The sequence below is a fragment of the Terrapene carolina genome, unplaced genomic scaffold, assembly GCF_002925995.2.
Source record: "Terrapene carolina triunguis isolate 2854851 unplaced genomic scaffold, T_m_triunguis-2.0 Scaffold68, whole genome shotgun sequence".
Classification (NCBI taxonomy): Eukaryota; Metazoa; Chordata; order Testudines; family Emydidae; genus Terrapene; species Terrapene triunguis.
The window spans coordinates 33270156-33377924 of record NW_020664419.1 but is presented as its reverse complement, the minus strand read 5'-3'; the positions used below and the strand labels follow the sequence as shown (position 1 = coordinate 33377924).

At 42.4% G+C, this 107769-nt stretch overlaps 1 protein-coding gene across 1 annotated transcript; it reads left to right on the top strand.

The window, feature by feature from the left end:
* The first annotated feature begins 18384 nt into the window (after positions 1 to 18384).
* On the top strand, positions 18385 to 90412 carry MAPK12 (mitogen-activated protein kinase 12). The gene is made up of 12 exons (XM_024201341.2): positions 18385 to 18725; positions 20273 to 20402; positions 47114 to 47172; positions 57104 to 57215; positions 65746 to 65775; positions 67658 to 67705; positions 74747 to 74861; positions 77185 to 77256; positions 83830 to 83909; positions 84881 to 84959; positions 85849 to 86022; positions 88531 to 90412. Exons 1-12 carry the CDS (start codon positions 18610 to 18612, stop codon positions 88599 to 88601), a joined length of 1086 nt encoding a protein of 361 aa, XP_024057109.1. The 5' UTR covers positions 18385 to 18609; the 3' UTR covers positions 88602 to 90412.
* The last annotated feature ends 17357 nt before the right edge of the window (positions 90413 to 107769 follow it).

Below are 107769 nucleotides of genomic sequence, written 5' to 3'. Positions count from 1 at the left end.
GTCTTGGCCTTCACAACATCTTCTGGCAAGGAGTTCCAAAGGTTGACTATGCGTTGTGTGAAGAAATACTTTTGTTTATTTTAAACCTGCTGCCTATTAATTTCATTGGGTGACCCCTAGTTCTTGTGTTATGAGAAGGAGTAAATAATACTTCCTTATTCACTTTCTCCACAACAGTTATGATTTTATAGACCTCTATCATAGTAGTAGATCCAGGATAATCTACCCTCAACATAGGTCTCATCCTAATCTCTAATACTTAGAGATTTGCTTAAACCTTGAAGCACAAGGTTTAATATCTCTTTCAAAAATTTTTATTAATTATGAAAACTCTGGATCTTCTTGATATCCATATAACTATCCACTCCAAGAGAGATGGATTGATTAACTCCGTTTTGCACTCAAAAAAGTTGTCAGTCTTCCATAGGATGGGTTTAAAGCTACATTAACACACACACATCACAGAATCATAGAAATGTAAGGTTGGAAAGAACCTTGAGAAGTCATCAAGTCCAGCCCGTCTTATTGAGGCAGGACCAAGTAACTTCCACTAATAGGGATTCCACAACCCCCTTTGAATGCCTATTCTAGAATTTAACTAACCTTGTCATTAGAAAGTTTTCCCTAATATCTAACTTAAATCTCCCTTGCTGCAGATTAAACACGTTACTTCTTGTCCTACCTTCAGTGGATACAGAGAACAATTGATCACATTCTTCTTTGTAACAGCTTTTAATGTATTAGAAGATTATCTGGTCGCCTCTCAGGCTTCTTTTCTCAAGTTCTCAATCCCAGTGTTTTTAATCTTTCCTCATAGGTCAGGTTTTCAAAACCTTTTATCATTTTTGTTGCTTCTCTGAACTTTCTCTAGTTTGTCCACATCTTTCCGAAAGTGTGATGCCCAGAATTGGACACAGTACTCCAGCTGAGGCCTCACCTGTGCTAAGTAAAGCAGGGCAGTTACCTCCTGGATCTGACCTATGACACTCCTGTTTATGTACCCCAGGATGATATTAGCCTTTTTTGCAACTGTGTCACATTGTTCATTCATTCACTTTGTGATCCATTATAACCCCAGATCTTTTTCAGCAGTACTCGGTAAACAGAGCTCACGGTGTGAAGTGGGAGTGCTGAAGGCCCAGAGGTCCAGTCTAAGGAGGCGATGAAGCCACGTGGCTTACCCTGGAGGAAGAGTGAGGCCCCCTAGAGGATCTGGCACACTGAAGGGATTCCTTCTAGAGACTGTTCCAAAGTTGGGGGCATAGCACCAATCCTGTAGATCTGTGACATTAGCATGCTAGCTCAAGCAGAGCTAGCGCATGTCTGTCTAGCCACTCTAGGAATTACGTCTCCAAGCTGTTGTGTATGCATACCCTAAGTATAGGCTAATATGAGCTCAGTTATTTCTACTGACATATAATCACAAGCCATAAAATGTCATTATCTCACCTGAATGCCTAAGGGCCTTTTTTATGGATTCACTTAAATCCCAATAATCAAAATATTTTCCAGTTTTAGGTCAGAGATTCTCCTATGCTATGGTAATGTGATAAGTTTATCAACTTACACTGGCAGGACAGTGTAATTGAAAGGGAGTTACCCCCTTGAACTGAATATGTGGAAAATGTATTGCTAGCAATGCTTATCATTTGAATGCAGGTGAAGAAATCATTTGTCAGCCCTGCCAAAATAGACTGTTTTAATGTAGGTAAGCATTTTAGGAGCAAGTCTCTTCATGCCTAATAGACCTACAAGGCAGATTGTATTTAACAAAAAAAACAAAACACATGTAAACTGGTGAAGATTTTATTTGGTTTGGTTTGGGACTTTCACTTAAAAACTTTATTTTATGAGGAAATTGCTTGATTGGCTCAAGTTACGTTAATAGAATTTGCAGTAGTGGAGTCTGTTAGAGTATGTATGTTCTTTAAGATCCTGACATTTTGCTTAGTCAGGTTATTGCAACCAAATTTTAATATGTTCTTTGTACATAGTGTGTGTATTTTTATAAAGAATTTCATATTCCTAGATTTTAAGGCCAGAAAAAACAATCGTAATAATATAATTTGACCTGCTGTTTAACACAGGCCATAGGACTTCCCTAGGAATTCTTGCTTCAAGTCCAGTATCTCTGGTTGAACTAGAGATTGTTTTTGTTTTTTAGAAAATCATCCAATCTTGATTTTAAAATTTCCAGTGATGGAGAATCCACCACAATCCTTGGTAAATTATTCCAATGGTTAATTACCTTCACTGTTAAAAATTCGCACCCTATTTCCAATATGAATTTGAATATCTTCAATTTTCAGTGAATGGATCTTGCTATACCTATGCCTGCTAGACTGAAGAGCCCTCCATTATCAAATTTCTAACTCTAATCCCTTTTAAATGCAATGCCAATTAATAAAGCTTTTCTTGAAAGTCTTGTACATAGCACTTGACTATTGTGCCATATGCATTAGCAGCCCAGTATACATTTCTTCTAATATTTTGATACTTTGGAGCTATCCACCTGACTGGCCCTAGAAGGACCATAGTAGAGCATAAACCCCCAAGCTCCAAGAGTTGTAAATAAATCTGAAATTCATGTACCATACCCAAAGCAAAAGTACACATTAACTAGAGAAATCGCTAAATTACAGGCATACTAGTAGGAAGTAAAGTTGTGGGGACTGATGAGGAAAAGCATATCATTGTATTGCAGGGATCAGCAACCTTTCAGAAGTGGTGTGCCGAGTCTTCATTTATTCACTCTAATTTAAGGTTTCGCATGCCAGTAATACATTTTAATGTTTTTAGAAGGTCTCTTTCTATAAGTCTATAATATAACTAAACTATTGTTGTATGTGAAGTAAATAAGGTTTTTAAAATGTTTAAGAAGCTTTAAGCTTTAAGAAGCTTCATTTAAAATTAAATTAAAATGCAGAGCTCCCCGGACTGGTGGCCAGGACCCAGGCAGTGTGAGTGCCACTGAAAATCAGCTTGCGTGCCGCCTTTGGCACGCGTGCCATAGGTTGCCTACCCCTGTTGTATTGTATTTTGTACCATAATCCTCAGAGTGCTCTCCTCACAGGAGAATGTAGAAAAAGGTTAAATATCAGAAGAAATGTACTTGGCTGCTGATGCATTTTAGAATTTATAGCAGAACAGAAATCAAAGTGGGGAAACTACATTCCATAAAACTGTAAAATATGAAAAGTGCATTATGTACCTGTGGGTCAGAGGTCCAATTACTTGATAAAATAGTTTTTAAAATCTTCTTATGGATTCATAGATTCCAAGGCCAGAAGGGACCATTGTGACCCTCTTGTCTGATCTCCTGTATAGCACAGGCCATAGAACTTACCCCAAATAATTCCTAAAGCATATCTGTTAGACAAACATCCAATCTTGATTTTAAAATGGTCAGTGATGGAGAATCCAACATGACCTTTGGTAAGTTGTTCCACTGGTTAATGACTCTCGCTGTTAAAAGTTTACGTCTTATTTCCAGTCTGAATTTGTCTAGTTTTAACTGCCAGCCATTGGATGGTGTTATACCATTCTCTGCTAGATTGAAGAGCCCATTATCAAATGTTTTTTCCCTGTGTACATACTTATAGACTGTAATCAAGTCACCTCTTAACCTTCTCTTTGTTAAACTAAATAGATTGAGCTCTTTGACTCTATCACTCTAAGGTATGTTTGCTAATCCTTTAATCATTCTCGTAGCTTTTCTGAGTCCTCTCCAATTTATCAACATCCTTTTTGAATTGTGGGCACCAGAACTGGACAAGATATTCTAGCAGTGGTTGTACCAGTGGTAAAATATGTGGTAAAGTAACCTCTCTACCCCTATTCAAGATTCCTATTTATGCATCCAAGGATCACATTAGCCCTTGTGGCCACAGTGTCGTAATGGCAGCTGATTATCCACCACAACCTCCAAATCTTTTTCAAAGTCAGTGCTTCCCAGTATAGAGTCCCCCATAATGTAAGTGGCCTCTCCATTTTTTTAAAAACTACTCCATGGGATTAAGGAGATGATGTGGGGGCTCAGCACTCTCAGGATCAGGCTTATTCACACTTTTGAAAAAAGTTATCTTCAATTCGTTGAGTTCAGTGATCAGTTTCCACCCTCTCCTTGAAGTTGTTGAAGAGCATTCAGTGTAAAAACCACTTCCTTCCGATATATTTCTAGATCAAAAGAACACACACACTCCTCTAATTCTCAGAAGCTGCCAAAGATGACTATGAAGAAAGTACCTTAACTTGTGGCATGTTTAGTATCAGTCAAAGATTATCTTAATATCTTTTGCAATATTAGTAATCACAGGCTCCACTCATGAATCTCTGAAAAATTTGCTGGTGATACAAATACAGTAGAACCTCAGAGTTATGAACACCACAGTTATGGACTGACCGGTCAACCACACATCTCATTTGGAATAGGAAGTATGCAATCAGGCAACAGAGACAAAAAAAAGAAAATATTGTACAGTACTGTGTTAAACATAAACTACTAAAAAAATGAAGGGAAAGTTTAAAAAAAAACAACCACATTTGACAAGGTAAGGAAACTGTTTCTGTGCTTGTTTCATTTAAATTAAGATGGTTAAAAGCAGTATTTTTCTTCTGCATAGTCAAGTTTCAAAGCTGTATTAAGTCAACGTTCAGTTGTAAATTTTTGAAAGAACAACCCTAAAGCATTGTTCAGAGTTATCAACGTTTCAGAGTTACGAACAACCTCCATTTCCAAGGTGTTCATAACTCTGAGGTTCTACTGTATGCTTGGTTTTTGTTTGTATTTTTTATTTCATTCCATTCTGGAAAAGTTTTTTTATATCTAGGCTTGTAGCGCAAAACCTGATGGCTGTTCCCTGGATAAATTCTATCTTTTTTTTAGTAGCAGCAAATCTTTCAACCTAGCCATCATCACAGTGTCAATCTTATTAGGAATCTAAGTGCTAATTACAGCACCTCTATTTCTTTCAGCAGGGGTAGGAGCAACAGCAGTGTTTGTTGCTGCAAGGTGCTCCTTGTGAACCAAGCAGCTAGCACCATAAGCACATTGCAACTCATTAAACCTGACTCTTTCTCTTGAAAAAGCAGCACTTCCTAACAGAGTGGTCAAACCAGTGTAATTCATTTATGAGGCTGTAATGTTGGTTTTCAACTCAGTGTGCAATGTGCATTACTAAATGGGTTCCGGGTAAGTAGTGAAGATGAAAACGTAAGGATTTTTATGTGACTAGCATCAAGAAGGATGGAGAACTGCAGGAGTGCAGCTGCCAGTGACCTTGTTTTCTCCTGTAATGTAAAATATCCAAGTGACATTCATAAAACTGTTTATACTGTTTCCACTGAAGAGAGTGGATGCACTGGGAGGTGTCTGAATATCTAACCAATCTGTTGTACTGTAAGTCTCTATAACAAGCAAAACTGTTAAATTAGGCCTCAATCCCGCAAACATGCACATGCTTAATTTTACATTCATGTAGACCCACTAGCTTCAATTATTGTCACAATAACTTGTTGGCAGGATTGGGGCTTTAGTCAGTTAGAATTCCTAGCCCTTTTAATTACAGATCTGAACTAAAGCAAAAGTAAAATGAGTGTAGTGGTCTCTACCTAGTCTCTAGAGACTATTTGAAAACTGCCACATAATGTGGTGTATTTGGCAGCCTGTGATCAGCAGTACCTCATTCTTTACCGTGCTTTCTAGTGGCATGCAGTAGATTAGTACTGAGCTAGTATTACCATTTATTTTACAGTAATCCAGTCAGGATTGAGCCGCCATTGTGCTAGGCGCTGTACACAGATAATATGACAGGCTCCTGCCTGGTCCAGCTTCCAGTCTAGTTAAAACAAACATGATAAATGAGTGAAATAATAACATAAGGGTACCAGGGAAGACAGGATGAGTGGCACACTAATAAGCATGGTTGGTTGCTTAAGCCAGTGATGTGCATAACTCCATAATGCCAAATAATTTACGTAAATAACACCTCAGGCTTCTACCCATCCATTTATCAGTTGGCAGTTTCATTTAGGCATTGCTGTGCATGAGGGTCCTAAGGCAGGATTTGAAAGAAGAGAGGATAGTGGATATGTGAGAGAGTTTATAGACAAGTGTGTTTATCAGTCATGACAGTTAACATACCACCCCACCCTACTGGCTTTATTTCCTCTGCTCTTCCCTCCAACAAAACAGTAGATAAACAGCTGTAGGTCAGCCATAAGCTCTCACTGTAACATCCAAACCGATTGATTTGTAAAATGCAAATTCATAAAAAGAATTCAGCTGGCTGGTGTTTATTCCATTTCACTTAGTGTTTAAATTGTTATTTATTTAATGACAAAAACTGTACTCAGCGCTTTACTTAACAAATCTGAATGCAAGGACCTAACCAAGAAGTCACAATAATAGCAAAAACAAAACACTGGGCAGCAGTTCAGGCATGGAAGGGTATGAAGACAACAGTGAAGAGAACAGCATAAAATGGATTTTTCAGCAGAAAAAATGATTTTTGTTTAGTTTTTTAAATAAGGAGAAATAGTGAATGAAATAATTCTATTTCCTTCAGACAAACTAAGGTCTACTGATTAAAAAAAACTATGCCTTTTTTAAAAAAAAATAGACTAGAAGGAGTATTATGAACGTGCCTAATTAAAGGGGGAGAGGAAGCTGTTTTAAGAAACAAATCAATTTACACCTAGGAAATACCCTTTAATGATGCAGCAAGACAGAGCCTTATTTTATATTTATTGAACTGTTTTTATCGCAAAACATAAGAATATGGGCAATAGAACTACAGCCTGCAAAGGCAATGTTAATAAATCTCATTAAAAGCATGTAACTAAGTAGACAAAATCATGTGCACCTTTAATTTGTTCTGACTGGAAATATACATAATCTATCATTTAAGCAGCTGGGCTGGGAGGGGTTTGCTTTTCCTATTGAGTTTGAATCACCTCATTTCCACTGGCAGAACTCATGCTGCCGGTTGCCTCGATTGAGGGTGCAGTACAGTAAAATACCTGCAAACACCCCATATCCTCTCTCTTTCACTCACACACGCTCTCCTCCCCCAGGGTCCAGAGTTGACAGGTTAGCACACAAAGTGGGTAAGGATGTCCCAGGAGTGGGTGTGGCTGGGAAATGTACTGATTCAGCACCTCTCTGAGGCAGCCTGTGCTGGTGGGGCTACTACTGAGTCCTTACCAGAATTTATAGCTATCTTCCCCAGCAGAACCCCACAGGGAGAGCTGAGTTAATCTCCCCGCTGCAATCCTGTAGGGCCAGGGATGAGCCTTCCTCTGGCACAGCTTGTCCCTATGGGTGCAATAGGGTGCAAACCAAATTATCAGCACCTGGGGTAGGGGGTGGCGTATAAGAGCTCCTGTACCTATCCCACGTCCCAATCTTCTCTCGTGCCTCAGCACTGCTGGCAACCTTCCAGCAGGCTGTGGTCTGGCCCTTTTAAAAATAAATACATTTTTTGACAATAACCACTTTGCCACCTATTGCCCATTTGCAAACCTTCCCTTTCTGGAGAAGGGCATTGAGAAGGTGGTGATGTTCACATAGTTAATATATTACTTTTTAGAATTGGAAATGCCCCCATCTTACTATTGACAGCCTTGTTTTTGGACTGTATTTAGAGCCTTTCAAACAGCACGTGTGACTCGTACTTACCATGCAAACCTTATTTCATGGTTACATCCTTCTCTGCCTTCGGCATAGATGTTTGTTTTATCTACTTATTGTGGCTTGTCATTATACAATCACGGGTATGTCTACACTGCAGGCAGTGGTGTGACTGCCTCATGTGTAGACAGAGCCTAGCTAGCGCAACAGCAGCAATGAAACCACAGCAGCATAGGCTTCAGTGCACGCCACCTGCTGAATAAGTACCCAGGGCTCTGGGCAAACTTTTACAATCTGTGCTGACACCCATGTTACCATGGCTTTGCTGCTATGGTTGTCACACTAGCTAAATTAAAGCTAGCTTGGGTATGTCTACACATGCTGCAATCACACCTCCAGTTAGAGCGTAGATATGCCCCAAGATTATAAATTTTAGGAGTAGGGGCTGTTTTTTTGCTTCACGTTAATACAACACGTAGGGTCATGGGGACCTGACAGCTACAACGACTGTAATGCAAATGATTAAATAATGTGCCAATGCCAGCCACAGCTAAGATCACTCTTATTTATTTATTTATTTATTTATTTTTAGCCTCAATCAATCTAGCTTAGGACTGGGCTAGGATATATCAGTAGCAATAGTCTCAGTGATAGATACCCTTTAGCCAGAAGACAATGTCAGACATCCATGTTGATACTATTCGATGTGCCAGCAGCTGCATGCCGTTGATCGCAAGTGCTGAGACTTGACTGTAGGACCTGGCAGAGGTAGACCTAATGTATGTTAGTGTCTCTGCTCATTCCTTTCTCAGATATTACAGCAAATACTCTCCCTCACCAAGTCTCACGGTAGTAATTCCTAGTCCTTTCAGGGAAGGCTATTTGCTCTTGTGATCAGCTTGTTCTGTATGTCCGTGTCCCCCTTCTTATTGGGAAAAGCCTGTTTTGCATTTGATCTGTCCTGTCATTGCACCCAGATGCAACAATATTGGGCATATTATCATTATTTGTAATAGTAACTTAGACAAAAGGGGAAAAGAGCAAGAATTAGCCTTAGGTGTTTGGGAAGGTCTCTACTAGAAAGAGTCAGCCTTTGCTCTATAATCCTCTGAGCTGCTGGCAAGTGAAAGTTTTGTCCTGCTGCTGGTTCAGTTCATCCCACACTGTCAAATCAACCACATCTCTCTCTCCCCTGAATGACCCCCCCCCCAAAAAAAAGTTTCTGATGGCATTATTTTGCTAGAGCCTGGAATGGGAAAAAGGGCAATCAGGGCTGGGATGTATTGTGGAGGGGCTCACGCTCACTATAAAATCAGACACAAGCATATATTTGTTCTAGGTATGCTTGATGTATATAATAGATTGACCGAAAATTGAATAGGAAGCAAACTTACTTCAGCCACCCAATGACAGTCCCAGCCTACCTCTAACCACACCAGGTTTCATTGTAGCCAGCTCATCCCCTAAAAGTTACCATCTTCTGTTAGTATATTAATTTTAGTAAAGCAATCCTACTGGAGTCCTGGCTTTTTAAAAAAAAATTCTATATTGTTAATCTAACACTATACACACACAGATTGTACTACAGTATCTGCCAAACAGGAGTGCAAGTAGGGTGGTACACTCCAGTACACCGTACCAGCAAGAGATTTTTAGTGGGTACGGGGTACCGGAAAGACTTGGGGTGAGGCTACGCTCTGCTCCTTAAAGGAGCAGAATGGGGCTAGGGAGGGCATTCATTCTTTAAATGGTTTTAACAGCACAATACAGATGCTAACAAACTTAAACAAAGCCTTTGTTTAAGTTTGTTAGCATATGTACTGTGCTGTTACCTTGGTCAGGAGTTCTCAAGAGGGGTGGGGTGGGGGGACGACAGAAGGTGATTAAACAGTGTTTTTTATTGTTTCTCCCATTGGCCTGAATTATCCATGACATCCATACTGCATCACATCAAGTCCAAATCATTAGAGAAATACCTCTGCTTGCACTGACCAGAGGATGTTTGTCTTCTGATGTCAGCCCAGTTCTGTAGCCTTACAGGAATCAGGCGTTGTCCCCAGTGTAGACAGAATTCTTCTTTGCAGCCAAACTAGTCTAACATGCATTTTGTTAACTGGAACTGGAGCAGCAAAACAAAGAAAACAAATGCCTCATTTTCCAGCTTTGTGTGTGAGAGAACTATAAGTGAAGATTATGATGCCGGACACTGATGGCTTTAAACCATCTGCCTCAGGAATCTGCCAAGAACTTTGCTGAAAAATATGTTCCTCATCTTAGCAATGGCACTAAGACTTATCACATATCTGCCCACCTTTATTCGAATGAAGCTCCTTCTGATCTGACAGCTCAGGCATTGGCAGTTTCATCCAGAACAATTTACAAAGTTGGAACCTAATCCTGTAAACCCTTAATCATTTGATCAATCCCATTAAAGACAATGGGACTATTTGCATGACTATTCATAGATTCATAGATTCTAGGACTGGAAGGGACCTTGAGAGGTCATCGAGTCCAGTCCCCTGCCCGCATGGCAGGACCAAATACTGTCTAGACCATCCCTGATAGACATTTATCTAACCTACTCTTAAATATCTCCAGAGATGGAGATTCCACAATCTCCCTAGGCAATTTATTCCAGTGTTTAGCCACCCTGACAGTTAGGAACTTTTCCTAATGTCCAACCTAAACCTCCCTTGCTGCAGTTTAAGCTCATTGCTTCTTGTTCTATCCTTAGAGGCTAAGGTGAACAAGTTTTCTCCCTCCTCCTTATGACACCCTTTTAGATACCTGAAAACTGCTATCATGTCCCCTCTCAGTCTTCTCTTTTCCAAACTAAACAAACCCAATTCTTTCAGCCTTCCTTCATAGGTCATTTCTCAAGACCTTTAATCATTCTTGTTGCTCTTCTCTGGACCCTCTCCAATTTCTCCACATCTTTCTTGAAATGCGGTGCCCAGAACTGGACACAATACTCCAGCTGAGGCCTAACCAGAGCAGAGTAGAGCGGAAGAGTGACTTCTCGTGTCTTGCTCACAACACACCTGTTAATACATCCCAGAATCATGTTTGCTTTTTTTGCAACAGCATCACACTGTTGACTCATATTTAGCTTGAGGTCCACTATAACCCCTAGATCCCTTTCTGCCGTACTCCTTCCTAGACAGTCTCTTCCCATTCTGTATGTGTGAAACTGATTTTTTCTTCCTAAGTGGAGCACTTTGCATTTGTCTTTGTTAAACTTCATCCTGTTTAACTCAGACCATTTCTCCAATTTGTCCAGATCATTTTGAATTATGACCCTGTCCTCCAAAGCAGTTGCAATTCCTGCCAGTTTGGTATCATCCGCAAACTTAATAAGCGTACTTTCTATGCCAATATCTAAGTCGTTAATGTAAGATATTGAACAGAGACGGTCCCAAAACAGACCCCTGCGGAACCCCACTTGTTATGCCTTTCCAGCAGGATTGGGAACCATTAATAACAACTCTCTGAGTACGGTTATCCAGCCACTTATGCACCCACCTTATAGTAGCCCCATCTAAATTGTATTTGCCTAGTTTATCGATAAGAATATCATGCGAGACCGTATCAAATGCCTTACTAAAGTCTAGGTATACCACATCCACAGCTTCTCCCTTATCCACAAGACTCGTTATCCTATCAAAGAAAGCTATCAGATTGGTTTGACACGATTTGTTCTTTACAAATCCATGCTGGCTATTCCCTATCACCTTACCACCTTCCAAGTGTTTGCAGATGATTTCCTTAATTACTTGCTCCATTATCTTCCCTGGCACAGAAGTTAAACTAACTGGTCTGTAGTTTCCTGGGTTGTTTTTATTTCCCTTTTTAGAGATGGGCACTATATTTGCCCTTTTCCAGTCTTCTGGAATCTCTCCCGTCTCCCACGATTTTCCAAAGATAATAACTAGAGGCTCAGATACCTCCTCTATTAGCTCCTTGAGTATTCTAGGATGCATATCATCAGGCCCTGGTGACTTGCAGGCATCTAACTTTTCTAAGTGATTTTTAACTTGTTCTTTTTTTATTTTATCTGCTAAACCTACCCCCTTCCCATTAGCATTCACTATGTTAGGCATTCCTTCAGACTTCTCGGTGAAGACCGACACAAAGAAGTCATTAAGCATCTCTGCCATTTCCAAGTTTCCTGTTACTGTTTCTCCCTCTTCACTGAGCAGTGGGCCTACCCTATCTTTGGTCTTCCTCTTGCTTCTAATGTATTGATAAAAAGTCTTCTTGTTTCCCTTTATTCCCGTAGCTAGTTTGAGCTCATTTTGTGCCTTTGCCTTTCTAATCTTGCCCCTGCATTCCTGTGTTGTTTGCCTATATTCATCCTTTGTAATCTGTCTAGTTTCCATTTTTTTATATGACTCCTTTTTATTTTTTAGATCATGCAAGATCTCGTGGTTAAGCCAAGGTGGTCTTTTGCCACATTTTCTATCTTTCCTAACCAGCGGAATAGCTTGCTTTTGGGCCCTTAATAGTGTCCCTTTGAAAAACTGCCAACTCTCCTCAGTTGTTTTTCCCCTCAGTTTTGATTCCCATGGGACCTTACCTATCAGCTCTCTGAGCTTACCAAAATCCGCCTTCCTGAAATCCAGTCTCTATTTTGCTGTTCTCCCTTCTACCCTTCCTTTGAATTGCAAACTCTATGATTTCATGATCACTTTCACCCAAGCTGCCTTCTACTTTCAAATTCTCAACGAGTTCCTCCCTATTTGTTAAAATCAAGTCTAGAACAGCTTCCCCCCTAGTAGCTTTTTCAACCTTCTGAAATAAAAAGTTGTCTGCAATGCAGTCCAAGAACTTGTTGGATAGTCTGTGCCCCGCTGTGTTATTTTCCCAACATATATTTGGATAGTTGAAGTCCCCCATCACCACCAAATCTTGGGCTTTGGATGATTTTGTTAGTTGTTTAAAAAAAGCCTCATCCACCTCTTGCACCTGGTTAGGTGGTCTGTAGTGGACTCCTAGCATGACATCACCCTTGTTTTTTACCCCTTTTAGCCTAACTCAGAGACTCTCAACACTTCCATCTCCTATGTCCATCTCTACCTCAGTCCAAGTGTGTACATTTTTAATACATAAGGCAACACCTCCTCCCTTTTTCCCCTGTCTATCCTTCCTGAGCAAGCTGTACCCATCCACACCAACATTCTAATCATGTGTATTATCCCACATATGTGTATTATCCTATATGACTATGGACCACTTTTGTGAACTGGTAAGAGTTTCATGAGTCTGTTCCTATAAAGGAAGTTGAATCCCCCATTGAAATGCAATGTTTGGGTACAATACCATAAAGCAGTTTAGGATACAGTTCTACTTAAAATTTGTCTTTTAATAAGTCATACATATGCTGAAATGGTCCTCACCCAACTCTCATATTCCATATAAATAGACTACATATTTGTGAGTAGTTAAGCATGTTGATGTTTGTATATACAAACGGGGGTGTCAGAGGAGACGGGGAGAGCATGGGGGCTCTGGGCTAGGGGTGGGGCAGGGAGGAGTCACATGGAGTGTCATATGGGGAGGTCACATGCCCCCCCCCTTGTGTCCCTCCCATGAGTGCAGTACCAGCAAGAAATGATTTCTACTTGCACCACTGCTGCCAAATGTCAGAAAGTCTATAGTTTCCATGTTCATTGAAACAGTGAGTCAAGCAGGTCAGCTATCAGTAGAGAATGGCCATGGAAAAATATCTATGTAGTGAAAGGATGTCAGAGTTGTTCTGGTGTGGCTGCGAATGAATTTACAATGTGTCTCCACAAACAATTTGGAAAGCCTGTTTTTCTCCTGCGTCTGACATCTAAATCATCAGATGAAGAGAGGTGGGGCTGTTTTTCCAAACATGCTATTTACACATGAAGAGGAATGGACCCATGGCAACTACCAAAAAGGCGAACGGAACAATCAACTTGTCCACAGGTGGAGTTTGGAGCCCATTTTGAGCTATGCCACAAATAGAACTCCAGTGACAGCAAGCCTGAATTATCTAACTTCAGCAACATTGCTTTGGGGTGAAGTCAGACAAAACAAAGGGTTTACCAGCTCCCCAAAGGAAAAGAATTTTAATTATATTCACACAGAGAAAAGGTAGAACATTTTTAAAAGTAGGTGTTTGCTCTACGCATACCTTACCGCAGTGGTCCCCAAACTGTGGGGCATGCCCCCCTAGGAGGGGTGAGGAGGAACATTCAGGGGCACATGGCAGGGCTAAGGCCAGCCCCCCTCCGCCCAGCCCAGCTCCAGCCCCAGTCGCAGCTCCATGCCATCCCCAACACACCTCCTTCCCCAGCCGCAGTTTCGCTCCGCCCCAGCCAACCTCCGCCTGCAGCTGCAGCTCCACTCTGCTCCGCCCCCAGCCCAGCTCTGCCTTCAGCTCAAGCTCCTCTGCTGAGCCAACTGTACAATGATGAAGGGGGTGGGGCGCAGACAGATTCCATTACTGGTAAGAGAGGGGTGCGACAAAGTTTCGGCGTCACGGCTGTACTAAAGAAGTACTGTCAAGGGGCTTAAACTTCATATACTTGCACTGAAATTGTTCTAAGCTGATGTAGGCACATTTTCCTGCAAATGTGCACCAGGCTGCTTGCACTGAAAGACTGTATAAGTCAAGTGTAGTTTGGGGCTTTTTTATTATTATTTTAAAATGTTGTAATTTGGAGTGTGCTCCTGGGATAAGGCTGAACAGCAGCGAGCACAATCCAGTGGTGTAGATATGCAAAGGGACTTACAGCTCACTTTTGCACTCACTGCTCTAACTTACACCAGGGGTCAAGGGCAAATAGAAGGCCAAAAAACAACCAAGCACTGACATAGCACAAAAGCAGCTAGTGCAACCCAGCAGCAGGAAGAGGAAGTGGCATAACAACCCCTCCATATGGCACTGAAGAATTATCCTCACACAGCAGTGGTGCCTGCTGCCCCAGGTAAGGCTTCTTATCCGTCCACACAGTCTTGCCACTGCTGGCGCAAGTGCCTTTGCAGTTTCTGCCACCTAATACTGCTATCATGTGGGTCTCTGTTTCATTGACTCCACAGAGACAATTCTCTTTCAATTTACATCCTCTTACTCCAACATAATGCCAATAACTGCAGTGGATTCATGATTTACACTGAGATAACTAGGTGCAGAATTAAGGTTGGTGTCTCATTTTAAACCAAAATTGAAAATAAACCTTTTCTCCCTTGCCTATAACTTTTAATTTCTTCCCTGCTCTATTGCTATTTTTACTTTTTATCCCAAAACACTTCAAAGAGTCAAACCCAGTTACAGGTTAGATAACACATATTATATAAAATAAAGCTGGATCGGAGATGGTGCAGTGTAAGCCCTTTGTGCATACGTTAAAGAAAAGGCTGAGATGTAGACATTCATAGTTAAGGTTCTTCATTTGTCCTTAACTTACACCACTGTGTCAAGGTGTACCGTAGTACAGACCTACCAAGCCTCTCACCTGAAGTGATATTACCCCATATTACAGACCCATTCCCCAATAAGCCTCCAATTTTCTCCAGCCAGTTTTTGCTCACCACTCTCCGGTTCCAGGCTCAGCTGCCACAGCAGAGACCCTATGGTGCTGCAGAAGCATCACAGCAATGGACTTCCTAGTGAAAATGATCAGACTTGGGAATTTTCCCTTAGCTTTGCACTTACAGGGTTTGCGACCCACGCAGGTAAAACCTTATTGCAACAGAAACAATTCAGTCAAACCAAAACTTGAGGACAATGGATTTTGAGCACCATCTGCACTAAGTAGGACAGGTCTCACTGTCAACCAGACAGACCATGTGTGTATATCTAAGAGATGAGCATCTTCTTTGAGGCATGTCAGAGTCAGCAGAAGTCCAGATATTAGCTCAGATTATTAGCTTTTAGTGGCCATGTTACATCTTAAACTCAAAAAGATCATGAAGCTGGTCAAAAGAATGTTATAACAACAGAGAAGTTCAAGGACAAAGAAATGCAGATCAGATTCGATTGCATTTAGCAACCATTCCAATGTTTTAAAGTACCAGGCATTGGTACTGGAACTAGGGGTTCTGGGGGTGCAGTGGTTTCCATCATATACAAAATTTACAGTTTGGTTCAATGGCTCTAAGCTCCCCCACTATACAAATTGTTCCAGCACCCCTGGTACCAGGCTGATGAAAGCCTGGAAGACAGATGGTCAAACTGGGAGAAGATGGTACTTGAGACAGCAGAGGAAGTAGTAGGCCATCAGGGAGGGTCAAAGAACGATGCATGGATTACATCTGGAATATGGTCAGTGACTGATGAGCTGAAAGCTCTGAAGGCAAAAATGGAACAGTGCAAGACACAGGCAGAACTCTTAGAGGAGCTTACGAGATACAGAGAAAAGAACAGAGAAATAAAGAAGAGATGCAGGCAAGATAGAAATGCCTGGGTTCAGGAGAAGGCTGCAGAGGCAGAAGAAACAGCACAGATGGGAGATTTCAAGCAGCTCCATAGAATACCGGAAGACATTTAAGGAAGAACCAGACTGTCACAGGTAGTGCCCAGCGGGGACTCTCATGGACATGTGTTGAAAATGCATGAAGAACAAGCCAGCCAATGGAAAGAACATTTCCATTCTATACTAGACTGTCCAAAGCTGATGATCACACACAGCTTGGAGAGAAATGCCAACGCTAAGTTAGAAATAGAAGAGGGACCAATAACATCCAATTAAATTAATGCAACCATCAAAGGTCTTAAACTGGGGAAAGATCCTGGGGTTGACAGAATTCAAGTAGAGGTAATAAAGGCTGGAGGCAAAATTCTGATTGAGCAGCTAACAAAACTCTAACGAAATATGGGTGAAGTAACAAGTGCCACAAGACTGGAAAGATGGTGCCATCATGGCATTGCCAAAAAAAGACTGATCTTACTCAGTGTGCAAGCTGGAGAGGTATTGTACGGTTATCAATCCAAGGCAAAGAATTGGCTACCTTTATGCTGAATAGAATGAAGGTGGCAGTAGATGAAAGATTACAAGAAAAGTCTGGGTTCCCTCCAGGTAGGTCATGCTGTGAACAGATATTCACTCTTTGACAGATCATCGAAAAAGCTACTGATTGGCAGCAACACCCCCTCTTAATTAATTTTATCTACTTTAAAGAAAGCAGTGTCCACAGAGAGACTCTGTGAAATATTGCTAGAAGTTATGGGATACCAGACAAGCTTATCAACATAATATGATGGAAGGAGATATAAATTAAGATGAGATACAGGCCTAAGTGAGTGGTTCAATATTGTGAGTGGAGTCAGACAAGGGTGCGTGTTATCACCAAACTTTTTTGCATTAGCAATAAACTGGGTGATGAAGTGAGCAACAAAAGGCATCATGGACAGTATAAAATGGGTTAGCAGGGACGAGTTACATGACCTTGACTTTGCCAACAACATTGCTTTACTAAATATGACGTGGAACTGAAGGATTACTCTTGCATCAGAGGTAGAACAAGAAGCAGCAAAAATTGGATTGAAAGTAAATGCATACAAAACCAAGATGATGAAGGTAGGAAACTGTACAACAGATACAAAGATGTACACTGCTGGAAAAGAAGGTGGTTGTGATAAAGATATTCATATGAGATTAGGAAAAGCAAACACCACTTTTGGAAGGATGAACAACATCTGGCCTGACAGATCTCTACACCAAACTAAGGGTCAGATTATACCATACAATTATACTAAGCATGGTACTGTATGGAACAGAGACTTGGCCAATGACAATTGCCTAACAAAGAGACTGGAAGCTGCCCCCCATAGATGGCGAAGGAAGCCACTACACATTTCATGGGAAGACAAAATAACAAACGAGCGAGTAAGGGAGCTGACAGAGCAAGACATGCTAGAAAATATCAGCAAAGAAAGAAGACACTAGTGGTTGAGACATGACACCGTATGGAAGATGGGAGACATGCTAAGAAAGCATTGAATAAATTTGAATTGGTTACCTGCGGGAGGAAAGAGAAAGTGAGAAAAGTCAAGGAAGAACTGGCAGAAGATGGTGGTGGGCAGCTTCCAGTCTCTTTTTGTTAGCAATTGTCATCAGCCAAGTTACGGAAGTTACAAAAGTTATAGAACTAAAATATATACCAAATTTTCTGGAAATCCACCTTGCTTTTGGTTACTCTCTTCTACTTATGTCTGTGCAATGTTTATCTAGGATCAAACTGCTCACTGGGACAAACCCATGGGCTCCATACAGGAAACTAAATGGATTAGCCGGTAGGTCCCAGTTTGCAGCACTGGCTGGTGCCTAAACCCCTCTTGGTAGGGATCTTCTCTGTAATGCAGAGTGCAAACCTTGCCTTCTTCCTTGTCTTGTTGCTTGCATGTCCAAGCACAATCTATTTAAACAAGAGTGTGTGATTCAGATATCCCCTCCCCACACACACACACTTTTTTTTTTATAAGAACTTTTCAGGGAGGGAATCTCACATATCTAGAAGGTTGCCTTCAAATACAGCAGATTTCACAGAAACAGGCTAGAAGTGGCTTTTTGGAAGGGGAGGGGTGTGTGTGTGTGTGTGTAGGGATATCTCACCACGTGATCTCAAACAAAAAGGCCAGTTTCTAGTTGGTTTGAGAAAGCCGAGCAGCTCCTCCCTAGCCCCTGGGCCCAGCCTTGCCACCAGGCAGCAGCCACACACAGGAGAGTTATTTATCTGTCACAAAGCAGGCAGCCCCCAGATGCAGGGGGGGAAGGGAAGGGGGTTCATTCACAGTGGCTCCAGCAGGACCTCCTCTCCTCTGAGAGGGCATGCTGCGGGGGGAGAGAGAAAGCAGGAGCCACATTCAATCTCCGCTAAGAGAGGGACACACACACACACCGGGAGCGCTTCCAAGCCCAGCCCCTCGCAGCAGCCCAGCCGCCGCAGCTCCCCTCTCTCTGCTCCTCAGGGCTCTTTGTTGGAAGGCGCCGACAGGGGGCTGAGTCACCATGTCCTCCGCCAAGAAAGGCTTTTACCGGCAGGAAATCACGAAAACCTTATGGGAGGTGCGGGAGCGCTACCGGGACCTGCAGCCGGTGGGCTCCGGAGCCTACGGCGCTGTCTGGTGAGTGCAGCAGGGGGGAAGGGGGTGGGTGGGTCTCCCCTCCCCAGGACACCCCCTGGCCGGGCGGGGCGCCCAGACTGGACGAGGGCTGCCCACTGCCTGCGCACCCCGGCCGCGGGAGCCGGGCTGGCGGCTCCCTTCACAGCCAGGGACTTTGCTCGCCCTGGCGCTGCAGGCAGGTCCCTGGGGAGGCGGCTCGGCTCCCTGCCTCGCGGGGACACCCGCCGGTTCCGCGGCCACTTTCGCTTTAATTCCTTCCAACTTTTTGTTTTGGCTGCCCCGGCCCGGCCCGCGCTCCCCTCGGTGCCGGTGTAATTGCAGCTAATTCGGACGGGCAGCAGTTTGTGGCATCGCCCCGGCCCGGCCCGGCCCAGCCCGCTCCTGTGTGGGGGGAAGGTGTTGGCTCTTCCCAGCCCAGGTGCGTCCCGCCCCGTTTCCTGCTCTGCCCGGGACTCCACGCCCATTTGCCCAGCTAGCCGGGGGGGCTTGCTGCTACGAAGTTGCAAGAAAAGCCCAGAGCGGACAGTTCTACAATAATCTGCCCCTAGGGGGAATCTCTTCTTCAAGTGCCAGCGAGGGTTTCTGTCCCTTCTGTTTTTCTTCTCCTGTCTAGGTAACTTTGCATGTTCCCATTCATAGAAATGCCCAAGTGCTTTCCCAACCACTCTAAAGTCTTGCCCTCTGTGGTGTCCTGGGGCAGTGAGTTCCACAGTTACAGGGTCCTGTAAAACTGCATTTCCCTATTATCCTTTTGCATTTCTACTTCATAAAAATGTTCCACTGTTTATTACAGTATGAGAGCTGATTGACCTCAGTGCCATCCATTACTTTATAGACCTCTGCTGTGGCTCATCTGACTTGGCTAAGGGAAATGGTCTATTTTTTAGCCAATTTTTAATTTCCCCTCTTTCTACCTTTACCAAAAATCCTTTTTTAGTCCGATAAAATATAGTGGAATTAAGACATCTCTCTTTTTCCTGCCTAAATGTTCCCATTTACAGTTTTCTAATACTAGCTTCTTTTCATCAAAGGGTCTGGGAGCATGCTAGATTCTCAATACCCTGGTGAGGTAGTACTTAGGGAGTTATTATCCCCACTTTACAGTAGGATAAACAAAGGCACAGAAAGGGTACGTCCAAACTACCCGCCGAATCGGCGGGTAGTAATCGATCTATTGGGGATCAATATATCGATCCCCAAACGTGCTCCCATCGACTTGGGAACTCCACCAGGGTGAGCGGCGGTAGCGGAGTCGACGGGGGAGCTGCGTCCGTCGATCCCGCGCCGTGAGGACCTGAGGTAAGTCGAAATAAGATACGTCGACTTCAGCTACGCTATTCCCATAACTGAAGTTGCGTATCTTACATTGGGACACCCCCCCCCCATGTAGACCAGCCCAGAGGTTATGTGACTTTGTCTCTGTCACATGGCAGAGCACAGCCACACACCAGGAGTCCTCTAACCTATTGTTCAGTGCATCTTGGGTGGCAGGACTTGCAGCATCACTCCAATCCTCACTCACAAACTCTATTCTTGTTCTCTTAAAGCTCAGCTATCGATGGAAGAAATGGCACCAAAGTGGCTATCAAGAAACTGTACCGCCCATTTCAGTCCGAACTCTTTGCCAAACGAGCCTACCGGGAACTGCGCCTCCTGAAACACATGAAGCATGAAAATGTGAGTTTAGTCATTAGCATATCCCCTCAAGTCTGCAGCTTGCACAACAAAATGCGTACACGCCACCGTGCACACAGCCTGATCCACTGCCCCCCTGCCTCCACTATGCCCATAATTTGCCAAGGTAGATATACTCTTGCACAATATCATCAGTAATTTAGCTGTAACAGAGATTTTTAGCCATATATTACCAAAAGTTCTGATAAAGAGCAAAGCCATCAGTGGGTCAGCATACAAAATCTGATGATGGGGGTGTGTGTATGTGCCATCAGAGAGGAGCCATCAAAAAGTGACTATAACTTCAACTGTCTGCATGATCATACATTTGTAACACTTGTCTTTCCCTCCTTTGTGGCCACTCCGTTGTTTGTGGCTATCCTGAAGATTGTAAGCTAGGAGGGATAGGATTTTTCTGTGTCTATGCAAAGCCTAGCACATTTGGGGCACTACTGTAATATAAACAAATCAATAAATATACCCATATATACATTGTATCTTATGCTGTGAATATGCCTGTCTCCAGCGATGGAAGGCTTGTTGGAGTGGAGGGATATGTGAGTAGCTTTGAGGATTAACTCGGGGTGATTTGGAAGAGAGTAAAATGGTTTTGTGAGGAGCAGCAGTCAAGGCTGGCATTATTGGTGGACATACGGGATGGGGGAAAGTGATAAGAGTTGAGTAACTAGGGAGAGGTAGAATTGTGAAGAGCCATGAAGATTAAGGTTACGTCTACACTAGAAACTTCAAAGTGCTGCCACGGCAGCGCTTTGAAGCGTGAGTGTAGTCGCGTGTGAGCTCTCCCAGCGCTCATGGTAGTCCACCTCCACGAGGAGAACAGCTCCGAGCGCTGGGAGCACGGTTCCCAGCGCTCGGAGCCTGTCCACACTAGCGCTTTAAAGCGCTCAAACTTGCTGCGCTCAGAGGCGTGATTTTTCACACCCCTGAGCCAGCAAGTTAGAGCGCTATAAAATGTAAGTGTAGACAAGCTTTTAGGGTAACATTTTCAAAAATGCCTAAGAAACTTAAGAGCCTTAGTCCTACTGATTTTCAATGAGATTTAGGCTCCTAAATGCCTGAGGTCAGGTCTACACTCAAAAGTTAATTTGACCTAGCTACGTCGCTCAGGAGTGTGAAAAATCTAACGCCTGAGTGATGTAGTTAAGCTGACTAACCCCCAGTATAGACAGCCATAGGTGACAACTCCGTGGGTGCTCCAGGGCTGGAGCACTCACGAGGAAAAATTGGTGGGTGCTCTGCACCCACCAGCAGCTCCCCGACCTGCCCCCTGGGCCCCAGCTCGCCTCTGCCTCTGCCCCTGAGTGCGCCGCCAAGTCCTGCTTCTCCCCCCTCCCTCCCAGCGCTTGCGCCGCAAAATAACTGTTTCATGCGGCAAGCGCTGGGAGGGAGGGTGGAGGAGGAGGAACATGGCGCGCTTGGGGAAGGAGCAGAGGTGGGGATTTGGGGATGGATCCAATAGGGACAGGGAGGGCACGGAGTCAGGGCGGGGCTGGGGATGCAAGCACCCACCGGCGCCAAGGAAAGTTGGCGCCTGTGTAGACAGCATTACGTCGACCTAGCTACTGCCTCTTGGGGAGGTGGATTATCTGGACTAATGGGAGAACCCTTCCCGTTGCTATAGTGTGTGTCTACACTGAAGTGCTACAGTGGTGCAGCTGCCATGCGCACTGGCACCCCTATAGTGTTTCAAGTGTAAACAAGCCCTAAGTCACTTTTGAAAATTTCATTTAGGTGCTTCTTGAAAATTTTACCTAAAAGGAAAAGCTTGAATTGGATATAGTCAGTGGAAGAGATAAACCAGAGGGTGATTCAAAGAAAATGAGAAGGTAGGAGGTGATACGGTCAGTGTAGTGGAAGAGGAAGGTGATTGTAATAGCTGTGTTTGCTGTGGATTGAGGAAGGTATGTGTCAGGGAAGTGGAAGAGGATGAGGCTGCAGTAATCAAGATGGGAGGTGAGGGAGGAGTCAAAGATGACTCCCAGAGTACATGTCAGATGGACAGGAAGGATAGTAATATTGTCAACAATGGGAGAGAATAGTGAGCAGTGGAAAGGGGTTCAGATGAAATCTCAGATTCAGTTTTAACTATGTTAAATTCAAGTTGATGGCTGGAATACCAGAAAAAGTTCTCACAGAGAGAAAGGCTAAGTTGTAGGATTAGATGTAGGAAGGGAAGACAGGTCAGTAGTGGAGAGGTTCATTTGTGAGTCATTGAGATACAGATGTTAATTGAAGATATCCCCTAAAGAGAGGGTGTATACAGTCAAGGACAGAGCCCTGTGGGGCTCCTGCTGGGAGGGGAGGAACCACAAAAGAGATGTTGAAAGAGTCATTGGAGAAATAATAGGAGAACCAGGAAAGGACAGTGGCAAAGGTTTCAAGGAGAGCATGATCAACAGTACCTAAAGTGGCAGAAAGGTCAAGGAGAACAGGTGGAGGCCAGGGCCTTAAATGTAGCTAGGAAGAAGTTATAGAGACTTGGGTGAGAGAAAGGTTGATAGAGTGAAGGGGTTGAAGCCAGACTGGAAGGGGCCCAAGATGGAGGATCAGCGTAATGGCTACAAATGGCATGTTCCATGGGTTTAGAGGGAAGGAAGGGAGGAGATGGAGACATTAGAAAGAGAGGGAGGGTGGGTCAACTGGCAAAACATTTGAGGATGTGGGAGATCAGACCATGCTTTTAATCTGAGAGGAGCAGGTTGCTTGAAAAGAGCAAGAGCTTGTGCAGGAGGGAGAGTTGGGGGCAAGGGAGGCTAATGGCTTGGAATAGCCAATCCTTGTCATTTAAAATGATGGCATTGACACTTAGAACACAGCACCAACACTGTCTGAGTTCAGTTTTAAAACTAATCTGTGAAACACCTTGGTTCCCTGTCTAGATGAAGCAGACTGTACTTTAGACTTACAAACCCACTAGCGTCTGTCCCTCAGGCATTTTACCCTTAAGCCTCCTTTTATAATTTATGGTCAATTCATTTCACTCACTGCACCCCTAAAGTAATTGTGTTCTGCCATTAGCAGCTAGCATTTTATATGTTCAAAGTGCTGTTCAGTTAATGTTTGTACATCACGTAGGCCTTTTTACTACATTTGGAACATTCACAAAGCACTCTGACTGAACACTTACGAGATGATGGACTCCTGCAGTTACCAAGTGTCCATCAGAGCTGGATGATTTTTCCCCCCAATTTCTCAAAGTAATCTGTCCTTCACTTGGCTAGCGTTTTTCAGCTGCTGTCTTTGTGTTGTATATGCCCTTGGGGATAGTAATCTTGAACTCTTCCATGTGCTTACTTCATAATTAAAGACTCTAGAAGAGAGCAGACTCTGGGGATGTGATCTCAATCCATAAAAGGCTTAAGAATCACCATATATGAAGGAAACAAGTAATTTAAGGTCTCAGAAGGGAAATCAAGGAGCGATGACTTGGAGCTATGGGAGGAAAAGTTTAGGCTAGATATTAAGGAAGAGTTTATCCCAAGCCTCCTAGAACAAAGCCTGAGTAAGTGGTATCTGTGCTGGGAATTAGTGGGGATTGAGGGGGCTAGAAATCAACCACTCTTCCCAGCCAGGGATAGCTGGACCTGCAACACAGTCCCTCTGAGGTTTCCCAGCCACTGAATATAGACATGTATGGATCCAGAGGCCCCCTACTCCAAGCCACCCCAATGGTTCCTCTGCAGAAACATGCACTGGACCCACCGCCATTGTGCCCCAACAATTCCCTCTTCTTTGGACAACCCTGCCACAGAGCTGAAGTGACAATGAGTATTTTGAGAGGCCTTCCTGCATTTGAATGAACTTCTCCTGGTAACAGCAGTTAGTCAGTGGAACAGGCTATAAAGTAAGGGGGCTCAAAGTACCTTAGCTGCAGTTATTTAAGAACAAGTTCCAAAAGACATTAATGGGAAAGATATAGTGGGTAGTCCTTTCCAATTTGTACTATAAATACAATTGTTATAAAACATGAATAGAGTTGCAGTGCTGGTTTCCAAAATAAGATGATGTTGGAACAGGACAGAGGTGAATATTACTAATATTTGTCTTATCTATCTTAGGTTTTAATAGCACCTAGCCAATGACATCTAGAGTAGGCAGTATATAATAGGCAATCTATCAGCACTGCATGCCAATGTTAACAGTGCTGCTGCTGCATTTTATGCTCGGGACACTGCTGCAATATTGGATTAATCTGCTAGTACGCAGTCTTCTTCAATTTGCTTTTTTCACCCTCAAGATGTAAATGATTTATAGATTCTGGAATGCCATCAGAGTTAAAATTATATCCAATTTTCTACTATGTATAATGTTTTTTCTTAGAAAGTGTCTTTTGCAGTAGTTAAGCATTTAATATGGAATTCTTATGAAAAGTATTTGTCTATTATTGACAATATGCTATAGAAGTATTGCAATGATTTTTTTCATTTGTGAAGCCATTGTGATGGAATTTGTCAAGTAGCTAGTAAAATGAAAGATCTTACGTTATGTTGAATATATATGGCTGTATTCAGCTGTAATCATTTCACTTGATGGTATATTCAGAATGATAGAGTATCAGAGGGGTAGCCGTGTTAGTCTGAATCTGTAAAAAGCAACAGAGGGTCCCTGTGGCACCTTTAAGACTAACAGAAGTATTGGGAGCATAAGCTTTCGTGGGTAAGAACCTCACTTCTTCACTTGCATCTGAAGAAGTGAGGTTCTTACCCACGAAAGCTTATGCTCCCAATACTTCTGTTAGTCTTAAAGGTGCCACAGGGACCCTCTGTTGCTTTTTAATGATAGAAGAATATGTCTTAGGGTATGATGTATTATGTCAAAAATCCTTGCAATAATTCTTTGAACTTTCATCGTGGTATGCTTACTCTATCCACTACTATGTCACAACAGTGCATCAGCACATTTGGAAGCAACTACTATCAATATTCTAGAATGCCTTACTCACATGAGTAATCCTTATTGGAGCATTCCTATTGACTTCAGTGGGACTGCTCACATGAGTAAGAGTTGTAGGATCAGTCACCTAGGGAACAATCCTCTAAATATGTGAGTTGTCTTACTGAATTTAACTGGAATGTCATCACAGGTGGAGCTGCTCATATCAGTAGATGTTTAAGCATTTTCAAGACACAGCCCCACATCATAAATCTCTGGATGCCGGGATACCATCTTCTTTTATGTACTCTAGATCTTTGTGCATGTTGGTGGCTTTGAAATAACAGTACACTATTAAATGTACTATAGAACAGAGGTTCTCAAACTGTGGTCTGCGAGCTCCATTCAGGTGGTCCACGGATAGTTCCCTCTAGGGTGCACGCCTGGGCGGCCGCACACAAAAAAATGAAGAGCCACCCTCCTAATTAGTGGAGCCGTGCAGGCATGGCTCCACAAATTAGGTGCCTGGATCCTGGAGAATATGCACATGTAAGGTGAGGGGGGGAAGTGGGGGTTGGTAGGAGGGGGCAGTGGGGTGAGAAGAGTGGGTGGGGAGGAATTTGGGATGTGCAGAGCTGCAGTGGCCACAGAGAGGCGAATTTCCTCAGCTCCAGGGCTGCGGCTGCTGGGGAGACAGCCCTCCTTCCCAGCCCCAGCTTGAGGGCTGCTGCGGCAGGGGAGAGAGGGCACATCCATTGCATTAGAAAGGTAAGACTACTGATATTTAAATATGAGTTATGTGCTTTTATTTGTAGAACAAAAATCGTTATTTATTATTAAGGGTTTTTTTATATAGCACTTTTATCCAAAGCGCTTTACAATAGTTAGCTAACGGTACAAACAACATTTGAAAAGATCATTAAGTGGTCCACCGAGACTCTCAGCAATTTTCAAGTGGTCTGCGGAAAAAAAAGTTTGAGAACCACTGCTATAGAAGATTTTTTGAAGGCAACAAAGTCTTGGTAATGAGAGACTTCACTTCTGCCCTCTGCCGCTGAATTCATGTGGAGAAGTGATGTGAGACCACAGAGGTTTTGTGTGTGAGGGTTGTTGTGTTTGTGGAGCAGAGAAGTGAGAACTTGGGAGATTCTGTTCCATTTGTATCCGAATTACAAAACAAACCACTTAAGCTAGTAGCAGTGGTGTCCATCTTTTTTTAATCTTTCGAGTTTACCTTTAATTTGAAAAGTTCTGGGTATAAGCTGATGGAGGATATTGTGGAGGTCAAGGCATCAGCCCATACAGAAAAACAGGCTGTTTACCAATGGGAGGATTTTTTAGCAGTTTATTTTCTTTTGAACTTGACTTTAAATCTATAATTGTGACCTTTAAAACTCTCTACATTATAGGTTTAAATCTGAACGGAAAAGAAAAAGTTGTTTGTAATACCCAGAAGGATACAAATATTTTAATGTACCAACTTCGGACCTGATCCTGCAAACACATGTGTTTGCTTATGTAACAGGGTGCTGGCTAGGAGATCCAACCCAGGCCCCTGTAAGCCCAGCTCTGCTTAAAAGGGGGATTAGTTAGGACTGGCTGGGGAGGCCATGCCCTAATCACCTGAGGGGATGCACCTGCGGGCTGAGTGGCCAGCCTGCTATATAAAGCTGGCTGGGAGGAAGCAGAGGGGAGGAGACAGGAAAGGGAGGAGCAAGGAGCTCTAGATCCCTGCTGGCAGGAGAAGCTAGCGGTCTCCTAGGGTGTTGGTCTGTAAGATATGTAAATAGAAGGGATGGGGACAGGCACGAACAATAAAAGAGCACTGGTGCATTTACTTTGGAGCAGTCTCTGACTGAGTTTGTGAAGGGGCCGGGAGCAGGCACTGCTACAGCTTACCTCTCCACCCATGAATCATCGCACTGAGATCAATGGAGCATAAAGTTAAATATGTGCAAGTACTTGCAAGATCAGGGCCTTTGTTACTTCCATTTGACAAATGATTTTTGTTTTGCACACTGAATGGAGCTGGCATTAACATGCCTGTTTTCATTTAATAACAATTTGTATAGCGACAAATATTATATCCATCTTGGTGTCCTTCTGGGGATATTTGTTAGTTAATGGCTGTTGCAAAGCCACCAGTGGGAGTACAGAATATTGAGGGGGGATTTTATGATGCTCAAAAACAGTGTCTATTGTCAAAATAATTTATTTTAATTTCTCAGCAATAGAGTGAAATGTTTTTAAAATATCCTATTGATAAAATCTAGAGGACATCCTTGACCCAACCCTTCCAAATATAAATTCAGAACATATTTTTGGTGTGAACCTCTTGATAAGTGACCTATAATATTTAAAAGTTTTGAATTGGTTCATGTGCTACAGATGTTTTCTCTTCCTTGGAACACTGCATTTGGAGATTCAGATTCAATATTTATTTAGAAGAAACGCTATACTGTTCTCCTATTCATTGTTTGATTTACTGATCATTCTCTAGTATATTCCCAGGTCCAAAAAAGCAATGTATGTTTTATAATATAAGAAATATTTTACTTTTTCCTGACTTTTGGAGAGAATTCAGTTGTGTATTAGATACCAAATCAGCTCACAATTGCCATATATTTTTCTGAGAAAGCTACAGCCCTCCAGTTTTTAGATAGATAATATTAAACAAACTGAACTCTGTGTTTTGCAAAATGCTCATGTTGTAGGGCTATTTGTTTAGTCTTATACAGTGCGCCTATCAGCAAACTCTAAATCCATGAACAATTTAAAATGCATTTTACAAAATAATTCATGCTGAGGCAGTGTCAAAGCTAAAATAGCCCCCATCCCACCTAAACTGATGTCCCCCTGTCCACCCATTCATCTACCCGAAATGCCTGAATAATAGATAAGCTTTCCAACATGTCCTGAATGCAAATAATTTCAGGTTATGTCAGATCAAGGGAGGAATTTGTTCCAGAGTGAAGTGCCCTTTGCTGAGAAACTCCCTGTCCCCAGCTGAACAAATCTTGGGACTGTCAGCTCAAACATCTTGGCTGATCTCAACTGCCAGTTAAAACATGGGAAGAGTGGCAGTTTCTAAGATACATAAAACCCAAAGCAGGAAGGAAGTTATAGATCAAAACATGCATCTTGGATTGCAACAGGAAGTGTAATGAAAGTCTGCAGTTTTTGGAGCATAGACCCCCTGCAAGGAATACTGCTATGTAATTGGGCAGCCACTTTTGGCATCAGCTAAAATTTCACCTACATCAGGTGTAGACTCCAGTAGAGTGCAATGCAGTAATGTAGGCTGGAAGTGACAAAGGCATAGGAGTATGAGAGATCACATTCAAAAGACACATTCATAACTTTTTTGCCAAGAACAGATGGAAAAAAGCATTCTTGGCTACCTCTGCTGTCTGTGTATTCAGAATAGCCAAGGATCTAACAGAATCCCCAAGTCATGAACTTCAGTAACAAAAGGCTGGAAAATCTTCAGTGCAGTGACATATCACTTCTGTCACTTCCTTTGTTGGTTTTTGACAACCTACCAATTTTCCTTTCTGGACCAACCTTCAGCTAACTAGCTATCATCCAAACCCCAAGCTTGGCTAGACACTAGGAAAGCAAATCAATTGCACAAACTTGATCCAGTCAAACAGAGATGTAGAGTTGAGGGTCATCAGCATACTGATGTCACTGCAACCCACACCTTCTTTCTATCTGCCCTATTGGCCCTATATACACACTGAACAGGATGAGTGACAGAATAGAACCCTGCAGTACATCACAGAAAAGAGCCCTCAGGGCAGTTGAGAAAGCAAATCTTACTTTGAGACCTCTCAGAGAAAAGAATGGAGCTACTCAAGCCTGACTTGAGAGTCTGTAGGCACGTTGACATCACCTCTTGGTCATGTTGCTGGAGTGTTACTTCCTCACCACACAAGTCAGCATCCAGTAGTCACATGAGTCCTGATGTGCTTTTATTTTACAAAGAGCATCATCTCCTTCAGCTCTCAGGAATCTATGACTGGGTAGGGAAGTTTTCTCCTTATGGTTCTGCTACTTTTTCTTCTTGGTTATTGTGGCAGGGTGCTGTTAGAGAGGCCTTAATCAGCTCCTGCTACTCCAGCTGCAATAAGGGGGATTGGATTGAGGCTGGGTAGAGAGCCTGATGCTTGCCTGGTAACTGACCACACCTGCCAGCCTCGTTCGCAGGAGCTATAAGGCTGTGAGGAAGTGAGAGCAGGAGGCAAAGGTCAGGCTCAGAGAGAGGTGGGAGTCTCCTAGTCTGTTGCTGGCCAGGCCTGTGGTAGGCCAAGCTGTTGTAAAAAGCCTGTATATAGTTGGAAACTGTGGGAGGGAACTTGATCATAAATAAAGAGCACCAGCCTGAAGAAGAGAGGGAGAAAACCTGAACCAGAGGGGCACAGTGTGTGCCCCGTTAGTTATTCATTCTTTTATAAAATGGGGGGATGGAATTATGTGGGGACTCTTAGAAGGGCAGAGTGCTCAGCCTGTCAGGATTATGTGGAGGAGAGAGAAGGGAGTTCTCTATCCATCAGCAGTGATCCTTTTCTTTGGGGGAGTGGAATGGACAGCCACTGAAGAGAGACCCATTCAGGAAGAAAGGTGGCTGCAGGACAGGCCTGGTGGCAAGGTAGTTTAAAGAGGAAAAAGGATGGGGGTGTACTTAGAACACTATATGAATGCAGAGACCCTGTGATGTGAGAGATAAATGATGTGATGTGAGATATAAATATGCACAAAATTAAACTAACCCTGCAAGAAATAAACTGTGTGATCTGCAATTAATGCACACTCCACAGCAGGGATAACTCCTATAGTATAAGAATGTCCTTACATTTGCAGTCTGAGTGCCAAAGTCACTCAGCTTCACTGTTTTGCCCAGGCATAACACCTACACTATGAAGCACTTACAACATGAAATGTGCCCTACATTATGTATTAACGTATGCAAGATCTGAGACTGCAGGTGACACACTGCATCTAACTTCAGAAAACTTTCCTTTATATACACTAGTGGTTCTCAAACTTTTGTACCAGTAACCCCTTTCACATAGCAAGCCTCTGAGTGTGACCCCCCCCCATAAATTAAAAATACTTTTTTATATATTTAACACCATTATAAATGCTGGAGGCAAAGCAGGGTTTGGGGTGGAGGCTGACAGCTCATAACCCCCCATGTAATAACCTTGTGACCCCCTGAGGGGTCCCAACCCCCAGTTTGAGAACCCCTGATATACACCTTGTGGAATCATTCCTCAGATAAGACTGCTTCAGTAAATGAAACCATATTGAAACACAGAATATATATTTGTTCTAAAATACATCAGTATAATTCAAACAGAATCAGTGCTTGTAATAAAGTATTTATTAGTCTAGGGGTATTTCTACACAGCCAACATTAAAGTGCTGCCACTTTAATAAAGAATAAATAGTGGGGAATAAAGAAAAGCGGGGTTGCTCTTACAGTTAAAATCTAGTATACAGAAGACAATCAGCATATTGCAGAAAAGCATAATTTGACATTCAAAAAAGGGATTATATATCTGCTCAAAGAAGCCGCTGAAGTCTTTATCCAGTTATGTTGTTTTATCTATTCAGATACTTTTAAAATTTTAATTTACATCCTTGAGTCCTGCAGTCTGATCTGGGTGGATTCTTGTGTGTGTGGAGTCCTGTTAGAGTCACTGGGGTTCTGCAGGGGTGCAAGGGTTCACCCATGCAGATCATACTGCAACATCGGGCCATACTGATAACATGGTTGGCAAACAATGAAGTTTGATGAACAAATCTGGCTTGAAATTTATCCAGACCATCTTCAAATATATATGTAAAACACAAAGTTCACTAGAAACAGAAGTATGGACAATCTTGGAAATAAAAACTCCCTATCAGACAAAAATAACAGAGGATACAACAAAACCTACATCAGAAATCCTATAGTAATTCTACAGTGCTGAAATGATGGTGGTATAACTTTTTTTCATTTGATTATAATTTTATTAGTTCATATTAAATAAAATATAACAAACAGTGTTCATTGTTCATCAAGCCATAATGCAAGGCAGAGTCAGTATATTAGGGACTCTAGTCACGGTAGGAGAGTGCAAGAAAGGAGGAGGAGGAGAGTTTGGAGAGGCAGCCAAGACAGAGTTGCTCCCCAGCCTGCTTTGTGAAGCCATAGGGCAACAGCACTCCAAGAGAGCTAAGGGTTTGTAGCTCTCAGATTGGTTCTGACACGCCAGTGAAGTCGAACATTGGAACCAAGGTGTCAGTGTTAATAGCTAACGCTTGACATACGATTAGATACTTTTATCCAAAGTAGACTTAGGCCAAGTCTACACTATACATTTACATCAGTATAACTACATCACTCAGGGGTATGAAAAATCTACATCCCTGAGCGATACAGTTATATCGACTAATCCCTGGTGTAGACAGTGTTATGTTGACGAGAGAGCTTCTCCTGTTGACATAGCTACTGCCTCTTGAGGAGGTGGATTAACTAAACCGACTGGAGCAGCTCTCCTGTCAGTGTAGTAGCATCTTCGCTGAAGCACTATAGTGGTGCAGCTGTGCTGCAGCAGCAGCATTTTAAGTGTAGACCTGCCCTTAGGGCTTAATTCACTCTTCTTTGATTAGTAGTAGAAATAAAACTGTTTCAAAACAGGGTTTCATTAAGTACCCAAAGAGGTAGTTAAACTTCATGAACAGCCCTCTTTGTAGATGTAGACTGCAGGGAAAGCAGAATTCAGCTGACAAGTTCCCAATCCCTTCAATCTTGTGCTCAGGGCCGGCATCAGCGCAGCAAGCAGATGCTTGGGGCGGCCAACGGAAAGGGGCGGCATGTCCTGCTCTTCGGTGGCAATTCGGCAGCGGGTCCCTCAGTCCCTCTCAGAGGGAAGGACCTGCCGCCAAATTGCCACTGAAGAATGAAGCGGCGGCGGCTCTGCCGCCAATCGCTGCTTTTTTTTTTTTTTTTCCGCCGCTTGGGGCGGCAAAAACACTGGAGCCGGCCAGCCCTGCTTGTGCTATCCATATTGCCACTTTTGCATGCAAAAAAAAAAAATAAAAATGCATGTAAGTTTTTGTGGTACACTGTATTTCATCAACTGTTTGAAAGTTGTATTTGATCAGAAATATGCGTATATGGCTACAGATATTTTAGAAATGTTCTCAGACAGATAGCCATTTGTGAGAGATGTAATGAAGAATACTGCTAGAAACTGCACAAACTTTTAAAGTTTTCCCTACTGTGTGGTCGTTTTTAGGGATTATAAGGAATTGGGCTCAAAGATGTCTGCACCCTCAGTGAAGTTTGCAAATATTTCTGATAAATGGAATATACACTCATATTGTAATAACATCACAGCCTACCTATGCTCAGAAGGATTTCTACCTATAAAACAAGAGAGGCATGCTGAAGCACAAATCTCTTCAGGAAAAACGAATTTGCAGTTTCAGAGAGCAGTCCTGGTTCCCTCACCCTCCTTCACCACAGGCAGTAATGAATTATGAGAGCATTGAAGAGTTCAACTGATCTGTCCCACAATTGCCATGGAAACATATCTGCAGATTTGAGGCTATTTTTTCATCAGTTGGGCCACATTTAGATGTTAGTCTGTCTTTGGCCACAGGTATCCCTTGCTTCCTTATGTGCCCTGATACAGGTAGGCACTTAAGCATGTTAAAATGGGACCTAAGCACATACTTATAGTTAAACATATGCTAAGTGCTTTCCTCAATTAGGGATGTTTTCCTGAACAGGGACCTCACCAGGTATGTCTACAACAGTATTTTGGAGCAAGCCTCCCAGCCAGGGCTGACAGACTTGGGCAAATGGGGCTCGGTATAGACAACATCTTGAAGTTGTGACTCAGATTCTGAAACCCACCCAACATCCCAACATTTCAACTTTTTACATCCTTTAAATAGGCTGTGATTTTTCTCTCTCGTGTCTTCTAAATGAATACTATAACAATTTTAAAAAGAATTAACAGAATGTGTCTTGTGAAAATAAGTAACCTTTATTCTGCATGTTTCTCCCTCCTCACTCTCCTGGAATCTTCTTGTGTCATATAATGTTTTCTCTAATCTATGATCTGAACTTGAAAGCACTCTCTAGAGCACCCACTGAGACTGTTCATGGTACTATGCTGCTCAGTAGTAAGCATTTGCAGAATCAGCCCCCTAAATTGTAAGCTAGGGCAGGGACCATGGGTGAAAGCCTGGGTTCATTGAAGTCAGTGGGAGTTTTGCCATTGACTTCAGTGGAGCCAGAATTTTACCCCCATATTTTTACTACATAACGCACTATGTACATCTATAATGCTATATACAAATGTTCAGTACATAAATGCTGATGGATACTGATAGATGAACCATAATAATTAAAGGTAGGCTTCAACGTTCTTTGTAACAGTTACTTAAGCTAAGGAACATGTTGAAACTATGTAGCCACAAATGGTAAAATTCAGGAGAGAGAATCTACTCCATTTTTTTAATCTTGATGTAATTTACCTTAATTTTAGCTTTATCTTTAAAAATAATTAAATAAATAATTGCCGGCAGCTTGATGGTACTACATAAAAATAAATACAAAAATGTAAATTAAACTCTCTGTTGGCTCATGCTAATGGAAGTGCTGCCCAATTAGGTCTGTCAAATTGACTCTGATGCCTCTGGATTCCCAAACTAGCAAACATTGTATATTAAAGAGAATGGCTGTGATGGTTCTTGGGGCACCCAAAATTGTGAGTCACCTTGTTATCCCCTGCCTCCAGTGTGAGGGAGACTTGCCTGTGCCTGGTTGGGTGTCAGCTCATCTCATACTACCAGCCTGTCAGCCACTTAGGCACTCACCTCTGGGCTATGCCAGCCCTGTCTTCACCTTACAAGTTAACTACAGATGCACCTGAGTCCCTTTGAATCATTCCCCTCTCTCTCTATATATATATATATATATGTGGTATCCAGCCCTTAAGACTGGCTACTCGAAGAAATCCCAGATCTGCTGCCCCCAAAGGAGCAATGTACCTTAAACCACCGCTCCTGTAAGCCACATAGCACCTGTGAGCACTTACAATAAAACAAAAATAAGTTTATTTAAGAACGGGTAAAGATTTAACTAGAAATGAGAGGTTACAGAGTGGTAGCCATGTTAGTCTGCATCAGCAAAAACAATGAGGAGTCCTTGTGGCACTTTAGAGACTAACAAATTTATTTGGGCATAAATTTGTTAGTCTCTAAGGCGCCACAAGGACTCCTCGTGTTTTTGCTAGAAATGAGAGAAAGTGATGGAAACAAATGGTTTCAATCCAAAATGCAAACCTGGGTCTATTCTTATTAATGGTTACCTTTTCTCTCTAATAAAGTAGGTTCCCCCCCCCCCCCCCCCCAAGTTCAAACTGTTGCAAAGCTGACCAGTTTCCCAAGAACCTGGATCTAAATGTTCATGGAAACACCCACTCTCCATAAAGGGGTTCCCTCAGTGAATGGATCCAAAGTGCTTCTCCCTCCTCTGTGTCACACTGAAAACAACCTTCTACTCACAGACAGGGCGAACCACTGTCTTGTTTGTTTCTTACTTCTAAGTGGTTTTGATTGTTTGCATTTGCCTCTGATGGTTTCCCATTGAAAATCCTAGTATTGCGCACAGCTAAATAATTGAGCTTTGCATTGCATCACCAGCTAAACAGGGTGCGGTGACAACTCCCTCCATCCAAATGGGCCATCACTGAGACACATTATCCCCTAGTGACTAAGGCCATGTCTACGCTGGCAGAGTTCTTTTGCCGCAAGTTTTGTCGACGATCAAAAAGCGCTAACAGAAAATTGTTGTTGCATGTTCACACTGTCTCCCTCGGTCGGCATAGTGCGTCCACACTTGGGGCAATAGCATTGACAGTGAGAGCAATCTACTGTGGGTAGCTATCCCACAGTTCAGCTCTCCACCTGGCGGGAGGTCTTGCGGGAAGGCAGAATGGATCACAGCACATCATAGGTCTGGGCTCAGTGTCCCATGATGCATTGCTTTCCATCCCAGCATTCCATGTGCTTCTGTCTTTGGTTTGTGGAACTTTTCAACATCCCTTTGTAGCGGGGTGGCTACCCCGTTCCTGCCCTGAAGGGCTTAAAGCAGCCCTGGGAGGACTGGCTGGGAGAAAGCAGCTACTAAGCTGATTGGGGAAGCAGCTGCAGCTGGGCCACGCCCCAATCAGGCCACCATTGGCCCTATAAGAGGGCTGGGGCCAGAAGCCAGAGACAGACTCTCTCTAGCTTTGAGAGGGAGGGACCTGGCTGCAGGGAGCTGAGAGAAGGTACCTGGAGTGGAGCAGGGCTGGGGAAAGGCCAAGGGAGCTGGGGAGCTCCGGCCTGGAAACCCCCGAGGCTGCGGCCTAGTAGAAGGCCAATTAGGTACTGAGGTTGCAGGGGGCAGCCCACGGGTAGGCAGAGGCAGCAGGTCCAAACCCCCCTTGCCTATGATGAGTGGCTTTTACACTGCAGTCTGTCCCCGTGAGCGGGGGCTAGATGGTGACTGGCAGTAGCCCATGACTGAGGCAAGGTCGGGATAGAGGGTTGGGGGTTCCCCTGGGTGGGGAGACCCTGAGACTATAGGGGTATTGCCAGGGGGCTGCACCCCAAAGACAAGGGGCACCGGGTCCTGGGAGGGACACGGAGGCCAGCGGCAGCAGAACACCGGCCTGCAGAGGGTGCTCTGGAGGCTGGACGAGCTAATTCCCTGAGAGACCAGCAGGAGGGGCCGCCGCACTGAGTCGTGCACCGCGACACCTTGAAAGAATGGATGCCACACTGCTCTTCGATGCTCTGCTAGCAGGCAGTAGCACATCGTGAATGGCAGTACAGTTAATTGTGAAGTTCTGAACTCAGTGGAATTCATAGTTGCATGAAGGGCTGTCTGACATCGATAGCAGCAACATTCCATTACTTTTGGCATTCACAGAACAGCTGAACATGGTGGAACATCATTTTTGGACTTGGAAAACTAGCACTGAGTGGTAGAATTGCATCATTGTGCAGGTCTGGGATGACGAGCAGTGGCTGCATAACTTTCGGATGAGGAAAGCCACCTTCCTGGAACTGTGTGCTGAGCTCACCCCAGTCCTGCGGTGCAGGGACACTCAAATGAGAGCTGTCCTCTTGGTGGAGAAACACATGGCAATTGCAATGTGGAAGCTGGATAACACCAGACTGCTACCGGTCGGTTGCAAATCAGTTTGGAGTCGGGAAGTTGACTGTTGGGGCTGTGTTAACACAAGTATCAGGGCCATTAATGGCATCCTGTTGTGAAGGACCAAGACTCTTGGCAATGTGCGAGAAATAGTGGATGGCTTTGCAGAAATGGGTTTCCCTAACTGTTGAGGGGCAATAGATGGCACTCATATTCCAATTTTGGCACTGGACCACCTTGCGATGGAGTACATCAATAGGAAGGGGTACTTCTCCATGGTGTTGCAGGTGCTTGTGGATCACTGCAGACATTTTACTGACATTAATGCAGGGTGGTCCAGAAAGGTGCATGACACACGTATCTTCAGGAACACCAGCCTGTACAGAAAGCTGCAAGCGGGGGCTTTCTTTCCAGACCAGAAGATTACAGTAAGGGATGTTGAAATGCCCATAGTGATCCTGGAGATCCAATGTACCCCTTAATGCCTTACACAGGAAACTTAGATAGCAGTAAGGAGCGGTTCAAGAATAGTAAAATACACCTCTAATAACATACCAATTACTTTTTCACTGATCCTTGACAAGCACACATGCATAGTGAGTTTACCCAGGGACGAGGTGCATTTTACATGGGGAGAAAAGCAATATGAAAGGGATGCAGTGCAGTCGACTAGGGACAATATTTAAAATTTTTCCATCCTTTTCGACATGTGCGCGTGGTTGTACCAGATATCTCACTCCTGAGGGTAAGTAGGGAAGCAAGGGTGCATCTACTACATGCCCTGGTCCCTGTGCTGCTCACCTATGTGCTGCTTTGGTCCCTGTGCAAGTAATTGCAGAATGGCTCAGGAAAGGGACAAAGCAGCTCTGCCAAGGAACCTTCAGCAGAGGATTGCCGAGTACCTCCAGGAAAGTTTCCCAGAGATTTTTCAGGAGGATTCCCATGAAATCTCCATGTGCATCAACATCCTCTTTCGCCATACTGCTTAGCTGCATGGGGAAATGTTGAACACATAGTAACACGGCCAGCCTTGTACATTTCTATGCCCTCAATACACCTCCGCACTTCACAAAGCAAAACCACTTACTAGGGGTTTCCTCTCCTGCGTCTTGTTTGCCAGAGTACGACTGCTGAGACTGGCTAGACACCCCTGGAGTAGAGAACAGCTCCTGACTGGACACACCACTGCGTGACCCTGCTGTGGGCTCCACAAAGGGCTGGATTAAAGTTATGAGGGGCCTAAGGCTAATGGGAGGGAAGGGCCTAAGTATGAATTATATATTGCAAAAAATGATGAAGTCATCAAACATTTATCTACATACATATTTACATATTATTTATTTATGTAAAGTTAATACATTTATTCTACTCTCACTACACTCCATTCTTCAAACAAATAATTGTTTTCCCCTAGCTTTAGCTGTGGCAAAGACATGAATGATGTCATCGTCATTCAAAGACCTGACAATTTCATTCTCAGTGCTCAGGAGGGACAAAGCACTGGGATGCTCTTGAGTCATGGTGGAGTGGAGGACATTTTTGATCCTTGTTAGAAGAGAGAAGGAACATTCTCCACTACAGTTAGTGATCATTAGTGACAAATACAGCTGTAATGCAGTTTCAACAATTGGGAAACATTCTGTCACATTGGATTCAGTGATAACTTGCTACATCCAAATAGATTTGCTTTTGTCATCTTTTCTCTCTCTATCTGAGAGTGATGTGAATTCAACAAATTGAAGAAATTCTTTAGTAAAATCTACTGGGAGATAGTCTGGGTACTTCTGACACCTTCACTGACTTCAGAACTTGAAATGTTAGGCAAAAAATTTCTGTACACTAAAGGTTTTGTCAATATTTTTCTAAGCCTCGATCCGATGTTCTAACGAACTCTTCAGTTTGTCAATGATTGTGATGAAGGTATTAACTCTGCAGGCCTCCTTGTCACTGAATGAGTGGGCAGTTGCATCATTGCATGTCTTCTGTCTTTTGCGGCGTTTGGCTGACTTATACTCATGGTTAGCAGTCCTTGCAGTCCCCTGAATTTCATACTCAGCAGAACTATCCTTCATTTGTTGAAGAACAGTTCCAAGACTCCACATTAGGTTTACAGCAGTGGAAAGGTTAATTTCAGCACTTTGCAAGCTTTGACTGCACCTGCTGTATGGCTGAAGTATATCATTCCAGACCGCACACAAAATATCAGTTTCCAAAGTGTGCATTGCATCACTCAGGATCTTCGCATCTTTTCTTGTTGCTGATTTTTGCTCTCTAGCACTTCAAGGATGTTGGGGTATCCCAGAAAAACTGCATTCACAGCTTCAGCGTTGGCACTCCACCACATCCCTGAGAGTGATTTGGGCACTGGGCATCTCTTTGGTAGTGAATCTCTGAGAATCATCCAACGACTGGTTGATGCAGAGAAAAAATTATACAATTCTTGGACAAATCCAAAAAAAGAAACTGCTTCAACACAACAATCCATGGCAGACTGGCCAACAAGGTTGAGTGAGTGTGCAGCACATGGTATGTAATCAACCAAAGCATTGCACTCTTTTATCCTTGCCTGCATCCCTGAATATTTGCCACTCATATTACTTGCATTGTCATCACTTTGGCCAAAACAAAGGCTGATGTCAATCCCATTTGGTGAGGAAATCGAGTAGGTACAGGGCAAGTTTCTCCCCGATGTGGCTAGTGATGTTTATGAAGGTCATGAAACACTCAACTGGTCTACTGGGTAGCACATAACGCAAGATGACAGTCAGCTGATCTACATGTGACACATCCGGTGTTGAGCCGATGGACACTGAAAAATATCCCACATCTTTGATCTCATCTATAATGGCTGATAGCGTCGTCTTTGCCAGTGGTGTAATGAATTCATCACAAATAGTCTTTGATAAATGTATGGCCTTTCCCACGATTTGCGTGTTGATTGATGTGCTGAGCTAAGAAAGGATCAAACTTAGCAATTAGCTCTAGAACGCCAAGGTAATTGCCATTGTGTTTCGATCCAACAGTATCATCTGAGCCACAGAATGGCAGACCACAGTCAGCAAGAAAAACTATGGTTTCAGCTACGCATCTGAGAATGTTCTTCCAATAAGCACGAGCTTCCAAAAACTGGTTTTCCATTTGGGTATCAATTCTGCCACTAACTTACTTTCGGGCGTGGTAGCTGTTAACTGACAATGTATGCTGCTCACTCATTGCATGTTTGGTAATGTATGCAGTATTCTTCCAACCACTGAAGCCTTCACAGACCATTCCCCACTTTTTGGTATCAGGAAACAGGCGGCAATAAAAACAGTACACTTTTTTCTTAGAAGGCGAATAGATGAGCCATTCTCGCTTGCCAATCTGTTTGCTAGGCTTCACATATTCAAACACTGATTTGGTCAGATAACTATTCTGATTGGTGTACTCTCACTTTGTCAATGAAAAGTCAGCATCTAGATTCTGGCATTTCTGTTGGCCCTTCTGAGTCCAGTGTGCAGTGAGATCTTGAGAAGTCATGTCCCACTTGCCTGGATCGTTGGAGAAGAATATTTTTGTATTACTATCACTGGGAAAGTCTTCAGAGGAGTGGGGTGAGACTGCAGCTAGAGAAGTCACAGGAGACTCCTCCTTTTCATGAGGCACAGGTGCAGCAGGTTCACTTGGGCTGGTATTCACCTGGACTTCTTCGCCACCAAACTTAATAGGAGGAAAAATAGTTAGGAGAGAAGGAGTACCTTTCAGCACTACATCTTGTCTTTGCCACCTTTCTTTGTCCTCCTTCAATTTCTACCATCTTCCTTTCTTCGTCATGGTTTCTATTGTCCAGTGTAGGCCTACTGTGTACAAAGTTCAATATTGCTTGGGCCCACAACCACTTCCTTAGCTCATAAAGACAAAATCACAACCACCATAAATTGAATTCACAATCTTGATGGATTAATTTGTACAAAGCAATATCTAATGAGACAAAAAAATTCTGATGGCCCCACTACCATCGCTCAGTTATTACTTCAGTATGGAATGGAGGCCCTACATTAGGGCCTAAAAATAGAAGGGCCTAAGGTTATAGCCTTATTAGCCTACGGGTTAATCCGGCCCTGGCTCCACATTGTTGTCTGCCTCCACCTCTTCGTCAATGACTTCGTCCTCTGGGTTAGGTCCACTTTCTGCCGGTTCCATCCCCGATGAAGGATCCAAAGGGCTCTTGGCAGTGGAGGTGGGGTCGCTGCCGAGGATAGCATCCAACTCCTTGTAAAAATGGCAGGTCTGAGGCTCAGCACCGGAGCAATGGTTTTCCTCCCTTGCCTTCTAGTACGCGTACCTCATGTCCTGATCATAGCCCTTTTCGCACAAGCCTCAAGAAACCTGCCCGTAGGTATAGAAATTCCTACGGCTGGAGTGCAGCTGGGACTGCACACCTTCCTCTCCCCAAATACTGAGCAGATCCAGCCGCTCTGCATTTGTTCAAGCAGGAGAGCATTTGCTGCATGGAGCTACCATGGTCAGCTGGGCAGACTCGATGTGAGCTCTCCATGTCATGCAAACAGGAAGTGGAATTTCAAAAATTCCCAGGGCTTTAAAGGAGGAGGGGCGGGTGGTTGCTTACCTGGCTGCAGGGCAGCAGAGTTGGAACTGCTGACCAGAGCGGTCAGGATGGGCATTGTGGGACACCCTCAATTAAAGCGATACAATCAAGTGCAGTGTCTACACTGGCACTTTGGCAACAAAACTTTTGCATAAAAAGCTCTGACTCATTGAGGTGGTTTTATTTTGTCGCTGAAACTGAGGAGTTTTGTGGCCTAAAGTGGCCTTGCAGTGTGTTCACCTCCACTGTTTTGTTGCCAAAGCTGCAGTGTAAACAAGCCCTAACTTTTACTCCAAGTTCATAGAGCATACTTTCAATATAAATACATTAGTCCTTAAAATATTACCCATACATACAATGATTATGAATCTTGACCAGTTATGAGCTTTCTGTAGATACCTTACGTGTTACTCTTCAAGGATATACATCCTGTATGATGTGTTTGGTGTGGTGAGTTTGTCAGGTCTGGGGTGAGAGTTGTTTGCAAAGAACAGGGAACCCTTTGCCAAGGGGTCTCTGTGTCACAGTAGTATGTAAAGAAATCCATCCTTTTGCTTGCCAGGAATCAATTCTTTTAACAACTTAGTGTTGACTGTCTTGCCTTCTCTATCCCTAGACCTTCTTTCAGAATCTGTTCTTCTGGAAATATTCTTAAACATGGTGTTGCAAGCTGCTACTAACAATTCCTGACAGCAATTGAATTTTATTGCTATTCTCTTTGTTACCTTGCACTCCAGATTTTCAAGATAAGTCATACTACTACTTTATCCTCAAAATAGCTCCTCCTACTCTATCGGAGAAGGAGAAGGGGGTGAGGGGGGGCTACACAAGACGGGGCTAATATTGAACAAGAAAATCTGAGTTTGATTTTTTTTCCCCATACCATTGACTCCACTTTGGATTTGTCTTTAAAGGGATGGTGGAGGGGCTTTCACTGAGTTTACAAGGAACCAACGAACACAGGATAAAATAATCAATCACTCAGGTGACCGTGGGTTGATGGCATACACACCTCATTGTGCTAGTCCATGCCAGAAATCTCATCTTAAAAACTGATTGGTAAAAGTGAGACACTGGAGGAGAGCATCACTGCTAGTGTCTCCCATAGACATAGACCTTTCCCAGTGGTATCTCATAGTAGTATTCCTTGTCCACAGAACTTGCATCTCTAATAATAGCAAGTGCACTGTGTTGTAGGAGCAGCAGTGATCTGTATGCTCTGTATAACCTGTATGTTCAAAAGGTCTGTTACACCCCCCCCCCTTTTGTCTCCTCTCCCTCTTTGAATACCTGTGAAGTGGCTTTCCCCCTCCCCCTCCCTCCTGGAATGCTTGTGGGATGAATGGGCTGCTTGAGCAGCTGGAAGATCAGAAGAGCTCCAAGGTAGACAAGGTGTCTGGGACTCTGATTAGGCAGTGATCACACACCAAATGCATGGATACTGCCCGAGGTGGAGTGTGACCAACCAGATGTGGCCAAGTCATCTCTAGTCGCAGGCCATGAGGAGCAGGTCCATAAAAGGGGAAGGGGCCATGTGCTCAGGAGTGCACTCACAAGATTGTACCTCCCATGAAGGCCCTTCGCCCGGACCACCTGGCCAGTGGTTTGCCGTGTTGCATTTCAACGTGCCTCGGGAAGACTTACCTTCATCGCACCATCCATCGCTGCGCTCTGGGACACTTACCTTGAAGGATCCTGACATCTCCAGTGCTGTGCCTGTCCTGGGAGCGTGAGTATGCGAGTGTGAGTGTAGCCCCATCCGCTTTCTTTTGAGCTTAGCTATTAGTATAATAAACGTGCTGCTTTCTGCCAAACTCTGGTGGGTCATTAGTCCTACCTAAGCTTATAGCTGGCCCAATTTCGGGTAACACACTGGTGAAGACAACGAGGAGTCCTTGTGGCACCTTAGAGACTAACAAATTTACTTGGGCATAAGCTTTCGTGAGATAGAACCCACTTCATTGGAAGCAATCAAAATATAATTGAAGAATGTTTTTTCATTGATTCCAAGGCCAGAAGGGCCCATTGTGATCAAGGCTATAGAACTTCTCAAAATAATTCCTTTTGAACTAGAGCATATATTTAAAAACAATCTCGATTTTAAAAATTGTCAGTGATGGAGACTCCACCATAACCCTTGGTAAATTGTTCCAGTGGTTAATTATCCTCATTGTAAAACATTTACTCCTTATTTCCAGTCTAAATTTGTCTAGCTTCAACTTCCAGCCATTGGATTTTGTTATACCTTGTCTGCTAGATTGAAGTCACCCTTTAACCGTCTCTTTCTTAAGTTAAATAGATTGAGCTCCCTGAGTCTATCGTTATAAGGCACGTGTTCTAATCCTGTAATCATTCTTTTGGCTCTTCTCTGAGCCCTCTCCAATTTATTAACATCCTTCTTGAATTGTGGATACCAGAACTGGACACAGTATTTCAGCAGGGTTGCACCAGTGCCAAAGAAGGAGGTAAAATAACCTCTGTGCTCCTACTTGAGATTCTTCTGTTTATGCATCCAAAGATAGCATTAGCCCTTTTGGCCACAGCTTTGCACTGGGAGCTCATGTTCAGCTGATTATCCACCATGACCCCAAATCTTTTTCAGTCACCACTTCCCAGTAAGGGCACTGGAACCTTTGTAGAAGCGCGGGGCGGGATGCAGGGTCACATGCCCGCAAAGATTTGGTGCTTGGCTTGTACTAAGCAGGCTCAGATGGACTGAGCATGCTCAGTAACATCTGCTGAAGCCACTGCCCTCACTGTGCCCACTATGGGCAGGCATGGATCGCCTCTGGGGGACAAACTCATGGTGGGTTTTTTTGTTTTTGTTTTTTGTTTTTTTGTTAAAAAGTGGGGGGCCTGGCTCTCCCACTTTTAAAAGTGTGTGTGGGGGGGGGCATTGCCCACTGCTCCCTTTCCCAGTTCCAGCGCCATTGCTTCCCAGAATAGAGTCCTCCATCTTCTAAGTGTGACCTACATTCTTTTCTCCTAAATGTATACATTACATGTAGCTGTATTAAAACGCATGTTATTTGCTTGTGCCCGGCTTACTGAGTCTTCCAGATTGCTCTGTATCAGTGACCTGGCCTCTATATCATTGTTGATAACTTCAAGGTATTTTCTATTTTATTTTATACATACCAAGTTATAAAAGAAATAATCCCACGTGTCATTTGTGCTTTACTATCCAAACTGGTCTTTATGTCAGTCATTATGTTTAAGTACCTTATATTTAATAGAGGGATGGCATTCCATGGTAGCAAATGTTTTTGCAGGGTATTATGGAGAAGAATATTTCCAACATACTATCCAGTCATTTTTCTTATATTTGCATTAGTCATTGAAATTACATCTTCCTTAGAGTATTTATTTTATTTTGTATCTGTAGTAAGCTGTGACATAAATGGAAATATTGATAACTATATTCTAGTCTGGGAAAAACTCTGAAACACAGCTATTAAATAAAGGTCACTGATGAGAAGGAAACAGAGTTCTCTCTTTGATATTTATAAATGATTAATTATTCTTAGTCTGACTTATCCATGTCAGTTTCAATGATGTTGCTTTAGAAAATCCATTAGGAAAAAGAAGAAACTAGTTTATCGAATCAAATGGGTATGACTAAGAGGGACTACCATCCATTGTTTGTTTATAAAAATATTCTGTGATCAGTTCCTATTTTGCTCTCTACATTGGTCTTTTGAAATTTCCTTCAAGATGTTTAGAATGGAGTTGCTGCTCTTTCCCTGGTCTTTTCAATTCAGAGGATTTGCAACAACAAAGACAGATGACAAGCTTGTCTCAATTAGTTTGCCAGTTTACCTGAAAAGTATGAGCTCAGTTCTTCGCCTCTCAGGACAAATCCTGCTTTTAACGAACAGGATAGTCCAAGTAACTAATATACTCCCACTAACTTTAATGGGAGATGAAGGGGAATTTTAATGAGCGATTTTTGGCTGGTATTTTCTGTTGAAACACCTTTTCCAGCTTCCCATGTTTCACAACAAGAACAGGAGCATAATACAGGTTCCCATGCTTTGTTTGCCTTAAGGATACTGGTTGCAAATCCATGTGATGCAGCATCCATACATTGCCTCATCTTCTGCGGTATCAATTACTTTTCCTGCTGAAGCCTGCTGTCACCATCATGTAGCTTACAATCTAAGATAGACAAGACATAGGGCAACAGTTCGGGTAAATGAGGACACAGAAAGCTTATTGGTTAGAGGACAAGGATCACTTCTTCACAGGAAGTAGTGGGTTTTAATGGGAATAGAAAGCACTTGATGGACCAGGTTGAAGTTCAAATACTAACTTTCCATTTCTAATGACACACTCTTTAGATGCTATCTATATATATTTTAAGAATTTTTGAAATTTAGATTCAGCAAGGTGCAGCTTTAGAAAAGTGTACATGCACAGTTTTAACTAGCCTTTAGAATTCCATGATTCAGCTTTGGTGTCACTTTCTGCATCATGAGTGAAAAGTTTCTATGGTGGATATTTATAAAACTCTGCTGTAGAAATCTGAAAAATAAAATACTTGCTATAACCTCAGCACTTTAAAGCATGGTTTTGAATACATACATCCTCTTTTACTTTATTTTTGATGGTCTAGTAATGGGTCTTATTAATGTTTAGTGGGATGATTCTTTCATTTTTGTATTGTTCTTTTAATGGCTTCAAAAAGACTATATTACAAACTCCAGGAAAATGACATGCTTAGTAGAGCTTTCAAAGATTCAGCATGGATGCAGAGATAAAGCTTTTGTATCGGGGTATTTAATATGTAGGGGTTTCTACCGCACTCATCACCATAGTATTTTGATTGCGTCCAGGCTAACTTTAAGAACACCTCCTGTAAACTTTTGAAATAATTGAAAAAGGTGACAGTTTGTGTGTAAGGGATTTTTGAAGGAGAGAGAAGACTTTTTATATTTAAAGATTTAAATGAAACAAATCCTATTCCTTATCTTTATTTATTTCACCCCTTCTTCGCTGCACTTCCTGTTTTGTTTTTTAAAGATCTTTGGTAATACCTCTTAAGTACTGGAAGGAAAGAGGCAATTTGGCATTTCTCAAAGCAGGTTTTAAAATAGTTTCTAATGTTGATCCTTAATTTCATAGTAATGCTACAAAGCATGATAAGCTGCTAGTCCTGATTATTGTATTTTTCCAATATTTAATTTACTGATGGTTAATTTACTTGAGTGGAGTATTGGCAGTGATTGTAAGTATATCCAGCCAACTGGTCTCATTCCACTGAAGGATTTACTAGTGGAAAATCAGGGAAAGACATGTTTATTTTATACATTTTATTACAGTTTTGTTGAGACACACAGAGTATTGTTAAGGAGAATCCAAGATATAGAGCTGTTAAATTCCCAGTTGCATTCTTGATGACTTATGGTCACTTAAGGCCAGTTAGCCCTTTTCACAGGAATAAACAAGTTTAGTCCCTGGGTCCTGACCAAATTCCATTCTGGGAATTATATTCTGCCTACCAAAATTTCCCTGCAGATGAATTTGGAAAATTCATTTTATTTGCTATCCTAAATTGTTTAGTGTTACTATGCATTGACCCACAGTTGGCTCACTTTTCCCCAGGGGTGACTGAATAACAATGATGGACTATTCGTGTGTGTACAGTGTGGCAAAGTTTTAGTTTGTTTGTAAAACACTTTGGAATCCTTCAGGATGAGAGGTTTTATCGGCTGTTTTATATAATTATCACTCAACCTTGCTTATATATAAAAAAACTGTATGTTTAAAGCTTGTTTATCCTTAGGTCAAGCAGACCTAGTGATGGAGGTGAAAATTGATGGATAATGGGTGACAGACCTGCTTTACACTAGAAGTTCTGTGTTTTGCTATAGGCAAGCTACTTCTCATCTTTATGTTTGTAACTAATGTCTCATTTTGGTAATGTTCTCCACTATATTTCTTCATTTATTATGTGGCTTGGGGATTTTGTGTTGATGAAATCTTAATCCATATATTTCTGTTTTTTCTCTCTCCTGTTTTTAGGTTATTGGAATATTGGATGTGTTCACACCAGATGTAACACTGGAGAAATTTAATGATTTGTAAGTTTTTGATTCTATGGGAAATCGTAGGCATTAGATTATGGTTTATTTCTGAATTTCACTTTAATGTAAGTATTATGTGCATATCTATAAAATTTCAAAGGATTGTAAGAGAGTTAGGTGCCTACCTGCCATTGAAACTCCATGGGAATTGGTACATCCCTCCCTTAGGCACCTTTGAAAATCCTAGGCTTAACGTATTGATTTCATATCAGAGAAACAAAGGGCGAAATTCTGATGTGCATCTAGAGTAAACCCATTACCTTCAGTAGATTGTAGTATGTTTCCTCTATTATACCTGGGATCAGAATCGGATCCAAAATGTTTTGAAATCACTCCTCTGGTAATACATTCTATCCCATGTTGTTTAAAAATACAAAGTTAAAAATAAAACAGTAGAAAACGAAACACAAAAATTGGGTTAAGCCCAAACATGTGGACTGAGTGCCCCCTCTACCCACACATGCCTTTGAGGCAGAGACCTTACAGTCTAATGTGCCTAGCAGGCTGGGTAAAACATCACCCAGGAGTTTTGAGGGTGCAAGAGGCAGATAGAGGCTTCTTTTAATTATTAGAAGTGCAGCAGTCTGCTGCAAATGTGTTGTAAGCAAGTACAAATGTGTTTACAGTTAAAACAGAAATGAGGGGAAGCTTTTGTGCATTAAAGGTCAGATGAGTCATTCAAGGGGAGATTTGATTGTTTACATTTTGCTAGCTAGTCATGTGGGAGCTTGTTTGGTCTGTGATATGAATTTGATCTTACTATAATGCAGCTGCCTCGTGGCTAGAAACAGCAGTGCTGGGTCAGGCAGTTCCACCATTGCCAGTCCCCTGGGGTGTTATTTCTGTGTGAATCCTTTAGAATTGGAAGGAGCATACGCTGATGTGGCTCCTACTCCTTTTTAGAGGGAAGGATACACTTAGGTCTGCCATCAGTATCAATCTGCCAGACAATGTGGAAGAGGTATTGGAGCTAAAGCCCACCCCTTCTGAGACCCCACGTGCTCTCCCAGGTGGCACCTGACCATTTCCCCCACATACCCACCCCTCCCCAGCCCTTTACCTCAAGAAGTGCGAAGATAGGACCCTGATCCTGCAAAGATTCATGCTTACGTTGAACTTTCTGCACTGTGAGTAGTTGTGTTGCTTTATTAGGGCTACCCATGGAACATACAATTAATTTTATCATAGAATCGTAGGACTGGAAAGGACCTTGAGAGGTCATCTAGTCCAGTTCCCTGCACTCATGGCAGGACTAAGTATTATCTCTCCATCCCTGACAGGTGTTTGTCTAACCTACTCTTAAAAATCTCCAATGATGGAGATTCCACAACCTCCTTGGGCAATTTATTCCAGTGCTTAACCATCCTGACAGTTAAGACGTTTTTCCTAATATCCAACCTAAACCGCTCTTGCTGCAATTTAAGCCCACTGTTTCTTGTCCTATCCTCAGAGGTTCAGGAGAATAACTTCCCCCCTGCTCCTTGTAACAACCTTTGATGTACTTGAAAACTGTTATCATGCCCCCTCTCAGTCTCCTCTTCTCCAAACTAAACAAACCCAATTTTTTCAATCTTCCCTCAGAGGTCATGTTTTCTAAACCTTTAATAATTTTTGTTGCTCTTCTCTGGACTTTCTCCAATTTGTCCACATCTTTCCTGAAATGTGGCGCCCAGAATTGGACACAGTAATCCAGTTGAGGCCTAATCAGGGTGGAGAAGAGCGTAAGAATTGCTTCTTGTGTCTTGCTTACAACACTCCTGCTAATACATCCCAGAATGATGTTCACTTTTTTTGCAACAGTGTTACACTGTTCACTCACATTTAGTTTGTGACTCACTATGACTCCCAGATCCTTCTCTGCAGTACTCCTTCTCAGGCAGTCATCTCCCATCTAGTATGTGTGCAACTGATTGTTCCTTCCTCAGTGGAGTACTTTGCATTTGTCATTATTGAAATTCATCCTATTTTCTTCAGACCATTTCTCCAGTTTGTCCCGATCATTTTGAATTTTAATTCTGTCCTCCAAAGCACTTTCAACCCCTCCCAACTTGGTATCGCCGCAAATTTTATAAGTGTACACTCTATGCCATTATCTAAATAATTGATGAAGATATTGAACAGAACTGGACCCGGAACTGATTCCTGCAGGACCCCACTCGTTATGCCCTTCCAGCTTGACTGTGAACCACTGATAACTACTCTCTGGGAATGGTATTCCAACCAGTTATGCACCTACCTTACAGTAGCTCCATCTAGATTGTATTTCCCTAGTTTGTTTATGAGAAGGTCATGTGAGAGAGTATCAAAAGCCTTACTAAAGTCAAGATATACTGCATCTACCGCTTCTCCCCTATCCACAAGGCTTGTTACCCTGTCAGAGAAAGCTATTAGGGTGGTTTGACATGATTTGTTCTTGACAAATCCATGCTGATTGTAACTTATCACCTCATTATCTTCTAGGTGTCTGCAAATTGATTGCTTAATTATTTGCTCCATTATCTTTCCAGGTACTGAAGTTAAGTTGACTGGTCTGTAATTCCCATGATTTCCCTTTTTATAGATAGGCACTATATATGCCCTTTTCCAGTTCTCTGGAATCTCTCCCGTCTTCCATGACTTTTTGAAGATAATCGCTAATGGCTCAGATACCCCATCAGTCAGCTCCTTGAGTATTCTAGGATGTATTTCATCAGGCCCCAGTGACTTGAAGACATCTAACTTGTCTTAGTAACTTTTAACTTGTTCTTACCCTATTTTAGCCTCTGATTCTACCTCATTTTCACTGGCATTCACTATGTTAGACATCCAATCATTACTAATCTTTTTGGTGAAAACTGAAAGAAAAAAGTCATTTCATATTTCTGCCATTTCCACATTTACTGTTATTATTTCCCCCTCCCCTCATTGAGTCATGGGCCTACCCTGTCCTTGGCCTTCCTCTTGCTTCTAAGGTATTTATAGAATATTTTCTAGTTACCCTCTATGTCTTTAGCTAGTGTGATGGGGCAAGGCCAGATGGCTACAGTAAAGTAGTGAGGAACAGGTATGTTAGCCCCAGGCTAAACAAATCCCTGGTACCATGGTAACCAAATGGCAGTTGCTCCAGGTTAATCAAGACACCTGGGGCCAATTAAGATCCTTCTAGAAGGTAGTGGAGCTGTGCTGTTGGAGGAACGAAATAGTACGAATCCATATCAGGTGCAAGGAAGGAGGCCCTGAGGTAATTGTGAAGAAGATATTGAGTGGGGGGCTGCTGTGCGGAAGTAGCCCAGGGAATTGTACACGTCCTATTTCCAAAAAGTCAGCTTCCACAGCTGTTAATTTTAGGGTCCCTGGGCTGGAGCATGGAGTAGAGGGTGGGCCCGGGCTCCCCCCTCCCCTCCCTGATTAATCACTGAAACTGGGAGACAACAGAGACTGTGCGAGGGAGGGTTGTTTCTCCTTACCTCCCTTGCTGGCTTATGATGAAAATGGCTCAGTAGACTGTGACCCTTGCCTCTAGAGAGAGAAGGGCTATGTGGAGGGTCCCAGTGAGCCTCTGAGACTAGCAAAATCCATCAGGAAACGCAGGACCCACGGAGTCAAGGACAGAACTTTGTCACACTAGTTTAATCTCATTTCGTGCCTTGGCCTTTCTAATTTTGTCCCTACGTATCTGTGTTATTTGTTTATATTCATCCTTTGTAATTTGACCTAGTTTTCACTTTTTGTGGGACTTTTTTGAGTTTCAGATCATTGAAGATCTCTTGATTAAGCCAGGGTGGTCTATTGCAGGGATCAGCAACCTTTGGCACACGGCTCGCCAGGGTAAGCACCCTGGCGGGCCGGGCCGGTTGTTTACCTGCTGCGTCCACAGGTTCGGCTGATTGCGGCTCCCACCGGCACATCCCTCGGCCTGCACCGCTTCCCGCCGCCCCCATTAGCCTGGAATGGCAAACCCTGGCCAGTGGGAGCCGCGATCGGCCCAACCTGCAGACGTAGCAGGTAAACAAACCGTCTTGGCCCGCCAGGGTGCTTACCCTGGCAAGCCGCGTGCCAAAGGTTGCCGATCCCTGGTCTAGTGCCATACTTCCTATCTTTCCTATACAGTGGGATAGTTTGCTCTTCTGCCCTTAATAATGTCTCTGAAAAACTGCCAACTCTTTTGAATTGTTGTTCCCCTTAGACTTACTTCCCATGGGATCTTACGTACCAACTCCCTGAGTTGCTAAAGTCTGCATTCTTGAAATCCTTTATCTTTTTTGTGCTGTTTTCCCTCCTACCATTCCTTACAATCATGAACTCTACTATTTCATGGCCACTTTTACCTAAGCTGTCTTCCACTTTCAAATTTTCAACCAGTTCCTCCCTATTTGTCAAAATCAAATCTAGAACAGCCTCTCCCCTAGTATCTTTCTCCACTTTCTGAACTAAAATATTGTCTCCAATACATTCCAAGAACTTGTTGGATAATCTGTGACCCACCGTATTATTTTCTGAACAGATGTCTGCATAGTTGAAGTCCCCCATCACCACCAAGTCCTGTGCTTTGGATGATTTTGTTAGTTGTTTAAAAAAAAGCCTCATCCACCTCTTCTTCCATAAGTCTTTGCAGGATCAGAGCCTTGGTCTGTAGTTGCTTCCTGAACAAGTATGGAAGGGGGGGAGGCGAGAATGGGGGACTTTGCACTGTCTCTTGCCTGCTCTTTACTCCTGAGGGAATTCTGCACCAAAAAATTAAAAATTCTGCACCAAAAAAATAAAAGTTCTGTGCAAAATATTTTAAAATTCTGCTCATTTTATTTGTCAATAAATAAATGTGGAGGCTCCAACATGGCAGTGGGGAGCACAGGCCGCTGACTGCACAGAGGTGGGAGATTACCCTGCTTTCCCCACATCTCCCCAGGACATAGACTCAGCAGTGAGGCTGCCCCTGACCCTCACACAGTGAAAGGGCCAGGCCTGCCCCAGAAACGCCCTGGGCCCCTGCCCCTCCACACCAGGCACACCAGGTGTGGGCATGCAGGCTCAGCCTGGCAGGATCTAAGTGCGGAGGGGCTTAGTGTGGGGGAATCCAGGTGTGGGGTGAGAGGGTTCTGTATCGGGCAGTCTGCGAGTGGGTGGCTCAGTGAGGGTCTGGGTGCGGGGGGAAAATCTGGATGTGCAGGGGCTCCGTAGGGGTGTGGGGGGTTCTGGTTACTGGGGGTTGAGGCTTGGTAGACGGTGGTCTGGGTGCAGAGGTGGGGGTCTGGATGCAGAGGGTGAGGTTCAGTAGGGGGGTCCAGGGGGCTTGGTGGTGGGGTTCTGGGTGCAGAAAGTGAAGCTCATTGAGGCGGGTCTGAGTATAGGGGGTCCAGAGGCACAGGGGTTGGGTGAATAGGGGATGGGTCTGACCTGGCCCTGGCTCCTGGAGGGTCTGATCTGGCACCAGCTGGGGTGTCCCCAGACACCCCCCCCCACCCCCAGTGATTTCTCTCTCCAACGACTGCTCTTGGCACCTGAAATGACACGCCTGCACTGCTGGGAAGGGGCACATAACTACTCTTGCTGCTTCCCTTTGCTTCCTTGTCAGAAAGTCATTTTTCTGTAGGGAAGCAAAGAAATGTGTGATGGGTGTGAATTCTGCACACATGCACTGGTGTGGAATTCTCCTAGGAATAGCTCTTGTATCTGCACAGTGGGAACTATAATGTAGTCTGTGGTGTCACTATTTTTGGTGCTGTCAAGTGCTTCTTTATAGCTGCCTGTTTGTAGGGATTAGGCTGGAATTCTTAAAGGAACTTAAGGAAGTTAGGTGCCCAACTCCCCTTGAAATTAATTGGGGGTTTTGCACCTAATGCCATCAGACTCCTTTAAGAACTCCAGTTTTGGAACTAACTATGAGCTTTGTATCCAGTCCAAATAAGCCCAGCATATTTTTAAAGAAATAGAAAATAAAATGAAAACTCAGTCTGAATTGTATCAGTGGTGAATTAATATTAAAATCAACCTTTGTGCGTATTAGTACTCAAATAATAGCTGTGTTTATAAAATTACTGTCAATAAAACAAAGGTCTCTGCTGCTCAGTGAATTTGAACTGGTATGTCTAGATCAGGACTTACCTCCTAATATTCAACTACACTTTTGGAAGTAAAAACATTTAGCAGATAACTATGCAACTGAAGTAAAATATTTTCCTCGATTAATTTCCCTTTCTTCCTTGATGAATGTTGTTATTCCAACAAGCTCCTGGGACCTTGGATTTATAACCAGGTGGTGAATTTTGAGAGCATACAGGAATCTCTAGGATAACATAGAGATAGACCACACAGCCTTAGTTGGGGTGGAATTCTGCCAAAGATGGGCTGGACCGAGTGTCTCAGTTTAGCTATGTCCAGATAACCCTGAGTCAGTCTTGTCTTCTCTTGACTGACGCAATCCTGAAACATGCTGCTTGTGCAGGGCCTTGGAAGAATGAAGCCTATTTATCTATGTAGATTTTAGTGATCTTCGTATCCTAGAGGCATGTTTAAAACAATGTTAAATTGAGGTTTTGTTCTGGAATCCTACATTGCAGCTAATTCCTTTGTCTCTGAACCTTACTGGCCATAACCTGAGACTCCATTGTAATTTGTTTCCAGTAATACCCAGAAATACTGGATATTCAAACTTTCTGTTTTATTGTACCACACCTGTGTGTTTCTCCCAAAAGATTCTTCTTTATCCTGATTCTTAAAAATTCAGAAACATCAAATTTTATGTAGTGTCCCGTCCACCTGTTTACCTCCTTTAGCGCCAATCTCCTTATGTGTTTTGATGGACAGGCCTGGGTTCTTCTGGATCCTGCCATACATTCAGCAGGGTGTAACTTCTTTTTCTTCCCATATGAATTTATTCGATGGTGCCTCCACTCCCTTGCTCCTTCCTGGCAGGGTCACCAGGGCAGCTTGGGAGGAAAATTCTAATCACTGGGTAACCACCACTTACTTGCCAGATAGTTGGAGACTTCCATGAAATAACACAAACACATATAATATATTTAAGACAGTACTTATATTAAACAGAAAATAAATATATTAGGGTAAAATACTATTCTCAGGGTCACGAGGGCCCCTGCAATACCTGTGAATTTCCCCAGTCATGTGACGTGATACAGCAAATGTAAAATTAGTGTCCTGTTGGTGCGCGTACTTTGTAGGGGCTCTTGATGATGTGTGACCACAATATCGTCTGTGCAGCAGTTAGCAATGTGGCTGACTGGGTTCAGTACTGCCCAAGAGACTCACAAGTTGATAATGTGGTAAGTCCCTCTGCAGATCCAATAGGCAGCAGGTAACAAAATTCCAAATCCCTTACCCCCTGTCTTGAAGACACATTTCAGGAAGTGGCAGTGGAACCATTTCAGATTTTGGTCAGGTGGCGCAACTTTTAACTGTGATTCTAGGGGCTTACTTAGGCACTTGAAAACTCTAGTTTTTTGGCAGATAACTTAACAATTCGCTGACAGAAGCACTGTATTTAATTCCTACATGAAAGAAACAAAATTAAATAAATATTGGACCCACTCAGCGCTAATACTAACGTGTTCTGACATCTTGTGGCAAGTCACTTAAGGGACATATTCTTACTTTGTTACTAACTCTGTGGATAGAGAGCTCCCATCAGGATTCCTGGGTTCTGTCTCAGCTCTGGGAGGGGAGTGGGGTCTAGTGGGTTACAGTGGGAGGCACATACATCTGGGATCTATATAAGAACATCAGAATGACCATACAGGGAAGACCAATGGTCCATCTAGCCCAATATCCTGTCTTCCAACAGTGACCAATATCAGATGCTTCAGAGGGAATGAACAGAACATGGCAATCATCAAAATGATTCATCCCATTGCCCATTCCCAGCTTCTGGCAAAGAGAGGTTAGGGACATGCAGAATATGGTGTTTGATCACTGCGCCGCCCCACCTCCCCCTCCGAGCTAATAGCCATTGATGGACCTATCCTCCATGAACAGGAGGAAACTGGAAGTCACCTTTGGAGAGGGAAAGGCCCAAGCTGAAGGACCTTGCTTTCAGGTCCCTAGAGGCCAGTCCTGCCCTTTCCCTGGCTGGTGTGGCCTCTGGGAGGGGCGGGGCAGGGCCAGGGTGTTCAGGTTTGTGCTATTAGAAAGTTGTCAACCCTACCCCTTTCACATAGCAAACTTATTAGTGCGACCACCCTTATAAATTAAAAACTTTTTTTTTATATTTAATACTATTATAAATGCTGGAGGTGAAACAGAGCTTGGGGATAGAGGCTGACGCTCGCGACCCCTCACATAATAACATGAACCCCTGAGGGGTCATGACCCCCAGTTTGAGAACCCCTGAATCAGTGCTTCTGAATCCCTTCAGCATGTTTGAATATCTCTAATAATAATAATAATTAGTAATTAATAACAAAAATATCGTTAGTAAATCCACTAGATTTTTTCCTTAAAACCTATGTTTTTGCTAGAACATTCAGTAAGTTCTTTCTAGCTCACTTCAAATATTCATGGCCTCTCGATAATTGACTTTGATAAGATTGTGGAAAAAATAATATGTCCATCTATGCTTTCATTGTTCAGAAACACCAATATATTTGAGGTTAAAATCTATTGTCTAGGTCATCCACTTTATCAGTGAGACATGTTTTTTCATGTGCCATAAATATACTGATAGAGAGCAGAGAGGTTTCATTCTCTGCTCCTCCACTTATCTTCTGTTTCTCCACATTGTACTTGAATTAAATTGCTTAAACTTTGCACCAAAGGAAGTCTGAGGGAGTTAGGTGCTTAATCCCATTGAAAGGGATTTAGGAGCCTCATTCCCTTAGGCTCTTTTGAAAATTCCAGCCAAAATTCTTTGGAACTACCTTATTGTCCCCTTTCTCTGTGATTTACGATTCAATGTCTGTTGCTCTTTCTTTAATTTGAGAATCAAATTTTCTATTTCTCTCTTAATGACATTGATGCTGTGTGGCAAACCTCAGTTATTGTAAGACTGAACATAAAATATTGAAACTCCATAGATTTTAAACAAAGAAAAACCCTTTAAGACAAATTGGTGAAATCTTTATAGCTCAGACAATGACCAAATGTATTTCTATACTTCATAATTGGGTCTAGTTTTCATTATATGCAGGTGCAGCCTTAAGGTTTGATCCTTAAATTGCTGGCAGTGTATTTGGCTATATTAGTTGCTATAGGCTGGCCCTCCTGTCAAAGTTAGACATCAGGCTAGATTCTGAATTGTGAGCTTACTGAAGGCCCTCAGAAACATGAGGTCCCAAACTGTCCCATTCTTAAGGCTAGGCCTGAAATATCAACTTGACATACAGCAATAGTTCTCAGCCTTTTCTGTACCTGGATTCCCTTCCCATTTAGAAATATGGGAAGTGCAGGGTGGTCATGACCCCCTGATACTTTTTCATGACCTCCAGGTTGAGAAATCATGCCTCACAGTAATACCCTCTTCTGACTTTGATCAGATCTTGTTCCCGTCACTTTGACTGAGGTATGTAGTTGACCTTGTTATGGATAGTACCCACTGGTTTTCATAACTCATGATAGTTCTTTTTAGGTAAACAATGTGTAAATTACGGAGCTTTCTATCTAGTTATCTTTTAAGCACACAAAGATCTTCCTTGGGCTCTTTTATCTTGTTCAGAATTTGTCATTTCCTGTTAATTGACAACATCTATAACCAGTGATTGAGTTACTCAGTACCTGCTTCAGGCAATCATAATTGATAAAAATAAAGCATGGAAGTCATATTATTTTTAGTAGAAATTATTTGGTTCTAGAAGTATTTAATTAAATGGGAGATCAAATTAACCAGTAGCTTAATTAAATGGTAAGAACTGTAATTTCTAATTATCATTGAGATATAACGTATGGGTATGTTTCACTTTGACAAACTTCATGGAGTTATTTTGTACTCGATTTTCTTTAGCTACCTAGTCATGCCGTTTATGGGAACAGACTTGAGTAAGATAATGAAGCATGAGAAACTAACTGAAGATCGAATCCAGTTCCTGGTCTATCAAATGTTAAAGGGCCTAAAGGTTTGCCATTTTTATTACTTTCTTACTTTCACACGTTAAATTTTTTCAGAAAGTTGATTTAGAGAGCTGCATACATTTTTTAGTATTTGAAAGATGAGCAAAATTTAATCTCCCTATAGACATTGTGAGCTCTGGAATTCCCCACAATGGATGTGTTTCTTGATGATGAATATTTGCTTATATTTTTTCAAAAATCACGTGTGGGGGTTGGAGTGTGAGTCCCTTGTCCTGATGATTTTGTAGTTGCAAATATATTTGATGCACGCAGACTCTCTTGTAGGCCATCAACACTTTTATTTTAACAAGCCAGAAAAGTCACTACTATGATTTTAGTCCATCCTCCTCCAGCAGTTGATTGTGCTGCTTCTTTGGCACACCTAGCCCCTGCTAGCTGAGGTAATTAGAAACTAGGGGTGAAATCCTTGCCCTGTGGAAGACAATGGCACTGATTTCAATGGGGCCAGGATTTGATCCCAAGCCAAGAATCAAACTTGGATTTCACATATGGCGGTGCAGAGCACCAGGTTACATGGTCAGTTTTAAAAGTCTCCTATTTGCTAATCTGCAGATTTTGTCAAAGTCAGTTTAAAGTGCTGTGGTTAAGAGAACAGTGCTTTTCCCCTGCTGTATCTACTGGAGATGTGACATCAGATGTGATGCCTTTCCAGTTTTTGCTTTCATGTTAGTTCTGTTTATTTTAATTAACTATCTCTGGGGATCTCCTTTCATGCTCATATTACCTATGCTTATTGTAAATTTGTTTTAATTCCTTTTTGATAAGATGAACAGAGACCTTTAGGCATGGACATCCCAGAGTAAAGACCTGCCCTTGTGAGGTGCTGAGCTTCCTTGACTCCCACTAGAGTTAATGGGAGTTGAGAGCCCTCAGCCTCTTACAGAATTGGGCCCCAATTCAGCAAGGCACTAAAGCACATGCCTCACTTTAAGCACATGACTCAATGGGATTGCTCACAGGCTTAATTACCTTGACTAATCAGGGTTCTAACATTACCTGTGAAATTCTAAAATATACTTCCACCTCGTAACGTTTTATGTAGCCTTTCCCTATAGATCTGAAGGATCTCTGAAGTCTACTAGCATGAGATGGTGGGGTGGCTTGGTGTAGAGAAAAAACACGCTAACACACACTCTGGATTTTTAGTGACAAATTAATGTGTAATGTGGCTGAGAGAAGCTAGAACTTCTTCAAAACCTCTCTCATCCCTCCACCCCCCAAAAAGAAGTCAACCGTCTGTACAGAAAAATTGTAAATGATGGGGGAGGAAAGATGCTGGAAAAGTATCCATTGAAACAGCATCACTTTTCAATGATTTTTGGGAACATAGTTTGATACTATCTCAGGGTTTGATATTTTTATTTGATAATGGACATATTCATAAATTTTAAGGCTAGAAAGGACCATTGTGATCAACTAGTCTGACCTCCTGCAGAATACAGGCTATAGAATTTCACTGTTTCCTGTATTAAGCCCATATCTTATCATTGAGCTAAAGCATTTTTTTTAAAAGACATCTAATTTTGATTTAAAGACCTCAAGTGTTGAAGAAATTTCCACATCCCTAGGTAAGTTGTTCCAGTGGTTAATTACTCTCACTGTTTAAAAAATTCCGTCTTGTTTCTAGCCTGAATTTATCTAACTTCAGCTTCCAGTCATTGGATCGTGTTTATACCTTTGTCTGATAGATTATAGAGCCTTCTGCTATCAGAAATATTCTTCATATGTACTGTCTTTTAATAATGATGCTGTTTATAAATGACTGTGGATCACCTCTGAAGTATCCAGTCTCATATACTAAACTGCTGTACAATGTGTATGTTTGTCTTTCCCTCATTTCAGCTAAATAAACAGATTTCCATCTTCATTGTTCTCTGTTTTGTTTCACCTGGCTTTCATAAGAACAGCCATACTGGATCAGACCAAAGGTCCATCTAGCCCAGTATCCTGTTTTCCAACAGTGACCAATGCCAGGTGCCCCAGAGGGAATGAACAAGTGATCCATCCCCTGTCGCCCATTCCCAGCTTCTGGCAAACGGAGGCTAGGAACACCATCCTCGCCTATCCTGGCTAGTAGCCAGTGATGGACGTATCCTCCATGAAGATATCTAGTTCTTTTTTGAACCCTGTCTTGGCCTTCACAACATCCTCTGGCAAAGAGTTCCACAGTTGTCTGGGCGTTGTGTGAAAAAATACTTCCTTTTGTTTGTTTTAAACCTGCTACCAATTAATTTCATTGGGTGACCCCTAGTTCTTGTGTTATGAGAAGGAGTAAATAACACTTCCTTATTTACTTTCTCCACACCAGTCATAATTTTATAGACCTCTATCATATCCACCCTTAGTTGTCTCGTTTCCAAGCTGAAATGTCTCAGTCTTATTAATCTCTCCTCATATGGCAGCCGTTCCATACCCCTAATCATTTTTCTTGTCCTTTTCTGAACCTTTTCCAATTCCAATATACCTTTTTTGAGATGGGGTGACCACATCTGCATGCAGCATTCAAGATGTGGGCATACCATGGATTTATATAGAGGCAATATGATATTTTCTGTCTTATTATCACAAAATAGACAATGATCATTAACATTCTATTTTTAAACCATGAATGATAAAAAAAAAAAACAGAAAAATATTTTTGAACTCCCATGTTTCTGAATGATTCCTATAAATGAAAGATTAGAATCCGTCTCATTCTAGATTAGGAATGCAAATGAAAACGTTGACTCTAACTTTTAAATTACAGTGTGTGTTGTTTTGGTTTTTAAGTATGTTGTTTATCATAAAGGTTTATTTTTTGTTGTTTCCTTCTAGTGAAAGCTGTGCATCCAAAAGGAGAGAGCTTCCTTATAAAAGATGCTGTATTCTGTCCTTATTAACACGCTGTGCTTCAACAACAATTTTAGCATACAGTTGAGATTTGATTGCTGAAAGTGCTTTGACCTAGTTTGGCAGGCTGAAACCTGTCTTTCCTACAGTGACAGCCATTTCTGTAGAATTGAATTCCCTTCACCCTGGGAGACAAACTCTAACAAGGCCATAGAATAGCAGAATTTTGAATTAGATGTATATTTTTGGCGATTCCGTGAATGTTTGGTCTTTAAGGCCTGGATCCTGCAATTTACAACACACAAGAAGAGCCTTGCACTCATGCAGCGTTTCACTGAAGTTAATATGGGTGGAGTGGATCCCCCTGTGCTTTGTAAACTGCAGAATCAAGCCCTAAATGAGACAGGCATATCATGTCTGATCAGATTCTAACCAGCTTTTCTTCCTAATTTACATTGGACCTTTCAAACATTTGAAACCAAAAGAACAGGACACATTGTGGCTGGATTCTCTGGTGATGGGTGCCTAGGAGTGCTGTTTTCCCCTCCCCTCTGACCTCACTCCACTACTTCGTACATTTACCCCTTTGTGTCTGTATTGTTTTCTCCTGTCTCCAGATTTAGTGTATATATTTTTATCTTGTCCCTCATTTATTCATTTGCCCCTGGCTCCAAGTAAAAAGGTTTGTGCTCAAGGGTTTCATGAATGTTAAAAGACCAGCCTGAGTTGACAGTAGTGGGGTAGATGGGATCTTCAGGGGGAAAAATGAATTATGAATTTCCAACTGTAGGGCTTGATTTACCTTTTTAGGATATCTTCATAAGGAAAAGGGCTAGAAACGTACTGTGAAAAAAAATACATAGATTAGCCCTGACATATTTAGGCCCCTACAATCATAGAGCACCCACAGGAGTAGGCTTTGTGAGCCCCAAAGGATGTCTTTGTCTCTGCTAATCAGATGCACTACATTCATAGGAAGCTGGGAAAGCAGGTGTGAAGTGCTGATGTATGAAGCAGTCAAAGCAGTACACTGGGTAAAGAGGAAATGGGAGGACGCTCCTTAGGTGACCTGGCATCCCAGGGTTTGGAGAAACTGGGGCATTCCAGTTCCAGCAAATCTTGCAGAGATGCTGAGATAATCCTAGTAAACCAGTATAGCTCGATACCCTAATCTTACTGTATCTTTCAATAGAAATTATTCCCTTGACTATTTGCAAAACTGCTTTCCATCTGGTCATATGGAGGAGTGCATCTCTAATAACCTCAGCATTATCAGCAAAAACGTACGGCTTTATTCATCCATTAATTTTTGATGTTTTAGTACTTTCATATTGTGAGTCAGACATTCAACAATAATCTTTACTACTTCACCTGTCATTTATGTCACTATACTTTGGATCTTTCTCCCTGCAATAATTCACTCTGAGCAAGCACTGTGTCTAGCTGGAAAAGTCTCCAAGGAACTGATCTAAAAGCAGGAACATTGCAGTGCTGTTTGTCTGAGTGACACTCCCACAGCACCAGCCCTTGTTACGTTAGACTCAACTTAGTGCTATTAGACTCTTGTTTTCATGAATACTAAATTCAGTCATTCCCTTTTTGTCCCCTTAAAAAATATTCCCTAGACTTCACTTTGCAAACTCCCTTGCCATATCTTCCTGTATTGATTATACTCTAAACTGCTCAAAGGAGTTGGTCCAAAAACCGTTGAAGTCAGTGGGAAGATTCATATTTGGATCAGGCTCCTTACTCTGCCCTTATATTTTATGTGCAGCCAAGAACACTTATTATCAGGTGACTGATGATGAAGAGTTTACCAACAGGGTGCAGTAACTTACTGAACTGAATTTGCATAGAGTACCAAAATTTGCCTTTTAGCTATTCCCAAGGTTCCTGTACTACAAATCAATTTGTTCACCCTAATCAGAGAAACAAGACCAGTTGTTAAGATGAAATCGTGACAATGTTGTGAGGGAAATGACTGATATGGTCTAAATCTCTCTGCTAATAGATACTTTTATGAGAGAATGGGTAAAAATCCATAATAGGAGAGTGCAAAATCCCATTTTAGAGAGCGACTCCGTCAAAATGAAAATATTCTGAACTAAGCTGGAGTAGTATTGGGGTACACTGCAGTGTAGATTCAAATATCTTGATTCACAAAAAAACGAACATTTATAAAAGAAACCTGGCATCAGAAATGAAGTGCTAAATAATTTGGTCTCACCATCTCTCTATTAAGAAGAGTGTTTAGTAAACATGTAAATTATATCCAACGTGTTTAAATGAGTTGTTTATTTTCCTCCTTTGCATTTCTAACACTCATTCCTGGGTATGGTGAGGGAGAGACCGTTAGCGAAAGTAGGATGTTTAAGGAAAACTATTCTCTTCTCTGAAGGTGGTTGAGGCCCATTTTTACTAAAGCTCCCGAGGCTGAAATTCTTTTACAATTCCTGTTTCTAGATCCCACGTTCTTGTGCAAAAGTCCCTAGGTCTTCTGTTTACTTCCCGACTATGTACAGTTTTGCACTCTGTCTTAGCATCTGAAGTATTAGGGGATTCAGTGAGAAGACATTAAGAAACAATTTGGAATGTATATGGTCACTGTGACATGCTTGTTGCTCAAAAATTAAACCTGCCATTGGCGGGAGATGTCTACCCTTTCCTTGTTACCGGTCTTTGCTGGGAGTCTGACTGCGAACAAATACTTTCCATAGGAATACTCTCAGGACTCTGTACCCAAGTGACAGGACTTCCTCTTGTTTAAGCAGTCTTCTCTCATCCTGATATACTTCACCCTTCCATCCACGAAATAAATAGCACTTCACAGTTTCCAGTCTCCTCCAGTCAGTGGTAGAAGTAGTGCTACAGGCTATGTTCCATGGCACCAACGTCTTCTCTCTACAGTAGTCAGTTCTTTGGAAGGGAGTATGGGAGGTGGTTTTTCACTCCCTAGTGATGGTGCTGGAACTGTCTGATCTGCAGGCAATTCACAAATGGAACTGATCCTCCAGCTGAAAATGTCCAGTATATGTGGTCCCTCTCCCAGGCCTACTCATTTATTGTGGCATTTCATAGAATCATAGAATATCAGGGTTGGAAGGGACCTCAAGAGGTCATCTAGTCCAACCCCCTGCTCAAAGCAGGACCAATTCCCAACTAAATCATCCCAGCCAGGGCTTTGTCAAGCCGGGCCTTAAAAACCTCCAAGGAAGGAGACTCCACCACCTCCCTAGGTAACGCATTCCAGTGCTTCACCACCCTCCTAGTGAAATAGTGTTTCCTAATATCCAACCTGGACCTCCCCCACTGCAACTTGAGACCATTGCTCCTTGTTCTGTCATCTGCCACCACTGAGAACAGTCAAGCTCCATCCTCTTTGGAACCCCCGTTCAGGTAGTTGAAGGCTGCTATCAAATCCCCCCTCATTCTTCTCTTCTGGAGACTAAACAATCCCAGTTCCCTCAGCCTCTCCTCATAAGTCATGTGCTCCAGACCCCTAATCATTTTTGTTGCCCTCCGCTGGACTCTTTCCAATTTTTCCACATCCTTCTTGTAGTGTGGGGCCCAAAACTGGACACAGTATTCCAGATGAGGCCTCACCAATGTCGAATAAAGGGGAACGATCACGTTCCTCGATCTGCTGGCAATGCCCCTACTTATACAGCCCAAAATGCCGTTAGCCTTCTTGGCAACAAGAGCACACTGTTGACTCATATCCAGCTTCTCGTCCTTTCTTGTTATGACTCGTCTTGCACCCTCTGCTCATATTATGTCAAAACAAGAAACTATTTTATAATCGCATCAGCTAAGGGTGGTCTAGGAGAACATAAAGCCAAGGGCAGACAGATATGTCCCAATATGAAAGCAGCACTAGGAATGCAAAGATGGGGCTTGTAAACTCACTACTGTAAGCAGTTCAAGAGCAGGCTGGCTTTCAAAACAAGTTATGTCAGGTGAGAGAGAGGGAACCTCTGTGTAATGTGGTAGGATGAGGAGTTATTTAGTCTTTGCAATGGGCAGAGATAAAATGGACTCTGAACAGCATTGCTCTAAAATTGTATGTCTGGCTGCATGGGAAGCTTGTGTTCTTGCTGTACTACACTGGGCCTGATCTTCAAGTAGGGGTACAGGTCACTGGATTCCAGTACTGACTCTTAGATTTCATACATGGAAAAGAAAAAAAAACAATTTTTTGTCCATGAAGGTTTGTTTCCTCTTGCACTAAATGCTATAATAGTAGCTAACTATATAATCTTAATTTCTAGATCCTTAAATGATCTGATGTATCCATTGAAATACAACAAAGGGAAAAAAGATCACAAAACCAATACATGCATGGGAGGCATTTCATCTTGTCATATTATTCTGGTTTTTAAGCAGCGTACACCTTGAAATACTAGTTCCTGTGCTGGTCTGTTTCCTGTAAAAAGAGATCTAAAACTAAAATACACAATATGTTTGCTGAGGAAGATGGCTAGGACACCAATTAGGGTTGCCAATTTTGATTGGACCTATTCCTGGAGGTTTCATCACATGACATAATCGTTAATTAAAGATTAATTAACCTTATAGACATGCATCCGACGAAGTGGGTATTCACCCACGAAAGCTCATGCTCCAATACGTCTGTTAGTCTATAAGGTGCCACAGGACTCTTTGCTGCTTTTCCAAAGCTCTAGCCCTTGGACCTCCATTATGTTGAGTTATGTGTGTTTTGAAAACTTGAGCATCCTCACACAGAGCCCTGGAAAGATGATGAAAATATTCCAATAAGGTAAAATGCTTTTTTAAGATTACTTTCAGGTTTGTTTGCATTCAGGCCTTTATTCTGGAAAGGATACCTATTCAGGAAGGGTGCTTAAGCACATGCTTAAAGCTGAGCATCTGCTTTCCTAAAGCTAAATTTGTGCTTAAATCTGATGACTGCAGTCGTACAGCACATGCTTTCCTCAATCTGGGGTTTACCAGAGGCATCTGAACCTAAACTGTGATTGTGCAGTTTAGATTTCTGTTGTAGCTAGCTCAGGAATTTACAGTAAGTAAACAATAGGATTTATTTTAATCCATATATTTCACAGCCCAATTTCAGGATGATTTTATTTTTCTAACAATACCAGAGAGTTTCTGGACACAAAAATGATTTATGAGGAAATTAAAAGTGAGGAAACATGGTGACCTGATTCAGTATCAATATTCAAATAGAGCTACAGAAATAATGATTATAGGTTGAAAAAAGCAGCAGCTTTATACTTGAGACTTTCTTTAGAAAGCAAAAATAATCTTATACCTTAAATTTAGTTTTAGGAGTCCAGTGTGACCTTCTCTAAAATCATTCTCTAATCTCTCTGGCAGGAAATCCATAGGGCAAATGAGTTGCAATTGTGTCATAAAATGAATACACTTTTATTTTTTTCTTTGAATATTTGATGTAAAGATGTGTAAACCTGATTATCACCTGCCTCTAACATTGTGATCTCTCTTCACTTATCTACTTGGCATCTAATGATATTTCAATTTTTTAATATGACAGTACATTTGATTGCCTCATTGTTTTCTAAAAAGTGTATTATTAATTTCAGATCACTTCAGCACCACATAGGGCCAATTTTTGCAGCAGAACTGAAATAATAATTTATTGAGAATCCAGCAAGTGTCAATTAACATATCGTTTTGTTTTCACAGTATATCCATTCAGCAGGCATAATTCACAGGGTAAGTGAAAACAGAATTAAAAATATTTGTTTTTTTTATTCGTATTCTGTAGATGATGTTTGTGCGCTTGTATGTCCATAGATATAGTTCTCACACCATTCTTGACTTGATTAGTTTTGGCTGGATGTTTTTTAATTGATATGGTCCCCACATTGGGGGTTTCAGAACAGCCAATGACTAAACTGGAACTGGTTGAAAATTGGGTTTTAGACAAAACAAAAATTTGCATGAAAAGTGTGTTTTCCTCAGAAAATTAATTGGAAAACAGCACATAAAAACTGAAAAATTTTCAGCCATAATGCAAAAAGTCAGAAATTGCCACTGAATATTTTGACAAGAATATTTTTCATCAAAATTTTGTGCACTGAAATAAAACTGGCCTTTCTGATTCCTTTTGAAAATCCCACCAAAGCTCTCACAAAATCAGTGTGAGAATTTTGAAATGACAACATTTTGGGTTGCCTGCCCTTGTACTTGCAAACTTCACCATTCCTCCACAAAGACTTGGCTGTCCTATCTTAACCAAGAGAAGAAATCAGTCCTTTGTAGTAAAATACCAGGTGCATCATAAAAAATTTACTTCGCCCATGTGGCTTCAATTTGACTGCTGGAAATTATATCAGTCATCACAAACCCAACATGATGTAACACTTCAGTAAGTGTGAATGTTAGCTCCCAAAGCTGTTGTAGTCATAGTCTAAGCTTGACAGACACTCAGCTTTCTCTAAGTTTCCCCCGCTGACTGATCATCTTTCAATTCCATTGTAGAGCCTCTGCAACTCGAAGTCTCCCTTCCCTCACTCCAAGGCCCCTATGATGTTAACAGTCCACATCCCCTGCTTTTTTTATTTTTTTTCCATCCATTCTTGGGATGGACAATTGGAAAGTTGTGCAGAAATTTTCTACAAGGATCTTGTTTTATGGTGTAGTTGACATAAATCTGCAAGAGTTGTGGGGATATTCTGCTCAGATTTTCTCCCTAAATCTGGAATCTCTACAGATCATTAATCTTGTATAATAAAATTTAAGGGTCTGAGTTTTTCAAACTTGCAGCAGTTAAATGGAGAAGGATATTGCGGCGATCAAGACCTGACTCTTTATTGTTGGCATTTTTTTAATGTAACAAGTAACAGCCTCCATTCAAGTGAGTCAAATTAGCAGGAAATCCCTTTTTATCCAAACTTTGCCTAAGACAGGAGAGCATGTTCTGGCTAAAGAAGGTGTGATCATAAAATCTTGTTTATCTCTTTTAATACTCAAGAGCATCCCAGGTGGATAAACAATCTGCTTAGGTGCATACTGATGTGTATATTAACAATTTGCTTATGTGTTATAGCTCTTCCCTCACCCTCGGTCTACCTTGTCTATTTAGATTGTAATTTCTTCAGAGCAGGGACCGTCTACTCTTCTCTGGTTGTACAGTACCTAGCACAATGGGGCTCCGTTCTTGGTTGGCCCTTGGGCACTGCTGCAATAAACACAATTAATACTAATGGACCTTTCATTGAAGATTTCTTCCAAGAACACATATGTGGCTTAACAGCCATGAAGGAAAGCTATTTAATTTCAGTTGAGTTTATGTAAGTCCCAGGATATAACTTCAAAAGGTTGGGGCCAGAGTTGGGAATTTGCATTCATCTCCTCACAGGTATTTTCTAGGAAACCCACATACCTTTGTTTGTCCCAAAAGTTCTTTCTTGTCTGGCACATTGTTTAAAATAGTACTTTTGAAGCTCATAACATTCAATAAGGTTTTTCAAGGCTATTGCAAGAAATTGCCCTATCTTTCACAATTTCCTTCACATAACACAAGTATTTTTATTTAAAAAGTGTATTTTTCTGTTTGTTGTAAAAGTCCATCTCAAACTTGATATATTTACAGGATCTAAAGCCTGGAAATTTAGCAGTAAATGAAGATTGTGAATTGAAGGTAGGAAACACTTCCTGAAATATGCAGTTGAATTTGTTACGAACACACTGCATAGGAGAACATGGGTGAAACCAAGTCAATGACAGAACTCCTGTTGACTTCAGTTGGGCTAGGATTTTACCCTATGACTTTTGAAGAGTCATGGAGATATGGGAATTACCAGGAAATTGAGGTGAGGGAGGACCAAATGTGGTCCCAGGACGTTAGCAGGAGGAAGAACCAAATGGAAATTGTATTATTTGGGGGGGGGGGGGGAACCTGAACATCAAAAGCCTAATCATCTCATTGGGTGTATCTACACAACTCTGAGTGATTGCAAGCAGCTGATTGGATGATTGACCTCCGAGAGGATTATGGAACCAAGCAAGTAGCACTATTTCTAGAGGAAAAACTTTGCCAAATACCCTCAATTGCTGCTTTTTAAACAAAATAGAATTCAGTGGATGTTATCTATATGGATTTTCGTGAATCATTTAATAGTGTCATATGAAATCCTGCTTTTTAAATTACATCACATTAGCTTGAATACGAGCAATGTCAGGTGGTTTTAAATTGGCTGAAGGATTGTTTTAAAAAAAAATTCATGACAAAATAGCAAAGTATCAAATTAGGGATCAATATTAGGTGCAGTCTTATTTAAATCTTCCTTCAAGAAGCTTCAGACCATAAGGAAATTCAACTATGATACTAAGTATTGGTAATGAGTTCACATAACAGTTGGATGTGCAGAGGATAACTGTTAGATGAGCAAGCCTATGGCATGGGTTATAATAATGACAGCACAACCACAAGTTATTGCTGAGATCAACACTGCCAGGAATTCCCTACAGGGTTGGAGGAGGTGGTGGCAAATATTACTGTAAAAATTGAAATTGGCTGCTTTGGAGTGGGTATAAAAAGAAGGCTGTTTATACATAGGCCTGTGGTTTTGCAGAGTGGATTGCTGTAAGTGTGTATGTTCCCTCATAATTGTATAAACTATAATAATCAGTGTAGGTATGTATGCAGTGTTGTTGTAGCCATATTAGACAAGGTGAGTGTGGTAATATCTTTTATTGGACCAACTTCTGTTGGTGAGAAAGACAAACTTTTTGAGCTTACAAAGAGCTCTACTTCAGGTCTAGGTATGTGTAATACATAAACTGTGATGAATATCTACTTATTTTGTCATGTAGTCACTCAGCTAAGAAACTGACTTTTTCCAAAAGAGTTAATGTCCGTGTTGCCAAAAGGCAGCTAGTGTGTAAGGGCATTGCTGTGATACCCTTTCTCATGTCGAATACCATTTTACACCACCTAGTCCCATCCACTTCAGTGGGAGTATTTGTGCAGTAAAGTGCTACTCAACATGAGCGAGGATATCAGAATCTGGACCTAAATTCACACATCAGAAATGGGGCTCTTGTTTCTTTTAAAAAGACACTGAAACTAGGAAAGCCAGTGATAATGTTAAGTGCATACTGTAAAGTTTCCTAACAGCAGTACTGGTTCTAGTTGGTTTCCAGAATAGCTTGTGTCCTTTAATTGGACAGTTGGTAATTTTTTTGTTAATTAGGGGCAGGTATTTAAGATCTTTTAAGCATAGGTGACGACTCTGTGGGTGCTCCAGGGCTGGAGCTCCCACAGGAAAAAAATAGTGGGTGCTCAGCACTCACCAGTGGCCCCACTGATCAGCTCCTTCCCCTCCCCCCCCCCCCCCAGTCCCGCCCGCCCGCCGGCCCTCCCAATCAGCTCCTCCCCCTCCCTCCCAGCACCTCCTACCCACCGCAGATCAGCTGTTCAGCGGCATGCAGGAGGTGCTGGGGGGGGAGGGAAGGAGTGAGGGCAGGGCATGCTCAGGGGAGGGGGTGCAAGGGGGCAGAAAGATAAGGGCAGGGGTGGAGTGGGGGCAAGAAGGGGCAGGGATCGGGCCTGGGGGAAGGGGTGGAGTGGGGTAGGGGCTGGGGCAGAGCGGAGTCAGGCACCCCCAGGGAAATTAGGAAGTCAGCGCTTTGCTTCTAAGACATTTTTACATGGAAAGAGGAATGAGCTGTTTCTTCTGTTCAGTTATCCCTGCATATGAGTCTGCCCTAAGCAGATTCCTGTTGAACTGTTGTGCAAGCAGGCGTTGCCATCTGCAAGCTTCGCTCTAGATCATTAAGCTGAAATACTGAATCTGATTTTATCACTCTGCTTCTTCTCTGTCTTGGGAATCTTCCAATCCATTAGTGTGTTAGAGCATAATATTTATTCTCCAGAAATAATTATGCAAAATAGCCCAGACCCCACAAAATCTATTTGTTTAATTGTAGTGAAGAGTTTGTTATAAAAAAGCAAATAAGAAAACTTTATGAAATGTGATTTATACATGTCTCCGTCAGCTTATTACAAGACTTCTGGTTATATCCCTTATATGAGGTCAGTAGATTCAGACTGCTCCCAGCGGCCACTTCACCTGGAATGGTCCTTTAGAATATGTGCTAACTATTTATGCTAAACTATCTGTTTTTATTTAGTATTTCGCTGTGACACTCTTAGTACCTTTCCCAGACCTAAAGAAGAGCTCTGTATAGCTCAAAAGCTTGTCTCTCTCACCAATGGAAGTTGGTCAAATAAAAGATATTACCTCACCTACCTTGTCTTTCTAATGAATTAAAAGGTATTCTCTCCCCAAGATTTCGAAAGTCTTATTTATTTTGTGGAACTTGTTTCTATGTGAGCTATCTTACTGGAAGGATTGCCAAAGTTACAAACATCACCCTCATAAAAGGCTAGTAAGTAATTCAACAATTAAACTCAAAAACTGTGCACAGTCAATCATTCAAAAATCAGGAAATACAAAAGCAGTATTGTCAACACCAAGCATTCAAAAATCATAAGTCAGGCTTCAAAAAATTATGAAATTGGATTTAAATAATGAAAAATTTAAACAATAATAAATTTGGGGTTTGGGAGTTTTTGTTTGTTTGTTTTTCTCTCTCTCTCTGTCTCTCGGTTTTTGAGCCTTTTGGTTACACGTGGGACATGTGGTCCATCTTTTCTCCCTGTCCTTCTTAAAAAAAAAAAAACAAAGTTAAAATTCTCCCCTAGTTGCCTGACTCCAGGACTGGGACTTTAAGAAAAACATCCAGCAGCACAAGATTCATGATAAAATTGGAAGAGTTGGCACACTGAAAAGTGAAGTTTTAGTGCACAACTTTAATGCTCTGTACCTGCACCGAGGCACTGTAATTAGAGTTGGTTGGGGATCTGTCGACAAAACATTTTTGTTGGAAAATGCTGATTCAGCAAAATCAAAACTTTTTCATGTGAAAGGGTCAAAACTTGTATCGAGCAGGTTTTTTAGGTCCAGGACAGAATTTCTGCTCAAAGAGAGAGAGAGAGAGAGAGACCCATCCTAAAATAGCAAATGCCTAGTGGTTAGGGCAAAGAAACTGTAGGAGAGATTTAGAGCAGGAACTTTTGAACTTAGGGTCTCCCACATGCCAGGTGAATGCCCTAACCACAGGGACACTGGCTATTCATGGGTCGGTGGGTGTCATTTTGTTACAAAACAAAAAATTCAAAAGGTCTCGGTTTTCTCCCAATGTGAAATGGAAAAGATTTTGAAATACTGAAAATGTGTGCAGGATAGGAAAACAATTTCCTGCCCAGCTCTCAGTATAATATAGACTCCCTCCAATTCTCTGGAGCCTTAACCTGGTGGATCCAGCCACTTACAGATTCCCCTTGTTAAAGGGATTCTATGACCTTAGATACACGAGTATTAAGATAAATTAAGATCTCATAAAGACAATTCCTGACTTTCAGGTACTTAACTTTGCAAACTCTAATGTTGCAGTAATTTCTAAAGTTTATTTTATTAAAATGGGAAAAGAAATATGCAAGGCTGGTAATTAACAGGCATCAGTTGTGAAAAGACACCTGGTACCTGTAAACAGCAGGGAGCAATCTATAAAAGGTAGACTAGTCTGTGTAAGAAATGCAGGAGAAGGACCTGATTCTCGTCTCATTTATACCAGTGTAACTCCATTGACTTCAGTGCAGTTATAATTCCTCTGTCCAGAATTGGGGAAACGTGGTTCCAATCAGGCTGTAATCTCATCACTACAATACCTGCAGCTTGAAAAACTTAACAACCTCTGCCACCTTCCCTGGGAGTGAAACATTTAGCAGAGCTTGCAAGGTGCACAAGTTCACTGTTCACTAACATACAGAACTAATGAACTCCACTGCTTTTATGAGCACAGTTTGAAAGCCTCTTTCTCCACAGCTAATGGGCCTATGGAGTATAGCTGTTCTCTTAACTGTGCACCACATCCATCTTTAAATCCACAGCTAAGAGCTTAGCATAACTTTCTAAAGCACGTGCTCGGTCATGCATTTTCAAAGTCATCAAACTAATTTTTTCCCCCCCTATGCTTTTAACAAAATGCATACTGGACATTAAGGCCTGTTTCTAGGCTATCTTTGAAGTGTCAAAGTTCAGTTGTGTTTTGTTATTAAGGTGGGAAGCTGGAGTTTTATTTCTTTCTTTCTTTATTTATGTGTTTATTTTTGCAGTGGGGAGAAATGTGTTTTCCACCATCCTATTCTTAACTTTAAAGTGGCTATAGCGATTTTGCCTAAACATGTTCAAAAAATCACTTTCCAGCATGGTAAATTCCAGCCCAAAAGGTTAAATGTTTAGGTCAAGAATGTATGAAAACAGTGGCTTGATATGGAAATTGTAGTGCAACCTTAACTGTGATAATCTTAACCATAATAATTAGAAATCTGTTCATAAGAATGAATAAACATTTACTCTGTACAAAACAAAATGAAAATCCTAAAATGGCTGCATGACTACAGCTGGGCAAATAATGGATTTTTTTGTTTGCTGACAATTCCAAAACATTTTTTTTAATTCCATTTTGGGTTGAACCAAAACCAATTTTTTAACGTTTTCAGTGAATTGAAAAGTAGGAGGGGGATATTTCAGGTTAAGCAAAATGTTTTTGGGTTTTTTTAGATTTTGACAATTTTAATTTTTTTTAAATGTTTTAATAAAATTAACAAAAATTCTGAAACAAAAGGTTATTTCAAAGTGAAAAATTGAAACATTCCACTTAAAAATGTCAAAACAAAATGTTGGGGTTTTGGGCGGGGGGGGGGGGGGGGGTTTAAGTTTTTTTTTTTTAACAGAACATTTTGGAAAAAAAGAAAAAAAAAAAAAAAAAAAAAGTGTGTAATATTTCTGTGTTGCTGTATCTGCATTTTTTGCCCACCCCTCAAAAAAAAGATGTGAAACATTTTGCCCAACCCTATGCATAACATATGTACTAACTATTTTTGTAATTCTTAGCTACCTTTACTAAATAAATACACCACGATTTGCAATATATTGCAACTGTTTCTAGCGCTCAATGAAACCACAGATCTTAGTCTGGCAAATCAAAAAACCTGTATAAGTAATAATAAATGTTATGTAAATGATGCAGACCATAGAAAAGCATCGAAGTGTTGCATTTCTTTTCTTTGGTGTCTTGTGAAGACCTAGTGGAGAACACTGTATAGGATGTCTGGATGCTTCATTTAAAAGTATATCTTGCTATCCTGTTTATGAAGATATTTATTTGCCTTGTGTCCAGTATTTAAATGAGAAAGTTTATGGGTTATGTAGTACAAAATAGGGATTAAGTGCCATTGAACAAAGTGGAAATTATTGGTAAACATAGCAGATCTCTCTTTCTACTTTGCATCCCATTTCTGTTTTAAATGCAGTTGACACCTCAGCTGATATGAAATATGGAAATTATGTTAAAGTGATGCAGTGAGAATAAAGCCATAATATTTACATTTTACATCCTGCATCCACAAATAACAGCCTAATATAACTTTCCTTTTTCATTAGTGCCAGGAGAGTGATGATACTATTTTATTGAATAGTGAAGTATTTAAAATGGTTGAATTATAGTCAGCATGTTACAAATACCGGGTCCTTTTGCAGCGTCAATGAGTGTTTGTACTATAAATCTCTGTCCATAAGGTATCCATGCAGTCTGGTAAGCATGGAAATTTTAGCAGTTATTTCATTAGTAGATCTACATATTCAAGCATGTATTATGTTTTTTAAATCTTCCCTGCCATAGATGGTCCATTCAGTTCTATTTTTCAACACGCCAGTGGATGGGTACATTTTTGCCATAAATCTGTTAATTCACCTCATCCAAGAGGCTCACTTTTCTGGTTAGTAATTTCTCATTGCTGACTATGAGCCTGTTCACTGTTAGCCTCCTGCTTTAGCTGGTCTCTGCTGCTAGTCCTCTGATTTGGACCATTTTGTAGAAGTTGATCCAGGCTTGTACTTGTATTTTCAAGTGGTTGCCACCGGAAATGGCTAGCTGTATAGATAAATATCCAAGGGACTGCAATAATAGTTTAATGAATAAGTAAGTTTAATCATATATAACTTTATAATTCTGAATGTATCACCTGTGGGCCTTGAACTCCTTAAAAGGCCCTTCAGAAGAGGAAGAGGGAGGAAGGTTGGTTAAAGCAGTAGCCTGAGACTCGGGAGACTTAGGTTCAATTCCCTGCCCTATGACCTTGGACAGGTCTCTTTCTGCCTCTGTTCCCCATCTGTAGAATGGAGATACTAATACTTCCCTACCTCAGAGAGGTGCTATTAGAATGAATACATTAAAGATTGTGCGGCACTCAGCTGCAACAAGAATGGGGGCCATATAAAGTACCTAAGGTGGATAGCTTCATTATAACCCTGGAAAGGTTTGATGGCGATTCCTTGGACAGGGAGTTTTATTAGTAGAATGAAATATTTGACCAATATTTTAATAACATTAATTAAAGAATTTACTGTTTCCTTCAGTATAGTTACAAAGCTCAGCAGCTCCATTTTTGTTAAAGTATCCTAAATGGGAGAGAAGCATTCTGAAACGTAACTTGTATGCTATTTCTGTCCAAATTTTACATTGCAGCAAGAAAACATCTATGTGAAATGTTCACTTTTTCTATTGTCTCCAGTTGGAATGTCTCTGCATTCATTTTGTTCTTCCAATATAGATTCTGGATTTTGGGCTGGCAAGGCATACGGACAGTGAAATGACAGGCTACGTGGTTACTCGATGGTACAGAGCCCCGGAGGTCATACTTAATTGGATGCATTATACTCAAACAGGTAATGTGTATGTGTGGGTGCTAAGATCAACATCCTCGCTCTGAATAGTCTTAGCAGCTCCCACGTATGCATTGAATAAAGTAATATATAACCATATCTTTGTTCCTCAGAGAGAAATGAAAAATGGTGGTGAGAATATGCGAAGATGAGGGGAGTCGATTAATTGCAGTTAACTCACACATTAACTCAAAAAGGAATCGTGATTAAAAAAATTAATTGTGAATACCAATTGAAATTTATTAAATATTATTAAATGTTTTGGATGTTTTTCTATGTTTTCAAATATATTGATTTCTAGTACAACACAGAATACAAAGTGTATAGTGCTCACTTTATATTATTTTGATTACGAATATTTGCACTGTAAAAATGATAAAAGAAATTGTATTTTTCAATTTACCTCATACAAGTACTGTAGTGCAATCTCTTTATCATGAAAGTGCAACTTACAAATGTAGGGTTTTTTTGTTACATAACTGCACTCAAAAACAAAACCATGTAAAACTTTAGAACCTACAAGTCCACACTCAGTCCTACTTCCTGTTCAGCCAATTGCGAAGAGAAACAAGTTTGTTTACATTTACGGGAGATAATGCTGCCCACTTCTTAATTACAATGTCACCTGAAAGTGAGAACAGGCATTCGCATGACACTGTTGTAGCTGGCGTCACAAGATATTTATGTGCCATATGTGCTAAAGATTCATATGCCTCTTCATGCTTTGGCCATCATTCCAGAGGACATGCTTCCATGCTGATGACGCTTGTTCAAAAAATAATGCATTAATTAAATTTGTGACTGAATTCCTTGAAGGAGAATTGTATGTCTCCTGCTCTGCATTCTGCTATATATTTCATGTTATAGCAGTCTCGGATGATGACCCAGTACATGTTGTTAGTTTTAAGAACGCTTTCACTGCAAATTTGTCAAAATGTAAACAAGATACCAATGTGAAATTTCTAAAGATAGCTACAGCTCTCAACCCAAGATTTAAGAATCTGAAGTGCCTTCCAAAATCTGCAAGGGGCTAAGTGTGGAGCATGCTTTCAGAAGTCTTAAAAGAGCAACATTCTGATACGGAAACTACAGCACCGAAACCACCAAAAAAGAAAATCAACCTTCTGCTGGTGGCATCTGACTCAGAGGATGAAAATGAATATGTGTCGCTCTGTACTGCTTTGGCTCGTTATCGAGCAGAACCAGTCATTAGCATGGACGTATGTCCTATGGAATGGTGGTTGAAGCATCAAGGCGCACATGAATCTTTAGCGCATCTGGCATGTAAATATCTTGTGACACTGGCTACAACAGTACCATGCAAATGTCTGTTCTCACTTTCAGGTGACATTGTAAAGAAGAAGCAGGCAGCATTATCTTCTGCAAATGTAAACAAACTTGTTTGTCTGAGTGATTGGCTGAACAAGAAGTAGGACTGATTGGACTTGTAGGCTCTAAAGTTTTAAATTGTTTTATTTTTGAATGCAGGGGTTTTTGTACATCATTCTACATTTGTAAGTTCAACTTTCATGATAAAAAGATTGCACTACAGTACTTGTATTAGGTGAATTGAAAAATACTCTTTCTTTTGTTTTTTACAGTGTAAATATTTGTAATAAAAAATAAATATAAAGTGAGCACTGTACACTTTGTATTCTGTGTAATTGAAATCAATATATTTGAAAATGTAGAAAACATCCAAAAATATTTAAATAAATTGTATTCTATTATTGTTTAATAGCGTGATTAATCACGATTAATTTTTTTTAATCGCTTGACAACCCTAGTGAAAATGTAAAACTGTAATTAAGAGCAAGTTCCCTGCAGTTAAAAAATTTGGGTAATCCTTTGTTGTCAATTTTCAGAAATTAAACTCCAGTGTAGACAGAGAAAAAGGCAATCTGGGTTTGGACATAGGTGGTAGCGAGCTCTACCCTTGCTACATGCTGTAATCCTTCTGCAGGATGTTGCAGATTGTACCCTAACTCCAACTGGAAGGGCAAACCATTCAGCAAAGAGGGGGTACTAAAGAAGCATGAAGGTAGCTGTAGTCCCTTCTTAAATGACTGGAAGAATTACTTCCTGTATGCATCAGCTTGATATTGAGGAGCTGCCCTCTCCCTGTGTCCTGGTCATGAACACCAGTTACCTTATTGCAACTTGCTTTTGGTAGACATTTATTTTCATATAAAGGATCAACTATATTAATACGCTTCTTTAAAAAAGTATAACTGAAACTGTATTTTAACCATACATTTGTGAGGGGATTTAAAAATATAATTCGGCAATTTAATGTTACTGATTTTTTTTTTTTTTATAATTTCAGTTGACATCTGGTCAGTGGGCTGTATTATGGCAGAAATGATAACAGGGAGGCCACTGTTCAAAGGAAATGATCGTATCCTTTCATGATGAATTCCTGGCAGAAAGATATGAAAAGTGTGTCGGTATTTGTGTGTCACAATAAGTTGGTTTCATAATGGATATAGATTTAAAACAATGGTCAATTAATTCCCCCCCCCCCACCTGCTTTTAAATCTTGGGTAAATTACTGGATGTTTGTGCCTTAGTTTACCCATCTGTAAATTAGGACTAATATTACTGAACTACTTCACTACAGAGATATGAGCATTGAATGTTACAAAGCACTCTCAGATTCTCAGGTGGAAGGTTCTATGCAAAATCTTCAATAACAGGCACCCCGGTTCAGGAGTGTACACACACAAACCTGGTGTTGTGTGAACACCCAACCTTACGGGTACATACAGAGCCCAGTTTACATATGTGCCTCGGGTTCGGGGCACACACTTCTCAAGATTTTATCCAGAATTGTTAGGATCTGGTTAGGAAGGTTCTCCATATTTAAAAGAGTTGTATCATTCATTGCTGAGAACTTAAAACTTAAATCAACTTAAAAAACATTAAAAATCCCACTTCAGTATAGACATTTTTGACCTACTATTGTTACAAGTAACTCTTAAAATTAATATGAGAGGGCTTGTGTATAACCAGTTTCACTCTTTCCCTTGGATATGTATTCATTAAGGCCCGGGTTCTGCCAGCAGATACTATACATGCTTAAAGTTAAGCATAAGATTTTGGGGCTTTAGTATGTTTCTATTTTGCTTGTTTGTCTTATTCTCCCCTTATTATGTGAGAAAAACACTTCAAAAGAGAAGAATGGAGATTGCAAAACCACAAAGATGAGATGAGGGGACTAGGGAAGCTGCAGTACCTGAAACTATTTTTAACACATTTTTTTAAATTAATTAGATTCAAGTATGTGTCCCTTGTTAACAACAAAATACAAAAATATCTTTTCCTGCTGGCCTAAGGGCAGCAGTTAACTAACCAGTATTATTACTGGAGCTGTGCTGGCCTTGAGGATACTTATGTAACGTTTATGCATACACAAGGAAACAAGTGAGTCACAATTTCAAGCTGCACCAGAAATTCAGGAGTGGGAAAACCAGTATTTTAATAATCTTAGGAGATGAATATTGCAGAAGGTATTGGGTGAAGTTCTACAGCCTATGTTATTCAGGAAGTCAGACTAGTTAATCATAATGGTCCCTTCTGACCTTAAAATCTGTGAACCTATGTTAGCTGTTGCAAGGAGAACACAATCTCATTCCAGTCCTTTTCAGGTAAGCAAAGCAAGAAATATAATTTTTAGTTCTTTTGTTTTAGTTCCATAAATAAATTCTGTTGCAAATTTGATATCAAATAATTTTTTTAACATCATTTGTAAAAGCTTTTCAGTTTTCATCCATCATCTCCCTCTGACTCTACAGGCATTTGAATGTGTGATCTTCATGTATTTGGAGCTCTGCAAGATCAATAGGCAAAGAGGTGCAACGCCAGACAAGAGCTGCTTTCTATGGCATCAGCCCCTGGAAACCTGCTGGAATCCCTGGAAAAGATAATGCTGGTGCTGAGTAAGCTATACTTCCTTAGGAGACATAAGGTCAGGGACTATCCTTATCCCACCCAGGTTGTCTCAGGAAATCTCAGGGTTTGGAATGGAGCAAGGAGGGAAAATGACTTTTAAAAAGCTACAATAACATTTCATGGAATATTTGTCAAAATTTCAAATTTTCAAAAAATTTCAACCAACTGTAGTCAGGAAGCTATCTATGATGATAATCAGCTGGTCACCTCAGTTTCGAGGATGATGTCAACAATCATAGTTTGTACTAATGGGTCTTCATGTGACTCCATAGACCAATTCAGGAAGAACAACATTTACCACACCGGCCACAGAACCATTTTCCTAATTGTGTTGATTGAGCTGCACATTGTTTCTGTGTCTGGCACTGTGCTTCCAGCTGCTCCCATGATTCTTCTCAAAGTCGTGGCCACCCGCCCTTATGATGTGGCACCGTGCAATATGATCAATCGCCAGTTGCTCAAAGGATGAGCAAGAAATGTTCATTTTGCACAGTTTTTGTTTCATCTGCCCTCCATGCTTACAATTGCTGAAGCTTAATTCAGAATATAAGATTTGTTTTGATAGACGGGTCTCAGGCATTTGAATTACATGGCCAGCCTATCTCAGTTGGGTGTGGATCACATGAGCCTTGATGCCAACCGAACCAGCTTTCACCAGGACTTCCATGTTGGAAACTCAGGCCTGCCATATCATGTGCAGCAATCATCACAGGTGTTACAAATGGAAAATGTCAAGCTTTTCAATGTGTCGTCAATAACAGGTCCATGTTTCGCACCCATAGAGCAATGTCATGAGGACAACAGCATTATAGACTTCGATTTTTGTCTGTAGACAGATTCTATGTTGCTTTCAAATTTAGTGATAGAGGTGATCATATGTAGTGCTGGCTTTCTTAATTCGCACATCCACTTCATGGTTGACTATAGCTTCGTTGTTCAATATGCTGCCAAGATACGTAAACTGTTTGACAGCTTGCAGCATAAAACTTTCCAACCTTATTGATGGGTCTTGGTAAAGTTGTTGAGGAGCTGGCTAGTATATAATCTTGGTTTTCGTTCAGCTGATGGTGAGGCCAAAGTTACAAGCTGTCGCAACAAAGCAGTTTGTAAGATGTATAAAGATTGGTGCTGTTTGTGACATTTTTCCTGTAATAGTCACATGATGAAGATCATGTCAGCAGTGCTCCACTGAGCACGAAAGCTGCGCTCTGACTCAGCTAGCATGTTGTCGATGATTTGGGTCAGGAGTGGTTCAAGAGGATCCATGCAAGAATCTTGCTGGCCACAGAGAGCAAAGAGATACCTCAGTAGTTACCACAGTCGGTGTTTGAGCCTTTACACTTATAAATAGTGACAAGGTTGGCATCTTTCAGTTGTTGTGGTGTAATTTCTTGAAGCCAGACATGTAAGAAAAATTCGAAGAGCTTGTCAATGAGAAGATTTCCTCTGTGTTTGAAAACCTCAGCTGGAATTACACTGGGGCCAGGGAATTTATTATTTTCATTACTTGAACAGCCTTCAACACCTTGGCTCATGTGAGTGGATCGGCAAGTGCAGTAGATGTGGGGCGTTTCTAGACATTATTTAGTGCAGGGGTCTCAAACACGCGGCGCGGAGCTCTTCCCTGCGGCCTGGGGAGCTCCCCACGTGCGGCCCCCCCCCGCCCGGGGCACCCGCCCCCCCCCCCCCCCCCCCCCCCACCGGAGTTAGGATGACCAGCCGGCAAATATGAAAAATCGGGACAGTGGTGGGGGTAATAGGAGCCTATATAAGAAAAAAAAACCAAAATCGGGACTGTCCTTATAAAATCGGGACATCTGGTCACCCTACCCGGAGTGTCTCCCGGCACCCACTTGCTGCCTCCTCACTGCCCCGGAGCCTGGAGCCTGCAGCACAGGGTGACTCAGGAACCTGCAGCACACGTTGAATCCGCTCCGCGCTGCCGGCTTCCAGCAGGTCCTAGTGTCCCTCTTCACTAGGGCCAGGGCAGGCTGCCCTTCCCCTGCCCTTCTGCCCTAGTCCTGAGCTTCTCTCTTCAGTGAGGTGCTGCCACCCTGGAGTTGCTCTAGGTAAGCGGCGCCAGGCCGGAGCCCACACCCCGCACCCCAACCCCCTGTCCGGAGCCCCCTGCCACATCCCACACCCTCCCGCACCCCAACTCCCTGTCCTGAGCCCCCTGCCGCACCCTGCACCCCTCCTGCACCCCACATCCCAATTCCCTGCCCTGAGCCCCCTGCTGCACACCTCCTGCACCTCAACTCCCTGCCCTGAGCCCCCATCACACCCCGCATCCCTCCTGCACCCTAACCCCATCTGGAGCCCCTGCCACATCCCACACCCTCACACACCCCAACTCCCTGCTGCACCCCTCACCCCTCCTGCACCCCACACCCCAATTCCCTGCCCTGAGCCCCCCGCTGTACCCTACACACCTCCTGCACCTCAACGCCCTGCCCTGAGCCCCCATCACACCCCACACCCCTCCTGCACCGCCTGGGGACAGAGAGGGGGCAGAGTTGGGGTGAGGACTTCGGGGAAGGGGTTGGAATGGGGGCAGGGAAGAGGTGGGGCAGGGGCAGGGCCTCATGGAAGGGGTGGAGTGGGGGCGGGGCCAGGGGCAGCAAGGGGTGGGTGTCAGTGATGCGGCCCTCGGGCCAATGCACTAGTCCTCATGCGGCCCTCGTGGTCATTTGAGTTTGAGACCCCTGATTTAGTGACTCATCAGAAACAGTAGATTGTCAAGTAAGTAGTTCACTAAAATGTTCATGCCACCATTGGTGGATGGCAGTGCGATCTCTGATGAAAGATTCACCATCAGCACTTGGTAGTGGTGTCAAGACAGATCGGATAGGCTATACACAGCTTTGACTGCCTCATAGAAACCTTTGGAGTCATGTTTATCAGCAAGGGTGTGTGATTCCTCGGCTTTATGGTCAAACCACATATTTTGCACGTGGCAGAGTTTGGATTGGAGCGTACTGCAGGCTGCCCTATGTCTGGCCTATTTCAACCCATAGAGTGCGTCAGCTAAGAGCACAGCATGACATCAAGGAGATTCAATATTTTATGACCATTTTCTTCAAACCAGTCTGCATGATGGCATTTCGTAGGTCCAACACAATTCACGACCGTGTTATCGATCGTGTCACGCAAGGATACCCATTCGGCAGTTACGTCATCACTGATCATTGGAAGAGTTTCTAAAAGAGTAGTTAGCTGTGTTGAAAATGGTTTGGCAATTGACAGATCATTCAGTCAAGCAGTATTTATAAGCTTGACTGATGGTTTTTTACACATTTTTGGCCAAATAGTGAGGGAAAGCTTTGATGGAACAAGATAGTGGTCAGTACAACAATTAGCTCCATGTAATACCCAAGTTATGCGCACATCTTGTAGGTCCCATTGTCGGACCAACATCTAGTCAATCAAATGCCAATGACTTGCGCAAAGGTGCATCCAGATTGTTATATATTTGTTGGGGACTCAGAAGATAGTGTTTTCAATATTTCGATGGTGCACAGCATCTGTCCTTAGCAGAAGTAGGCCATTGCTGTTCATCTTGTTGATGCCATGTTTGCCAAGTACACCATGCCACATAGAGTCGTCAAGGCCAATACAAGCATTAAAATTGCCTAAAACAAGCAACTTTTCTTCACAGGGAGCCAATCGGATCAGGTAATTTAGTTCAAAATAAAATTCCTCCTTCAGAATTAGTCATTGTTGGTGCATAAGCAGTAATCAGTGAAGCATAACATCTGCCTCTTTGGGCAGTCGAAGCTTCATCAATCTATCATTTATGCCAGTGGGTATGCTCTCCAAACGAGAGACAAGATTATTTCTGATTGCAAAGCTTATTCCTGCATTGTATGGCTTGTTTTGTGGGCATCCCTTCCAGAAGAAAGTATACCCAGCACTCTCCTCAATCAACTGACCCTCATCAGCAAGTAGCATCTTGCTCAGTGCTGCAGTGTCAATACTTATCTTCTAGGCTGTTGAGCAACCAGAGCAGTCTGCCTGACAGGATGATCAGTTTGGTTTGGACAGTCAAGGAGTGTACGGACATTCCATGTCACAACATTGAGACAAAAAGGAACTTTTCAAGGCGTATTTGAATTTCGACCACATGATGGGCCACCCTCCAGCCGTGGTAAGCTGGTCAGGGCTGATCAAGATGAGCAATTATTAGGGCACCTTTTTGAGCCCCCTCCTTGTATTGAAGTTGGCTGTGCTGTCCCTGAATAGAGGAGACAAGTCGATCAAGATGCTGCTGGACTACAGTATCACCTCAGGTCAATGCAGAGTGACCAAAGTCTTGACCTGCCTGCGTTCAGATTCATGACTATGAGTCCCAGCAATGTCCATCACCTGTCACTTTCCCCATTCTCCCATAATCGCAGGACTTGTTAGACTGTTGAAGGATGCATGAGAATTTGTTTAAAGTGAACGAGTAGTTGCGCACCAACTTGCACACACTTTTAGTCAACAAGACCATTTCCAGTGGCAAGACAACTGAAGAACTTGCTGGCTGCAGGTTTATTTTTGGAGTATATGTCTTCTGGAAGTCCAACCTCTCCTCCCCATGGCATGGTGGGATGGTGGAAACAGGAAAAGTAGGGGATTGCCCTGTAGGACAAAATATGGTGGTGAGCTTTGCTTTCCAGGCCGCTATGGTAGCCATGAAGGCCTACAGGGTTTTACTCCAAAACACCCTGGCTAACGGGGGTAAACCCTAGCTCCAATCACATGATCCATTGCAAACTTCACAAGTATAAACTACCCAAGGGGAAGGACATTATCTGGCCCATAAAGTTGGAATATACTTGACTTTAGGTGTTTCAGTGTCCTCAACTTTTGCAAAAGAAACACAGAACCTTGAGCTGCACAAATGTAAAGTTTCTCATTTCACCTTTATGTTGTGTGTTCCGCTTTGATCTCCATTGGCAAGGAAATTGCATAATTTTTGTAGGGCTTTTAATTTTGTCACTGTACAAAGACTTGATTCCTGACATCTGGTATTCAGATCTGGACCAGCTCACAGAAATAATGAAGGTAACAGGCACACCAACTCAAGATTTTGTTCAGAAACTACAGAGTCAAGATGTGAGTATACTGCTTGGTACAGTATTCTGCTAATATTCTGCTTTTTCTAGTTTCAAATGCAAGAAAACTTAATGGAAAGCTGTTCTCTGAATCTCATCATAAAAATATTCAAGAATTTTCTGGAAATCTTATTGATTTGGTTTATTTAGTCAAACACAATTTTCAAATAGTTTTAAATTAAGTACATTGCAATAAGGTAATGGCCTACGTTTTCAAAAGTGTTCATTAATTATGGATACCCAACCTGAGATTCCGGAGCCTGATTTTTTTTTAGAAGTCTTGTGCACCTACAATTTCAGCTGAGGTCAATGAGAGCTGCAGGTGCTCAACATGTATGAAAATTGAGTCCTATCTGAAGGTGGTCACCCAAAACTGAAGTATTAAAAATTAATGGTCACTTGGAAATATGTACGCCTACGTGCTTAAAGTTTCTTACATATGTGGCACATCAACAGCTCTAGTTGAATGGCTACTACTTTTATTGAGAGCACACTGATGATACATACAATGTATTTAGAAGACTGACATTTGTTCTTGTGTTTTTAACATTGCCTTCCCTGGTCCCATGTGCACACTTCTCTAGAGAGTTTAAACCCTGTTAAATGCACATTAACGTTCCTTACAATACCTGTAAATTTTAAATACTCATTGAATACATCTTAAAAAGAAGGACCTACTTTTCTAGAAACTTGTATCAACCCACAGTGGGGAAAAAATAATTATAACTCTGTTGAATGATGCATGTACATTTCCCAAACTAAATACAGTAATATTCAGGCTGTAATAAACAGTACTAAGGATCAACCTTAGGCATTGTTTCTCTCCTTTTTCTTAAAACTTTGCAAACAAGGTGTTCATATGCATAGCATGCTCTCACAAAAATCATGAAAATTCACCTAGCAAGCATATTGCTAAATTTTATCACTTAAAAAGGAAGAACTGTTCTAACCAATGTTCATGTTTCTTTTAAGGCAAAAAATTATATCAAAAGCCTCCCAAAAGTGCAGAAAAAAGACTTTGCAGCCATCTTGAAGTATGCAAATCCTTTGGGTAAGAAAATATGTCTGGATTTCTACCGTTTGTGGTGGTGTGCTACAGCAGGCGCAGCAGCTGCTGCTATAATTAAGGTTGCATTATGGTAATTAAGGTTGGATTCTAACCCCTTGTTTTCCATTGTTCATAATTTTAATCTTAAGGACTGAACTTTTCCAAGACTAGTCCTTGGATAAGCAGGACTTAAAAAGTTAAGCAAAAGTAGTTTATGCTGTTGGCCCTGATCCAGCCAATGCTTAAATGTTTTGCTGGATCAGGGTCTCTGAGTAGCAAGAAATCAAATATAGATAATATAATTTTCCTATTTTAAAAAAATTATTCTTAAAGCCCTATTCTGAATGATTGTACAAGACAAACAGATAGGGGTTGAAAACTAAATTTGTCATGAAAATAGTCCTCAGTGAGAAGTATCTCAGGTTCCAGAGAAAATTGGTTTTGATTTGGTAGTTCTCAAGATAACATACTGAGTAAGCACGGTACATTTTGAATTTTTCAGTAAGCTCACACAGGGCCTGATCCAAATCCCACTGAAATGCATGTAAAGATTACCATGGAGTTCACTGTGGTTGCATAGCTGAGAAAATCGGTGCTATAGATAGACACACATGGCTGTCTGACTGCACTAATGGATTGAAAGTGTACTGAACATGTGGATTGGCTCATAATGAAGTGGTTTTTGTATTGAATATCACAATAATATGACTTGACAGCAGCAAAACACTTTTTGTATCTTTATTTTCTTCTTAAAACAGCATGTCTATGAAATGAAATAACTCATCTTTGTAATCATCTGTAATTCTAAAAAACAACAATGGTACAACAGCTTAAAATCCAAGTTGGATTCAGTGGCAATATTTGAATGTCCTGTTTGGCTTGTGTTGAACAGCTGTAAACCTTTTGGAGAAGATGCTGGTGTTAGATGCAGAGAAGAGAATAACGGCAGTAGAAGCTTTAGCGCATCCTTATTTTGAACCAATTCATGATCCTGAAGAGGAAACCGAGGCAGAGAAATATGATGACACATTTGACAATATGGATTTGCCACTGGATGAGTGGAAGCGTAAGTTCATTATGGTGGGGTTCAAAGGGACTAAGAAGGGCTAGCTGAGAAGTAAAAACACTGTTCTCTCCTTACAAATGACTTTTTTTGGTCTTGGCAGAAAATAGGCACCAATGGGGTCTAGAAACATAAAATGAGTCAGTGCCCCATCTCACCTTGTACCTCCTCCTAAGGTTGCCCCTCTGCTAGTTGCATCTTTCTCCAGGGCACCCCCTCCGCTCCGCCTCCTCCGCTCCTCTCAAACCCCCCATGCTTTATGTTTTCCTCCCTCCCTCCCCTTCCCCATTTCCCACCAAATTTCCTCTTCCTGAGCTCTTTCAATTCACCCTTCTCGGTCCCCCCAAGGTTAGCTAAGGTTCTAACAAGCCTTCCCTGACCCATATGGGAAATGCCTTTAGATGACCAGAGATTTTCTTTACGGTGCAGCTATTTATACTATGAATGGAAATAAAAAATTACTTTTTGGGACAGTCTTGCTTAGCAGTGAGGTTAAGCAAAGCTGGCTGGTAGATCTAGAGTGGCCTCTGATCTTTATGGATCATTCTGGGTTTTTATCAAACATTCTCACTGTCCAGAGGTGTCTTGAAAGCGGAAAATAATTAGATTTATACTGTTTGTAGAACACTATTACAAGGTTTTATTGCTATGTATAGAATAAACTTAAATGATAATTTCCTCTTTTCTGAGGGAAAGAAAGAAGAGTGGGAGTCAGTTATTGAGGATTTGGGTTCACTTTTTGTTCTGGGTTTTCTTTTTTTCATTTCCCTGATTCATACATGACAGGGATGGGAGCAGTGATGATGGATTGTTACAAATCTGCCTTTCCTAAAACAGACCTCAGCAAAGCTATCAACACCCTCCCATCTGCATGTGCCTCCCAAAGGTTGGCAACAAACCACAGTTATTAGCCTGTGCAAGGGAACATAAGACTAGTATTCAGTGTGCTGTTGGCTCCAGTGACTGAGTGTAGGTCATAGTTATTACCTTAGCATAACAAATGTTGAAAATAGAGGGGAAGAGGAAGTAGCAAGTTGTACTTTGATCTCCTGGTTTTCTGCTGAAAGATACCTTGAACTGTACAGAAAGGAGGCATTTCTGAATTCTTACGCTGTGTATTATTGCTTACTGTCAATGGAGCAGGAGAATACTTCTCCTAAACCTAGTGAGCTACAGATTGTGCTTAGGTGTCCCATGAGTGGATACATCTTCATATAAAGCAGGTTATGCGGTTGCATACTTAATGCATTTGAGTGATATGCCTCTATACACAGGAGAGATTGTGCTGATTATTGGTTACTTATATACTTTTAAAAAAAATTTTAACGTGAATATTTTTTTTAATGTTGCTGATTTTTCCACCTACTCTTTCCCCTCTGCTGCTGGGTCTGCTGGCTGTCCTCTTTCTAATCTCCCATTTCTAACTGCTTTGTTTGGTGTCACTCAAATTAAAACCAAATTTCCTAAAATGACCAGGGCTACCCTTTACAATCTACAAAACCTGAGACTGCTGACTTTTAAATAAATATAAATGTTGAGTTAATTTAACTTTCCGTTAAAAAACAAACTAAAAAGGAAGTTACTAGTCCTCACCCCATCATGCAAACCAGGCTGTTTCTGAGATTCGTGCTTTTCTTTCATTTCCTCACATCCTTACTTTCTAGCGTTGGCCAGTATGAGAAATACTAAAATGTCATCAGAGATGATGTTCTTGCAGCATTTCTGTGCTCACCGGAACTAGGAAGCTGTAACTAGATTTACAGACTATGATGAATTAAAAATAAACTTCAAGCAAAGGAAGCAACTGATGTCCCTCCACAGGGGAATTGGATACTTAGTATGTGAATGTCTCATAACAAAACAAGACAGAGACATCAGTGGTTCCTGTACATACCAGGCTCAGTTCTGGAAATCTAAGGCTGCCTTCACCGAGATGTCTGGCAGTCATAAAAGTGGGGATTCAGCTCCTTTTTCCCTAACAGCTTCCTGCCTGCCTGTCCATGATAGAATTCTTCTTCGGTTTACCCTTTTATTAGGAGCCTTTCACAGCATGTTCTCCTGGTGTGAGACTGACAACCAGCTGTAGTCCTAAGGTAGTCATGTTGCCTATTGCTAATAGAGGCTGAGAGACCATCTCTTTCTGATGAGATTTGGAGGCTCAGTTTTGGTCCTGATTCTCAAACTTTGGCACTTAACTTTCGATGCCCATATTTAGGCCCCTAAGCGAGAGGGCCTGATTTTCACATTTGCTGTGCCTGGCAGCAGCTATTGACGATAATGCCAGTTGTAGGTGCAACACTGACAATCAGGTCACTTATTTAGATGCCTAATTTTAGGCATCCACTTTTGAAAACTTGAACCCTAGCTCTTGGTATGTTTTCTTTCCCTCATCTGTGTCTCATTCCCAAATAGACAATGTTCCAGCCATTTTGGGATTGGCTCCCGACTACTGTCTATGAGGCTCCTTTTATGAACATACTAGCAATGCTTTCTCTTACTGTTGTTTTTCAGGCATTACCTATAAAGAGGTAATAAACTTCAAGCCATCTCCCCTGCCTGAGTCAAAGGAAACAGCAGTGTAACCGTATGAACCATCTCTTCAAAAATCAAAAGAAGCAGGAAGGGTGTTAATGCTTGTGATAAGTCAGTTGTACAAACCTTTTTATAAATAAACTGGATGTAATCTGTTATATCTGTATTGTAAGGAATAATGGTGTTTTTACTCTAACCAGGAAGCTAGTGCCTTTGGAAGTAGCATTTCAAGACTGCCTGGAAACTTACCTCTATCCAAATTTTCTCATCTTTTTGTGCAAATTTGTGGTTTCATTTAATCAAAATACTCCTCAAAATACCAGGGTTTTCATGAATGTGTTTTTAGACCAGGTATTGCTAGTTCGAGTCACAGGGTAGTAGAGTAATAGTTAACCCCTTAAGCAATCTGAGGCTAAATGGACAAGTGTTTCCTTCTTCCTACATGAGTGGAGGGGAGTATGAGCCCCTGGAGCCAAGCCCAGAAGGCCTCAAAGGGAGTGTGCTAGCTTCCCTCTTGGTTCTTTCCTTCCTGCAGAAGCCAATTTGTGGATGATCTGCAGATTGTGAGGGAATGAAAATGTTGCTGGATAGGCTCAACAAACCTACTCTGAGAGATGTGTACAAGAGGCAGCAGTGGCAGTCAGGGACACCCATGGCTATAAGAGGTTTAGCAGGGGACTGAGTAGAGCTGCAAGTGGTCCTGATTTTAAATAATACAGTATTTTCTTCCTCTTCTGAATAACTTGCTCTCATTTTATATAGTGGAGTAGAGGGTCCTGATTTCCAGGGGAAAATTGTGAGGATTTATAACATTGTATAAGCTCTGTAATTTCTTCATAGTTTTGATGTGGTGATTGAAAATGTACATAGTGATCGGGAGGGGTGGGATCAGTGTGCCGATGTGAGTTAGAAATAAAGCTACATGCGAAGTGTCACTTCATGACAATAGGGATGGGGATAATAATATTTTTATTCTTCTTCTGACCTGCAGCTAGATGTTTTGTTCATATTATACATAGGCAGTATTAGGTGTACAGAACTAATTATTTTTAAATCTCATTATCTCATTCTCTTGTGAAAAATAATCCCTTGACAGAAGGTACAATATCCACAGGAGACATCTACCTGATGAGTTACTCTGGGATATTGGTTAGAAGCTTCTATGGGTTCTTCAGCTGTGTTCATCTCTTGCACTTTCCTAGCTGCTTAGTTCATAATAATCTCAGAGGAGCAGGAAATGGAAATTGGCAAACCTTTGTATGTGTTTTTATGGTTAAAGCTCATCTCTTTAAAAATTGAATACTTGCATAAGGGTTACTCCCACTACGATGTGCTGCTTTGCGTCAGTGCCAAGTGGAACATCTGTGGAAAGAGACATTTGATCTTAGTAGCTAATAACTGGAAAGGAACCCAGAGATGGCTCAGTTGACTTATTTTTTTACTCAATAAACATTTTAAAGTGGAAGGCTTCATCAACTCCGTTTTTAATGATTGTTTAATATAAAGCTCTATAAATACCAATATCTAGCAGAGAAGTATTTGTGATGAACACTTTAGCAGCCAGAAGAGGTACATAGAGAGAGGAAATGGTAGCTAAAACCCTGCAATTTTATGCATGCACAAATAAGCCTTTAAAAAAAACAAACAACATGCATAAAAAGAGGGAATAAATGCAACCCAAAGGAAAACCTTTTAGCACATAAGACACTAAGGAACGCACGTGTTGAGAGTCATGTTCCATTTTGCCACTATCATTTGCTCTCACCTTGAGCTTGGTCCTATGTTACTAAAGTAAATAAGTGCTTTGCCATTTACTTCAATGGGCACAGGATCAGGTCCTTTAATATCTGAGACCGTCTGTGTATGGGCCTGTAAACTCTGGGCCTGTTCCACCAAGGTGCTGAGAGCAAAATACCTTCAACTCTCATGGAAGGTAATGGCAGTTAAGGGTGTTCGATAGACCTAGTCAGGAAAAATGGGACAAACACTTCAATGCATTTTTTTCAAAGTTTGTGTTGCTTTATATTTTTAAAATACATCTCAAAACTCTAAATTTCACCAAACTTTTGGAAATTTTAAAAATTCCTTCCTGCACTACAGTTGGTCAAATCTCAGGATGACTGTTTTGTGAAAAATGTCAATTCTGTTTTTCCTGTCTGTTTTTTTTTTTTTAATTTCATTGAGATTTGGAAAATGTTGCCCAGTTCTACTGCTCAGCACTTATTAGGATCATGCGACATCTCCTGCATTGGCTTGGAGATGGACTTTTGCCTCTCAACTTACCATGATTTCTAAATGTACAGGTAGACAGGCACAATGAGACATAAGCAAAAGAATTTTAATTTTTCTAAAACATCAGTGAATATAGGATTGTCTTATTTTTTTAACCCTTTCTAGGAAAAAAAAGATGTTGAAAAGAAGACCTTGATGAAATATACAGAATTCTGAATATACCAGGGAAAATACAGGAGATGATGCAATATTATGTGAGCTAGTGTCAAATGACCAGGGATCATAGAGTTAACATAAGCAGGAAGTAATATCTCTGCATCATATATCCTCAAAGAGCTTAAGATAAGAAAAATTGCTGAGGAGAGCAATAGGGATCATTAGTATGAATAGCTTATTAAAAGAAATGTGAATGTGGAGGAAAGTATACTTTGTGTGATACAACTGCTGATTCAAAGGGGAGGCTAAGTTTCACAGGTTTTTATTTGCTATTTCTACTGGTGCTAGGCAACTCAGGTCAATAAGAACCCAATTTCTGTTTGCCTTAAGGAGAAATGTAAATATGATCTGCATGTACTCAACATGTATTGTGAAAAATAAACTGTTTTTTTAATAATAGTGGTCTCATTTTCCCACTCCTCGACCCCCCGCCCACACACACACACAAACCAGTTGTATTGTTGATGAAAGATGTTTGGGTAAAATATTTTTGCTGTCAAGAAATTGTATGAAACCCGATATTATAGATTTATCCCATTTTAATATGAGATGGTGGCTTTGTTTATTTTGGAATGAAATAAGCCCATAGATTCTAACCTCCCCCACTCCAATCTCCAGCACTGTACATCAGCCACACAACGTGACTGAGTGTAGTGTTGCCACCTGGTTATTTCATAGGCATTCTCAGTTTTTACAGAAACATCATGACTTTGTTCTGGAGGGCAGGTTTTCAAGGCCTAGACATAAAACCATTCCCTAACCTGATTAAAGAACCATTGTTGTCCTGTCCACACTGACAATTAGTAAACCTGTTATGACGTCAACACCTCGTAAGTATAGAAGAGAACTTTGAGCTAGCAGCGTTCTGGAAGTGGAGATGGGCCCTAAATGCAACAACCTAAATGCGTCCTGACCATTTTACAATACCAATTGTTCCATTAATGTTCACTATCCACTGCCCTAAAAAGCCATTGCTTAGAATAAAAAAGCTTATGAGCTGCTCTTTTGAGCTTCCTGCTCTCTTACCTTCTGCAAAATTCAAATATCAAGTGCCTTTTCCACCTGCTCCAGCTAAGGTTGTGTCAGATGTTATATCAGAGATTATTTTTTATTATAACTTGGACTAAAATACTCCCTTAGGGCTCATACTTGGCACATGCACATGGTCAGCCCAGAAAGCAGGCTATTAAAAATGAAGTTTCCATGCTAACCATTTGAACACTGAGCAGCAAGTCTACAACATAGATATGCTATAGGTTTAGAGAGGACAAGATTGAAGATGGTAACTTTAGACTTGTTTTAGGGGAAGGTCCAGTGTGGAGCTGGGGGGTGCTTTATCTGTAGCTACAGAGGGGTTAGTGACATGTCTGGAAACCTTCCTGAATATGCTATCCCTGCCAATCCACCTTCCATCTCCTAATTCCCTATCCATTCCTACATAGGAAGTAGCACGTGACTTACTATGGCCAGTGGTTCTGTCCAGTTCGGTGCATGGGCCACCAGCGCCCCAGGCAGACTTTTCTAAACAGTTTGAGAACCAAGCCTTGGGTTGCTGGTAGTTTAGGAAAGGAGGATCTCTTTTATGTGCCCCCCCACACACACCCCTGCCCCATGGTGTTGCTAGGTGATTCTCAGTGCTCAGAAGACTATTTGCACTCTGTGATTGTTATGCCACTATTTAAAATCTTACATTGCCACCTAGCAACCACTTGCATCTCTCAGACATGGGAAGTATGTAGCTTGTTATGCTGCTGGTAGGGAGAAGGCAACTGAGGACAAAGAAATTGGTTTCAGAATGCAGTGTTACATAATATTGCAGTACAAGACAGCCCACCCCCACCCCGCTTTAGTCCTGCTGAACTGCCTTCTGTAGTACAGTTTCCTTGAGCACTCCATGGTCTGCTACATCAATCACTAGTGTTTTACTTAAGGATGTGGGGACTCTCCCAATTGGATTTGACTAGTGCACTAATCCCCTCGCAATATAAACTCTACATTGCTTGTATTGATGTATTTGAAACGCTCTTATCACAAGTGAAGGGTAAGTGAAATAATGCAAATGTAAATTGACTGCTATGCATGAAATCAAATGAAACAAATTACTGTTCAGATCCTGTTTTAGAATCCTCTCAATTTTGCTGTGGAAAGTACTGTAAACATAACGTGCCTTTTCATGGCAGGGAATGTCTTATTGTGTTTGGACAATGCCTAGTTTGGTAGGGCTCTGATCCTAACTGGCACCTCTGAGCACTACTTGTAATATAAATAACAATCAAAGGCAGTGACTGGGGCCTAATGCAGTGCCCAGTGAAGTCAATGGAAAAACTCCCATTGATCTCAATAGACAATGAAAATACAATACAAACTGTAATACTTTTGAGACCATAATTGTGGCCACCAGGGGGCTGCAGCAACTAAGTTTCTGTTCCCTTTCCCAAAGGCTCACTTTCTGTGCACATGACAGTGCAGTTAGTTTTGTTGTCTTTGTGCCCTGTCATTTGGTGTGTGTCCAACCACTTGCAGTTTTCAGGACACTCCCTACTTTTTTGTTTTTCATTTAAATTATTTAGCTGATATTTTTAAATGCAGTGAGTCATTATTGAGGAAAAAAAGAATTGGAGAAGTATGCACAGAAAAACTTTGAAACAAAACCAAGCAGTTTGCTCTCTGAAAAGCATTCTTAAAATGTGGAATATATTGCAACATGAAACAATGTTACCATTAAAGGTACTGAAACTACCATTCAAGTAAAAAGCCTCCTGAACAACAGTGGAATCACTTAGGCATATTCAGTTAGAATAACCTGAAGAAGAGCTCTGTGTAGCTTGAAAGCTACAGAAGTTGGTCCAATAAAAGATTTCACCTCAGCTATCTTGTCTTTAGAATAACCACACAACATTGAACTCCAAGTGAATGAACCCTGATGAACATTCTTTCTAATTCAGCAACTAACATGCCACTGCAAAACCTCCAGTTAAAGCAGGCAGAGTAAGGGTGAAAAGGCCCCAGTGAAGTCAACTGGAGTTTTGACTGTCAAGTGGATGGGCAGATGTCATCAATTCAGACAAAAATTGTTCGGGGCACCTCTATTACTGTAGCTAATACAAATGAATGTTGTGTCTCTGTTTGCTCTCTTATAAGGTAACTGCTGGATTTGACAGCTTTTGATCCGATCCTAAGGTGTGATGTGGCTGCTTTGCACTGCATTGTTAGTGGGTTCCAGCCCTAAAACTGTTGTACCTTGCCATGGGAGGATAACCCCAATATAGAGGATCCTCCTGTGGCACAGAACTGGTGTAATGACTCCTGTGCCATACCCCCACCTCATCATATCCTGCTGGCTGCTGTCTGGCCCTCATGCTATAGGCAGCTACAATAATTCAGAGCAGCCTACAGCCGCCTCCAAATCATGCCAGGAGACCAGCCCAGGATCAGGGCAGTGCAAGGGCTGCCTTTGTATATACTTCTCCCCGCAACTGCACTATGTTCCCCATCTATGGACAGAAATCTGGGCCTTTTGGTGTTGGATTTTGTTCAGAGGAACACAGCTTTTGTTTTTATATTTAATTTTGGCTTCCTTCCTGACAAAGGAATAAACTCTTTATATAACGCTGTTATATAAAGCAATGGCTAGGTATGGAGTTACATAACTAAAAGGGGAATTTGCCCTGAGTAATACATTTTCTTTTAAAGAAAGGTGCCTTCTTTGCTCTGACCACTTTGTATGTTGCATCCAGTTTCCCTCACCTTTCATCTGTTTTGTCTTTCTAGATTATTTTATGCATAGTTACTAGGATACTAGTGACATTCAGCCTTCAATACAATGTAGTACAATACCATTAGCATTGGTGCTGGCAGGACCACCTATTATTAAGGTAGTCTGATTCTTCCCATTATTATAATACCCTCTTTTCAGTTGCTTATATCTTTGCCAAACTTTAAGCATCGAGACTGAAATTCTTCCTAACACTTTCCCTCTCCCCAAGACAAAACAGTTCTGCTGTTTCTGATAATGAAGCTAGGGGAAAATACATTGTTTTGCTGATGTTAAAAAATTCTGGTAACTTTTTCTTTCAAAAATTCTAGCACCCCATACTTTGGAGAAGGGGTATGAAATTTAGCAAGGGGGTGGGTGGCCTTTAAGTCAGGGAAGTGTCTTTTGCCATCCCTGTGAAAATCCCTTCAAATTTATCCAAGTTATAAGCCTTTGAAAAGTCTGAGTTTGCACATGCTCAGTAGAGACAGATCTCTATAAAGATTTTGTCCTCACTGAGCATGCTCAAGCTTTTCACAGCTCCTAATGCTGACCAGACTGCGCATTCTCCCTCTAGCCCAGGCCTACGGGGGCAAGGCCGACATAATTATATGTCTCCCGCCGACATAACTACCGCCGCACATTAGAGGTGGTTTAATTATGCTGGCGGGAGAGCTCTCTCCCGCTGGTATAAAGTGTCTACACAGGAGACCTTATAGTGGTGCAGCTGCAGCGTCTGTAGTGTAGACATAGCCTTAGTCTCTATGCCTCAGTTCCCCAACTATAAAATGGGGATAATACCATCCCTTCACTTCACAGGGGTACTGTGAAGATAAATTCATTAGTGTTTGTGAAGCACTCAAATACTGTTGTGATAAATGGCACAGAAAAGTCCATGAGGAATAGGATGACCAGATGTCCCGATTTTCTAGCGTCTTTTTCTTATATAGGCTCCTATTACCCGCCACTCCTGTCCCGATTTGTCACACTTGCTGTCTGGTCACCCTAATGAGGAAATTGATAATTCTCTATTCAGAGCACAGTTTGAATAGTATGGGGCCACATACTGAACAATGAGAAAACAAAATATTGACTAGCTTCATCTATCCTGTGGACTGAATGAGGCAGGAGTCCTGTGGAAAAAATAGTATGTAATCATATAGCTAAAGACTGTATCATAATGCATACGCATGAGGGGACCAAATTAAGGTTTCATAGGTGACCTTAATTCTGGTATTTCCTACTTTTCGAGTGCTTGACTTTGCAATCTTAATAATAGAGAGCCAAGGCGGGTGAGGTAATATCTTTTATTGGACCAACTTCTGTTGGTGAGAGCTTTCAAGCTTACACAGAGCTGCTCAGGTCTGGGAAACTACTCAAAGTGTTACAGCTAAATACAAGGTGGAACAGATTGTTTAGCATAAGTAGTTAAAACATATTTTAAGGGACCATTCAAGGTGAAGTGGCCCATTAACACCCCTCCAGTCATCAGGATTATAGTAATAAGGCATAAATCTAGTGTCTCTATTCAGGTCATGATTTTTAGTGTCTAGCAAAGGTATGAATTTAAGCTCCCAGGCTCATGTTTTGAAAGTGTTGTGCAGGTTTCCTTTGAGGATGAGGACTGATAGGTCAGATATAGAGTGATCACTTTGTGATGTGGGGTTTTTGTCTTTTATCATTTTCCTGTGTGAGTTCGTTCGTGAGCATAGTGATTGTCTGGTTTCATGCACATAGACTATTGCTAGTGGGGCATTTAGTGCACTGGAGGAGGTACACACCACGTGTTGAGATAGGCATGTATAGGACTCAAGGATCTTCAAAGGTGAGTTGCGCAGGGGGGAGGGTAGCATTGATCATTGTAGCAGTGGAGATATGTCTGCAGGTTTTGCATCTGTTGTTCTGGAAGGGTCCGGTGCCTCTTTGAATTGGTGTGTCCTGGTCTGTAGGGAGCTTGCTTCTGATGATGAGGTTGAAGAGGTTGTGGGGTTGTTTGAAGGCCAGAAGAGGGGGTTCAGGACTCAACCCTGAAATAAATCTTTCCTGAATCTTTCTGGCTTCTCCTGTCGGCATAGATAATCCACCACCCAGAGAGGCGGTAGCGATGTTGACAGGAGAAGCCTTCTCATCAACATAGCTCTGTCTACACTGGGAGTTAGGTCAGTATAACTGCGTCGCTCAGGGGTGTGTATTTCCCACACCCCTGAGCAACGTATTTATACTGACATAAATTGCTAGTGTAGACCAAGCCTTAGGCTATGGATACACTAGACAGCTTACAGCAGCGCAGCTGCGTCATCTAAGCTGACAGGCGAGGTCTCTCCCATCGACTTAATTAATCCACCCCCAATGAGTGGCAGCTACTACGTCAGCAGGAGAAGTACTCCACACCGGTGCTTAAATCAGCATAAGTTATGTCACTCGGGGTGGCTAATTGACACCCCTGAACAACATAACTTCTTCGAGTGCTGTCCCTGTCGGTGCTCCACTCCAGGTGACGGTGCGTCCCGGCGCCGTTGATTGGAGATCTTCGGTAGCAGTGCCTGGTCGGGACGCACGCACTCAACTGTTGTCTCGCGGCATCGTTAGGGTCTGCCTGAGTGTGCGCGTTACGCACCCCCCTCCGTTCCTTCTCAACCATCCTCTGCTGAAGACAGGACTCGGGGCAGTGCTGAACCTCTTCCCTGGTCACTGAAAGAAATAAGTACAAAGACATAGAAATAGTTAGTTAGAAATATCCCAGTTATTTCCCTTCCTTTAGAATAGTTACCTAGTTTGCAGGGGGGGGGGGTGTCTTTTTTCCTCATGTTTGTCTCCCGTTGAGACACCCTCCCCAGGCATTCCTAGTTCAATAATGCCAGCGTCCCCAGGATTTAAGAAATGTGACTCCTGCAAGGAGCCTATGCTGTGGTCTGACGGACACTCACGTGGACCCCCCTGCAGGGCACCTACAAACAGCCCGCAGCACCCGCGAAAGCAAAGCAAAAGTCGATGCGGGCTTCTGCTCACACATCGCGCTCCGCAGGATCACAGCCCATGGAGCAGCAGCAATTTTTAAATCAAGATGACATCTCAGTGGCCCCTGAGCCTGACTCTCCGCTCCTTGACACACAGCGCTCAGTGTTTGACCAGCCGCTCTCGCCGCCTGACCTGGCTACCCTCACTGACAGTGAGACCGACATGCAGCAGCAGGCAGAGTTCTCCCCACCTGCTTCTCCTCCTCCACCGGAACCATTTATACCTCAAGACACAGCTCACAAGCACCAGCCTCAGTTTCCCTACTTCACTCCCCCGTGGGCGGGACCTCACTTCTCTTACCCCATGCCTTGGCCTCAATGGTACTCCTGTCCGGCTCCTGCTGCCACTCATCCTCATGACTCTTCCACCAGACCGCAAGCTTGTTCTGCGCCTCTATCTCAGCTCTGTCTACATCCCGAGCACCTGAACCCCCTCCTGAAGAGGGGGGCTCTGAACCATACCCCTGATTCACTGACTTCTCTCTCTCCATCAGCTCCAGACGGAGCCCTCATGCCTCCATCTCCACAGAATGTGGACGACTTTAAGCAATTCCAGGAACTTTTCAAGAGGGTGGCACTCAGCCAGGACATCCCTTTAGAGGAGATCCAGGAGACACAACACAGACTCCTCAAAATCCTCCAACCCTCTGCACCATCAAAGATCGCACTCCCGATAAATTAAGCACTTCTAGAACCAGCTGACACTCTCTGGCAGACCCCAGCCTCCATCCCACCAACATGCAAAAAGGCTGAACGTAAATATTATGTTCCTGCTAAGGATGTAGATTTCTTATTTTCCCATCCACAACCAAATTCTCTTGTAGTGGGTGAGCCACACACAGGACAAAACAGCCACGATACTGGCCCACCCCGCAGAACAAGGACACGCAGGACAAGGACCTCAAACGGATTGACCTCCTGGACCGCAAGGTTTATACCTCCTCCACTTTGCAATTCAGAATTGCAAGTTATTCTGCCCTACTTGCAAGCTATGACTTTGACAACTACAACAAGCTCTTTGATTTTACCTCCCATATCCCTGAAGACAGGAGAGCAGACTTTGTCAGTCCTTGTCGAGGGTCAATTGGTGTCCAGGACGGCGCTCCAAGCATCTCTGGACATGGCGGACACAGCAGCCCACACTACCGCAACTGCTGTGGTTATGCGCAGGTCTTCCTGGCTGTCTGCATCCGGCATCCCCAAAGATCTGCAGACCAAAGTGGAGGACCTCCCCTTTGATAGAGAAAAGCTTTTTTCTAAAAAAAAAAACCTGACAAAGTCTTTCACACTATGAAAGACTCTAGAGCAGGGGTCGGCAACCTTTCAGAAGCGGTGTGCCAAGTCTTCATTTATTTACTTTAAGCTTTCGCATGCCGGTAATACATTTTAACGTTTTTTAGACGGTCTCTCTCTATAAATCTATATATTATATAACTAAACTATTGTTGTATGTAAAGTAAACAAGGTTTTCAAAATATTTAAGAAGCTTCATTTAAAATTAAATTAAAATGCTGATCTTAAGCCACCAGCCTGCTCAGCTCGCTGCCAGCCTGGTGTTCTGTTCACCTAGGCCAGCAGCGGGCTGAGCGGGGCCTGACCTCTGAAGCCCCCCACACCCCCAGAAGGGTGGGTGTGGGGGGCTTCAGAGGTCAGGGCAGAGGGCTGGGGGAGTGTGGAGGTGCAGGGCAGAAGGCTGGGGGTGTGGGGGGTTTCAGAGGTCAGGGCAGAGGGCTGGAGGGGTGTGGGGGGGTGCAGGGCAGAAGGCTGGGGGTGTGGGGGGCTTCAGAGGTCAGGGCAGAGGGCTGGAGGGGTGTGGGGGTGCAGGGCAGAAGGCTGGAGGTGGGGGGGGCTTCAGAGGTCAGGGCAGAGGGCTGGAGTGTGTGTGGAGGTGCAGGGCAGAAGGCTGGGTGTGGGGGGGGTTCAGGGCAAAGGGCTGGGGTGCTCGGCTCGTGGGGGTGCTCCCAGCCCTCTGAGCAGCTCAGGGCAGGGGGCTGGAAGGGATATGCCCTGTTCCACCCCCTTCCCCAAAGCCCCGTCCCTATCTCTTCTCTGCCTCCTTTACCCAGAGCCGGCTTTAGCAAGGGGCCGCGGGGCTGCCACGCGCCAGCTGGAGCTCCGGCCGGGAGAGCGGGGCCGCGGGGCTTTTGCGGAGCAGCGAGCACGCTGCCACTCCTCCCCCCTCCCTTTGCAAGGGCCAGTGCAGGGAAGGAGAGGAGGAGGGGCAGGAAAGCAGGCTGCACCACGGCTGGGAGAAGAAGCTGGGGAGGGAGGGAGCTTGGCTGCTGCAGGACGAAGCTTCTGCCTCCTGCCCCAGCAGGGGAGATCGGTGGGCGGGAGGGGGCTGAGTGCGGCTGGGGGTCGGAACCAAGGCAGGCAGCCGCGTGCCATTCAAAATCAGCTCGCGTGCCGTGTTTGGCACGCGTGCCATAGGTTGCCGACCCCTGCTCTAGAGCAACCCTGCGCACACTGAGCATATATCCGTCCCTCCCCAGGAGACAATGGTATCAGCCTTATCAGAGGCCACATGCACAACAATATCACCGGTCCCAGCCCAGACCATATGATATAGGGAGGAATTGCACTACACCTCCTAGGCGCAGACAAAACCATGCACAACCAGCTACCTCCCACCCTTCGGGAAACAAACAGCAATTTTGAAGTGTTAGTCGAGGGTTTACACGACCACCCCTTGACTCCGCTGCCTATTTGCCCATTTGGCCACCGCCTCCAGGTTTTCCACCATGCCTGGCAACAGGTCACACAGGACCATTGGGTCCTAGAAATAGTTCAGTCAGGTTACTCCATCCCTTTCATATCCTACCCGCCCATCCTTCCCCCTTCCCCATCCCTTTTCAGGGACCCCTCTCACGAGCACCTACCCTCGCGTAGAAGTGGCTCATCTTTTACAGCTAGGTGCAGTGGAACCTGTGCCGATACAACATCGGGGAAAAGGGTTCTACTCCCACTACTTTCTGACCCAAAAAAAGGTGGGGGATGGAGACCTATACTAGACCTACACCGACTGAACAAATCTGTGTGTGTACAGAAATTCAAGATGGTCACATTGGGCATAATAATACCCGTGTTGGAACAAGGGGACTGGTTCACAGCCCTCGACCTACAAGACACCTATTTTCACATATCCATTCATCCAGCACACAGATGCTTCCTGCACTTCACATTCGGACATGACCACTTTCAATACAGAGTACTCCCATTCGGACTCTCCACAGCACCGAGAATATTCTCCAAGAACCTAACCGTAGTCATGGCCCACCTCCGCAAATATGGGATTATACTTTTCCCCTACCTAGACGACTGCCTCATCAAAGGCGGCTCACACGATGAGACATTACGAGCGACCCGTTTTGCCATCTCCCTCTTCCACAGTCTAGGTCTGCAAATGAACTTCCAAAAATCCACCCTGACACCCACACAGCAGATCAAGTTCATCAGAGCTCAGCTGGACTCAATTAGAATCAGAGCCTCACTCCCACACAACAGATTCCTCGCTATTACACATCTCATATGTACGCTCTCCATTTGCCCCAGGATACAGGCAAGAACTTGCCCACAGCTTCTTGGCCACATGACAGCCACCACCTTCATGGTCAAGTATGCCAGGCTGCACATGAAATGTCTTCAGGGTTGGCTCAACTCCAACTACAAACCCAGCAGACACAGCTTCTGCATGACACTAACTCCTCCAGCGAACATATTAGCCTCCCTACAATGGTGGACAAACCCAGAGAACCTATGCATGGGTGTTCCCTTCCATCAACACTCCCCAGTGCTCATGCTCACCACGGACGCTTCCCTGATTGATTGGAGAGCGCATCTGGGGGGACACACGGCACAGGGCCGCTGGTCCCTGTCAGAGACACATCTGCACATAAATCTCCTGGAGCTCAGAGCAGTCAGATACGCCTGCCTTCACTTTCTCCCCAACATAAAGAACAAATCCATTCAGGTTCTGACGGACAATATAGCATATATGTTCTACATCAACAGGCGGGGGGAGCACAATCACACTCCCTATACATGGAGGCCATCTGGTTATGGAACTGGTGCATACAACATCACATAGAAATCACCACTTCCTACCTGCCCAGGTGTCACAACACTACCACCGACACACTCAGCAGACACTTCCCCAAGGAACACGAATGGGAATTGCATCCCACGATACTACGACAGCTCTTCTCCCACTGGGGCACCACATCGATAGACCTCTTTGCCACAACCCAGAACTGCAAATACCATCTACTTTGCTCCAGAGCAGGACTCGGGATCGCATCCCTAGGAGATGCGTTCCTCATCCCATGGAACAACTCCCTCATGTACGCTTTTCCACCGATCCCACAGATACACAGGGTTCTATGCAAGATCAGAGAGGACAAGGCCAGGGTCATACTTATTGCTCCGGCTTGGCCCAGACAGACATGGTATCCTTACCTGCTGCCCATGTCCATCCGTCCTCCGAGGACTCTATCCAACACACCACATCTGCTCTCTCAGAACAACGGCCGGCTTCTTCATCTGCAGCTCCAGAAACTCCATCTGATGGGTGGTTCCTTCATGGTTCCAAACCCACGAACTAGTCTGTTCTGAGCAGGTCCAATATGTCCTCCTGCACAGTAGAATAGACTCCACTCGTAAGACTTACCTGCAAAAGTGGAAACGCTTCTCCATATGGTGCTCCCATAGACCCTTGACGCCCCATGCCTTGACCCTCCCTGACATCCTAGACTACCTTTTGAAACTAAAACAGGATGGACTCTCGCTCAGTTCCATCAGAGTACACCTCGTGGCCCTCACCACCTTCCATGATTTGCTGGATGGATATTCACTTTTTGCCCACCACCATAAAACGCTTCCTCATGGGCCTGCAAAATCTCTACCCTGAGATTCATCCACCAGCAGCTGCCTGGAATCTCAACCTAGTTCTCCGAGGTCTTATGAAACCTCCCTTTGAGCCCTTGGCTACCTCATCCCTGCTCCACATGTCTATGAAAGTAACTTTCTTGGTTGCCATAACGTCAGCAAGAAGAGTAGGAGAAATAAGCGCCCTGATGCCCTACCCTCCCTACACAACCTTCTCTAAAGACAAGGTTACCTTGCGACCCGTCACCCCACCCTAAATTTCTCCCCAAGGTGGTGTTTACCTTCCACCTTAACCAACCAATATATTTACCTGCATTCTATCCCAAACCTCGTAAGACTCCACAAAAAGCGTCATTACATACCCTCGACGTCAGACGGGCAATCACATTTTACCTAGACAGGTCTAAACCATTTCGTAAATCCCCTCGGCTATTTGTCTCCACTACCAAGAGATCGAAGGGTGCAGCTACACCTCTACCCCATATAACGTTGTCCTTGGGAGCCAAAAAATCTTACCGTGTTATAGGTGAAACCGCTTTATATCGAGCTTGCTTTGATCCGCTGGAGTGCGCAGCCCTCCCCCCCTCACCTCCGGAGCACTGCTTTACCATGTTATATCCGAATCCGTGTTATATCGGGTCGCATTATATCGGGGTAGAGGTGTATCTCTAAGCAACGACTCTCCAAGTGGATCTCTGACTGCATCAGATCCTGTTACCAGACTCAGAATGCTCAACCACCAGAGGGCATCAGAACTCATTCTACTTGGGCGATGTCAACATCTGTTGCCTTCTTCCATAACGTACCTATTACTGACATCTGCAAGGCGGCCACGTGGATATCTGACCACACTTTCGCCAAACATTATGCTATCACACAGGATACCACGGCAGACACCATAGTAGGCCACACAGTACTGTCTACAGTTGTCACTGCCGTAATTCCAAAATCCCACCAACCATAGTGGGTACTGCTTCACATTCATCTGGAGTGGAGCACCCACAAGGACAGCACTTGAAGATGAGAAGGTTACTCACCTTGCAGTAACTGAGGTTCTTCGAGATGTGTGTCCCTGTGGGTGCTCCACTACCCACCCTCCTCCCCTCTACTTTGGAGTATTACTCTGACATCTCTACGGTAGAGAAGGAACCGAGGGGGGTGCGGAACGCGCGTGCTCAGGCAGAACCTAACGATGCCATGAAACAGCAGCTGAGCACATGCGTCCCGACCAGGTGCTGCTACCGAAGATCTCTGATCAATGGCGCCGGGACACACCGTCACCTGGAGTGGAGCACCCACAGGGGGACACATCTCGAAGAACCTCAGTTACTGCAAGGTGAGTAACCTTCTCTTATGTCAACTTAAGCTGTAGTGTAGCCAAAGCCTTAGTAAGTTTCCCAGACCTGAAGAAGAGCTCTGTGTATGCCCAGAAGTTGGTCCAATAAAAGATATTACCTCACCCACCTTGTCTCTCTTAGGCTATGTCTACACTGGCACGTTCATCACTAAAACTTTTGTCACTCAGAGATGTGAAAAAAACACCTCCCTGAGCGACAAAATTTTTGTGACGAAAAGCGCCTGTGTGGACAGCGCTTTGTCAGGGGGGAGCTGCACTCCTGATGACAAAGCTACCGCCCCTCATTGGAAGGTGGTTTTATTTTGTCGCCAGGAGAGGTGATAAAGAGCAGCCACATGGCACACCTTACAATGGCACAGCTGTGCTATCCTGAGATTGACACAGCTACAACACTGCATACAACCTTACTAATGTTCTTTTAATGTAATTTTGTGTGTGTGTGTGTGTGTGTGTGTATAACTACCATGTCTTATTGCTATGTTCAATATTCAGTTAATATTAAACCTGCATATTGGATCTCAAAGAACTTTATACACAACATAAATACAGCATCATTGAAAAGCTTCTACCTGGGATAAAGTGTAAAAGCCATCCAGCACATACCAGTGTGTCAAAGGAAAGTCTTGGCCAAAGACACTAGCCCTTGTCCTTATTTTTTTATGAAAAGATGAAAAGTGCCATCAGATCTTTAATCAGAGAACCTCTGTTTTTAAGTGAAACACCCACAAATTTCATAACAGTACTTTGTGATCTGTCTTGGGAGGATGAAGGGTTGAGATAACCCTGCTGAAATTTGAGCCTGTTGGTTTGAGAACATCTAGTATTTCAAAGCTGGTTCTTAGACCAGGCATTCTGTATAACAGCATGATCAAATTATGGCTGAAAACATTTATTCATAATTCTTAAAAATAAAAAGAAACCTATTAGAAGTTTTCCTGTCATAGGGCATGATCCAAACCCTACTGAAGTGAATGTGAATCTTTCAATTGATTTCAACAGGCTTTAGATCAGACCCATAGTAAGTACAAAATTTAAAATACTAGAATATGTAATTTGCCCTAGCAATGACTAGCTTGCTTATGTGTGCAGCCCACCCCCCTCCACCACCAAGATTAGTGTTGAGACAGAAAGGAAACCGAATGCAAACAAGTGAAGAAGTTCTCTACATCTGAAATGAAACGTTCACACTCATCAGATAAGTCAAACCACTGAAGTGAAAAAATTGCAAACAGAGACAGAGTTCTTCAACCAGCAGGGTGAGAGGACAGAGGCACCAACTATATAAACAAACTTCAAATCCCAGGTTACACACAACAGGCTTTCAATATGGCTCCTCTTATGGATTCCAAAATAAAACTCCCTGTTAAACTTTAAGTTAAGGTTGCTAAATTACAGAACAGCTGTGAAAGAATGAAATTTAAAGAGGCAAAAGTTTAGAAATTCTCAGCATCTCAGTGTGACTTTCTCAGTTAATATGAATTCTCTAAAATTATAATTAATGGATAGATTAGCAATACCATCATAAGTCTTAAAAATGGAACTTTAACTCTACCTTCCTGTGCTGTAATATTAGGGTATGTGGAATTACTGTGGATTCTATGGATTATGATTGGATTAATGCTATGATGTCACTGATCTGATTTGATCAATATAATGAGCTTGCTGCATGTCTTACTGCATTTGAACGGCTTTCCATAAACAGTGTGTGTCTTCATTATTGGAAGTGCTTTGAGATGTATATTATTTATGAAAATGGAAGATTTTCCCAAAACTGTATCACCAACTCTGAGAAATGGCATATGACTGATCATTCCTCAGCACTTTTTGATGGAAGTCCAAAGTATAAAGCTGAACAAGAAGAGGAATATATAACCCAAGGTCAGCTATACCCAATGTGCTAAATTCATACGAGAGTATGCCTATACGCCCCTATTGAGGCTAATGGAGTACACTGGTGTGAGATCAGAACTTGGCACAGTGTATCCCTTATGATCAGTTACCTAACTTTAAAACAGGTTAAATTTCTTATGGCTCATCCAGCCCAAAAAGTTAGGCTTTAAAAGTTTGGGGATACTCACAAGATTGGCTACAAACACTCTTACCCCAAAAGTTTCATCCTTCCTGGAAATATATTCTCTGCCACACAAGACTGATAATATGGCATTTAGGCCCCAGTTCAGCAAAGCAGTTAAACACATGCTTAAGTCTAACGACATCACGTAAGAAGACAGTTCCTTATCCCTCCTCTGTTTTGTTGCTTTAAAGTTGTTGCTTTAAAGTTCACAGAAATTTCAAAGTGCAAACATATTTCAGAGGGGTTGTGTAAATGTATTACAAGCTTCATCAGTTCACATTAGGAAGGAAAAGATTGGTGATGCCAGCAATATTACATTGAATTTACACTTGCCAGCCACAGTTTAGACTCCGTATCTGAAAAGCTTTTAGAAGCAATTGCCTGTGGGACCTAACAAGTGAACAGAGAAGACATCTTTTTTCCCAGCAAGTACAATTTCTCATACAAGATTAAGATGAAATATTATCTATTTATAATTTAAGTGCCAGCAGGATAGGATGCTCAGTACTAAATAAGGTACAAAAACACACACTCTTCCCAAGAGGAGGTTACAGTCTAAGCAGGCAGTCCAGACAGAAAATGGAGTGAAAGAGCCAGAGGATGATTCTAACAAAGGGCCCACTCCACACCTACATAGATCTGATTTTACTGGAGAAAGTTGGGGGTAGGAGCACAAAAGAAGTGAGAGAAAGTGGGGAATCAATAAAATGTTAAAGTGAGAAAAAGTAACAGTGGGAAAATTAGGGGGTGGGAGGGAGTCAAAAAGGCAGAGAAAGTATCTCCCTCTCCCATGCTTCATCCTTTAGTGTCATCTACCAAATCCATTTACCAAATAAAAACCAACATTACTACCTATGCAGTCAGCAAAAGAAATCATGGTCAGGCTAGTGGCATAATGCAAACGCAGGTGGAGGACCAAGTTCAATTCTGCACTTCCGGTATCTTTAACCCTGGGTGGGGCAGAACCTCTGTGTAAATAATCTGCTCAACCCAAGGATATGTGTGCGGACTTTAAGTGGCAGAAGGCATTTTCTCCCCTTCGAGCCAGGCATGTGCATCTGCAGCATTCCTAGCCTTTGCTGGCACAGGGATTCTGAGAGACCCAGGATTTAGGGGATTATTTTAGCCATTCTCCCATGTGCCAGTGCAGAGTACTGGACTGAGGCATCCTCCCAGCTTAAATCCTTTTAAACATCCTGTTTTGTAAATATGCATTCTTACATAACTACCTAAGAGTCAGTTGAAAAACAGGAGTAGTATGGGTGGTCTATTTATATACAGCCAGGTGCTGTCACCTGTACCTGTGTTGAATAGTGCTGTACGCCATGAGTGGTCCACTGAAATCAGTAGGACTGTTCATGGTATATGATGATACTCAGCGTGAATAAGGGTGGCAGAACCTGGCTTTCAGGGCTTGATTCTGCACCATTTAAGTCACTGGAAGCTTTGCCATTGACTTCAATGGGCAGGATCAGGCTGCCAGAGAGTGGCTTCATTCCACTTTCAGTAGGACTCCTTACTGAGACAAGTACTACTTAACATGAGTAAAGGTGGCAGAGTCTGGCCCCAAATGGCAATAAAAATGTAACTATCTCCTGTGTTCAGGGGTGGAACGCTTTCAGTGTGATGACCCAGACTTGCCAACCATCCCCATTTAGGAAGCACACTCCCTTAGTTTTCTTTA

Excerpts from the sequence above, each read along its gene's own strand:
- MAPK12 (XM_024201341.2), top strand. The coding sequence starts at position 18,610 with ATGTCCTCCGCCAAGAAAGGCTTTTACCGGCAGGAAATCACGAAAACC. Across the intron at positions 74,862-77,184 it reads GATGCATTATACTCAAACAG|TTGACATCTGGTCAGTGGGC; the intron begins GTAATGTGTATG and ends TTATAATTTCAG. Across the intron at positions 84,960-85,848 it reads GAAGTATGCAAATCCTTTGG|CTGTAAACCTTTTGGAGAAG; the intron begins GTAAGAAAATAT and ends TGTGTTGAACAG.